General features: G+C 40.5%; 10 protein-coding genes across 12 annotated transcripts; 9 read left to right on the top strand and 1 right to left on the bottom strand.

Moving 5' to 3' along the window:
- The first annotated feature begins 4,307 nt into the window (after nucleotides 1-4,307).
- On the top strand, nucleotides 4,308-9,367 carry cluap1 (clusterin associated protein 1). 2 transcript variants are annotated; one of them, XM_061078186.1, is made up of 13 exons: nucleotides 4,308-4,509; nucleotides 4,762-4,911; nucleotides 4,996-5,107; nucleotides 5,451-5,535; nucleotides 5,622-5,801; nucleotides 6,076-6,171; nucleotides 6,508-6,591; nucleotides 6,716-6,849; nucleotides 7,013-7,154; nucleotides 7,699-7,771; nucleotides 7,857-7,967; nucleotides 8,167-8,213; nucleotides 9,030-9,367. In XM_061078186.1, the coding sequence occupies exons 2-13, from the start codon at nucleotides 4,890-4,892 to the stop codon at nucleotides 9,207-9,209; spliced, it is 1,266 nt and encodes a 421-aa protein (XP_060934169.1). In that variant the 5' UTR covers nucleotides 4,308-4,509; nucleotides 4,762-4,889; the 3' UTR covers nucleotides 9,210-9,367. The 2 variants fall into 2 exon arrangements, with proteins under 2 accessions (XP_060934169.1, XP_060934170.1); XM_061078187.1 differs by having other exon boundaries at nucleotides 4,308-4,911.
- A 1,501-nt stretch (nucleotides 9,368-10,868) lies between these two features.
- Nucleotides 10,869-15,727, top strand: LOC133010720 (mediator of RNA polymerase II transcription subunit 26-like). The gene is made up of 3 exons (XM_061078340.1): nucleotides 10,869-11,163; nucleotides 12,803-12,877; nucleotides 12,993-15,727. Exons 1-3 carry the CDS (start codon nucleotides 11,092-11,094, stop codon nucleotides 14,544-14,546), a joined length of 1,701 nt encoding a protein of 566 aa, XP_060934323.1. The 5' UTR covers nucleotides 10,869-11,091; the 3' UTR covers nucleotides 14,547-15,727.
- Nucleotides 15,728-18,388: 2,661 nt separating this feature from the next.
- On the top strand, nucleotides 18,389-28,745 carry slc35e1 (solute carrier family 35 member E1). The gene is made up of 6 exons (XM_061077569.1): nucleotides 18,389-18,785; nucleotides 20,177-20,247; nucleotides 23,740-23,877; nucleotides 24,077-24,202; nucleotides 24,425-24,670; nucleotides 24,887-28,745. Exons 1-6 carry the CDS (start codon nucleotides 18,458-18,460, stop codon nucleotides 25,118-25,120), a joined length of 1,143 nt encoding a protein of 380 aa, XP_060933552.1. The 5' UTR covers nucleotides 18,389-18,457; the 3' UTR covers nucleotides 25,121-28,745.
- Nucleotides 28,571-34,379, bottom strand: LOC133010120 (prostaglandin E2 receptor EP4 subtype-like). Its single transcript, XM_061077568.1, has 2 exons — nucleotides 33,428-34,379; nucleotides 28,571-30,935 (listed from the first exon to the last, which is right to left on the bottom strand). Exons 1-2 carry the CDS (start codon nucleotides 34,265-34,267, stop codon nucleotides 30,588-30,590), a joined length of 1,188 nt encoding a protein of 395 aa, XP_060933551.1. The 5' UTR covers nucleotides 34,268-34,379; the 3' UTR covers nucleotides 28,571-30,587.
- A 15,931-nt stretch (nucleotides 34,380-50,310) lies between these two features.
- LOC133010614 (disabled homolog 1-like) lies at nucleotides 50,311-57,208 on the top strand. Its single transcript, XM_061078208.1, has 9 exons — nucleotides 50,311-50,392; nucleotides 52,700-52,839; nucleotides 53,698-53,796; nucleotides 54,202-54,333; nucleotides 54,607-54,693; nucleotides 54,785-54,829; nucleotides 54,940-55,002; nucleotides 55,379-55,469; nucleotides 56,802-57,208. The coding sequence occupies exons 1-9, from the start codon at nucleotides 50,311-50,313 to the stop codon at nucleotides 57,206-57,208; spliced, it is 1,146 nt and encodes a 381-aa protein (XP_060934191.1).
- A 1,296-nt stretch (nucleotides 57,209-58,504) lies between these two features.
- si:ch73-40i7.2 (FYN-binding protein 1) lies at nucleotides 58,505-68,786 on the top strand. Its single transcript, XM_061078313.1, has 16 exons — nucleotides 58,505-58,667; nucleotides 62,137-62,761; nucleotides 63,314-63,425; nucleotides 63,641-63,696; nucleotides 63,819-63,856; nucleotides 64,019-64,050; nucleotides 64,895-65,027; nucleotides 65,364-65,526; nucleotides 66,567-66,702; nucleotides 66,953-66,969; nucleotides 67,202-67,262; nucleotides 67,382-67,424; nucleotides 67,659-67,821; nucleotides 67,941-67,974; nucleotides 68,558-68,595; nucleotides 68,720-68,786. The coding sequence occupies exons 1-16, from the start codon at nucleotides 58,665-58,667 to the stop codon at nucleotides 68,746-68,748; spliced, it is 1,683 nt and encodes a 560-aa protein (XP_060934296.1). The 5' UTR covers nucleotides 58,505-58,664; the 3' UTR covers nucleotides 68,749-68,786.
- A 1,859-nt stretch (nucleotides 68,787-70,645) lies between these two features.
- Nucleotides 70,646-74,037, top strand: pex11g (peroxisomal biogenesis factor 11 gamma). Its single transcript, XM_061077720.1, has 5 exons — nucleotides 70,646-70,821; nucleotides 71,577-71,774; nucleotides 71,897-72,075; nucleotides 72,497-72,565; nucleotides 72,668-74,037. Exons 1-5 carry the CDS (start codon nucleotides 70,759-70,761, stop codon nucleotides 72,858-72,860), a joined length of 702 nt encoding a protein of 233 aa, XP_060933703.1. The 5' UTR covers nucleotides 70,646-70,758; the 3' UTR covers nucleotides 72,861-74,037.
- A 514-nt stretch (nucleotides 74,038-74,551) lies between these two features.
- si:ch73-40i7.5 (amyloid-beta A4 precursor protein-binding family A member 3) lies at nucleotides 74,552-82,785 on the top strand. Of its 2 annotated transcripts, none has more exons than XM_061078373.1 (11): nucleotides 74,552-74,820; nucleotides 75,936-76,953; nucleotides 77,094-77,124; nucleotides 77,212-77,357; nucleotides 77,658-77,744; nucleotides 78,930-79,121; nucleotides 79,950-80,129; nucleotides 80,410-80,622; nucleotides 81,219-81,338; nucleotides 81,838-81,978; nucleotides 82,077-82,785. In XM_061078373.1, the coding sequence occupies exons 2-11, from the start codon at nucleotides 75,949-75,951 to the stop codon at nucleotides 82,146-82,148; spliced, it is 2,187 nt and encodes a 728-aa protein (XP_060934356.1). In that variant the 5' UTR covers nucleotides 74,552-74,820; nucleotides 75,936-75,948; the 3' UTR covers nucleotides 82,149-82,785. The 2 variants fall into 2 exon arrangements, with proteins under 2 accessions (XP_060934356.1, XP_060934355.1); XM_061078372.1 differs by having other exon boundaries at nucleotides 77,091-77,124.
- Nucleotides 82,786-85,146: 2,361 nt separating this feature from the next.
- On the top strand, nucleotides 85,147-107,035 carry abca7 (ATP-binding cassette, sub-family A (ABC1), member 7). The gene is made up of 49 exons (XM_061077659.1): nucleotides 85,147-85,212; nucleotides 85,397-85,490; nucleotides 85,988-86,129; nucleotides 86,336-86,460; nucleotides 87,728-87,846; nucleotides 88,131-88,328; nucleotides 88,453-88,545; nucleotides 89,234-89,471; nucleotides 89,729-89,868; nucleotides 90,384-90,500; nucleotides 90,575-90,772; nucleotides 90,926-91,131; nucleotides 91,305-91,481; nucleotides 91,754-91,976; nucleotides 92,069-92,290; nucleotides 92,429-92,633; nucleotides 93,239-93,352; nucleotides 93,820-93,991; nucleotides 94,199-94,330; nucleotides 94,535-94,674; nucleotides 94,777-94,914; nucleotides 95,375-95,610; nucleotides 95,783-95,840; nucleotides 96,020-96,222; nucleotides 97,187-97,316; nucleotides 97,426-97,449; nucleotides 97,773-97,918; nucleotides 98,067-98,191; nucleotides 98,362-98,469; nucleotides 98,746-98,938; nucleotides 99,080-99,174; nucleotides 99,471-99,503; nucleotides 99,623-99,728; nucleotides 99,816-99,890; nucleotides 99,998-100,167; nucleotides 100,474-100,651; nucleotides 100,886-101,001; nucleotides 101,248-101,392; nucleotides 101,662-101,785; nucleotides 102,115-102,244; nucleotides 102,440-102,566; nucleotides 102,885-102,947; nucleotides 103,477-103,583; nucleotides 103,866-104,007; nucleotides 104,269-104,403; nucleotides 104,729-104,832; nucleotides 105,059-105,151; nucleotides 105,579-105,828; nucleotides 106,080-107,035. Exons 1-49 carry the CDS (start codon nucleotides 85,147-85,149, stop codon nucleotides 106,575-106,577), a joined length of 7,173 nt encoding a protein of 2,390 aa, XP_060933642.1. The 3' UTR covers nucleotides 106,578-107,035.
- Nucleotides 107,036-111,934: 4,899 nt separating this feature from the next.
- r3hdm4 (R3H domain containing 4) lies at nucleotides 111,935-119,575 on the top strand. The gene is made up of 8 exons (XM_061077660.1): nucleotides 111,935-112,095; nucleotides 114,635-114,792; nucleotides 115,037-115,158; nucleotides 115,411-115,528; nucleotides 115,614-115,699; nucleotides 116,031-116,116; nucleotides 116,605-116,660; nucleotides 117,012-119,575. Exons 1-8 carry the CDS (start codon nucleotides 112,055-112,057, stop codon nucleotides 117,113-117,115), a joined length of 771 nt encoding a protein of 256 aa, XP_060933643.1. The 5' UTR covers nucleotides 111,935-112,054; the 3' UTR covers nucleotides 117,116-119,575.
- The last annotated feature ends 5,076 nt before the right edge of the window (nucleotides 119,576-124,651 follow it).

Genomic DNA, 124,651 nt, shown 5'->3' with positions numbered 1-124,651 from the left:
GGCCCGGTGCTTCACCAGCCCGGTCCTTCACCACTCCTCCGCCCCGGCCCGGTGCTTCACCAGCCCGGTCCTTCACCACTCCTCCGCCCCGGCCCAGTGCTTCACCAGCCCGGTGCTTCACCACTCCTCCGCCCCGGCCCAGTGCTTCACCAGCCCGGTCCTTCACCACTCCTCCGCCCCAGCCCGGTGCTTCACCAGCCCGGTGCTTCACCACTCCTCCGCCCCAGCCCGGTGCTTCACCAGCCCGGTGCTTCACCACTCCTCCGCCCCGACCCGGTGCTTCACCAGCCCGGTGCTTCACCACTCCTCCGCGGCCCTGTTCGAGTCCTCGTCGGCCACAGCGCAGTCCAGGCGCTGGACCCCGGGCAGCGCCAGGTCCCTTTGGTTCAGCTTCTCCAGAAACGAGGAGAGCAGGCGTTTGTTCAAATGGTCCGTCAGGGTCAGCTCCTCTTCCGCAAGCTGCTTGGAGACATCTCGCTCCTCTTCCTCCTCTTCCTCCTCCATGGCCGCCTCGGTGTCCTCCGCGCCGGGCTGCTGCTCCGTCCAGCTCCCGGCGTCCGCCCCGGCCTCCGTCTCCATGTGTGCGATCAGAGTGGTCTGCAGGGCGGCATTCTCCAGCTCCTTCAGCCGCTTGCTGTGGAGGCCGTGGGCGGGAGGCTCGTCGTTTCCAGTCGGCGTGTTGTTGTTGTGCGGTGGTTCGATCCCCGGCTCCATCACGCTCTGCGTCAGGAGGACAGCCTGGAGATATACAGACTCTTCCGCGGCGCCGACTGAGAGGTGTCGCCCCCTGTGGCCGCACCGAGGACTACTACTAACCCTAACCCTAATACATGAGTCCTGCAAGCACAGTGTTATACAATTGTTACATACTACTACTACTAATAATAATAATAATAATAATCATGATAGTATCATGATTATTAAAACCAATTATTATTAAAACCAATGGCAAAAAAAGGAATGAACTAAAATAAATGGTATAGGAGCCATGAACAAGTTAAAGAAAACTAAGATTATTTTGGTCATTATTCAAGGTGTAATGGAATTTTGTTTTGGGGTTATTATTTGAATAATTTATTAATATTTTTTTGTTTTGAATTTGGCAGGAAGTAGGTCGCATAGGTTATAGTTGTGGTATGTCAATCAATCAATCAATCAAGTTTTATTTGTATAGCCCACATTCACAAATAACAATTCGTCTCATGGGGCTTTAACATTGTGTGACATCCTCTGTCCTTAACCCTCAACAAGAGTAAGGAAAAACTACTAAAAACCCTTTTCACAGGTAAAAATATGTAGAAACCTCAGAGAGAGCCACATGTGAGGGATCCCTCTCTCAGGACGGACAGAAGTGCAATAGATGTCAGGTGTAAGAAAACATCATCAGGATTTTTAGCAGCATCCATTAGGCTAAACATTTTTCAATACTATGTGTCAGGCAGTCCCGCTGCAATCACAGTCTCTGGCCAGCAGCAAGACCACGATCCAGCATCAGGATGGGATCCACTATAATCCACAGTCATTGTCCACCGCCGCCAGTTAGAATCCATTATCAGCTGCCGCCTCGGTCGTGGTCCCTCATCATCCGATGCCAACGCGACAAAGGATCCTCCATTACAACGACGATCAGCTGGCACGATACAGAATCCACCGAACTGGATCCACCATTGCGACCTCCGACACGCGATCCACAATCATAATCCATGGTGCGGCCACAGCTGTGGCCCTGCATCCGCGGGCGCTAAGGCACAGAAACTCCGGGAAAAGGGGTCAAGTTAGTAACATGTACTGATCAGATAAGAATTATCTTGATGTGATAAATATGGAGAAAAGGAAGGAGAAGCAGGAAAGAGAAGCTCCGTGTGTCTTGTGTCATAAATTCCCTGTGCGTCTTAGCATCATCAGGGGTTTTTGCCATTTAATCAAATTTGGAACATCGCACAAATTAGCTCTAACTATAAGCTTTATAAAAAAGGAAGGTTTTGAGTCTACTTTTAAACGAACAGAGCGTGTCTGCCTCCCTAACTGAAAGTGAGAGATTATTCCACAGCAGTGGGGCTTGATGGCTAAAAGCTCTGGCTCCTACTCTACTTTTAGAGACTTTAGGGACAACAAGTAAACCTGAGTTCTGGGATCGGAGTGCTCTAGTAGGTTGATATGGAACTAACATCTCTTTAAGGTAAAGAGGTGCCATATCATTAAGGGCCTTGAAGGTGAGGAGGAGAATTTTAAATTCTATTCTAGATTTAACAGGAAGCCAGTGTAGCGATGCTAATACTGGAGAAATGTGCTCTCTTTTCTTAGTTCTCGTCAGGACACGTGCTGCGGCATTTTGGACCAGCTGCAGAGTCTTTAACGACTTGCTGCTGGAGCCTGATAATAATGAATTACAATAGTCCAGTCTCGATGTAACAAAGGCGTGGACTAGTTTTTCTGCATCTTTTTGCGAAAGGACATGTCTGATTTTTGAGATATTACGCAAGTGGAAAAACGCGGTCCTAGAAATTACTTTTAAGTGACTATTAAAGGACAAATCAGGATCGAAGATCACTCCCAAGTTCCTGACTGTGTCATTGGAAGCAAGGGCAATGTCATCTAGCGCAGCTATATCATTAGATAATGTATCTCTAAGGTGTTTAGGGCCGAGTATTATAACCTCTGTTTTATCTGAGTTTAATAAGAGAAAATTGCGGGTCATCCAGGTTTTTATGTCCTTGAGACATGCTCGAAGTTTAGTTAATTGATTACTTTGATCAGGTTTTATTGACAAATATAACTGGGTGTCGTCCGCATAACAGTGAAAATTTACCGAGTGTGTCCTGATAATGTTTCCTAGTGGAAGCATATATAATGAGAATAAAATTGGGCCGAGCACAGACCCCTGTGGGACACCATGGTTAACTTTGGTGCGCACCGATGACTCATCATTGATTTGAACGAATTGGGAGCGATCAGCAAAATAAGATTTAAACCAGTTTAAGGCCGTTCCTTTAATGTTAATTAACTGTTTTAGTCTCTCTAATAAAATTTGATGGTCAATTGTGTCGAATGCTGCACTGAGATCTAACAGAACGAGGACAGACACAAGTCCCTGATCTGAAGCTATTAGAAGGTCATTAGTGACTTTTGCCAGGGCTGTCTCTGTGCTATGATTGGTTCTAAACCCAGACTGAAAGTCTTCATATATATTATTTTCCTGGAGAAACTCACACAGCTGATTGGCTACAACTTTTTCTAAGATTTTAGATAGGAAGGGGAGATTAGATATTGGCCTGTAATTTGCTAAAACCTCTGGGTCTAGGGTGGGTTTTTTGAGTAGGGGTTTGATTACAGCTATTTTAAAAGACTGTGGTACATAACCTGATGATAATGACAGATTGATTGTGTTAAGTAACGAATTATCTATTAGGGGCAGAATTTCTTTAAGTAATTTAGTTGGAATCGGATCTAAAATACAGGTTGTTGGTTTAGAACCTGAGACTACTTTGGTATGTAGTACATACGGTTGTAGTTTATATTACCTGTTCACCTTTGTGGAAGGGACAGAGGGTGAGTGGGGAGGCCATATTATTAGTTGATCACTGAGATTGCTTTAATTCATGAGTTTGTGCACATTCCAAGAAGTTGACCCTTAGCCTCTCAGCGACATGTATGTTTTCTTGAAGACAAAAAAGGTATTCAATTCAGTTCAATTTAAGGGCTTCAGCTTAAATGACTATATAGGACAAATTCCTACACATTAGAATAAATGTGTTTTAAAGGCTAGAGAGAAGATTGAGTTTAAAATTCGCATTCAGTATTTTCTACATATACAGTGATTCACAACGTTATACCACTTAGCACATAAGCTTTAGAAAATCTTTCTTTTCTTTATTCAAATCCTCATGTGACAAAAAGCACATGGGCCCGACCATAGATATATATAAAGACTAGATATCTCGCTCGACGGAGCCGGACGTCACCACATGACGGCCATCTTGTTGCGGGAGGCTCTCTCACCCATAACATTGTGTTGGTAGTTGTAAATAACCATAACTTGCTCAATTTTCAACCGATTTTGAAACGGTCTGGTTTGTTATAAACGTCAGAGATGTAGTTATGACACTGCATAAATTATTATTTTTTTTTAGAAAATAACATAATTATTCATAAGTACACAGTGTCATATCTACATCTCTGACGTTTATAACAAACCAGACCGTTTCAAAATCGGTTGAAAATTGAGCAAGTTATGGTTATTTACCACTACCAACACAATGTTATGGGTGAGAGAGCCTCCCGCAACAAGATGGCCGCCATGTGGTGACGTTCGTCTCCGTTGGCCGGCAACGCGGCCGAGATATCTAGTGTTCATATCTGTGGGCCCGACGCCCCTGTTACCACGAAGACGAAGAAGAAAAAACGCGTCTGCTTTTCTTTGGCCGCGTTGAGCTTCCGTAGTACAAGAATGCGTTTCCATAGAAACCATCTACGGAGAAGGCGAAGCTAGCTCACAAATAGCTCGGGCGGGTACTTTCATCCTTATTGTGACAGTAAAACCTCTCGTTTTGTGTTGTAGCTGCTGATCAGAAGGTTCAGAAAGAGACAGCGGGCGCTAGCTTCGTCGTCTCACTTCCTGTTAGCAACCAGCTAGCTGTTAAGAGGAGAAATCCTTGAAGGCGTTAGCTTCACACAGCCGATCGATGCTAAAACACAGGATAACACAAGTTACCCAACTCTGTTATATCACATTAAGCTGCTTTTTTTCTTACAATCCAACAGGACTCTTCGCTTCGCGCTAAACCTTTTACACAATCCAGCCTCATCTGTGTGGGCTGTGTTGGTCAGAAGCTTCATCTGGGATAACATCTCTCATCCCCACTTCCCGAGTCCAGGTTCTGTTCCCCAGGATGTCCTTCAGAGAATTGAGAAGTAAGGGATGCTCGTCGTGATCTGAGATGTGTTGTTGTGTGTCTGTGTGATGTTGACACACTGGAGCTTCTCCTCGTTTGCCAGATTTCACGGAGATGATGAGGGCCTTGGGATATCCCAGGTTGATATCCGTGCAGAACTTCAGAACACCAAACTTCACCTTGGTGGCAGAGATATTGATATGGCTCATAAAGAGGTAAGACTGAGCTCCACACGGAAGTTGTGTTTCTCTCACCCACTGATCCATGCAATGTATATTCCCTCTGTGTTTTTATGTGTGTGTTCCTGTGAGGCATTTCCTCCATTATTAATTCCAACCAACATATGTTCATGTGATGAAATCTAAATCCTTTCAATAATCCATTATTTTGCCATCGGACATTTAGACATGTTTTGTGATACGATTCCTGCAGCCATGATAACACCAACTTTGAAAATACTGAATTTGCTATTGGTTATAATGGTTATATTGGGTATCTGTGATATATTTTGTTTTTTTGGTCTTTCCCAACCCCCCTCGCTCTTTCCTTTACACAAAGATACGAGCCTCACATGGATATTCCCACTGATGTGGATACAGAGTCAGACAGGGTGTTCTTCATTAAGGCCGTGGCCCAGTTCATGGTGAAGTCTATTTAATATACAGTTCATTGTAGCCATTAAAGGGTCTACCCTTCATCTGCCTAACGCAGCATCTCCCCTGTTTGCAGGCAACGAAGGCTCACATCAAACTCAACATGAAGCACCTCTACCAGGCGGATGGCTACGCTGTGAAAGAGTTGCTGAAGATCACCTCGGTGCTGTACAACGCTATGAAGACTAAGCAGAATGCCTTTGGAGAACTAGTTGAGGAGGATAACAACAAGTTCAAGTTTGACCTCGGCTCACGGGTGAAATGACAGTTTGTTTATCTTGTCTGAGTTTAAAGATCTGTCCGCTGTAAGGAGTCTGTGCAATTAGAATGTATTTTAATGTAACATATAAAGATGAAAACACAGCTCAAATTGGTTTTCAATACAATTTGTTTTTCTTAAAACCCATAGTATTAACTATCATGGTGCCATTCCTTTTGTTAATTTTCATCCCTTAACTTATGTTCTATCAAATCTTATGTAGAAGAGAAAACTGTAAGTTGCTGAATGCGTCTAACTGTCGTCACTGCAGATTTCTGATCTCAAAACAGCTCGACAGCTGGCATCTGAGGTCACTTCTAAAGGAGCATCTCTCTATGATTTACTGGGGAAAGAGGTGGAACTGCGGGTGAGGAAAAGCACACTGACGCACTCACTGTCCTTGAACCGGAGTCCACACTATCCTTGAGAATGAGAAAAGTTCACGTGGAAAGATAAAAAAATAACAGATGTCCCTTTAATGGGTCTTTTTTCATGCAGTAGCCACAGACTCTATATATTGTTCCGCCATCAATACTTAATACTATTTATACGTAATTACTCTGTTGATGTTGCTCTCTTTTCCTGCAGTGGACCAAGGTTGTGCTCTCTGATGATAACAGCTGTACAATGATGATGTCTGTTTACAAAAACGGTGTCAGTGATGCAGGAGATCAATCTGTGTTTGTTTTCATTGTCCTGACAGGAAATGAGAACTGCGGCCATTGCCAGACCTCTGGAGGTCAATGAGACCGAGAAGGCCCTGAGAGCTGCCATCAAGGAGGTTTTGGTTTGTACTTAATTATCCATTCAGCCTCTATACAATCTTAATTTTTTTTAAACTCACACGTGACCCGATTTTAGTCATGAAACAGGGCTTAATCCGCCTCTATGCCTCTGTGTTTATTTTCAAGGAAAGTGTGGAGAAGACCAAAGACATGCTGAGAAATGTTGGGTCGGACGTGACCTCTCTCGACGCCAAAATAGAGAAGAAGAAGCAGGAGCTGGAGAGGAATCGAAAAAGACTCCAGACGCTTCAGAGTGTCAGGTGAGTGATGACCAGACGGGTAGTGGAGAGGCCAAACGATGGGAATGTTTCCCCACTGCCTCATTCATTATATGTATTATTTTCATTCTTCAACTTACTTTCATTCTTCAGCAGCTTGTGCGTTTGCAAAATATATTTTTACGTTCCTCTCTCAATGTTTCAGACCAGCATTCATGGACGAATATGAGAAGATAGAGGAGGATCTGCAGAAGACGTACATCATCTATGTGGAGAAGTTCAGGAACCTCAGCTTTCTGGAGGCGCAGCTGGATGAGCACCACAGACTTGAGCAGGAGAGGTTTGAGGTGTGTGAGTATGTATGATATGAAGAACAGGGATTTGTTTGACAGATGGAATCACAGTGGATCCATTGGTACTTTATATCAAAAATGCTCAGCATGAGAGACATGTTTAAGTTTGCTATTATGGATTTAAAAATGTACAAAAATAGAAAATAAAGGGGGTGGTCAGTTAAAAGTTACTAGAAATTTAGAAAAAGTTAGAAATTATGTTACTTACCATCCGCTTTTGGTCATGAAGAGAGAGTAATTTATCCTTCATGTTTTGAACTAGCTTAAAATGTTTTTAAACTGCTGCATACATTCTGGGGAAATCCAATGAACAATATTTTCATGATTAAAGGAGCATGCTTTCTTCCTCTTCCTATCTGTCACTGGCAGGCCTGGGGTAATGAGATGTAATGAAACTATGCAGCTCACAAACATTGGCATTAAAGTTAAAATTCAGATATAAATGCAGTATATAGGAGAGACTGGAGACATTAAGGTGGAAAGATCTTGGATTCTGAATCTGACAGATGTAGGAATGTTTCTGTTGTCCCCCCGGCAGGAGGCTGAAAACAACATGAGGATGATGCAGCACAAACTGAGGGATGAGGAGAAAGATATGATGAGAAGCTCCCGTAAGTCAAACACACAATCTTAAAACAAAAAGTAACAACATCAATCTTTACATGATCACAACATTTGTTATTGTGTTTTCTCCAGTGAAAGATGAGGATTCGGACATGGACGTCCCAGAAGACGACGGCTCAGACAGTGACATAGAAGAGAGTCGACCCTCGAAGCCCCGGCCCACAAGAAACAGCATCATGGCAGGTACACAAAACAGACCTGGGAAAGCCACGTCTTTGTAATGGCCAGGAAACATTTGTAAAAACTGAAGTTGATTATGAACAAATTCATAATTTTCTTCTTTTATATGAGTTATGTCTGCGGTTCTGAAAAATAAATACTTGACCCATGAAAACTTTTCCTCCTTTCATGTATACTGAACATCACCTCTTTTTCACTGTAGGATCAGGAGCTCGTTTCATCGGGACCATGCAGGGTGAGAGCGACGAGGTTCGTACGTTGAAAACAAGACTGCTTTCTTTTTGTCATTTGTTAGTGTCATGTCAGCCATCTGTGATCAGTTTCATCTTGCTTTTGGTTTTCATCTTCCTCTGTTCAGTATCTTCACCTTTCTCTGTCACTTCTATTCTAAAAAGCCCTCGGCTGTTTCCAGAAAGCCAGTTCATTCTGCTAAAAAACAACGGAAACTAAAGGTTTGTGGAGGGCAAGGATTCAGTTCTCTCCTCCTGCATCTGTGTATTAATCCTATCTTAGTTATTAAAAGGAAAAATCCAACTCAAATCCTCTGACATTGTAGGCATTCTCCACACTGCCCGTATAGACCATCTTCTCCCTTGTGTAGTAATTGGCAGGAGTGTCCAGTGGTTGACACACAACGCTATTTTCTTCCTACATTTAATATAGGTAGCTGTAAGTGCATATTTTTCTCTTTTCCTCAATGCCTCTGTTGAAGTTCTGAAGATAAGTGCAAATGTTCACTGTGCTCAAGTGTTCAGGATGTACATTTGGATTTTAATTGGATTTTTCCTTTAAACCAGAAACATGGTTATGTTGTCCATGTAGTTGTAGACTGCAGATGTTGCATTCAGCCGTTAACTGTTAATTCAGTCCTGGACTCTGCATTCTCTCATCCAACCTGAAGACGTGACTCTGTGGTTAGATCCCCTGTCTGGTTAGCTGGGTTGAACTGATTTAGTGTTGACGGAAAATGTGAACATCCCCGGTGTAGCTCCGTGTTTTGAAATCGTTATCCTATTTGAATCATGCAATCTGATCTACTTGTGACCTTGTGACCTCCTGTTTCAGACCGAGGACAGTGAGATTGACGTGGATGAGGATGATGAAGACGACGAGGAGGGCGAGGAGGAAGAGGAAAGCAAGGATTTGGAGGACGACAGTTTGGAGGATCCAGGGTCCAAGGCTGCTCACACCTCCAGGGGGCCAGCGAAACCCCCTCTGTTGGAGGAGAGTGACAATGACTTCTGAATTATGAACACACTCATGATCCACCTTTTTCCACATTCCAGCTGAAATGAGAACATCTCATTTCCTCTCAGGAATATGTATTTAATATTATTTTCCATTGAGTTATTATTTTTCTATATTTGTGAAAACTGGTATGATTATTAAAATATCAACAATTCCATAGCTCTCATGTCTTTTCAAATGTATCATATCATATTTCAATATTGTGAAATTAAAGTTTATACTAAAGTTGTGATGAAAAATATGACCCTTTTTTAAATACTACATACCTGTGTATTTAGGGCCCGAGGACTGACAGGCACTGACAGACAGTGAGGCCCTATTGAAATTGTAAGGATTATTGAGCGCTTTAATTATTTATTTATTTTTTCAGGTGAATTAATTGGCTTTTTGAGGATTTTATATTTTAATTTATATTTGTTTTGACGATTTTAACAAAACACACTTTGATTGGCACAGGCTGAGTTTATGTGAAGCTTTGTATTATGTGTTTCTGTAACAAATCAGGATCTTCTTCTTCATTTGGTTTGTTGGCGGTTGGCATCCATCGTCCAGGGGAATTGCCGCTACCTACTGTTTAAATTATAAGATTTATTTTAAAACATTGAGACATTAAAGAAAGCTTTGATCTCTTGGATAAAATGTGACAAATATGACTGATCATATTCCACATCAAAGCTACATAGGGACATAATTAGGGATTAGAGAATTCTGGTTTAAAGTCACAGTGAGAGGTATATAAACACAAGTAAAACTTCATCATTTCAGTCACGTACACTTATTGTGAGGAACACTTCAGAGATTAAAACTTTGTTTTGAAAGATTTTAAATTCTTGTTTACATTTGTAGTTATATGACACATACATATTTTCTTTGTCACTAAGGAGCCTGCCAGGTATGTAGGGTTTGTACTTTTATGATTTCACTTTGTTTACATCACTGTGGGATACATATCAACATCTGGCACTGCTGATGGAATTAGCCTGTCTGCATTTACATCTGTATGAATGTTGCTTAATGATCATTGTCCCTTTTCAAATCAAGATTAAATCAAAAATTAAAATGTTACTATTACAAAGCATTTCCCCAAGAGGTGATAAAATGTTACTAGAGTCATAGAGCTGTTATAATTCAAGTTAAAACCAGTGGTAATCACAGGTGGTTTGAACTCTGCAGCTCTTTGAACATTTGCACTAGACTGTTATCTTTTTTACTACTGCATTATCCCACGTTTAGTGTATTCATATTTATATATTTATCTTGCTCATAGTGTATTCATCGTTCTTACGTCATACAATGCCTCTTAATACTGTTCATATTCCATATATTTCTTACTGTACTTCTTATTTATTTACATATTCCACTTTAAATATTGCACAATACTCTGCACTTTTACTGCCTTTTTTTTGCACTTCTGGTTAGATGCTAAACTGCATTTCGTTGTATAAGTACTTGTAATGTGCAATGACAATAAAGTTGAATCTAATCTAATAGAATCTAATTTATGTGGTTTTATATTTATCTGTTGACAGTTTTCTTCGGTCCAATATGGCGGCGACGTTGACGTAGCAGGAGCCGGTGGCCAATGCGGTGTCTACGCACTATATATATATCTGCGGAGGCTGAGGAGGAGGAGGCTAGTAGCCGAGGACGGTGGCCGATTCCCGGGGAGGATTTTCCGTCGTCGTCGCCTGAATATAAGCAGCACATGCCGGGGGCGAACAAGGACGAAGCGTGAAGCGTCATAGAACCATGATGCCGGCTCCTTCAGGAAGTAGTCCCCAGCCGCCGGGCCTGTGACGTGTCGGCCGGTTCCCCCGGGGAGGAGCGGACCCTCCGCGGTCTCCAGTCCGCCCTGACCGACCCGAGACCCCGCCAGGCGATGACAGCGGCTCCGGTCACTCCGCAGGGGATGAGAGACCGGCTGCTGCAGGCCCTCGACGGCCAGAGCAATGTGAGTATGAGCCGTGGTTCCTCCAGGGGGACAAAGGTGAACAATGAGCCGGCTTCAGGTCCCAGCAGGCGGGGGTGGGAGAGCACAGGGGCTCGGTGTGTGTTCGGTGACTTATTATCTGCTTGTTAATTAGCTGGTAAACATCTCGTGTTGGTGACCGACACATGAGCACAGGAGCCCGGCTAACACACCGCTGCTGGCCGGGGGCTTTATTCATGTTCCCTGGATCACACTGTGCCTCAGAACCACCAGTTAAACCGAGCTCCTTCTGTGGAAGTGTAGATCTGCAGGTGAGTGACAGAAATGTAGATTATTGTGGGATTCAGTCAGTTTAAAGATGTATATACAAAAATCCCCCCCATATACAGCTGGTGAATTACTATTGTTACAACACATAAGATTATACAATTAGACTAGATGTTAATATACAAACTCAGGGCTGGACGATATGGACAAATTAAATATCAGTCGATATTGATGATCATCGTGATAAATGTCACATGATTATTTTATATTTAGAGACATATTGTTGCTCCTGATTGAAGGTTGTGGTTTTAAAATCCTTTATTTGCAGTGAATGACAAACAGTTAATAAACAGTAAAACATTTTACTTATCTGAGGTAGATCAATGATGTGTTGCAACCCCTCACTTTGCAGAGTGCATAAGCATTATATTGATATGTATTGAATCTTTGCTATTTTAATTAATATCCATGAATTATCTTCCTGGGAAATCATGGAAAATGTCAAAATAATAAACCAACCCCAATCTCGCTATGTTATTGGGATAAAAATATTCCTGGATCAATCCCTTAATCCAGATCTGTGACAAAATAAAATGGGTTCTGCTTTGGCCCATTACCCCAGATTTTGTGGAAATTGTTCAGCAGTTCTTGTGTAATACTGCAGACAAAAATACTGGTCACAATATATTCAAGCAAAAACCAGTTTCCAAGCGATTGTTCAAAACCTATCGTATTAAAATTATCAATGTTCAACTCAAAAAACTGACAAATTCTTGCGATTTAGAAATCGGAGATATCCAATGTTTAACATTTTTGCATTAAACAATCACGAGAAATAGTTATCAATTCATTTATTTCAATTGACTTATAGATTGACTAATCTTTAGTACTCTAGTATAAACCCTTGGAGACAAACAACTGTCTCAGATTTTGTTTTCTAGGTAATTATAGTCACGTCAATTCATTGCCCAATGTTGTCTAATTTTTTGGGAAACCTATGAGATATCTCACACTTCACGATACTTCAGGACGCACACAATGCCTTATATTCATGCCTCTCATGATGTGCAACATTTATTTCAGTGGCCCATCACAGCCAGAGACATTTGCATGCAGTCTCAGTTTGTCATATTGAGCCTGAAACCAGTGCGAGTACTTCGTCTTCTCGACATACAGGTGCATGTCTGAAAGTCTATTCAAATGATGCCCCGACCTTTTAATAGCCCCTCTTCTTTCTGCAGAGCAAGCATATATTCCCGTATCATTCTGAATCACAAACTGTCACATCTGCACATAAATAGCTGCCTTTGAATTCTGTTTGTTGTAATTTGAAATAACACAATAATGTTTCTGGAATGTGATGCATAAACATGTGTTTTTATCTTTTCAGCAGATATGCAACATGGTGGTAGTTATGGAGGTTGTCTCTTTTTTGGAGAAAAATCCAATCACCAAAGAAGCACTGGAGGTAGGTGACATTTAGACCTTCAAAATATGAACATTCTAAATAAGATGCAGTTAAATCCCACTTCTCAAAAGACGAGTCATAGGCACTGTTTGACTCCAATCTCCTCTCCTTGAAGGAAACTCGTCTTGGCAAGCTCATCAACGATGTCCGGAAGAAAACCAAGAACGAGGACCTGGCAAAAAGAGCGAAGAAGCTGCTGCGGAACTGGCAGAAGCTAATTGAACCAGGGAAGGGTGAAGTGTTGTCCAAAGAACGCACTGGTGCATCATGGTCTTCCAATGGTGGTGCTCATCCCTGCATCTCAGCACCAGCTGCCACCACAACATCAGGTAAAACAGGCCCAGAGTTGAAGAATAGAACTGACTTCAACAACTGCTACTCCCCACGCTTGGAAAAACCAGGAAACAGGAAACGTAAGGGTGACCAGAAGGAGGGACAGATTTTACCAGCCAAGATATCCAAAATGACCCTTAATGATAAAATACAGAACTCCAAACAGCTGCCAGCCAATGGAATTGGAAGTAGCTCTGATTTTTTTACAGATTCTCCTACATGTCAGCCTATAGACAGGGAGATTTCTGAGCCTTTGGACAATGACAGGCTAAATAAAATCCCTGTCAATGCCGTAAAACCTCATCCAAGTTCCCTGGGATACAGCAAACCTCTTTGCACTTCTTTGTCACAAGCAGCAGTTCTGCAGCAGCAAGAGAGTAAGGAGCAAGCTGCCTCTGGGGGTCAGTCTCGACCTAAGAGCCCCCGCTGCTCCTTGCACAGTCCTCAAACTCCAAAGCAGGAAGCTGTTGTCAGAAAAACCACACAAGCACAGAGTGGGAGTCTTTCGAGTCCCACTGTGAAGTCTGGGTCTGTGGATACTTTTGTGCTGGGGCCTTCTCCTCAGCCTTTAAATGTTTGTGTTCAGGGTTTTCATAATGATAGTTTGAGGTCTGCTCAAGGCAGGCCTCCCGATACATCTCTCCACTACCCAACCAACTCCTCCTTCAATGACAGGGTCAGTTCTGAAGACGATAGTTCTTTAAGCAATACAGGGAAAAGGAAAAGACAGAAATACAAGCCTAAGGACAATGGACAGACTGTTGAAGACGGCACTAAACCAGTCAGGTTAAAAGATAGGCGACTGACGTTTGACCCCATGACAGGGCAGATCAAGTCCTCCTTCCATAAGGAACCTTGCCAGGAGAAAGAGGCTCAACTCGTGCAAAGACTTGAACCTCAGTGGCCAGAACAGCCGAAGCAGAATCCACCAGTTCCTTGCAGTCCCTTTCAGCAGACAGACTGGAAAGAGCTGTCGAGAAGCAATATCATCCAGTCGTACCTTAGCCAACAAAGCAACGTGCTTACATCGTCGGGCACCCACAATCCTGGTGCACATTTTCTCATGACAGAGTTCTTGAAAAAAGAGGAACACAGAAGCAAAGACATCAAGAACACACTCACGTTGGCACCAGAACAACCGGCCAAGGATTTACCAGGGGTTAGCAGAGCGATCAACAACGAAGACCTCAGCAAATTACATGCACAGCACTGGTCCGGGGTTAACGGCTGCTATGACACAAAGGGAACCTGGTACGACTGGACCGAGTGCATCTCCTTAGACCCACATGGCGATGCGAGCAGGTTGAACATACTGCCATACATCTGTCTGGATTAAAACCAGTGTCAGGAGTCTGACTTGAAAGCTGGCGTCAACATACAGGGTAGCGGCTAAGGGTGTGTGAAGGCACTTCTGTTGGAGTATGCTGCTGTTTTCTGCACTGTAGGTTCAAAATGGAATAAATATGCTGCCTGCTTGTGTTTGTTAGAGCACAGCGGTTGTAATCAGTGTTTTTATGAGTTTGTGAACATTATGTTTGGACAGCATGAAGAGATATGGATATGTATCATCTGCATTTAGTTGTTGGTTTTCTGTACAGATTGAGTGTCCAATTCCTGTCGTCGTTTGTATGGGAGAGGACCAGCACATCATACCGCAGAGGTGTATTCTGTTCATCCTGTTAGTCCTAATGCTTTGTGGATTGAGACCGAATGTTCTGCATTTATCACATTTATTTCATAGTGCTGTATTCTTCTTTTTCCATTTAAAGTTAAATTAAATTGTGATTGAAATAAATCTTAAAATAACTACCTTCATTTCCATGGGTATGAAAAAATGTCAAATATTTCATACACACCTTTTTATAGCCCCCCCATTGCATGAGTGTCTTATGAAACAGAAAGCATAAATCACAAATCAGTTTTTAGAAATGATTTGCTTTTTGGTCACGGTTAGATAAAGTGACATGAAACTGACGCTCTGACTGCAGAAAAGAAAACTGACAAAGAAATGTGGCTGTCATTTATAATATTGATTAACATTTATATACATGTTCAGATGATACTGAATCATGTTTATTGTTTATTTAGAATTTGGTCAGTGATGCAGCAATGACATTCCAGACTTTCCCTGCTGAAACACCAACCTACCTTACACAGGACATTTCTCAAATGACACGTTTTGATAATGTGAACTAATATTTTATACTTGCTTTTTCCCTTTACTGTATATTTAGCTTTTAAAATATGAATTGAAATAGCAACAGGAGCTTTTGCAGCTTGCTTGCATCTTTGTACTGTCAGGAATAATTTAAATATATATATTGAAATGCTGGATAAAGTACTTAGTATCATTCCTTTTTGATATTGTTTGCCTTATGGAGACATGTGTTTCCCTAAAGACAGAGCCTTAGTGAATGTACAGAAATTAGCTCTTTTGTGTTCATTTGAGTGCAGAAGAGAACATATTTGCTACTTTGTCCTTTTTAAATGGACGTGTTGATATCTGTTAATAAAAAATGAGGAACTGTGATTGCTTGTCTTCTATTTATCTTTCTTTAACTTCCCTTTTTTTTACTGGTTTATAAAATGTATTTGCCTTATTCTACTGACAGATGTGTTTCCATAGTGCAGGGTTATAACACAACGCTCTCAGCTGGATTTTGGTTAATTCACATTCACAAATTGTTTGATTCAACTTCTCTTGGAATGCAGTTACAGTTGATTTGATCAGTTAATTTAACAGAAAAATATAATTTTTCAAACCATAATTTTTTCTCTTTCCTTCACATTGTCCTCTTTCTCATAGATTAATTATTTAGAAAAAGTCATTCCTGTTTAGGGGACTGATATTTATGAGTGTGTGCTGTGGTGTATTCAGTGGTCTGTAATGTTTCATAGCAACAACAGCCTGGTAGGGGCAGAGGCGCCACTTGTGAACAGGCAAGGCCGGCAACTGCTTGTGGGTCCCTGGCCATGAGGGGGCCCTCAGTGGCCTGACAAACTTTACATCTCATCTCAGTAGTACAAATTTGATTCCCGTCAGAGCTACAGTTCTGTATCATTCTCAGAGTTTGAATTCAAAATGAAAGAGGAAAATGAAAAGTTATCTACCTGTCAGTCAAAAAAGAAAAGATGTTGCAGAAAACAGAAAATGACAACTTGGTATAACAGTTTTATTATAAGATTATTTATAACGTAATGTTGATGAATGCTTTTTGAGGTGTCCCCTGGAAATCTTGTGCCCCAGTAGACTCAACAATCGCCACTGGGTAGAGCAGGAGTCGGCAATCTTTTTCACAATAAGTGCCTAGTGACATTTTCTTGTTAATTAGTGTGCCATATCAACATTATTTAGGGGCTGAGCACTGACATCAAAGGTCAGGTGAGGCCCTATTGAAATTGTAAGGATTATTATTTTAACATTAAGTTTTATTATTGAACAACATTCATATATACAACAGACATGTCATTTTTTTCTATCCATATTGGCTATATATATATAGAACAACACTTAAAAGAATCTGTTTCTCATTATAACAATAGGTTTGTCCTACAAATTCCACCAACCAGGGCCGGCCCTGGCAATGTTGGCGCCCTAGGCGAGATTTCAAATTGGCGCCCCCCAACATACACACGCAAACTGTCATGCATCCACAATAACTTTTGGACTGTATACAGATGCACACACAGGTAGACAAAATTGTAAGCTAGTCTATAGGGTTTTTATATTGTGTTTTATTTACATTGTATATATTTGTTTATTTTTGTCGTGCACTGGTTGCTGGTTGTACATCAAATTGCCCTTGAAGGATAATAAAGATTTTCTTTTATGGACAACTTTAGTTAATCACAAGCTGCACAAACCAAGCAAGAGCAGCAGAGGAACCCAGCAGCCAGCAGGGGGCAGCCTCAGGACATCACATGGAAACAAGCAGCAGCAGACTGTGATTCTTGTAAAGCGTCAGACTACAAGTTTGGAAACAACTGGGTTATTCTCTAAGTATAGGTTTTTAAAGCATGTTAAATCATCCAGTATCTAAAATCCCAAAATATAAAGGTAACTTTTCAGTAAGGTAGTAAACTAACCCTAACCCTAACCCTATTTTTTCTGAAGTGTGTATAAAAAGCCGCAGAGAATGACACGGACACACACACGATAATTTGTCCATCTTCTTATAGTGCTTAGTTCCTCAGGGTAGTCAGCAGTCGGTTTTGGCCTAATGGTTAGGGTGGTCGTTCTCTAATAAAAAGGTTGCGGGTCCGATCCCCACCCTTATTATCTTCATGCCGGCAATATACTGAACTCTTAAAATTGGTAGGATTTCAATCACCTATTAATTAAATATAAAAAAAGAAAAATTAAATTAAATAAATAAACAAAAACAAAATTAAATTAAATAAATAATAAAAAAATTTTAAAAATAACTGCGTGTGCAATTCCTGCAATGGGCTTCTGCGCAGGATATGCGCAGTAGGTTTCTGCGCAGGATGTGCGCAATGGTCTTCTGCGCAGGTAGTGCGCAGTAGTTTCCTGCGCAGGATATGCGCAGTAGGTTACTGCGCAGTTTTTAACATTTTTTTCCCTAAATATAATAAATTAATTTTTTTTAATTTAATTTAATTTAATTTTTTTATTTTAATTAAATTATATTTTTTATATTTAATTTGAAATTAAGTGTCCAAACTGGACAAAAGCAGATCAAACGAAATAACAGTATTTTGCTGCTCACTGCTCTGTGTGTCCTGCACCAGATGGGTTAAAAGCAGAGGTTAAATTTCCCTACAATTGCATGAGTGTGCTTATGCATGTCTGTGCATGTGTTTGGGACAAATAAATGTATCTTAATACAAGAATGTGACCTCAGGAAAAAATCAACATCTGAGTCAGAGAAAAAGAGGTGCACACACAGACAGCAACATGCAAACACATGTGTAGGTCCTGCAACATATACAATGATGTCCATCAATCAGTGTGATCCCTGGGAAAACCTTTGAACATTTCTTTAAAGGAAATCGACTGCGTGCTTATAATGGCACCCCTGGGGCAGAGGGAGGCTCTTTGTGTAATTTAGACTTTTACTTTTACAAACACGTCTCCTAGTGTATTACTTCGAAGGCTGTGGCCAGAAACGGTGACACTTCCGGTGGCGGGTGCAGTGACGACGGCAGCCTGAGGCCGAGCAGCGCTTCCCTCCCCCGGTGCAGACGCTCGCTCTCCGCCGGTGCCTCGTCACTCCGCGCTGGAAGATGGCTGCGGTGGAGCGGCCCCCTTTCAAGGAAGGGATCCGGATCGCGTCTCTGTGTGCGTGCTGGTACACGGTCAGCTCGGGGGGCAACGTCATCAACAAGATCATCCTCAACTCGTTCCCGTACCCGGTCACCGTGTCTCTGTTCCACATCATCTCCATCGTCGTCTTCCTCCCGCCGCTCTTGCGGGCATGGGGAGTCCCCAAAACAGAACTGCCGAGCAGGTACTTCCGGTGGTACATCTTGCCTTTAGCCTTCGGGAAGTACTTTGCCTCCGTGTCGGCGCACTTCAGCATATGGAAGGTTCCGGTGTCCTACGCACACACGGGTGAGTAAAGCCGATTTATGTGTCATGTTTCTGGGTGGACGTGAGGCTCCTCCGCGGGGACTCGATGCGTGTCGTCAGCTGGTGTTAGCTTCGTGGCTAGCGCCGGGGACAGCTCGGCTACACCGGCAGCTAACCCGAGTGTGGGCCCCGGGAACTGTCGGCGTCGTGGACAGACAGACTAGTCCACCCAGGGTTAGGGTTAGGCTCCATGTTTACCCGGTGTTAGCAGCCCCGGAGAGTAGACGAGCGGCTGTGGGAAGCTAGCTGGCTAACGTAGTGTACCGCTGGTAGGAGGCGAGGGGGGAGGGTCCCGGACTGATGCTCCTCTGTGTTCCTCCAACTTTCATCTGAGACCAACACACTTCACTCAGCTCTTCGTGGCTGAGATTCTTCTCCTGAATCAGTGTTCTCATAGGAAGTGAATCAGCCAAACTTCTAACTAGCTGCAGCTCTCACATTCTTGTAGCTTTCAGTGTTTGAGACAGAAGAAGGACTCGTTTCGTTTAATTCAACAGTAAAACAGTGAGGTTTAGCTCGAAGTATGTTCGTGTTAACAATAGATCTGACTCTGAACTCCTGTGACCCACTATATTTACACTGAGTGTCTTAAACTGTGCAGGAAGATCCTGAACAAGGCTGCAAAAGAGCCAGTGGGTTGGAGTAAAAACAAAATGTAGTAGAAACACACTAGTGAAACTATATAAAAGACAATCATGTACTTGCTGTTGTGTTGAAAAAAGGTTTGGAAGAGTGCAACTGTTAAATGAGTAATGTATTATGTTGTGTATGTGTTTAGGTGCTATTGCAGAGTATGTGCATGCATACACATCTACATACAGTAATAATGAAGAATACTCAAAAGTCATGTACTAGAAATGTAGATAGTTACAGGTGCAGAAGTTTAAGTACCAAAGTATACAACACTTTAATGTGTGCGGAATATTCAGAAATGGTCAATTTCAGCACAAATTACTGATATTCTCATGTGATTATTTGCTTCTTTTGTCAGATGACAGCAAACTGTTTTTAAAAACAAGCTTGTTAAAACATCAGGACTTCATTCAGGCTCTATTTTTTCTATTTAAACCTTTTAAAATAAGTGTCCATCATTTGAAAACAAAACCAGGCTATCACGACTGTAAAAGTCTTCTATTGTTAGTGACACACCAGAGTAAACTCTCTGTAATAGTACGTCAGTCAGTGAATAGATGGTGCAATGTAACAAAGGCATGTTAACGATATGTGACACACGTTTAGTGTTTGACAGGGGCGTGGGTCTGGGTAGAACACCAGAGGATTAAGACTCCAAACTTCAGTCTTTTAAGCTCTACTTGTGTCTGTTAGGCGTTGTTGTCGCTGACGTCTCTTCTCTGTTTGTTTTTCCTTCACAGTCAAAGCCACAATGCCAATATGGGTTGTGCTGCTATCAAGAATTATCATGAAAGAGAAGCAGACCACAAAGGTGAGTAGGTTTGATACAGCAAACAAGACACAAGGGCCTCCCTATCGCAGCCTGTTCCTCAAGTGTTGGAGCAGTGGTGATGTGGCACTGCACCGGCCTGTGCTGCATCTCGTGTTACGGCCATCTGTAGGGGCTTTGTCCCCGACTGTGATCAGGTGCTCAGTGGGAGGGTGGAGGTGAGGGACGGGAAACTAACTTCTGTCACTACTTTAAATATTAGGAGCCAATAGGGTTCATACGTGTTCTTTCACGCTTGGTATAAAGGTGTGCAGTGACAGGATGGCAGAGTTACGTGTGCTTTACAGGAAGCATCATGTGATGGTCGTGAAATACTTTGATACAAACTCGTGAGCTTTAATAAAATACTGTGGGAGAGTCAAAGTGATAGTAACTTAAAAGTAAGTTTGACTGCACCCTTCGAGCTGCACGTGGTCTTTAATTCTGTTTGCCTCCATGTCTAAGTGGTTTTCACTTAGAAAAAAAAAACAAAGCCTATCAGTGTCTTGACCAAAGCTCTAACTTTGTAGAACTGCGCAGGGAATTGAAACACGACTGAATGGTGGATGTTACCCATGATCCCCAGCTTCCTGAACCAGAACAGCTGCAACGGTCACAAATGCACCAATCTGTGTTTATTATTCCTCACTGAATATTAGAGATAAACTGTGATGATTTTTGTAATCACTACTAAGTCTTGCTAGACCTTATTTTTGGAAGTTTTAGCTGTGACTATTGTTCAGTTACACACTTCTCACAGGAGATCGAACCTGGTCACCAAAGGGACAAAGAGCCAGGACAGAACTTTAGGGTGGGAATGAAAGTGGCACCATTCTCCATAAAAGTCAGAGTAGATGACTACCTTATTTTGAAGTGGCCATTTTAAGGTTAGAAAAAGTAGTGTTGCTTTAAGTTCATCCTGAATTGATTGTCACTGTGAATCTTTGTCTGAACGGCATCAGGCTCAATGTTACTATGATAAGATAAAACTTTCCTTACATTTTGAGAAAAACTATTTGTCAAATGGTGCAACTAATGGTTATTTTCGATATGAACTAATTTGCCGATTATTTTGTCTGTTCGATTGTTTTGTCTATAAAATGGAGAAAATAGGAATAAATGTCCATCACAACTTTCAGGGCTTTTTTGGTCGTTCTGATGCTTCAAAATCCAAAAGTATTCGACTCTTTCATAGAAGGTTAAGAAAACCAACCAAAATCCTTGATTTCTGGTTGTGGTAACGGTTTGAAGTATTGCTTAACTAAGTATACAAAGTCAAACCTCACAAATTAGTCTAGAAAACCGCTGATAAACCAAAGAAAATACTGTACTATAGGAAACTGAAAAGCAGGCAAGACTGTTTTCTTCAAGCACAGCTACTGTATCCGACCAACTTTTAAATGATATTAGTTTTACAAACTAATAATGTAATTATCTTTCATAATATTCACTATGCAGCTGTCTTGTATTGGATAAATTCAGACCATAATTCACTGTCTGCTTATGCTTGCTATTAAAGAACCAGGATTTGAAGCAGCAGGAGCAGAAGATTTCTCCAGTCTAACGTCAGCTTGTCATGTTTGCTTTGCAACCAGCAGCTGAGTATTCAGGCCGGCCACAGACGGGGAATGTAGGCTTTGATAATATGTTACTGAGATCCTGTTTGAGGAGGAGCAGGCCACACTGTACAGTACTGTACTGTACTGAGAAACCCTGAGTTTTATGAGACACATGAGACTGTCTCACAGGCCTTTTCTTGGCAGATATTTGGATGTGTTACAGTAGGTAAAGCAAGGGTGTCATATAATATTTACTGGCTCACATGTCTTACTGGGACAACCTGTATTTTTCCCTCCGTGGCGAGTCAAAATTTCTGGAAACCAAATAAATACTTAACTTAACTTTATTAGCAAAAGACAGAAATTGCCACCTTTTGTAACCTAACGCAGTTTAATACAACAACCCTGTCACAAAGTCTGTCTGTGAGAAGCTGACGATGATTTTGTTTTTGTAAATCAGATTATATGTGTATTATTGTGGACGTTCATAGTTGTGGTTCTTGTAGTTCCCATTTAGAGACACTGAGGAGGCAAGGAATCAGGAACAGTTGTATGTAGTTCTCGAGAAAAGTGTTTACTAAATGGGTAAATGCAAATTTAACACGTCAGGATGATGTAGGGCTGTAAGTGAGCATTTGCATTATTGATTAATCAGTTTTCTTAATGAATTCCATTGTTGGTTTAATAAATATTTCGAAACCTTAAAAATGATGTTTGCAATTTGAGACCACAGTTGTTATCTTACTTTTTTTAACCAACAGTTCCTCACTGGTACAAGCCAGTTTAGATCTAGGAGGAAGGGAAGCAACACAGTACATAAGACTGAATCAAATCTCTTCAACAACAATAAAAACAAACAATTTCTGACATTTTGCCAGAAATATTTTTGATTATAAAAATTAATCGATTATCCAAACAATTGCATGGTGGTTTTCTTTTTTTCCATTTTCTAGTAGATTATTTGCTGACGTGTTACTGCTCTAATAAATAATCCACTCAACATCTCTTAAACTGTGTCAACAATAACTGAACATTACAATGTGAATACATTAGACTGTAATGGTTTTTAATAAAATATAACCTGGTTTGTATCTTACAGGCACTAATATGTGACTTAATCATAGCATTCCTATCGTCCTGCAACTCTTCTCTTCGAGCGCAGAAACTCTTCAGGATGATTTTTCACATTGATTCAGGGCACCTGAAATGGGTCAGACATCTAGGCCTCTGCCAAAATAGAAACAACACAAAAACGAAGGAGCACTTTCCAGTTACTGTTGAAGTGTTTAAAGAACAAAATTGGGACTAGAAGGATGAACAAACATTATTTGCTTGTTGATTTAAGATTATGATGTTATCTTGCCAACCCGAGTCATGTTTGAATAGTTATAATCTGAAGCTATACTGCTTCCTGGTACTGCATCCTGACCGATCGTAACCAAACAAAAAAAGACATTTGGGAAAGAGCCTGTTGTCACACAAGGAACAGCTCTGGATGCTTTATGTTTTCAGTTTGTCGGTCAGTCAGTTCCACTTTTGTGAAATCAAAAATGTAGGAACACTCCACATGACGCCTTTTTAATCTATAGTGGTCAAAGCTCAATGTCCCTCTGACATCACAAAACTGGTTTTGATGTAAAAGTTTGAAGTAGAACTCTCAGCGTTTCAGCAAAGGTTCAGGCTTATGTTGGTAGCAATAGCAGAATCGTGCATATAGTCCCCTTTAAACTAACAAAAACAAGCAAATCGCAAGCAAGTTGCCTTTATATCTTTGTGTGGATTAATATGAGTTTGGGTCCTGGATTACTCGCTGGGATTGCAGATTGCCTGACGCAGTCAATTAAATGGCAGTCCCTTGAATAGATTACTGAAGTGATGATTGTCTTTTTTTCCTTACCTGACTCTGGCCTCGCGCCCTTTGTGCTCCTCGTTGTAGGTGTACACATCACTCATCCCCATCATTGGTGGAGTGCTGCTTGCCACGGCGACTGAGATGTCGTTTCATGTTTCAGGGTTAATCAGTGCTCTGGCTGCCACGCTCTGCTTCTCTCTGCAGAACATCTTCTCCAAAAAGGTAAACCATCCTCGTGCCGCATGATGCCTGGAGAGAGGAGGCTAATTGAAATGTCACTTCTTGTTGATGTGAAACTGATATCCTGCTGTGCTGCCCTGCTGGGTGTGGAGGTGTTTGAAACGCTGTGAGAAAGGACAAGTGGTTGTGTTAACAAGGACATTACATAATCTTTGTGTGACTCAACTGGGGTTTTTTTTAGGTGCTGCGCGACACAAGGATCCACCACCTGAGGCTTCTCAACATCCTGGGCTTTAATGCAGTGATCTTCATGCTGCCCACCTGGGTGCTGGTGGATCTCTCTGTGTTTCTTGTTAACGGAGAAATGGTGAGTTGCAGTAACTGCTCCTGAATGGGTCTGACATTTGTATGGTGATCATACAGGTCTTATGATGATGTGTGTTTCTCATTGATCATAAAATTGTTCAATTAAATAATAGCAAGAAACAATAATTTGTTTATATTTTGCCCATATGCACAGCAATCGTTTTTAATCAAAAATCAAGTTGCCTCAAAAAGCATCACGTTGTCGTGTTTTTTCTTGCCTCAGGCAGACATCAAAGGATGGACTGGTACCTTTTGCCTCCTCCTCATCAGTGGCTTCTGCAACTTCGCCCAGAACGTCATTGCATTCAGCGTGCTCAACCTCGTCAGCCCGCTGAGCTACGCCGTCGCCAACGCCACCAAGAGGATCATGGTCATCAGCATATCACTGCTAATGCTGCGCAACCCAGTCAGCCTTATTAACATCATGGGTATGATGACGGCCATAGTTGGGGTCTTCCTCTACAATAAGGTGAGTCCCTGAAAACCTTGGAAGTTTGTTATGTTGCGGTGAAACGTCTTTCAATGTCATTCACTCAGTAAATAGTGAAGTTAAGGTGCACATAATTTATCCTCTTGAATTTGACCCAGCCAAGCTATTGGGTTGACAGCCTCAGTGCACTGCCAGGAGTCCAACTACTAAGACACAGTTATCCAAAATCTATTTTCTCCTCTCCTCTGCCTACAGGCCAAGTACGACTCAAGCAAGGAGAAGAAGCTGCTGCCGAGCTCCAAAAAGGACCTGACGTCCTTTGACAACCCGGCGCTGGAAAAGATCCAGGCCAACGGGTCAGTGCCTTTCTCCCACGGCTCAGAACAGCTGCAGCAGCACAACTGGAACAACGTGCTGACTGACCACTTTCAGTACAGCCGGCAGACCCACACGACAAACCTCACCAGCAACCCGCAGTACGTGGTGTAACGCAGGAGTCTGTGCTCGCGCCGGGTCGCTGTCATAGACATCACTCTGTGTAGCCGGCCACCTGCCCCCACCGCAGCAGCGGGTCACCTGTGCCCCGCCTCACACTTGAAAGTGAAGGCAAGTGCCGTTTGTCCTGAACGATTAAGGAAAGAGTTGGTGTGGATGGCCCAGTGACCTGACCTCTCCCATGCTCCTCCCTGTCTCAACTTCACTTCCTGACAGCTTCATTTTGCCTGTTTATTAATAAGTTCTCACTGTATGGGATAGTTTGAGGAAGAACCAAACTCGTTTCGGACATTTTCAGACATTTTGGTTAAAAAATGAATCCCTGTGATCCAGGCAGATGAATGTGAACGGTGGTTGATCCGGGATTAAACCTCACTGTTTGGAAATGTTCACAAACAGCCATACAGGGTTTCATTTGTTTGTTGTCAGAGGAAAAGATGTCATCTGTAATATTGCATTGGATCATAATGATTTGATTTTAGGCATTTCACGTTGAAGATTGTTCTTTTTCTTCATGAGGCATTAGTCATGATGTGAGGAGAAACTAAGTGTTTAATTTGTCCAAAGTCTCCAGAGGCAGATTGGATTTGTTTGTGGACTGTGGAGGCTTTTAAGTCGATGGTAACCTAAAAAAAAGTTTAAATCAAGGTCAGTTAAGCGCTTTGGATCAGGCTGAAATACGTCAACACCTCAGTAGAGCACATACTCCTTAAATTCAGTCAAGCAGCACAAAATGCGCACACTCATAGATATAAGTTCCCCAAATATGCCTGATATTTTCATTAAGATCCATGAATTATTTCTTGAGAAAAACGAAATTCACTGAATTCTTTCTTCTTTTAGACTACATCCTTCCAACAATTTTCTTGGAAATCTGTCCAGTACTCTGGTCTGTCAATTTCAGTTTGTCTGAGGTTGATCAATTCCCTGTTATTTCACCTCCTATATAGATATTGGACTTTTGTTATTTTGCTATGATGGACATTTCATTGTGATCATGATTATCGTTTTGTCGCCCGTCCCAAAATGCAGTGTCCATGTCTTTGAATTGAGACAAATGTTTCTGCAGTGAGACAGTTTCTATTGCTCTAGCAGTCGGTGGCGTCTCACAGACGTCTCCTTCATGCTAACAAGGAACTAAATGTTTGTTTTCATGGACCATTAAATTAATATTTGATTGATCAAAACAAAGCATCCTTATATGCATATTGCAGAATACTCGTGATTCATCTTTCTCGGAGTCTTAACATGTAAAATGTAAAGGATGTAAATTTGAATTGATTTAAAAGAATCCATAGTGTTTATTTGATTGATTAGTATTTTTTGATATGTGAATCTTCTGAGGCAGTGAAATCTTTTTCCTCCTGCCTGTCGATTTTTATTATTTTTTCAGCCTGAACCAAAGCTGCTTTCATGTTTCTTGTTTTTTTAACAGGTTTACACATCATGAAACAACTACATGTGTGATGCAGATCGTGACCATCTGTCATGTGACTTCACAGTCTCGTTGTTTAACATAAAGCGACAGACTTTGATATAAAATGACACGTGCATGAAATCAGAGGTTTGCTTTTTGCAATTAAAGATTCAACTAATTTTAGGTGGACCTGAGGCTTGATTATCATTATTGATAATTGATTAGCATTTATGTTCGAAAAGCCTTTTTCTAACTGCTTGAACAATTTCATTTAGGAATCGATCACATTGTCTCCAAGCATGATTTCGTCGGTTGTCTCTGATGCACTCTGAGCATCTCACTGCAGCAATATAAGGATTTAATTTTTTCCTCTGTAACTTAACTTTGAAATCGGCTTTGTATAGTTTTGGTGAAAACACCACATTACTTTTTGAAGTGCCATTTGTAGCCAGCGAGCTTGTTTTTTTTTAGTCCCTAAGTCATAGTGCAGTTATATTTAATTAATTTGGCTTTGTTTTTGTTAAAGTTTACTGTGTTTGCCTTCTCTGATAGTTTTTAAAACACTTTCACAGTATTTTGTCCCAACTGATCCTGCACCGATCGCTCTGGGATTTTTGCATTCTGGGCCTCTAAGACGATTCTGTTCATCTTTGGGAAATGATCTGTAACTGCTGATGCTGTTTTGGCGGGGGGGTTGGGATTACAAAGCTGAGGTGGTTTTCTCAAGGAAGGAGAGAAATCTCAAATGCTTTGATAGAAAACCAAATGTCAGGTCCTGTTTTAAAGAAATCGTGAAGTTGTCTGTTTAACACTGACTGACAGAATAGTGGGAGCACCTGAGTGGTGAAATGTGGGTTTACACAGCGCTGACACAATGACAAATTTAATGTTCAGGCTGCTGCTGTAGCCCTTTGTGTTGACAGATGTGCACTTTGCGGCTGTTGCACTGTATTCAATTTAAACATGAGCAGAAATATCCTTAAAACAACAGACGGATATACAGAGTGGGGCGTTCAGCAGCTGACGAGGAGTTGTTGAGAACTGAAAGAGGAATCGATTGTCATTTCAACTCAAATTGTCAAAATCTGATTAAAGCTGAACTGTCGATCAATTAAAAAGCCTTAGAAGTCATTTAAAACCAGCGTTTTGCTACAATATGCAATGAAGAAACTTAAACTATAATGAATCCTGAACAGAGTTATGAATATCTGTTACAGCAGCAGCTCTTCTGGGATCATGGGTAATATCCACCATTGTGTTTTAGTTCAGTAAGAGAGACGATGCAGGCTTTGGGTTTCTCTCTAATCACCACATACGGCTGCAGAGGGCGCTGTTGCTCAGTTGAAGTGACATCGTTTTGCATGAACTCAAATTGACCAGTAATCAAGACATTTCAGTACAGACGCGTGTTAAGACGAGTCTCGTTCTTCATCTCCACAGCAAACCAGGAGAGATGTGACGAATCATGCTCTCCTGGACGAAATGTTATCTGTTGGAATTCTAAATGTCAATGAGTGTGAGTTGATTCAGCAAAAATTTGCACATATCACTTGTATTTTAACAAATAACATTCAGTCAAATAAAAACTACAATTTCATGTTGTAGGAATGTAATGTGTGTGTGTGTAATCTGCATCTCAGAGTTTGCACTCATTTCCCAAAATGTTGTGCTTTGGATGAAGCAGCAACTAAAGCCAGTGGTCATTGAAGAAAAGGAATTCTGGTGCAAACAGCATTTGGACATTTTGTGGGTCCTGTTTTAGACTCTTCATTTGTTTTCTTCATGTCCGTCCTCGTGCTGCCGAAAGCAAGAGCGTCACTTCTGATGCTGATGCACTGCAGCGCCGACGCTCCGTTCACAGGTCGACAAGACGTCAAATTTATAATATTCAACGTGTGGGAGACGTGTTGTCGTTTATAAATGTCCTCCTGACTTGAACTCTTTACTGGGATGTAAATGTAGACGAGTGGACAAAGAGGACGACACTTTGTAAAAGTTGTATAATTATTATTTTTGTGCGTCTTTAATGGATCTTGAGGAAGAACTTTTCTTAACCGATGTTTATAGATTTTTATTTATGATGTCACGGTATGAACATGTTGTACAGAAGTGCAGCTCAGCACAGTCTCGTCTGCTTATGTTTAGTAATTGCTATTTTTAAATGTTGGGCGGGGGGGAATAAATGCATCATGGAATACTGAATGTTGCAATGTCTCTTTAATGGTGATTAAGTAAAAGCACAGAGTAAATGTGCCTGATATTGTGATATGATATCCCAAATATTTCTACGATAACAATCTTGAAGCCCGTCAGCTGTCGTCTGATGATGAATTAAACTCTGAGAGCTGCTGCCAATATTCTAAGGATTTCTGAGCCAGGAATCTGTCTTTCATTCGCTGAGCGCTGCTCATAGTCCGACAGGTTTCTTCGATCCACACAAAATACAAACAGTGATACTTTTGTAGGTGTTCTAAGTCCAGACGACATTTTAGCTTAACTCCGTTATCAATGGACACTGAATACAAAAAGAATAAACTAATTTATTCAGTTTTTCTTGACATGTTCTCTCATGTTTGCCTTCTTGAGAAACATTACACAAGTTTATTAGGAAAATGATAGCAATCTCACAGACTTCTTTTGTCAGGAATTGACGGAGACAGAGAGAGTGACACACCCTGAAAGTGATGGACTTGTTTTCATCAGTGTCCGAAACCCAATGATGAAATGTTCATTTGTGTTTGCTAGATGGGGAAATAAGTAAATGTCCCCTAGAGGCCAAAAACAGAAAATGCAGCATAAGGATATATGAAGTGTAGTAAATGTCAGTTTGTAGTTTAGACATGTAAGAAAAATGTTGATCGTGTTTGGATTGTCAGTCATCCTCACTCCTCAACTTTGATAGAAATGTCTATCTGAGTTACCAGTATGTTGTCGTCCCACCCCCCACCATATTGGCTCTGACCTCCTGCACCAGAGCCCCCCTGCTGTTTGCTATTTTGTTTTTGTTTTGTTTGTCTGCTAATTAACAGGATGACACAGCAACTCCAGGGCGGATCACCACAGAATGCGATGGAAAGCTGTGGTATGAGTCAGAGGACAATCCATTAATGGTTTCTTGAGGATCTGGATTTAGTATTATTTGTTTAAACCATTTTAAGGTTGCGAGATGTGTTTTTCAAAATTTTTGTAGATTTCTCGGAAAATCATTCACTGATCGAGATGAAATTCAGGAGCTGTGAAACGTTTGAAACTTTTCCAAACAAAAAACCTGAATCTAATGAATGTCAATGTCTTCATAAGGGAACTGTTGGGCCTACAGGTGGAGTGATGCTCTCTGAGTGTATTTTTCTAAACGCCTTTTTAAGGATTTGGTAAATCCCTATTTGATTTCAAATAGTTTACGTAAATTCCTGGAAAGAATTTAATAACTGACAAACCCCAACTTGGACCTGATCACCAGGAGTTGAGGTTAATAAGTAAAAGAGATTAAGACAAACTCAGTCTGAGTTTTATTGCAAATAAGAATCTTTACTGCAAACAGATGTCAACTCAGTGTTTCTCCTGAGGAGTTTCCCAAAGGCATGTCTCATAAAAACACTTGTGATGGGTCTCTCTCAGTTTCTGGTTAACACAGACTCTTACCATGCTCCCTCACTGATGGATGAGCACATGCCTTTTAACTCTGGACCTCCAAAGAGCCACAGGCCACTTGAGAACTGGCTCCAGATGAGATGATCTGTCCATGTACCTGCAGCTGTAGAACCTGGTGGAACGAGGAGTGGGTGGACCACAAGTCAAAGTTAGAACATAAAGTCTCAGCTGAGTTTTTCTCATCAGTCCCGTGTCTCTGCAGGAGACGTCTGCAGAGATGAAGTCAGCGCCGGCCTCTGTTTCTGTTGAATAAATAATCCAACAGGAGCTCTGAGGGGCTCCGTCCAGCTGCGAGCCACAAAGTCGTCCCTGTGTTTCCATCTCACACGTGACACCTCTGAAGCCGAGTCGCCGGCATCGAGCAGCAAACATTCCCAGATGTTGGCCGTGTTCTCAGTCGGCCGTGTGTGAAGTCGGTTGGAGGATCTCTGTGTCGCAGGGAGTGATCTTGACAGTGGCAGGGAGCTGAGTGATGATGTTTGCGCTGCTCATGAGCTGGGTGAACACGTGGCTGTCCCTCATGATATCAGGATAAAACAGATTCCTCTGTGGCGACGAGGAGGCGTTGCTGCGAGTGCTGCTGCCTCGTCCGGATAAACTGAGCAGCCGTCGGAACAGAGACCTTCTGAGGAGGATGTAGATCCAGGGGTCCAGGATGGGGTTGACAGAGGCGATCCTAATGGCTGCCAGGTCAGCTTCCAGGTCATTTATCTTCATGAAGCGGTTTGCGAACACTTGGACCTGAAGGAGAAAAACAAACTACAGCTCAGATCTTCATAGTGTAAATAACATGGTCAGATATAAACCGTATTTCAGTCCTTCTGTTTCATTGCATTTGGTTTCCCAATTAAAATAAAACAAAGATGATCATTCCTAAACTCCATGTGAAGAATTTCCTGGCGGATCTTGGACTTTTTCAGTTAAGGCCTCATTTACAAAGAGGAGCCAATTTATGTCTGACATCCATGAACGATTCCTGATTCAGTAAAGTGCACAATTATAGAACTCCTTAGCTCTACGGCCGTGGTCACCAACCTTTAAGAGCTCTAGCTCACGTTTTAATTCCAAATGTAAGCGGAGATCTGCCACCCTGATATCTTCCAAAAATCCCACTTAGGAGGGTCATCACATTTTTGCAATTTCTGTTAAAGGCTGAATGTACAAGAAATGCGAGAGGCAGTTGTGCCACTTTTTCTTTTCCATGCTCAATATCAAATTACTATCAATAAATATGTATAATGCACCATATGTGGCTTATCAGTTCCACATCATGTTCTGCAGAGCTGCTTCTGCAGCACAATGATTTTACATATCGGCTTTTATTTGAATATGGCCACAAATATGATTATTGCCCTGTATGAAAGAAGTCTCTTGTACTCAAATAAATACCAGTACTACACAGTATGAAGCCGTGCATCTTCCACTCCTGCAAATATTTCAGAGAGTTCGGGGATGGACAGTGAAGACTGGCAGATCGACTGGTACATCACAAACAACACAATTTGTGCAAAATGAAATTAGTAGAAAAAAAGGTTAAAGACGAATGACTTTCTGACCAGAATAGACTTTTTTGTTATTACACGATTATAGAAATAGCTACTGTTTCATTCTATGTCAATCAACTCATCCAGTAATCAACTCGATGTTGGAGTAACTACATGTGATCCCCTCTCAGAACTTTAATGTGTGACTGTGTTTCTAACAAGTAATCATCAGGGGAAAAGGGATTAATAGACAGAACAAAACCATTTTCTTGAGGAGGTAGTATTTCAATTCTCTCCTGTCTCTCAAATCTTCTTGTGAGCCCTCAGAGTTCTGTTATCATGGCCATAATCACCCACACATTTAAAACCAATGGACATTACATTCATGATGCGACTTAGCCAATCCCTGCTAGAACAATATGAGGGCGTATACGACAACGATGCTGTAACCAGGTCAAAGCTCAGATATCACACATACACACAGAAAGAAAAAGTCATAAATCTGCGCAAACATTGAGATACAAGACACAGTATCAGATACAAGTTCTACTTTAGTTTCATGCCATCTTTTTTCAACTCACTTTTTAAATCTGAACGCCCTGTGTCTTTTGTTTCTGAACTGAAGGATTGATGTGTAACCAAGCAAGTGACCCCACTCTGTATCTCTGTGATGATAAACAACAGGTTGCTATGGTGACACGTGTGTTGGCAGGTGAATGTAAAGATTAATCAGTGGTGGGAAGTAAATGTACTCAAGTCCTGTCTAATTTGAGTTGGTTCTTTTTTAATGCCAGTTTAAACTCCTGCACATTGAACCTGGGCCTCAGTCGCTGTTGATAAATTGGACATGCAATTAATTTTAAGATACATTTATTATCCCACACACATGCACAGATACTCATGCAAGGGGAAATTTAACCTCTGCTTTTAACCCATCTGGTGCCAGACACACAGAGCAGTGAGCAGCCATGTACGGCGCCCGGGGAGCAGATGTTGGGGGAGTAAGGTGCCTTGCTCAGGGGCACTAGACAGGGTAGGGAGAATCCTCTTGGATTTTTGGACAGATCAATCCAGGTTCGTCTTTTTGTTGTGTAGTGTATTCACTAGAGTAAAAAATTTTAGCATGTGTTTAAATATAATGACAGGCTGATATTTATGATGTCTATTCTCGTGACTCTCAGGCATTCTCAGAGAGTCTTTCAGTTTTCTATTCAAGTAGGTATTTCCTTGTTTGGAAGGACCTTTGACCTAGGGAATGACCTCTTACCAGCACATGGATGGAGGTGTAGGGAAGATCCTTGACCAGTGTATTCTCATCTTCATGTACTAAACACGTCCTTATTAGGAGGCCTTAGGTGGGATGACATGTTACCCGAAGCCATGGGTGGAACTAACCTCTCTATATAATGTGTGTTTGACCATGGCCTGTCAGACTTCACCATTTGGCTGTGTGATTTCTCAGAGTTCTAGAGCTCGTCCTGACCTGTGAAACTTCTGTGTAATAAACATTATTATACTTGTTAGTACTGGGTCCGCGTTCCTTTCCTTCACCATCAACTTCTACAACCACATCAACCTCTCGGCTGACCAGAAATACACCTCAAACTTTCTCCGTGGAGTCGAACCAGAGACGAACCAGAGACGAACCGGAGACCTTTTCTGCCCATAGTCCAAGTTTCTGCCTCTAGTCCACCGCCTCTCCCTCTAAATAAATAATAAATTGACTAATTGATTAATTGACTGACTCACCACCAGTGGAGCCGAACAGGCCAGCACCACCGCGGAGGTCATGACCAGCACCGCCATCATCTGCGTCTCTGCAGCCGAGGACAGGGCCTTCCACCTCTGCCGGACGCTGGCCCTGGACACGGGCCACTGCACGGTCCTCCGGCGCATGAGCAGCAGCGCTCCGCACACCGCCAGGTTCAGCACGATGGTGCCCAGGATCAGCAGCAGGCTCAGCACGCCGTACAGGATGGAGTACACCTCCGTCGTCCAGTCGATGAAGCACCAGGTGTTGGAGGACTGCAGCCGGCTCTGCACCATGCCCATCATCGGGAGGCTGCAAAAGAAGATGTGGCTGATGTAGATGAAGAAGAGGAACCCCTGCGCCAGGCGTCGGTCCACCCCCCAGCGCTGGTAGGTGTAGGGGCAGCAGATGGCCAGGTACCGCTCCGCAGCCATGGCACAGATGATGCTCAGGCCTGTCAAGCCGAAGAACAGCAGCAGGAAGGACTGGAACTCGCAGACGTGCTGGTGTTCGAGCACCCGCAGGTCCAGGTAGTGGGCGATGGTGAGCGGGCTGGCCAGGCATGTGCCCAGCAGGTCGGTCACCGCCAGCCCGCACAGCAGCGTGTAGAAGGCGGAGGACTTCTTCTCCTGCTTGGACACCGACAGGACGATTATTGCGATCAAATTCCCGATTGCACCTCCGAGAAACATGACGATAGGCAAAGCGATGGCTGTGTGGGAAGTGGGAGCTTGGGAATGCTGCGCCGGAGTCCCGTTCCCGGAGAGGAGTCCGTGCGTAAAGTCCGCGCTCCACTCCATGGCCTCGGCCGGCCACAGGCTCGCGTTCATCGGAGACATGTCCTCTGGTCTGCGTGGGTGAGGGAGTGCATTTCCTCTATATCCCCCCACGACAGAGGATCAGATGCCAGCCGGGGTATCTTCTCTGGAAGACTCATCCCCTTGGCTTTCCAGTAATGAGCCAACACGGAGGCTGTTTACGCGCAGAGGGGAGGGATGTCTCCACCGAGCCACCCAGCAGCAGCAGCCCTGACAGGATGGAGGGAAGGACAGGGGCAGAGAAAAAAGGAAAATAGATTGTTTCTGTCGTGCATTTCCGCTTCATGTCTCATCTGACAGCGTTGGTAGCGTCATCGGTGGAGAGAGAGGCCTGTGAGTAGAGATAGAGGGTCCTCCAGACTCGTCTCAAACCGACATGAGTCACATGTGAACCCACTGAGACATGTGGGTTTGTGTCAAGTGCCAAAGTCTCTACTGCTCCTGTTCTTCCGTCTGTATCCAAGGAGTTTGGTTAAAGTTTATAACCTGTTACCAACACGTTTTAATAATGGTTGATAAACCTATAATACTTGTAAAAACTAACAAAGAAGTCAAACTACAATGCATAATTATAAATATATGTTTAAATCATGAGCAAACGTGGCCTGTTATTAAACCTTTCTTCCATTGAAAGTTTTGAGGATATAAATTCTTTACTTGTCAACAATATCATCTTTAATTCCCTTGATTTTCCTTAAAATCATTCAAATTGACTCATGCACATTCACACCAGCGCTTGCTGCTTCACCTTTACACTTTGTGTTGTAACTTGCAGCGATGAACATGTGGCAAAGCTCTCTCTCAAAAAATGTAAGGATTTGTTTCAACCTGTGTGAAAATCAAGGATCAAACAAATCAGCAGCACTGAATCCCCTGCAGTGTTTAAAGCATGCAGGCCTGTGTGTAGCTGTCCCAGTGTCATCGTTTTATTTGGTGTATTCATAGTTTTTTGAGTTTACACAGGTTACACAGACTTTCAATGGGATTAATAAAATGTGAATTGGATATAAATACTGTAAAATCTATGGCCAGAAACTTTTTTACTTCCTGTAAACTTTTCTATGCCTGGGTCACATGACCAATGGACTGTGGCATTGTGGGTAAGCGTTGGTGTGGATGTGCAGCTCTAATGCAACATTCTACACGTGGCCAACAAGCAAACTAGGTGATTTGTTTAGTGGTGTTTGTCATGTTGAGGGACTTTGTGATATGTGATATTTTCAGCCTTTTCATTATTATGTTAGTTTTAAAACTTGTACATATTTTACTTCTCTTGTAGTTTTCAACCTTCAAGACATCTGTATGAAACGTGGCCATAGTTGAACGTGTGTTCTAACTTTGATATCAGCTCACTGTTAAGCATACAACCACATGTGCCTTTGAATATAAAATTTTGATCAAACTTGTATGACTTTCCTTTTCTCAGGTTTGTCTTTTTCTCTTTTGCAAATTTCTTCTCTTGACCCCGGTGCATCTGTAGCAGAGGGATCCCGAGCACCAGATCAGTGGAGCTCATACTTCATTTCATGTGTGGTTTAATCCGCTCCAGTGTCTGTGTGCGGGTGCACCGTCGGATCTGTGCCGAGAATGTTGGCACACGTCCCCGAATACTATAATAAAACCAGCGATGACTGCGACTAATAAACAACATCAGAACACATATGGAAAAACAAAGCTGCAGATCCACATCGATCTTCATCATGTTCAGTCTGCTTCTAGTTCTGAGCCTTTCAATTTCAATGTTGACATTTTCGTTTCTGTACGTTGCTCTCGGATTCTTCCCTCGAGCAGCGGTGGAAACTATCAGACAAAGATGTTTACAACAAGTGTAGAAGATTTTTAAACCGACTAAAGATGTGGCATCGGTGGGAAAAGCTGCAAAATGTTCAACTAAAAGCAGGAAAACCGTGGTTGTACGCAACAAGGCTCCGTGGTGTGTTTCAGTGTGTTGCTGTCACTGGTATTTTCCCAACAGCTTTGTCCCAAACAGAGATGACTGTAAATGGTTGTGAGGAACAGGAGAGGGCTGATGGACAACTAGAACACTAGAACACGCGCACTTACTCTGCCCCGACTCTGCAGCCATCACACATTCATTACAGTGTGACTGATGTTTACAGTGAGCAGCAGCCGAGAGGCGTCTCTGTCTGCGGGCCAACCTTAAAAGACATAACACAACACCTCTCTCACCTCTGCTGCTCACGGACGAGAGCTGGCAGAATCCAAACACCACAAACCACTTAAGTGATGCCAGGGCTCGGAAACTCCAGCGTGTCCTCAAGGTGAATCACGTACAACTTGTCCCTGCGGTGGTTTATAGTTTCTTGAATGTCGTAACGGTAATCCATTTATTTCAAATGCACTTACAATCTATTCTCTCCGTCTGTGGTCTCTATAAAAGGTGTTTGTAGATTTTACAATATGACTAAGCTGCAAAACAGAGCTGTTCTTTTCGGTCTGTAAATCTCGAAGCTTATGAATCTGAAACTACACCAGTTTAAAGAGCCCGTTTCATCCACTGTTCTCAATTAACCTTACAAACATTTACAACATCTCTATTTTATCAGATTTTATTTGACGATCCCAAAATATTTACTCCCTGTAAACTGTCTCTTTACCTCAGCCCTGTTTCCAGTTGGATGACATCAATGCTCTTGTCCATGACTTGGCTCTAAAACACATTGAAATAAATATCGGTTCTGTACGTGTGTCCAGCATCGTGTATATATCCATCCATCCATCATCCATCCATCAAATATCGATTATCCTTTGAGGATCACGGGAGAAGCCAATCCCATCTGACATTGGGCCAGAGACCTTGTATAACCCACCCTGCCCTGGTTGGAGAATTTGGAAAAGAGAAATTCAACCTGAGTTACTGACCCCTGGCTACCTCTCTGAACCATAAGAGGAGAAGATGCATATAGAAACAAACAGCCATTCACCATACAGGTAATGTAAAGTCTCCAATTACCTTCCATGTGTTTGGAAAGTGGGAGGCAGCTTGAGGAAAAACCATCACAGACACGGGGAGAACAAACAAACTCTTCACAGAAAGACCCTGCACTGTACAAGGTAATATATTTATCAATCAAATTCAGAACTCAAACTAAAGACTTGTGCACTGGGCACTAGTGTTGTAATCCTTCAACGTGGAGGTGCAGGCACATTAGGAGACACACACCGATATATTACTTCTTTTAATGTGTGAATAATGTGTTCTCGTATCCCTCTCTCTGACATCGCTCACATTCAAAGTTTGAGGGTCCAGTTTGTTGCTCAAAGTCAATGGGAATGATTCTGGAGGAGATGTGGGATCAAGTGAGGATCGGCCCGACAACTTGTTTGTGGGGAATTTTTTTCGTCTTTCAAATTTCATCACTTTTCCCAGCATGTTTTAAAGTGTTGGGTTTTGTTATTTTAGTTTTGCGATGAAGGTTTCATTGTAGTTTGGCCCATTGCGTGTCTGGCTCCGCAGCTTCTCAATCCCTTGTTGGTCAACCCACTCTTATTATTTACATTTTGAGTTTGGTTTATTAGTTTGTTTGAAATAAAGCAGGTTGTTTTCTTGGAAACTCCAAAGTCTTGGCGTCCTTTTTTAAATTGTTTTTCCGGCCTCCAGTCGAGTCTTTGATTGTTTAGAGACGCCGTGACAGCGAGCTTAAAAAAAGGCAAACAAATAAGTTCCATATGATATTTTCTCTCTGTCACAAACAGATGTAAAGACGTTTTGGTGTAAAAGGGGTCTCGAGGTAGGGGGAGGCACAGAAAATCTCTCCTTTCCTGCAGGGATCTCCCGGGTCTTCAAAAGCAAGAAGAAATCAAAAGTGAAGTGGGTTGGCAGTAACGTAAGAAGAAGTCGGTCAAAATTAACAGCAGATGAAGAGCAGATCTTTTACAATAGAGTAGATGAAAGTCAATAAGAGAAATGAAACATCAAAAGAAATTTAAAAAAAACTTAGACGGGCCGTATGACTTTATACGTTCACACATGCACCTCGTACAGAGATGAAGAAGAGTTCAGTGCTCGTGAGAGAGAGAGAGAGAGAGAGAGAGAGAGGGAGAGAGAGAGAGAGAGAGAGGGAGATCTGTAAAGTGACACCGTTAGCTCTTGTTTGCAGATTATTAGTAAAGAAATATTTCTGAATGAATCCATCCACCTCCAGGGACGAGTTCTATACTTCCTAACTAAAAATTCAGCTGGTCGGATGTTTGAAGAACAGGAAGGTGGTGACCTGTGAGAGTCATGTTTCTGTTTTTGTTTAGTCGTTTGTTGTCATAGTTCTCATGGGATGGTGTGTCTGCACCTCCCAATAACCTTTTATTTATTAAGAGCACACACACACACACACACACACACACACACACACACACACACACACACACACACACACACGCACACACACACACACAGACACACACACACACACACCACACACACACACACACACACACGGTGACAGCAGGAGGAGCAATGAGTTAAAGCAGAAGTTAGAAGCCAGTGGATCACCAAAGTTGTTACAACTCATCCTGAGGGCGACATGAACGTCTGTTATATTTCATGGAATCAACAGATAATCAACAGTTGTCAAGATATTTCACTAAATATTAACTTGCTGGTATCAGAGGAAAAACATCACTGTGACCAGTAGGATTAATCTTCTAGAGACTTTCAATATCTGTACAAACTATCATTGATTATCCATAGTTACATTATCAAGGTCCCACCGATACACTCAGCTGTCATGGTGACGTTTTACAATATTATTATGTCATTTAACAACTAATTAAATCCAAACTTATCAGCAAAATAAACTCTTGCAAGTATATCAATATGAGAAAAGCTACCTATAATGACGGAAATCATCTGTATTGTATGTATTCATGACTTTTTAGTTTGGTTGATGTTCCATCCACTAACATGGTGGAGACATGTACTGGAGACATCAACCAGGGGGCGATTGAGACGTTTTGGCTTCACTGTAGAACAGCAGTTATGTTGCCCATCTTTATAAACAATCTATGGCTTTAAACTAGTCGGTTTACAGGTTCGGATTTCATCGCATCTAGTGGTGAAGTTGCATATTTGCATTCAAATGTATATCCTCCACTTAAATATAAAAACACAAAAGAAGGATTTAGTGAGAGAGGACCGGTCCCTGATGGGAATGTAAAGGGCTAAATCTAAACAAACAAAAGCAGCAATTCCTAGTTTCACGTTATGGAAAAATATTGATGAATATCATTTTCCATTTGTGCTGATAGAATCCTACACACTGGACCAACTGTGGCTGAAATGAAAGCGACTTCTCCTGAGTGGAAACAGGACTCTTCATTGGCCGAGGCTCACATTATGTGACTGCTGCGTCCTGGTTTGAATCGGATCTGAGATGTTTCCACATGGCCTTACCTCACCCACCCGCCATCTCTCCTTTGAGAGTTAGAGTAAAATATAGCAAGGCACAAAGAGAATATTAAAGAGTCTTGATTTGCTTTATTTCACATATTGTCTTTAATTTGAATCAGAGTATATACTGGAAATTACATCACAATGCTAGTAGGTATAATGAGTCCATTGTTTAAGTCTTAATTAAGTGTATTAAACAAGTCAAATTTTATTTACATTTCCCCCTCAAGTGGCTTAAAATCTGTGCAGCACATGACATCCTCTTTCCTTAGACCCCTCGAATAACACAAGAAACTAAATCCAGGAAAACATAAAAGAAACTTCCTTCAGGACGGACAGACATACGATAGATCAAGAGATTCAGGATTCATGGGATCTTTATTTATCTTTTATTTTTTATTGTCACTTTACAGCCACAGGTTGTTGTGGAGCTAAACTATATAGCTAATCACGCATATGAACTGAGACGATACCGTAAAAGACAAAGTGGGAAATAGAAGGCAAGTCAATCTGATTTATAAAGCACCTTTCAGAGGAAGATTCAAGGAGATTTACAGGAACATTAAAAAACAACACAGAGACACAATGTAAAGAAACTAAAGGGATTGAATTATTACAATCTTAGAGCAAAATTAAAGATTAAACAGCAGAAAAGAGATGGAAAGATTAAAAGAGGTAAAATAAATTAATTGGATAATTCTGTGTTAAGTTTCCAAGTGGAAAAAGGGCAATAATACAAATAAAATAGATAGAACTGTGTAGAATGATATAATAAAAACAGAATGGAATATTATTATGGTATGGCCTTGAAAAAGAGCTTAGTTAAAGGTACTTGAGAATAAAAAAGTTTTCAACTGGTTTAAAAAAACTCACTAATCACTCACACGTCTGAGAACTTGACGAACAGTCGAGAAACCAAGAAGATGATGATGATGATGACGACCAAAACTATAAATGGGAATCTCATATTGGTTTTATGGGTAAATTCACCAGAATCAGTAGAATTTTTCCTCTGGGAGATGTGTAATGAAGCAAGGCCAAAAATGGCCTTAGGGGCCTAACCCGCCCTCCCTAAAAAGAAACACATTACAGCAAATCACATCATTCCAATCTTCAAACTATTCTTATTTTATCAAAAATTTTAAGCAGAAGTCCGACTGTGCGTACATGTAAATACTAGTAAGGAAGTCAAGTTGAACAGCAAACCTCCAACTCCATCCAGGCGCATCATACACACACATTTAGACGTTCCAGTCTTCAACCAAACCTCTAAAGAGTCTTTTCCCAGAACACTAGTGTCATAGGGCCTCGTTTGGGGGTTGTCTGACAGTGATGTTGTTGCAGCTTCATGCACATCGCCCATAGCATTTGAGGAGCCTCTCAAAAAATGATCATTGCAGTGGACTAACATAATCAGCCGCCCCCTCTCAGCTCAGTGCCTGTCTGGTGCACAAATGAACGCTGTTGCCTGTGGATCGTTTGTACAAACTGTTGTGACACTGATGTGCTCAGATATTTCAGTCTGGACCAAGGGATCAACACTTGTAGATACACAACCTCAGTGTGACTAAAATAACCAGAAGCGTGTGTTGATCTGGTAAATCTTGGCCATGTGGTTTTATTTGATGTAAACCTTCAGTTTTGTAACAGTCCGAGCACTAGTTACTCCTTTTGAGGAGAACACATATACCCCAAATCCATCTGGGGAACAGATGCTGGGACTGTTGATGTTTTTCTGTGTTTTCAACCACAGAAATTAATCCACGCTGACAATGGAACAATTTACTATATCTGGAAGTTCCCCGGCCAATACTTTGTTCCCTAATATATCTTTGGAGGCAGAGTGTTACGCATGATCACACAACATGTTTGCTACTGCACTGAGATTGTCAACTGTTCTTATAGATAATTAAAACTCTATATCTGATGTATGGTTTATGTTTCAGGGATTTTTAGCGATACTTTTGTTCAGAGTTCAGCTGCAAGTTCAGGGACATGTGACTCATTCTGGCACTTTCACCTGTAGTCTGTATAAACACTGCGTTATGGTTGTTGATAATCTTATCTAGCACAAATAAAAGCAAGTTGTTTATTATGAATTACAGTTTCTCCATAATTGTTTAACCAGAATTTTTTTTATATTCACTTTATTTTTTTTTAGGGCTTGGAATAAATTAATTCACTTAGAAATCTGAGATTCTGTAAAAACACCAAAGATGAGCTCTTATTTTGAAGGGAAACATTAAATATCACTTACATCAGTACAAAAGGAAATTCTATGTTGTTAGTTTGATGCAGAGACTTCATATAAAGATGGATGATATGACAGCTCCCAAAAGTGAAGCCCAAGCATCTTCATCGCCACCTGGTGGCGGGCTGCAGTATTGGTCATAGATCCCCCCTCTGCCATGTCAGTGGATGGGACAGAGACCAAATACAGAATCTAAGTACATATCTTCCACATTTTCACAGTAGGTTTCTGTCATTTAGGTTAATTATTTAATCATGTGTTTGTTCAAATGTTTATTTTACTGGTGAGGTTAGTTTTAATTAGTTATTTGATGCTATAAAATGTGTGAGATAAGCGTTCATATCTGGGATATTCTGTCTTTATATCTGGACAGTGGGAGGAAGTGGAAATGTGTTGTCCATGTTTATTTACAGTCAATGGTTTGACATGATTTGGCATGTTTGTTGGTGCCATACAGGCTAATGTACACCAGTCTGTACAGTTCTCACAGAATGGTACCAACAACAATCCAGTGGCAAAAGCTCTGTGGACAGAAACACCTTGATGAGGGAGGCCAGACTGATTGGAGCTGACAGAAATGCTGTGGTGCCTCAGATAACCACTGTTTACTACTGCGGTGCACAGAAACCTCGTCTCAGGATCCGCAACCATCTTAACCTTGAGGTGCAGCAGCAGAAGACCACATCGGGTTCCACTCCCATCAGCCAGGAACAGAAACCTGAGGCTGTTGTGGACCCAGACTCGGCAACACTGGACAGTTGAAAACTGGAAATACTGAACCTGGACAGATGAGCAACTTTTTCCTGCCTGAGTCATGCAGATGTTAAGATAATAATTCAGTGTCAACAACATGAATCCCTGGACCCAACCTGCCTTGTGTCAACAGTCCAGCCTGGTTGTGTAATGTTGTGAGGAGGCGTTTGCTTGGCAAACTTTATATCAATAAATCAACATTTCTATGATCTTCAAATGAATCCCGATGACAAGGTAATGCACCGTGACGAAAAGCAAAGAATCCAAGTGTTCAGTGACCTTCAGCGGCCTCCAGTGTCACCAGAGCTGCATCCAGTGGAACACCTTTGGGATGTGGTGGAACAGGAGCTTGACAGCATAAATGTGCAGTTGACAAATTGGCGGAAATTATGTGACGCAGTCATTTCAACCTGAAACAGAAACTCAAAGGAAGTTTTCCAACATATTGTGGATTCAATGCCACGAATTTGAACAGTTTTGAGAGCAAAGACAGGTACTACCTGGTTTTACACTGTAACACTTGACAAGCTGATCTTACTTACAATCTAGGAAACTAAAGTTCAGTAAATGTAATTGTAAGTCTTAATGTTATGTTTACTTTATATTTACTTACTATGTACTAGATTTTGTCAAGTTATTCCAACTTGACAAAGTCAAGTGACATTGACACTCTGATGTAATGTTCCCAGAGGTATCACCTTGTACACTATGATGTTTCCTCCTAAAACGTACATTGTAATAATGTGTTCCTGTGGGTTTAATTGGGATTTGTTGATAAATATAAATATAATGTCATGTAACCCAAAGTAGGATGATCCAAATGATCAGTTAAAGTCAGTTACAGTTTGGAAAATCACTTTGAAATCACTTGAACTGACAGATTGTCTCTGTGCCACATGCCTCAGCTTTTCACTGTTCTATTCTTTGCCTTTCGGTTTTCATCCTTATTGTGTTTTTGACCTCAACAGTGTTTTTGTTGATTTTGCATCACCCCGACTCTTAGTCCTCTTTCTACACTTGGCTTGGTAGTTTATACACGTGTGTCTTATGTAGATAAAGACTATTTACTCTTATGTCATCCTCCTGAGTCGTGCTCTTTTGTCCATTTATCTGAGAACTGTGACACTCCCTTTATAAGGATTTGTTTATGGTGGGAAAAACACATTCTAAACAACTACCTTGCTCCACTTCGGTGTTCTTAACATGAGTAAAAGCCATGTAGGTGTTTGTACATGTCATCAGAAGGCCAGCGCAGCCAGTAATATAAACATTTTCCTTTTAAATTATATGCAGTGTCACTTAAAACAATAAGTGTACACAGGTGTCTAAATGGAATTAGCTCTTGGACAAAGTGTAATTAATGTGAGCAAATTCATAGTACACAGGTAAAAATAACAGTATCAGCACAGCCTTTGCTAACAACTAACATTTAAACTCCAACAAACTTATCATCCAAACTTTGACTTTGTAGAAACTAACAGGACCAGTCTGGTGTTCAGCTTGATTACAGAATATTGTTTAGTTTATCCAATGAGGCTCTGAATCTGTTTCATCTGCTGCAGAGGTCACTCAGTTTCCACGGTGCAAAGCAGAACATGTAATCCTTCAGTTTAAGTTTAAATGTGAAACACGCAGCGACAGAAGATCTGCTGTCCCACATTATGTGAAGTGGAATGTGGGAAACACTGAGGCACATTAGTTACAGTCATCTGAATGAGACTCACTCAGTATGTGATGAAGTCTAAACTCGTTTGGTTGGAAACTAATGTTGGTATATGAACTTTAGATGATCACCATCACATGACAGTCAACCTTAGTGAGTTCATTTAACACAACATGGCAAAGGAATCGTCTTAAAAGTCAAGAAATGTGGAATAAAACTGAATTGCACTCACAGGTTTATAAAACAAATGAGGTCCCAGGTAAAATCTTCTCAAAGGACTCAGCTGCGTTTCAAATGAAAGATGGTTTCGGATCATATATTCTCTCTGGAGACAGGTCTGGTTTTGTGATTGTGGACTTTGGTGCATGGTCCAGTTTAAGATGAGAATGGACTCCAGTCAGTAGCACTCAGGTTAATGTCGGACCAGTGTCAGTGATTATTCTACAGATGCTTCATCACAGACCTGGTGTAACGTCAGCCACCTCAACATTAGATGTAGCATCCTTCGATAAAAACTAGCAGTTGATGGATATTTTATAAGTTGAGACGGCACTTGAACTTTTTTGGTTGGTTGTTTTTTGTAAATTGGGAACAACCAATTACATTTTGGTGCAAATGCAGATTTGGGGGCAGATTTTCTAACTTTGTTTTTCACTTTCTTTCTCTATGTTGTATAACAAATAAACCATTCAGGTTGTCAGACGACTTCCATTTGGAACGGGTGTAGGTCAAGCTCATTGGCAGTAAAGAACCATCGACTAATGATCCATCTGCGTCCAACACACATAAATCCCAGAGAGCGTATGATGGATACTCCCAGTGCTCAGAACCACTTTGTTTGTGTGTGTGTGTGTGTGTGTGTGTGTGTGTGTGTGTGTGTGTGTGTGTGTGTGTGTGTGTGTGTGTGTGTGTGTGTGTGTGTGTGCGTGTGTGTGTGTGTGTGTGTGTGTGTGTGTGTGTGTGTAGAGGGATAGAGAGCATATCTCCTTCACTGTCACTGTTGGGAAATGATACTTTATCTGTGATCCCACAGTTGTTGTTCTTGTTAAAGAGGAAACTTGAACCCCCCTCTGTGATGTGATGACTGTAACATACGTGACCTTTTCCTGTCCTTGGTGTTTTCTGCCGATTCCCTGGTGAAGTGGATTAAATCTGGTATTTCATGTCCTCAGGTTACTTTTGTCTCGTCCATTCTGCCAAATCTGCTGTTCTGGCCTACATATTGAGGGTTTGCATATTGTTTTGACTTTTGAAAGAATCCCTCTCATTTAGGGGAGATTTGGGGAAAGCCGTGCTTAATCTGACATAAAACCCTTCCTGCTTCTGAGGGGTTTCAACAAATTAGCTTTGCTTCCTGAGAAAATGTTTCTGCATGCAAAAAGCCTCTTTGCTAACGTAAATATCGTGTCACAAGTGGTCTGGTTCAAAATATTTATTTGAGAAAGTGCATCGCCTGCATTCTAGAGGGGGGGGGGCAGAGGGGCATTGGAGGGAGGGGGTCAGCCTGTTAGAAAGAGAAAGCATCATGGCTGAAAGTCTCTCTGTAACTTCACAAACTGCTATCAACTTTCTGTATTTTTGAGGATATATGAAAAGAAAAGTGTTGGAAAATTAGTCAAAGTAAAACTATATATACTTTACATTTAATATATATATTTATTTATCTGATTTATATCTGACAGCAACAATGTGCATTATCTAGAGCTGGATTACAAACTGGACGAACCAAACAACAAAATAAACTGAAAATTATAATATTTTTAACAAAGGGCATACAAACAAAGTACATTGTTTTTATTTTGTGGCTCTGTCATGTAGACCTGACCTGTGTCCAGTGTTGGGAAGGATACTTTCAAAACGTATTCCGTTACAGAATACAGAATACATGCCCAAAAATGTAATCTGTAACGTATTCCATTACATTAACTAATCTGAGTAACGTATTCTGAATACTTGGAATACTTCCGGTTTGTATTGCATTTTTTAAGTGTATGATTGCCGCGTTGTTATAGTCAGTGGAGCAGCAGCAGTTTAAACTCTCTCTCCGCCGATGCGGCGGGCCAGCTGGATGTCCGGCTCCCATCCACTCCCACGTCTGTGCCGGCCCCACCGGAGGCTGAAGGACCCCCCCCCCCTGCGCCAAGGCTGCCTAGCGCCGTGCTACGATCGTTTCGGCGTCGAGTCTATTTTTTTTTGCGCTTGACGCGAGCGTATCGCTCCATGAAACACACTGAAAAATGATTTTAAACGATATTGATGACATTTTATATGATATAAATGATAAAGTATGCATCCCATAGTTTGTATTCCCCTTCTGTTGTCCTGGAGTTTTAATTTTACCAATTTTACCGATCACATTATTAAATGCCCCCCTCTGCCCATCCGCTACAGACACACAAGCAGTCATAAAGATAAAAAGAGAGGGGGGGCGGCGGAGAATACGTAATTTACCCTCGACACCCGACATTGAACGGAGAGAACAGCGGAGAAGTTCTTGAGGATGGATGAAATTAAATTGGGACGCTGTTCCAGTTAATGTTGGAGCAACAAGTGACTAAATGCTTTTATACTACTGGGTCAACGGGTGATATTATTAGCGCTGCCCGGCGCTTCAGCGTCCGGTGTGAACCCGGCGTGCCTCGCTGGTCTCCTGCAGAGCCATGACAGCGGAGCTCTGGAAGCGCAGGTCGGTCTTCTCTCACCAGGTGCTGGAAGGGCAGCTTGCGGATCAGCAGCTCCGTAGATTTCTGGTAGCGACGGAACTCTCTCAGAGCCTCGGTCCCGGGGCCTGTAACGGTCCCGAGCCGGTGGCGGTGAGGCTTCTTCACGCCGCCGGGGGCCCGGGCGCTCTTACGGCAGCCCTGGTCTCCAGCTGCTTCCTGGGGGCTTTGCCGCCGGTGGATTTACGAGAGAGTGAATAAACTCGAGAAGTACCGTCATGTAATCCACTGATTTCAACAATGTAACTGTATTCTGAATACCATCTATTTAATTTGTAACTGTAACGGAATACAGTTACTCATAATTTGTATTCTAAATACGTAACGCCGTTACATGTATTCCGTTACTCCCCAACACTGCCTGTGTCTTATATCTGTAGCTACATGGTGCATATACCTCAACATGTTACTGGAACACAGCAAACATACAGGCAGGGTGTTATTTCAGGAAGTCATTACTGGTTGTGGTTGGTTTGTAAGGAAAAAAAAAAATAAGGCTGCTGTTAGTAGTGTGTTCTGCAGCTGGTGAAGACAAACAAACTCAATGCACAGAGAGGGGGGGGGGGGGTGGGGGGGTCACAAGGAGCCCACAGCTCAATTTCAGCCCAGTTCCTGCCGAAGGCTTGATCTGCTCCTGATCTTATGTAAACGGAAACATGTACAGTACTCTTGGATATAAAGTACAAATTCCTAATGCAAAGATGTTAAAGGATGAAATTTAACACTTTACTGGTATCTCACAACACTACTTTTGTGAGGCTGGTTTTTTATAAAAAATTCAACATTCAGATCTTCATAGATCATGTCACGTACACCAGGGAAGTGATGAAGGATGAGGTGAAAAATGAAGAATATTTTTATCCATGGAATGTGTTTTTCTGATATATTATTCTCAGGGAAGCCCCTTAAAGTTAGAGAACAGAGATAAAGCTCCCTATCTATCTATCTATCTATCTATCTATCTATCTATCTATCTATCTATCTATCTATCTATCTATCTATCTATCTATCTATCTGTCTGTCTGTCTGTCTGTCTGTCTGTCTGTCTGTCTGTCTGTCTGTCTGTCTGTCTGTCTGTCTGTCTGTCTGTCTGTCTGTCTGTCTGTCTGTCTGTCTGTCTGTCTGTCTGTCTGTCTGTCTGTCTGTCTGTCTGTCTGTCTGTCTGTCTGTCTGTCTGTCTGTCTGTCTGTCTGTCTGTCTGTCTGTCTGTCTGTCTGTCTGTCTGTCTATCTATCTAATCAATCAATCAATCAATCAATCAATCAATCAATCAATCAATCAAATAATCAGACTTTAATTGTAAGGCATTTTTATACGGATAATGTAACAGTGAATAAAAGCAACTAGAATGTTATTAGTTAGATAGAGTTCATACAGCAGTCTCATTAAACCACATTTAAATTCACTCGATCCAGATTTATATTCACTAAATATCAAAACCACTAAACATTAAACATTAATCCATTCACTTTAAGTCAATGAATATTAGGGAAAACTAACTAAAAAAAACATTCCTGGGTCGGCCACCTGATCCACATCATCCCGTCACAGAATTTCATCCCTTGAGTTTTTTTTACATAATCCTCACAACCAAACAAGCACAGACAAAGACATTCTTAGCGTAGGTACCAGTAAAAACAGCACCTCTGCCCAGAGAGTAAAACAATATTAACAGGAACTAAAAGAAAGACTTTAGTTTATCTCATAAATAACAAAACTGATGGTATTACGTTCAACTGAGCTCTGTGGACTCAAAGGCTGAAAAAACTGAGGTTATAAATGCCAGAAATTAAGGACGTGAACTGTTGTGTATTTTGTAAGGACACATCGAATCACTTCACCCGGTCACGTAAACACCAAACAAAGTTAACACAAACTCTATTGCCCTGCAGTGTGAGCAGAATAATTTTTCTTTTTTCTCACTGGCTCATTAAAGTGACTCATTAACTTGACTTACATCCCCAAATCTTGCACATGAAGTTCAGTTTAGTCATTACTGGGAGAAGCTTCTCGGCTTGTGAGCTCAGTTGAGAAATGTCGTCTGTGTCTCTGAGAAAATAACCCTGATGACGTCACAGTGATGTCCAGGGTAATCTCACTCGGCTCCTGACGTGGACACTGTCCAAAATCACAGCCTGATGTGCTGTGACTTATAAATTTACAGTTCATACTTTTATTTGTCAACATGTCCACAATCTCAATGTGCTGCTGTTGAGTAAGTACTTACTGTCTATTACACTTAGAGTTTTCATCGCATCACAAGGTGGAAGTATGAATTGGACAGCAGAGGACAGACGGTGATGTATTTAAATAGCCTTTGTGGTGATAAAGGATCCTGTGTTTTTGGAGGTTTGGGGTTAGTTAGGGTTTTGCTAATTGTTGGAATCTTTCAAGCTAAATTAGCTACAGTAGCTAAGTTGTTCGTCTTCAGTCGAATTCTAGTTCGATCAACAGAAAACTTGCAGAGGTTTCCGGTGTTTGATGAGCATTCAATTCCTCCCACTGTCCAGGGATGAAGCTAAAATATTCTGGATTTTTATCTTGCCATTTTGTGCATTTGGAGCCAGACTCAGTCTCAGCTGTCAATCAAGACGTTTCAATGTTTATAGCGTCAAATAACTAATTAAAACCAAACTTGATGAAAACATGAGCACTTGAACAAACATCAGTATGATAAGCTCAACCTAAAATGACAGAAACCGCAATAATATTTCTGAAGGGACACGAATTTAGTTTTGCTGTTATTTTATGAGCATACCACCCAGAGTCTGTCCCTCGGAGAAATGCATGACCTCATTCTCATCCCCCCCGAGAGGGAACGCACCACGCACTGACTCCCGCTCCAATTAGAGCCTCTCCAGACCTCTGCATGAGTTCCCATGTACTTGAGCCTCCCAGCGGATGTTAATATATCACCAACGAGTCTGAGGACTGACCTTTGACTCTGAGAAGTTTCGGCTGTGAGTCGAGCCAAGCGGCAGGGTCAGAGCAGAGACACTCTCCCAGCAGGTGAGCCGGATCAATCCTCTTCTCTTCTGTAAATTCATTTCAGAACTTCATGCTCTTGCAGTTGTTTTTCATTTTGTGATATTCTTTGATTTTCTCTAAATCAGCCCTGCTAACTTTACGTCAAGATGCTGAATTGACTGAGCATCCTCTTTTGCAGCAGACAACTGTGGCAACCGCATTGTTTCCCCAGGGATCCTGAGCCCCCCCCCCCCCCCCCCCCCCACCACTCCAGCCTTTCATTTCCAAACAGACCTCGTCATGATGGAGACGGAGCAAACGGCTGGAAGTTGTCCTGCTCCGGGCCAGACTTCTGTCAGAACCTGGCTGTCCTCCAGCACAAGAGGTACAAGATGTTAGCTTCTGTTGGCTGTCAGGGTTTGTTCCTCAGGAAGAACAAAACAGAACACAGAGTCCTATGTGACCGATGTTTTGATCAATGACCTGAGTAAAACATTTTCAAAATCTGCTGAATGTGCAGATTTTTACATTTTTCTTTAGACATGGCTGGGCAGACTGCTTCAAATCCTTCAATCCCTTCAATTCTATTTGTTGTTTCTTACAACATAATTGTGATATTCTTACCACATCAAAATCACTTTTATTCTTTATAAGTGCTGCTTTCATATTGTCAAAACTGACAAATGCACATCTTCTCTATCTGGGATTTTAAATCCACCCTGAACAGTTATTTATGAAGTTAATTAATTTGTACAAAATAATGCATAAGGGCCACGTAAAGGGGAAAGAGTTTTTGAGAACAAAGTTGTAATTTTATGATTTAATCATTCTCGTAACAATTTTATTATGGAACTTTAGACTTTTTCTTCTTCGGTGTTGCCCGTCGTACAATTGCTTGTCAGCAGTAATTTCAATGTTGGTAAATAATTTTCTTTTTGATTTTGCTGAGTGTTTACGTCTGACTGAACTGGGGCTCTCTTCTCTCTCTCATATCATGTACAAATACTTCGATCAAGATGAAACACTCTCAGCGTCTTTTCTTCCAATCATCACATCTTTCGTGAACCTATTGTTTTTTAATTTTGACCCTCCTTTACGGTAGGTCAGTACCAAATAAGAGGCATCTCTTTATATCTAATAGATGAATAGATGGTGACCTTCCATCACTCAGTGGATTCCCTCTGTGATCAAGCAGCCTGTATAACTTTGAGCGTTTCTATAAACACTGGCGGTAAAATGCACTTTGTCCCCTGGTCAGTTCTGGAACAGCCAGTTTGTTAGTTTGTGCTGGGAAAGGGCAGCATTCTCAGGTGTAGACTGTTTGTTTTGTTCTTCCTTGTTCCTCAAACTTGCTTCACCGGAGGTTGTCCAGGTCTTGCAGCTGTTTGAGAAGCATTTTGTCGACGCCACTAGTTGAAGTATTCAGTAGCTTTTTTACTGGAAATCCTTGAACACGTTCCCAACCTTGAGATGCTTTGATGTGTGTTTGATAAACGTCAGTTTATCTGCGAATTACAGCTCATGTTTCTTTAAAACATTTTCTACTCGGGTATTTACAGTTACAATAACAGCTGCTGGAGATGGATCCTCGGCTCTGAGCTCGAAACATGTGAATCTCTGACTTTCGTAATGCTCCTTACACACCTCCCAGATCTGTTAACCTTCGACTATCATAGGAAATTATGATTTTATGAAAATGTGACCTCTTTGGATGAAGCTATATTCCAATTCCGTATCTATAAAACAACAGAACTCCTGCAGTCGTCATATTTTACCGGAGCAATGACTGCAGAAGGTAATAAAGCGTACAAGAATCTCACGTCAGCTGCTTTTTCAGTTTAGAGTTACCTCAAGATGCTTTAGAGAAAATGCACTGACAAATCAATGCACTGTGGGAGTTTTTTTTAAGCTTGTGAGACATGTTATGCTTTCCTAAGGCCATAGTTTGACTTGTATCATGTGTCCTTTGGGCTTTTATTACAGTTTATTTTGCAAGCTCAGACGTCTCCGCAGCTTCTCCCTACAGGAAGGAGATTTGTCGTCAGTTATCTGTCACATGATGTGGCTGAAGTCGAACATCGTCAGCAAAATATCTATAACCCATAGAATCTGCAAACCTTACAAAGCAGTAAAGGAGGAGGACAATGAAGGATTTGTTTACGCCCAAGTGAAAATATAACACTTAGCCCCAGTAGAATTATACTGTTACGATCATTAACTTAATGTGCCTGACACAGCATTATCGTGCTGCTTATTTTGGCTTCACATTAAAATACGAGTGGTTAAACTGTTACACAACACGTGTGAAACTACTAAAGAGCCGACCTTTGTCACAGAATCACTTACCAACATTTTCATAAGCACTAAATTACCTGTTTTCAGGAAATGAGATGAAACATTGACCAAGGAGCAGACAAATGCTCACTCGGCAATTTGAACTTACACTGACACACAAACACACACACACACACACTCATAGAAAACAAATAAAGACCTCCCATACTTGTCCTCTTTTTCCATTAACAAACACTAATTCACACAAACACAGACATGCAGAGACACAAACACTGCAAACACTCTAAATTCACAAATACACATTAACTTGATTAAATTCTGACACACACTAATAAACACAAATATACACAGACACACATTCCTTTGCTCTAACACATATTCACCTCATGTTTCCCAGCAGCCGCCAGGTCACCTGGTGACTCCGCCTCCCGTTTCCATGGAGACGGGGTTCGCTACAAAGCAAAGGTCATCGGCGTGGACCCGGTCCCCGACTCCCAGGGGGAGAAGATGTGCTGGGACTCCATGATGAAACTCAAGGTAGCCTGTCCTCCTCGGCCAAAGTAAACTCACCTCTGTGGCAAAGTGACTCACGATGGTTAATTATCTGTAAGTCGATCTTTTCGTCGTCTATTTCAGGAAGTTAATCTCTCAGAGAGAAAAGGAATTAACACCAGACTTATTTCATCGTTTGATCAATGAGATCTAAATCTGTCATCAGTCATTTTAATAACAAGGAGTGATGACAGGGCAGTTTTCTCAGAACTTACTCTTACCGCCCCATCAACGCTGCTCCAAACTGAAATATGTCACAGCTGCAGGAGGGATTTCTGCGAAATGATGTCCCCTGACATTTATGTCTCAACAGCTCTGGAGTCATTTTTGGTTGATTCTGGGGGTAAAAGTCCCATTAATATTACTCACAGAGAATGACTCACAGTAAATGCGTTTCGACTGTTTGGATTCAGGTTCAATCAAACCGTTAAACTAAAACTTTTAAATCAAAACTTTTAATGAAAGTTACACCTAAATTCCCAGGGTACATTTCATCGACATTTTATGAAAATTGAAAAATCTTCATTCACTCTGGTCTGGTGATAATTTAGGGTTCAGTGTCCTGCTCAAGGACACAAAGCTGGGAATCAAACCCCAGGTATTGGTTAGTGGACGACCCGCTCTACCTCCTGAGCCACAGCACAAGCCTTAACATGAAAGTAAATGATTGTTAGATTATTCGATTGAGCAGTTTCAAGCAACGTTTGGGGATAATGGTGAGACAGCTCTACTGGATCATACCTGCAAATCTGAAGTGTGTGTGTGTGTGTGTGAGTGTGTGTGTGTGTGTGTGTGTGTGTGTGTGTGTGTGTGTGTGTGTGTGTGTGTGTGTGTGTGTTTCAGGGCTTTGATGCAGCTGCAAGGAGACAGGGGAAACACAAGCAGAGAGTTTGGCTGAAAGTTTTCTCCAGCGGCCTGAAAATCCTGGATGAGAGGAGCGGGGTGAGTCACATCAGCTCATTCCTCTCTCTGACCTACAACCCTGCACTTCAATGAAATCATTTTCAACGTCCAGCAACTTCTCTTTCTCCGGATTAATATGAACAGACACCATGTTTACACACAGACTTTAATCTTAATCCTGGTTGAGTTTTATAGAAACGTAAAGAAAACTCTTGCTCCCATTTTAAGAGACATCTACAATGAAACCTTCATATCCACTGATTTGCCTCCAACTCTAAATGAAGCCACAATGTCTTTCTAATTAACGACAAACATGCTGATGATCTCCTGCTCTACATCTCTGGACCTCGACCGCTTTGGAGAAATTTGAGGCTGCCATTTGTGCTGCATGGTGGTTTTGTGACAGGACTAAAAGCTGTGATTCTCTTTATCTGCTGGTTTCAGGCTGTACTTCATGACCACGAGAGGAGCCGGATCAGCTCTTTGACGAAAGACGAGTCCGACCCCAGAGCTCTGGCCTACGTCTACCAACACCAAGACACCTACAGCCTGTTCTACATCAAGATGGCTAACCTGGTAACAACACACTGTGATATGAAGTGTTTGGAGGACTACTACGTGCAAAAACATTTTTGGAAATATGATGGACTCATTTGAATTTTCAGCTGCTGTTAATTTGCTCTTTATTGTCACAGTGAGTTTTTTTAATTGTTGGGTTAAAAGTCTGAAAGAGAAAAAGAGAAATGATATTCGATTAAGACACAGTTTGAGACCCAGCGTCTCTCTTTTCTGACACAATGAATGTGTTAGTAACTAAGTGTAAGTGTTGTGTTTCCTCCGGTTCATCAGGCAGAGCCGGTCCTGGCCGACATCAAAGAGGTTTGTCAGTGTGAGGACCAAGAGACGCCACAGGATCCTGCAGAGACACCGACACAAGTACGGGTTTAATTCCACTTTTCTGTGTGTGTGTGTGTGTGTTTGTGTGTCTACACTGCATTTTTGAATTGTGTTCCTCTTTGATTTCCAGAGCTCCTTACTGGTTCTAAATGACAGTTCATCCTCTCCAGCCGAGGTACATCGAACAACAAAGATAGTTCACATTCAATTGAGCAAATTTGGACACAAGCGTCATTTGCAGAAGAAAACTCTCCAGTGTTTAAATATAGCGACTGTTATTTTCAGGCACCAGCTTTGGAGGGTGTGTTCAGTCCGCGACCGGAGTCTTCACCAGGACAATCCCAGCCGGTAAACCACCACACAACGTTTAGCGTTCAGTTCCCTGCTGCAAACACAACAACTGGAACCTAAACATACAGATCTGTTGTTTTAATTTCAAATAATGATGGATACATTTGTCCCAGAGATAAGAAAGTGCAAACGATTGATTATTTTCTGAGGCTATGATTTTTAAGGCCAATTAGACACAGGAGGATTATCATTAGTATGATTAAACTAGGCGTATTAGCTTGACACCCTCTGAAGATAATGAACAAAGAAAATCAATGAGAAAATTTGATTTTTAACGTAATATATAAACGTTAAAGCAATCGGAAAACACGGTTCCCTACTCCTGGTTGATGAAAGCTACAAACGAACGTGTTTTCTGTTTGTTTGTCAGCAGGTCTCTCCCAGAAATGAGCTGATGGAAGTTTTCTCCATCCAGATGGACGAGCCGATGTCACCCACAGACAGCAGCTGTACGAGTCAGCCTGGTTAGTGGAAAGAAGCTCTTTCAAACTGTTGTCCTCTCAGAGAGAGTTTCCTCAGGCTGTGCCAGGGTGCATTTAAATTGTAGAGTTATCTGAGGGCAGAAACCAGGGCCAAACTGAGGGCAGAATTATCTGGTTTAGTCTCTGACTCTTCCTCTATATTTTGCCCAATTTTTAAAATTCTAAGCATATTTGTTGTTTATTTGTTTATTTACATCGTTATATCACAGATATTTATAAACGGCCATCAAAGTTCATCACACACAAGATAAAACATTAGTTTTTGTAAATATTATGACTGAAAAGATCATCGCTTAACTCATGTTTACACAACCGTACAGTGTTAAAACTGTGGCTACATAAATAGCATGGTTGAATGGATGGGTCTGCACACAGAAACCTCACATATATCTTTACTTTAAAAATACTATATAAACTAACATCCTATTTAAAATAAAACATTTTATCCTCAAGTTTCATGAAAGTTATACGTCATTAGGTCAAAGTAGGTTCTGCTGGATATTCAATCGTGTAAAAATTCCTCATTGCGTTGGATAATTTGATTGACATATAAGTGATAGTTATTCCCAACAGCTGTCGAGCTGCAGCTCCTCAACTGACCTCTGACAACTGACCTTCAGTTCTAAGATAAAAGATAGTTTTCCATAGATGTATTTTTTCCCATGGTCACTCTGCACAAGTCATTTAATTTTTGATATACGGACCAGGTCATGATACTGTGCTTCCCATGGTTCTCCTGATATTGAGCTGAGTTCGACACACATGTTTAAAACCCTGTAGAGAAAGACAGAGGAATGTGGACTGTTTTTTGTTTATCAGTGATGAAAAAAATGGTTCCAAAAAATGTTACTGCTCGGTTTCAATTATCTCCACCATGTGGAACCACAGCCAGGCATCTTTCGTTAAAATTTAATTTGTTTCTAGAAAGTTTTTGGGAATTTGGTTTATAAATAAATTGCATGAATTTGGTTGGGAAAGTCCTGGGGGGAAATATTTTGTCAGTAAGCATCTGAGGTTTGACAAATGGCAAAAGGTAAATTAGTTTATTTATTGCTTATTCTGTTGAACTTTAATTTATCAGACGTTATTCATTAAAGTGTCATTAAATAAAATAAACGTCTATTTAGCTGCTTCAAATTGCTTTTTTTCTTCTTTTCTTTTTTACCGATTTACAGACGAAAACCAAAGCTATTTGATTGACAGTGAAATAAAGCATGAAACAAACTCAGAGCTTGGCATTAAACTTTGAAACAGAGTGCGCTAAAATTACAACAAAAGCAGAACTCAGTTTTAAAGACTTCTCTGTCTCCATAGATTGTCCTCTGCCAACACTCTCCACCACTCAGATCCTCTCCATGTTCCCCACTCAGCCACCAGGGGGCTCTCCATACTCCTCTCCACCATACTCTCCTACTGCCATGCCCTGGGGTCAGAATGTTTTGCCAGGAAACCAGTGGGCAGGTCCAGCTATGGCGCCCTGGCCAACCACGCCTGGCAACATGGCTGCATGGCCACCAGCAGCCATCACAGCGCCCCCTGCAGGCAGCCCTCACGGCATGCTGACCTCTCAGCCAGGGGTCATGTGGGGTGGCAGTACACCTGCTTCACCCACCACTCTCAATGGTTATGCTTCACCTGTAAACTCCATCAATGTCCTCACTGGAAACACAGGATCGATGCAGCCAGTGTCTGCTGGTTTGGACCAAAATCTGCTCCTGTGAGGAAACGTCCAGTGAATCTAAATATATGATATTATAGTAGTAAATATAAAGCTATTGGAAGATACAGAAGAGGACATTAAAACAGTAAGCTTTTCATTATTATTATTATTATTATTATTATTATTATTATTATTATTATTATATTATGATTATTATTACTATCTAAGATATTGGAGTTAGCAGTATTTACACAAAATGTCTGCTCCTTAAGAACCACAAAGATATTGTGGTATCTTTACGTGTCTTTATTTGTGTTATGTTGAATTTTCTATATCAAATTCACTGCAAACATCTGTTTTGACATTAAACATTTATTCAGTGTTCCTCACATTCCGTACTGTGGGTTTTAGACTGATACATTTCCTTGTCCAGATCAAGGATCTATTGTAGATTTGCAATATTGGGCAATATGATCAAAATGGTCTTGACTTGACCTGAATAAAATATGTAAAAATTTATTTTACAGACTTTGTCTTCTGTTTTGATATGAAATTATTTACTTTCTCTTTGCTCTCTTTTTGTGTTATCCTTTACTCTCTACTCACAAATAGAGACTCTATAACACAAAGAGGGAAATTAATAAAAGCAAACGTTGTCACTGAAACTTAATTACCTTCAGTTCTTGGCCCAAAAAGTTCAAACTCATAATAAAAGCAGCAACTTTTCATGTTTCTTGTTGATGATTCAGGTAACAGGGATTCAAATCTAAAGAAACATGAGATTAGAGGAAGTTCAAAAGCTCAGTAGAATACTGGGACTCCAAACGTCACTCACAGGTCATCAGCCCAAGAAAAGCACTCAGAAACATACAGTCAATCTAGATGCAACAAATTACACACACTCCACACTAAATATCAGTTCCATTCACTTGCTGGATTGTTCTAGGTCAATTAAATATTCTCTAGGAAATCAGTTAAACTCTCTAGAAAATTTTAAAAAGGCCTGGGTTTGCTCCCTGATCAGGATCGGCACCAATTATAAACATATTCATAATTAACATAGTGTAATGTATACATCAAATATTTGTTGTTGTATATGTTTTACATTTATGTTGATATGATGATATATCATTCTATAAACTCGGGAAAAAAATGTAATCTTGCTTACAAACACCTAAAGGACATGGGTGAAAACGTGGTTTTCTTGGCGGGGGGGGATAAGAAAAAGTGTGACAATATGAGTTTACTGGTGTGGAGGGAAAGCTCAGGGACAGGAAGTGACAGGAACCAGGTAAGTAATGAGACTCTTTGCAAACAGGAACTGCAGTAACATGAGGTTTTAGTATGACAACACAATAAAAGGAAACAGTGAATGCATGACATCCACCGACACAGAACCGTTCCGTATTTACCCTCGCTGAGCTTTTCCTGGTTTGTACAGAGGCGTCCGCCTGACTCCTGAATTATTACTGGACATGGAGCACTTTATGCAGCACTGAGCATCGCTGAGGGCAAATATGGTGAGTATTATCTAAATAAGATCTCCATCACCGCACCTTTCACACTTCTCCTTCTGTGCTGGATGTTCATGAATAACTACTGAGGACCACAAACAGATTTTATTGTTTCAATATCAGTTTCCTTCTACCTCGTCACTAAATACACATTGAATGAGCGTTAAAATTTGTTACCAAATTTACAAAACTTTAAAGCCTTGATTATTTGAAACAGCACATCCCGACTCTCTGGGGAAAGTTAATCCTCTCAGTTACAGTTTGTGTCATAATAGTTACATCAGTAAAAACAGGGAAGTAGGATTTAGAATTGAAGAAATGTTCTTGTTGCTGCAGAGGAAAAGAAGCTTTATCACCCAAGTTAATGATTCACAGTGTGGACTCACACTGCTTCCCTTGTGCTCGCTCTTTAAAACTGTTTTATATACAAAAAGCTCAGTGTTGAATGATATTCAATCTTTAAACCGTAAATAATTCTGCTCGTCCTTCAGGTCTCGTTACTCTTAACTCTTTAAACAAAATCACTGTATGTTTTAAGTCGACAACATCGATGTGTGTTTTCTGCAGTGAAGACTGGCTGGTAAAGAAATGTGATAAAAGAACAGGATTATATATATTTATTGACCTTTGCTACAGGTATCTGCAATTCAAAATGTTTTAAAGTTTACGTCAATAGTTAGTTACTGATTATTTATTTCGTTGAAAAAAAGATCAACAGAAACACAATATACTAAAAAAGGCTTTCACCCTCTAAAAACGTTTAAAATAACTTTTTTAGTTATACATCTAAGTCCTATTTTATGTGACGGTCTTGATTTTGTTTTCTGTTGCTAATAGCTGTTGTGTGGTTTTCACTTCAGCACCTGCACAACTACAATTTTTTAAAAACCAACTGAGTTAATGTGTGTCAACGAAGGGGAAACACGCCACACAAACACACATTTATATTTGCACAGCTATCTTTATTCAGACTTTGCGTTGACTTAACCAGGACTCCAGAAACCAAATTTTTTAGGACAGGGCTTTGGTCCCCATGAGGTCACCATGTCCTGACTGGGTGAGTACTCATGCTGCTAAAGGTCCTGAATAGGTAATAAAAACGTGAATTCACACACACGCACATGCTTGCACACGCTGTGTTTCCTCTGCAGACAATGAGAGTAGAACCCCCCCCCCCCCGCACACAGAGCTGGTTGTCTCCTTTGATTCCTCATGATGCGACAGAGTTAGCGAGCAGAGCTTGCAAGCGGACTGTTGCAGGAGAGCGTCTCTATGGTAACCGCTGCAGGATGCTGGCTGAGGTGCAGAGACGTGTGGTTGTGAGCACTTCCTGCACCTCTTCACACTCCTCGCTCTGGCTTTGTGAAGCTCACTGCTCTTCAGACGAAAGAAGGAGATGAATCCTTTTGTCATCATAGAGATTTTCTTCTTGTCAAGAAAGTAACAGAGATGTTGGTTCATCCTGTTTGACTTCTCTCTCATAATCCTCTTTCCGCTGCGCTTCTGTGGTTTCTGGTCACATTTAACAATTACAAGATGATGTTTAATGACTCACCTGCTGAGTTTACACTAAACCAAGGAGAGTGTTTCTGTTGCTTCTGCTCTGAGAACTTATTTCAAAGATGTCTTCACTTACAAAAAGAAACTGTCGACATTCAAACTCTAAATCCCCTCAGACGAGAGATTCAGTCCGAACCTACTCATGTCAGAACGGGGTTTTTCCTAAGTTTAGGTTTACTGACGATTCTCCGAACAATCTAAAAAATGGTTTTACCTCCATCCATCTAAAGATATATTAAAAAGACTCAAGACACACAGATAATATAGTAATAATAATAGTAAAAGACAGTAAAGGATCTTAGAATAATAAATCATTTTCGTAAACAATATAAAAGAAAGAGCATGGTTGAATTAATTAAAGGTCCAGTGTGTAAGATTTAGGTGAAATTGATCTATTGGCAGAAATTGAAAATAAAACAATCCTAGTCATGTTTTCACTTGCGGGTTTTATCTAAACTGTACTAATTGTAGTTTTCTTTACCCTAGAATGAACCCTTTAAATTTCGATACTTTATATTTACATTGGAATGTATGGAGGCCACCATGTTTTTTACAATAGGCCAGACTGGACCAACTAAAAACCTTTTGAGTTTGAAACCTACCACAGGTTCTCTGTCATGTTTGGAAGGAGAGGGTGAGGTGACGGGTTTTCAGCTGGAACATTGCAACTTCACCACTAGAGGTCACTATGTTATACACACTGAACCTTTAAATGCACGACCATATAAATAGTTTTGAACAATTTTATTATTAATCTGGAGGGTTCCAAATCTGTTGCTTGATTCCAGAAAGTTGCTACCCCCTGGTTATCAGTGGCATATATAGAAAACTATAGCATTGTCAATCTCAGCCATGTGTCACTGATGTCATGCATAGTTAGACATGAGTTTGTGAAAGGGGCTGGACAAAGGATCAGAAACATTTCCCAGCATAATAATGTTTTTCAGTTTCTCACCACTGAAAGCTACAACCTCAAAAAAACAACAACCATACAGTTAAAACAATACCTCTCTGACAGTGTCAATCGAAACTGAAAAATATTAAGATTAATGGCAGGGCTGTAGTATCAGGTTGCATTATATATATCTGTCAGTTTTACTTATCAGCAGTGTGGGGCAGTTCAATGTAAGAATAAAACTGACAGGAAGTGACTTCTAATAACACAGAAAAAAGATAAAAAGATCAACTGAACACCAACAGAAAGCAGATGAGGTCATTGCCGCGCAATTTTAAACCAGCACTCCTTCTCGATAACATGCTCAGGTGTGTTTTGCATGTCTGGTTTGCATGTTCATCAGCTCTGAGAGCCCTGAGCGACACAAATACAGATGCTGCAACGAAATCAGACTTGTAGAAAACACTCTGAACGTGTGATTTATGTTACAACACCCTGGATGTATGTTAGAGATTTCAGGAAGTAATGTTTGAATCAGCTGAGTCTTCTTCCACCCGGCGAAAAATACCAGCAGAGGTTTTTAAAATAGTATGATTATGTTTAACAGTGTGTAGTTGTACACAGATAAAAGGACATTATTAAATGGGTATTTATATAGAGAATTTTTGCTGTAGCGGTTTATTCAATGTTTGTATATGTTCCAACATGTTTATTTGCTTATAAATTCTGTTAAAATGACACTGATGTGGAATTACTACTTTCTGCCTTCATCTCCTTTTGTGCATTTTGAAAGGTTTGGTGTGAAGCAGGGAGGCGGAGGGGATTTATCTCAGTGAGGATCAAAACAACCAGGAAATTGTGTTATTGCGTTTTCTCTCGATAAAGAAAGTGCAGGCTTTTTGAACCAGCAGTGTGTGTACGTGAGAGTGGGGGCTAAACGTCTCGTTGTGCTGCTAACTTCCTGTGTCAGAGGCAGAGCAGCTGCAGTTGTGAGTTGATGTGATCCTGTGTTGTTCGCAGGAGGAGAGCGTTGATGTCAAGGCTCTGAGGTCGCGGTTCACCAACAAGGTCAGCACCTTCGACACCAGCAGCCGAGACAGCGGCTCCCCAAAGTCTCCACGGCCTGGGTTCGGGAGGGCGACCCTCCCGGTGACGGAGCACAATCCGGCTCATCACAGACTGTCTCCTGCCATTCCTCCTCCTTTGAATGGCCCGGGCCCGCTGAGGTTGCCCAGGCCAGAGCCGTTGGCCTCCTCCATCCCTTCCACACCTCCCTCCTTCCCTCGGCCGCCTTTCAGTTCTGGGGTCAGAGCGCCTGTCCCGCCACTGGACACGGGGAAGGTGAAGCAGAAGGGGGAGATGCTCCAGAACATGATGCTGAGGCACCAGAGGCCTCCAGGCGCCAAACCAGCCCAGATTCAAGCTCTGCTTCCACCTGCGTTCCCTGCACCAGCTTCCACCGCCGCCCCCCCACCGCTCCGACAGCGGCCCAAACAGAGAAGCGTCGCGGAGGTGACCCCGCTGAGGAGACCCCTGCCCCCCGATGGGCCACTGCCCCTGAAGCCAAAGCGACCTCCGAGTGTCAACCTGGAGCCTTTTATGAGGTTCAACCGAGGACCTGCCCTTCCCATTAGGAAAATTGAAAGTGAGTCTTTGTTTTTTATTGTTTGCTCACAGAATCTTGATTGTGCTTTACTTGACTTTTGAAAACAAACTAGAAGTTCACTTGAATAGAACAGAGCAACTGTTTTTTCTTTATTATTTCACATCAAAATGCAAAGTCAAAGTTACTTACTCCATGTAAAAAGCTATTGTTAAGTTAAGTAATTAAAATTGATAACATTTTAAATTAACTACTGACAGGACATCAGAAACAAGACTCTTCCATCAAAGATTACAGTTTAATTGTATAAGATTAATCTTGTAAAATGTATTTCATATGTTCTTTAAACACATCATAACACAAACTAACTGCAGTGTGCTTCGCCTTTTACTGTAAATGTGATAATTAACAACAGTCAAACTCAATAAAAACAAAGAAGTCTATCTACAGTGGTAACATTTCGGAAAATATATGTGTGTAGTTTTCTGGCTTTGTTTTGACAGTTTTTCATTTCGATGTCACATCTGTCATGGTTGTTTATCCGTGTTATTGTGATAAACGTTGTGATATTGTGATACACGTTCTTGTCTGCAGGTTCGCCAGTTTCAGGAGCCCCAAAAATGTCTTCCCCAGTAGTGATCAGTCCTCTGATACCGCCGCCCCGCTCCAGCAAACCAGGCAGACTGCCGTCCCTTGCCGCCTCTTTGTGAGTATTTACCATCATTTAATTTCCATCATATCTTTAAATATACAACCAGTGATAAGAAAATAACTGAAAATGCCACAGTACAATTATATTCTCATTTCCTTCAGGAATTATCGTGAGTTATACATTTTTTAGAGCTTGAAAAAATTGGTAAACACCAGTAAGAGAAAACTGTGAGTGATTATGAAAATTGAACAAGCACACATTTATTCCAGAGACATCGATGATGACCAGGACACCTATGACGACATTGCAAGTATTGAGAGGAACGGTAAAATACTTTCATTTTTTATCGGTGCATCACTGCAGCTTGTTCTGCTCGTGAAGTTTTTCAACATCTTAGTTTTGAATTTCAAAGGTTTCTTTTATATTGTTTATTTTCTGACTTTGCAGAATCCTGGAGTGACAACAGTTCGCACTGTGTGGACGGGGTGGGTACAGAAAACCAGAAACTGAAATGAAAGAATTAGTTAGAATGAAGTATAAATTATTATTTGTAATGCATAAGTATTCATTCATATTGATGGCACAATTGCCCTTTAACAGAATAATCAGTATTAGTATTTATTTTCAAATAAATGTTTCTCTTGCAGGAGATAGAAGATATATATGAGTTTATTGATGGGTAAGTTAACACGTACTGCCTCTACCACTTACTATTCATTTGTTTGAGTTTGCATCTGATAGATAAAAAAGTAGAAAGTGTCTATAACTGCTAATAGATATGAAGGAGGATGCTGCTTCAGTTATTTCTGTTGCTGCTTCTGCTATTTTTGCATCTGCTGCTAACGCTGCTGCAGAGGCTGCTGCTCAACAACCACAGTGATGAGATCGCTAGTTTCCTCAATTATAGCTTTATTTGCAAGTGGTGGGTGTTCATTTACATTTATTCATTTTACAGACACTTTTATCCAAAGTGATGCGCAAATGAGGCCCATTCAAAGTCACATGTGTCTCTTCTTGAAGTATTGCTCGAGATTAAAAGCCTCGGTATCTGCCCCTTTCGTTTTAATGCCAGTGGAGTATTTATTTCCTTTGCTTACAACTTGTTTCTGTTCCTCGCACATTTCCTGTCAGAGAACAATCAAGTGACAAAACACAGCAACAGACAGAATGTGGGCGAATTGGGAAAAGCTGAAAAGAAAATCTGTGCTGAAAATATTAAAGCTGTTAAGTTTGAAATTCTTGATGCAGAATGACTGGATTCTTCTAAGTTAATTATTAATCTTCTCTAACAATAACAGCTGTGATATTAGAACTTTTACCATACATGAAAATAAATGATGATAGCTGTTTTTATTGATTATTGTGTGATGAAAAATATTTTTTTATTAAGAAATGGCATTGTAATAGGGAACAATGTGAAATCATAAACTCTGTGAAGCCTTATGTTGTTGTTGCTATGTTATCATAGTCAATAGGTGACTGTGTCATTTTATTATTTTAATTTGGATTTTTGTTCATAACAGGGACCAGTTGGAGGAGAAACAGGAAAATCCTGTGAAGATGAACAAGAAACAAGCTCAAAAGCAACAGGAACGAGAGAAGAAAGAACGGATAGAGCGTCAGAAAAAAGAGAACGAGCTGAAGAAGAACTTTCAGGTAAGAAACCAACAACATCCAACCACTGTTAAACATCCTGAGGTCGAGCTCTAAATACAGAAAGTACGAATATTGGACCCACTGGAAAAGAAATCATCGAATATTGCTTCTTTCAGTTATCAATTTAGTTTGAGCAGACAACCTGCTGAGCTTCGAGCTTCATGAATGTTATGATCTTAAGTCAGTTAAACAAATCATGCAGAAATAACATTTATCAAATCAATACTATTTTAAACTAGAGTTGCTTCTTTTAAATTCCTGATTTATACGTTACCTGAAACATTGAGGTTCTATGAGTCTGTAAATTCATCCCCTTTTTGAATCTGTCTTCTATAGTTACAAGGGGAGATTGAGGTTCTTCATACAGCCAAAGTCCGACATGATTGGCAGGGAGGAGGGAAACTGGACCTGGGCGTACAGCAAGGCGAGAGTGTGGAGATCCTACGAGTGAGAAATAATCCAGGAGGCAAATGGTTGGCTCGTTCTCTGTCTGGAACCTGTGAGTTTGACTTTGAATTTCTAATTCAGCCATGAACTGAAGACATCTGTTACTCTCTGTAAACATAGTTTTCAAATTAACTTTCGAAGAAAACAGAAATACCTGGTTTTAAATACTGCAAAACACTTTTTATACTTTGTTCAGGTATATAAGTTTCAGTCCTAGCGACTGATTATTGTGCTCTTCAGTGTCAAATATAGATTTTGAGGTTGAAGAGGTTTTGGCAGGTTTTTGTTTCCTCAAACTAATTTGGTCCTGGCTTGGCTTCTACTTGACTTCAAACTGTATAATAGAAATATGACATATTATGTTACGCAGATGATACACAACTCTATCTTTGAAAACAAAAAGTCTGTGACTCCCTTTCAACCTCTCAGGCTCAGGCATGTTTCTCTTCCACCTTTAGTGTTGAGTAATTGTTTATAGTCAGTAAGGCATTGTAACAAAGTAAGTGATTACAGACAGTACATAGGTTGAAAACATCAACGAGTGCGATAAAGCAAAGCATAGTAGGATCTGAAGTGAAGCTGTGGAAAGTTTTTCAAAGTCACGTGTGGTTATGTTGCTTTCTTCTGTAAAATGAAATTAGGTTTGATAATGTTACCGTAGGTTTGATATAAATTCCAAACTGATTATAATGACAGTGATGAAATTGTGAACTTAAACTAATGTCTCTCTTTCTAATGCTTTAAATTTGTGCTATGTATATATATAATATAGGCTGCTGTATACAATCATTTATTTAAATCTAACTAGTGTTTAAGACTTATCACACTTTTCACAGCCTGAAACACATAACATTGTTCCAGTCTGTTTATTTTCTATTCTTTATGGCGATCTTTATGCATTTCTTTTACATTTTGAATCATACTTTAGAAGTATAGTAATTGTGAGACAATTTATCTAAAGCTGAAAATAGTTTTACGTTGTTTTACACAGAGACATCCTGTGAAAAGCTGATTTGTTCCATGATATGAATCTGTGTTGGCTCACACACCGAAGTGAGATAATTAGCATCTTGTCATTGTGTATCCTTGTAGACGGATATATCAGCAACACGTGTGTGGACGTTGACTATGAAGCAGTGAAGCGGAAAGTGCTCCAGTCCCAAAAAACATCAGCGTTACCTCCACCACCTCCTGACCCCCCACAGATGTTAAATATGGACAATGACAGGTATAGTTTATTATTCTCATACCGCTCTATGTCAACTTTTTCTTGTCATGTTGAGGGGACGCCCTCTTAACTCACTACAGCTACCGTAATAACTTATTAACTTATGAAGTTCAGCAGTAATTAAGCTCAGTAATTTGAAATTATGTTACTCCACCTGCCAACACGCCACATTGTTTAGTTGCATTGCTTTTTCTCTTTCACCTAAATCTGTTCCAGCTAACACGAACTTTGTGTTTCCTTAAATCTGCAGCATGAGTCAAGATGAAGGTAAATAACAAACCATGCATGAACATCACTGGCAAATTTGAATTAATATGTATTATATTATTCAGTTTCATAATTTAATTTTTTTTTTAAATAATCAGCAATATCAGTTCCCAGTCAAAAGCTTAATCTATAGTTGAATTCATGTATAATTATTCGATTCTTTGAACAATGCTGACAATTATGATCTATATAGGTTCAGAAGTATCAGTTAACGTGTATATCTTATCCACAGATGACTATGATGACGTTGCACCATTAACTGAGGATTTCCCCCCACCACCACCTGAGATAAGGTATCTGGCATCACATCTATTACACTGCAAGGAAACAGGAAGTCACTGGTTGTAAAGCTTTGTGAAAAAAAAATCAGATAACTGATCAAAACAAACTGTGAAATCCCTTCTATTTTCAGCATAGATCCCAAAGCTGAGAAGGAGCTAAGAAAAAGATTCAAGGTAAATATTTTTCACAGATAAAGCAAAGTGACACCAGCATAGCAGTGAAAGGAAATGTATTTCTTTATTATTTTCTCAACAAGGAAAGAACATATCCCAGTACTGATCCCTGAGTAACCCCATGTGCAGCCCAAAACTATGATATGATGCATAAAAAACATATAAATTCTCTGAATCTTCCACCGGGAGAACTGCAAAAACTTTAAAAATGGCACTTTACATGTTGTATTCTAGTTGGAAGGGCCAGTCAGCGTCCTGCACGTAATGATGGTGGATCCTAACAGCATCATCAAGAAGCCAAAAGGGAAGGAACTCCCTGTGTCTCAGGGAGATGTCCTGGAAATCATCCAGGTCACCAACAGAAAGAAAGCTCTGTGTCGCGATGGGTCGGGAAAATGTACGTGAACACATGGTGGTGTCACCAGTCTATCCACAAGCATCGCTGTGTAATCATGTATTAGTTTTAGATTTAAATATCAATAAACATAACAATCTGTTTTGTCTCGCCCCTCACAGTTGGTTACGTGTCCAGATCGCTTCTTCTTCCAATGTAAGTACCTAACTATTTGTTGGTTTGTTTGTGACTCTACCATCAAAACTAAATTTCTCCCTCTTTGAAGTGTAAATAAATAATGAAGTTGCCATTTAAATATGTGTTATTGTCACAGTATCAGCTCCTCTTTGACTTGAATCTATAGATGGAGGGAAACTGTGAATCACAATTTTTATTGATGATATTTATTGTTTCCGTAAATTATTACTTCCGGTTACATCTCCCTGTAAAAAAGATTTCATATTCAAAGAATGAAATGTATGTTTCATTACTTTTAAATTATTATCAAACAATCTCCTTTTCATTTTCCCGGTGAGTGAAATGATTGATAAGAAGATTTATAAAAACAATTGATATATGGAAAGATAAACAAATAAAATATAGATATAAACAATATGCAAACACAGAGTATTTTGTATTAGATTAAATTAGGTTAAGCTATTGCTACGTCTATGACTATTGTAATTACAGCCCAGATCCATACTACATGTACTGTAGGCACCCAAATCTAAGTATATCTTGCAGTTCAATCTGCTCTTATGGTAACTGCAGTCAGTGTAATACCAGCCTTCCTTTGCAGGGAAGGAGACATATATGACGATGTTCACTATCCATGTGGTGAGTTATCTTTTGATCATTTTGTTCTATAATACACAAACTGTGCTAATGTCATTTAGAATTTTGATGCCCAGCGTTATACACTATACTTTATTTCTCATTTAATTTGTGTCTCTCTTTTCAGATATCTATGACAACGATACCGATAATTGAAACATTTCGAAACACACACACAAACACACACACACACACACACACACACACACACACACACACACACACACACACAGAATAAAAATAAGTAAATAAATAAAGATTTAAGCTCTATAAAACCATATCTTCAAGAAGAAGAAAGAGGTCAGTCAGGATAAAATGCTACAGGTTTTCCTGATCTCAAGCAAATTAACTGGGCTGTAACACAAACTTCATAACAACATACTAATCAATAAAAGGCTGATGCACATGGATAAATACACAAACAAACCCTTTTTGCCGAGACTTGTCATCATTGTATTGTTTGTTAAACTTCTTGTATAGAAAATAAATACACTATAAATGTGACTTTGTGTATTGCTTGACCTCTGAGATGAAACTTAAAATAAAAAAATGTCTTTGTTATGTTGCCTTTTTGAACCCTTTTTGTTGATATAAAATGAAAAAAATGCTCAAAGAAGTTGTGTTTAGTGAAGTCAAATGTCAACTATGGACATGTGTTGAAGATGATGGAGCCGTATGAGGAACAAACACTAACATTTGGAAGGAAAAAAGTCAGGAAGTGGTCAGTCTGAATTACCAAAACAACAACTCTGAATCTGAAAAAAAATTGTCGACAATGCATAACAAGATTACACAAGAATATAACAAAACGATCAAATGTATGTTTCTCCAAATAACATAATAATAGTATACAGGCCCTTCATAGATACATGAAAATAAAGAACAGCCATCCTCTTTCTTTCAGACAGAGTTCAAACACTGTGAAACGTTCAATCCATGTCAGGCTCATTAATCACTGCACAGTAAATACATGAGACTTAACACCTCACCTGTGTCCCCATCAATGCCCCAGGTTATCCTTTCACACCCTCCCACAGGACACATTAGCCTAGATTACCTGACAAATTACACAGTTGGAAAGCTCTTGAGTCTCCTGATGTTATCTCTTCAAAGCATTTCAGGATCTCCACCTCGGTGCAGCAGCTGCTGGTTACACCCACGCTGCAAAGAAGAGGACGGGTGTATTGTGATCAGTCTCATTTGTCGGTCTGTTTATGTCTATTCACAGTGATAAATCTGTCTTTTTATCCAATAGGGATTAAATGACAAGATGGTTGTGGCTTAATCCGTCAAAGTTTAAGGTCCCAGCATTGGATCAAAGCTGTGGCCGAATGCAAACAATAAAAGAGCGCAACATAAATATATTATTTTCATCATTATGGTCTTGTTTTAGTCAAATAAATGTACGAATCAGACAAGTAGATTGAACCCTCATCTGCCCTATTGGACATTCAGTTTATTTGGGGATGTGCTTCTCTGCAAGAGCAGGTGGGATTATTAAATTTTCATGTTCTTTTTATTATAGTTAAATATGTTAATATTCATGAACCTTTAACATTGGAAATTAATAGCAATATAATATATTTGAATGTATTCTGTGTATAAAAAGGGACATTTTTGTTATTGTTATTATTAAATTGGGGCCTAGTTCCTAAGCTGTAAGTGTTGCGTGAGCTAGGTTTGAAAATAAATACAGAACTAATATGTGATGCAGCATGACTATAGAAAATATTTAATTAATCATATTTTATCATACCAGTAAATATTTATTTCATTTTCCATTTAACTGGACAAAAGTGAAAAAATAGATGTGTTGTAGTGTTTTATATAAACCACATCGTATAAAGGCCTAGCACACCACCTATAATATAACAACAATTCCTGCAAAGAAAACACTGGAGCAAATAACAATTCATTCATAGATAGAACCGATACTTATTGTAGTGTATCTGCAGAAATGACATTTCTCAAACTGAGGAGGGCAGCAGAACACCATCATTGTGCAGTCGCTCGGTGATCATCTACTCCGGTCTGATTCGGGGGGCTTCCTGTTTCAAAGTCCAGCGCAGAATCGGAACCACAATCCAACCTGTAGTTTGTGTGCAGCTGTAGTTCGTGTGCAGATGTTTGTGTGCAGATGTTGAGCAGCAGCCTCTCTCCTCAGACATGCAGCAGAGTGTGGAGGCGCTGGTCCGCCTGCTGGAGTCCTACAGGGGCAGAGACAGAGTTGTAAGTACCAGTGGAGTCATGGCTGAAAACCCAATCCCCTGTTGTCATCTACAGTGTGAGCTTCATTCGGGTTATACATAACTTTGAGTTATATTGCACCGTCAGTGTGAGTGTAGGTTCAGCAGGGGATCAGTGTTTACTATAGGTGAAAGGTCGAGTCAACATTTCCTCTACTTCTAATGTTCACAATCATAACAAAGCCATTATTTACTAAATACTTACAGATACTTGCATTGACACCTATTTGATTATATACCTAAACCTATATTTATACCCATTTAAAGCATATAGAGAGGGAATCTCATTTGATTGGTACGGAAATATGAATACTAGACATTATCATAGTAAAACTGGAATTCAAAATTTGTCTTATTTTTGATTGTTTACACTTTTACTTGCAGTACTTATAGACTGTATGTAAAACTATTCCTTGATCACATTTTTTTCTCAGATTATGAAATAAAATGTTGATGCTCATTAAGTTGAAAACACATAAATCGTAAAAATGTAATATGTTTAGATCTAAAAGGATTAATCATTGAATACAGTTAATTAGCTATTATTGTATGGATTAGCTGTGGTTCTCCTCTTGCTGGCTCATTATTTTCATTTTCAAGTAATCTGTGGAATATTTTCTTTTCTCGGCTTTCCAAACTTCCTAGAGCCCAAAATGTTGTAAAATATTCAGTTTGCTGTACAAAAAAAAGCATAAAATCCATCTGAGTAATACCATGAGCTTGATGATGTCTTTTCAGATCAGGACAGTCTGTTATGGCTCCCAGCTCGTTGGGGGAGTTCTCTCCCGAAAGGCGGAGACCGACGTCTCGTTCCAGCGACTCGGGAAAAGTCTGCTTCTGTTGTCTGCTCAGCTGAGTCAGTGCAGGACGGTGCTGAGGCTGTTCGATGATCTCTCCATGCTGGCCTACTCCCACAGCTATGGGCTCGGAGCTGAGGTGAGTCCCCTGCAGGGCATGAAAAACTTTTTAAAGATGAATCCAGCCAAATATACAACACAAATATACAGTTTTGCTATGTGTTGTCCGGCATCAACCTAATTTGCGTGTGTCTCTTAAAGGAGGAGGACTCAGGTGTGCGTTGGATTTCTGTGCTGAACAATGTGGCCGATCAGCTCTATTACCCCTGTGAACACATCGCGTGGGCCGGCAACGCTGAGCTGGTGAAAGTGAACTCTGACAAATGGTGGCTGTTCAGCACGGTGCTGTGGGGAACCTCGCTGCTGCTGGGAATACTCAAGTGAGTATTTAAAAAAATATTTATAGGTCTTAATGTTTTTAGTGTATGTACGTTTTATATTTTCGTATGAATGTTATATCATGTATTTCAACATGTTTTTTATACATTAATTTTAGTCATATATTTTGTCAAATGTCTAAACACACACACACACACACGTCATATACATGTCTATATATAATTATGTTATTTAAATCATATTTTCCTTCATATGAAATCAGCCCAAACACATTGGAAGTTTTTACACATTATTTACACATTATTATATATCACATTACGTTTCTTTGACTTTATCCCACGAACACCACGAGCAGCTTTTAGGCTTTGTAACTTTGGTTATTCACATTGTTTCTGGATTTTTATTGCTCAAATATGAATCATAAAAAGGTTTTAGTCTGAGTTTGATTCTTTGGGTTTTCAGGTCCACTCGACTTCTGCTGCTTCTGAAGAAGAAGCTGAACAGATGTGGGAGGGACGCAGCTGACAACAGGTGCAGTTTATTACAAATACTCACTTTGCAGTTAACATAATATAGGCCTCTTAACTCTGAGACTTTATACGACAATTAATCTGTTTATCTTTTTCCTTGTAGTCAAGCTCAGCTCCACAAGCAAATGCGAGGGGAGATTCTCTCCATCCTCAGCAAAATGGCTGACCTCAGCAACGCCGTTCACTGGATGCCGCCGGGCTTCCTCTGGGCTGGTCGGTTCCCCAGCTGGTTGGTGGGGCTGATGGGAACCTTCTCCTCTGTGATTGGTTTGATCCATACGAGCGCTGGCGACTGACCGGACATCGGCTTCACTTCACAGTGAGGAAAAGATGAGAGGCCGAGATCAGCACTGAGTGAATGACGTACAGAGACTGAAAGAATTTGTTTTGAGATCTATAACGTATGAAATCCAAATCATTTGGACGTATAACATCAGAGTCAAACAGAAAGCCACCTAAAAACATAAATAATTCCTCTGGATTGTTTTGGACTTTGTGACAGTTACAGGATCAATGTGATTAATCTGTCAATTTGTTTTGCTCTTATTTCCCAGCTAACCACTGCAGGATTGCAATCACACAAATGGGACATTTATTTTGAACATGATTCTTCACATGCAGAATAAAGTATTCAATTGTATTTTATTAAAGTGTACAACTTTTCCGAGATGAGGATTTAGAAGTCTTAACAACTCTGTGGTTAATGGGATGCAGCTTTTGAGGGAAATCATTCTTTCATTTATCACATATTGCCTCATGTTGTCACACACTGCTTTAAGGAAGTCTCATCTACCAAATACAACTACTTTGGCTGGAACTCCTTTGCCTGAGGAGCAGAGGACTCATTAAAGTATGTTTAACATTGGATTTAAACACAGATGAGACGCAACGTGACACTGAACCTTCACCTCCTCAGTCAATCAACTTAGAATGTGACTGCTGAAGAAGGGGATATTATGTCTGTGTTCTGATTTTGAGATAAATATAATGATGTGATAAAGGCTGATAAATTGTTGCCTCAAACACTCCATATATCTGTATATGGACTCGTTATGCCTTATTATGATTGTGATTACTCGGCTGTCAAGATCTTTCAGGTGGAAATAATGTTGCTGTGACTGTATTTCTTTGTATAAACAGAGCCAGGGTTTTGGTGTAAAGCTTGTGATTTCAGCAATACAACTCATTGTCCACAGGTTTTTAAATTGTATTATTGTATGAAATTATCAGAAGAAATATCTGATTTCCATCGAGGAATCAAAATGTGAGACTTTGGAATCAGGGTTCGTCTGCCTTTTACAACAATGATGATCTATTGTGTGGAAACTGTCTTTGTTGCTGCTCAAATGAAAGAGAATATAAGTGTAACTGAATAAAATGTAAAATAATTGTAGATCATGTTTGAAAATAATGAACATTTTTGATTAAACTCTTGTATTTTCTATAGTATAAAGACAGATTCTTTTGCATTTATGCATTTATATCCTGGATGTTTTTGTTTAAGTACAGCAACAGAATATACTTCTGTGCTGTTTTATGACACAATTTTATTCAGCAATTAAGGAAATATTATATAATTTGAGATTTTGGAGGATTGCTCTGGCCACTATGGATGTTTCCGTGGAAACAGACTGTTACTGAGTCACAGGTCAGATGAGAAACAGAAGCTGTTTGAAATCTAAATCCTCAGAGTTCGAGATGATGACGTGTTTATGAAGTGACGAATTTAATGATCAAGTGACGTGGTACTGTTGCCTTCAAGTGTTTCCCGGACACATCAACATCGAACAATGAACCACTTGAGCGCAAATATAAAACCTTTGAAGCACAAGTAAGATGAAAGCGTTTTTTTATCATTATGAATTCTAAACACAGCAGAGTTCGTGATAAACGCAACGTGTTGTGGGGAAAGTGCTGTGAAATCCTGTGTAGGCGAGGCGGACTGGAGCACTTGAACGCAGCACAGTTCCATTCCAGAACCAGTGAGTTTAACAACAACATCATCTTCATCCTCTTCCTCTTCTTCTTCAGGGAGACTGAGCTTCACACGGACAGCTGACCGAGCTCCTCCGGGGACGATGTGAGTTCAGCTCATTCCCCGGCGCTGCTGCTGCTGTCGGCGGCATGACGAAGAGGACCCAGCCGGAGGAGTTTGGGAAAAGGCTCGAAACTCAAACCACGTCGACTCGGGTGTCGTGGCGGCGTCAGGAGTCATCCTCCGGGCACAAAGGAACCGAGACGGCCCCTCGTCGCCAGGTCAGAGCCGCTCTCCTCCACTCGAACCCGGGGTTTTATTTGTCTTCCCGTGGTGGGAACGGGTTTCTCGTTAGCATGCCGCGGTGCTAATTAGCCAGCTAGCCTCCAGCTCCCTGGACTAGCTTCCCTCAGTTAGCCACGTCCTGTGCCTGTCCCCGTTAACTGTCGGTTTTCACATATTCTGCAATGATGCAGTTGTCTGTGCAAAGTGTTCAATGTTCCATCAATTTATTAATAATCACAAGTTGTGTCAAGTTTATATTTACTTGGTGCAATAATCATGACCTGCATTTGATCATTTTATAGCTTAGTTTGTCTTCAGGTCTGTAAGTATGTATTTTTGGTTTGTTAAGATCACTTATTCGTGTACTTCCTGTATTTTGGTCTGAAAGGCTTTAAAGTTCACTTTGACTTTGACTACATGTCTAATAAAGTTTGATCCTCTACTTTAACATGGAAAGGTACAAGCAACGTGTACATCCGTAAAAAAACATCTCTAATATTATCTGTTATGGGATTTTTCCTGTTGTAAACAAATTCATTTGTGTTAATTGGTATTTGTAAATATGCCACAAAACTGATAATTATTTGTTACTTGTTTTTTATTTCTATATATTTTAATATACTAACTTTCTTCACGTATTATCGTAACTTCATACTGAACTCCTATATTTGGCCAATTACCTGCAAAGTACTTTGAATTTCATTTGAAATTTGCAATGTAAACAGATATTGATTGATTATTCCTGAGGCACTTGATTCATATTTTGCATGTAATTGCAATATATGTATTAAGCATTTCTTTCTTAGGTGAGAGAGGCTTGAGTCCTCGGGTTTCATGGTGACACACATTGTACATGATGACCATGAACTTTGAGCTTCAGGTTGCTGCTTCTATCTTGATTGTCATTGTGCAACAGGGACAAAGAGGGTGAATGGTTGTAGTTCAGTGGTGGGTTTAGATAGAGGTATTTATATTGGGGGATTTGTGAGTGTAGCAGCTCTTATTTATCATTGATTTTTGATTAACCTCATGAACCTAATTCCTCATAAGTTTGCAGCATTGTGGTTTCACTAAGAAGTAAGTGTGTAATGCTGATTTCTCCCTCTGACAGACTTACTTACAGAATGGACACAGACGTCTGCCCTGCTGATCAGTCCAGCTCTGCACCCTCAGACACCCAGTGGTCTGACGCTGTCCCTGCTAATGAAGCCTCCGGGGTCGAGGTCATTAGACGGACTGTGGCAGCTCGGCCAGGCTCAGAGGTGGAGGATCTGGACTCCTTCAACATGATTGAGCCTCCTCCCTTAGACTGGAGGTCTGACTCCTCCAGTGAGGCGGGCTCCGCAGACGACCTGGAGGACCCAAGCTTCCCTCCTTCTGACAGCTTAGACAAGGCCAGTCCAGGAGTAGTAGTAGTACCTTCAGACATTAGTGACACAGTGGCTCAGATTGACATAAACCAGCAGGAACTGGTGCAAAACAATTCAGAACCAGAGCAGAATACTGAGGTGGAAGCGGAAGAAGAGGATGTAGCAGAGGAGGAAGAAGAGGTGAGGCAGGAAGACTTAAAGGGTGTTGGGGATGAGGAGGACGAGAAGGAGGTTACATTCAGGGACATTGAAAATATAGAAACCGAAGAGGAAGTTCCTAACAGAAAATCAGCTGACGAAGACCACAGCCGCATCCACTCCCTGCTCAGCCAGCTCCAGCTGATGGGGGAAGAGCCTCATCCCGATCACCGAACACCATCTCCCCATTACTGCTCCAGCACGTCTGAGCAAGAAGCCTGTGCTTCATCCCTAATAACAGATACCAGCACTGAAACCACTGGGTTGCTGTTCTCTGAAAGCCACCAGAGAGACGTGCTAGGGCTGCTGCAGTGCACAGAGATCGGTGCTAGACCACGTCCCACCTCTTTGCCCCACATAGGAGAGGTGGACGCAGTGGTGTCAGTCTCCTACAGTCAGGGGGATGCACAGAGGTTCTGGGGGCATTATAGGAATGGGCAACATCAGCGGCACAGGGAGGACTCCCTCTCCTCTCTGCCTGACGAAGAGTATCCTGAACCAGTGTGGATGAAGCTGGGTGAGGAGCCTCCGGATGAAGAAGCGGCTGCAGATAGTGAAAAGGTAGGTCAAGTTGAAAATAGTATAATAAGGTAAAAGGCCTGAAAAGAGACACGATATCCCAATAATGGTCTTTTAAATTTCATTTTATCAGCGAATGCATTGCTATAATTCTTTAATTTTCCTCTTTGCTGTCACAGCAGAGTGCTGAGGATCGTCCTGCATACAAAGATGGTAAATCACCTCACTATACTTCTTTCATCGACACTATAAAGAATAGAAGCAACGTCATTTTATAATCAATGCTGTTTTGTATCTTAGTGCCTGGTCCTTGTGATCCTGAAGACCTGTTGGATGGGGTGATCTTTGGGTCCAAGTATCTAGGCTCCACTCAGATCAAATCCGAGAAGAACCCGTCTACCAACGCTCGTATGACTCAGGCTCAGGAGGCTGTGGACCGAATAAAGGTGAAGTCCTGATGACAAAAACATCAGCTTATCATGGATGCTGCTTTGTAATGGAAGCAAGATACAACAGACGTGAACATTAAGCACAGCAGTTTCTGTGCCATATTGCTATAGTGTTTCTGTGAGGTAATGTTTCCCTAATATACCATATATGTATACATTTAAGATCTTTCTATTACCATAAGACCAATTTGCTGGGGTGTCTTCATATACTCATATCTAGGATCACAAAAACAAAACAGTTATTCTGAGATTGAGCTGATGCACCGCACTCTTTTGACTGGACTGTGTTTCTTTCAGGCTCCAGAGGGTGAGTCTCAGCCAATGACGGAAGTGGATCTGTTCATCTCCACTCAGCGAATCAAAGTGCTCACTGCTGACACACAGGTACGGTACTGTACATTGTCTCAATGTTATTACCCCGTAGTTCTTTAGCTATCTTCCTTTCCTCTAGTTTGATAACTTAGATCAGCATGTTATCATTTTTTAAAGCACTATTATACAATTGTACTCATTCAATCACAATATAAAAGTGTAGCATTATAAAGTATTATTATTATTATTAGCTACAATTGGTTGTGTCGAGGCCTTTTCTACCATTTATTATGGTTGATGATGATGGATCGGTGGAATCTCATTTGATGACAGGTCGTAAAGTGGATTAAATTGAGGTTTGATCATATTAGAATCTTAATTTTCAGGTTTTAAGGAAAATGTATTAGCATACTGTCTGTTTGCCTAAAAGAAATTGAAGGTTTTTGGACAATTTTTTTGACAGCTTAGGCATCTATAACTGCCGGTATGTGACCAGTGTTCTATCTCACTCTCTTATCATGAAAAATGATGAAAAATTCAGAGTTTGATTTCCTTTTTCAAAAACATACATTACTGTACTTAAGTTTTCTAAGGCAGCAGTACGCCTCTTCACTTTCACCTCCACACTGAGCTCTCGCAGCAGGAATCCTTAATATAGAACTGGATGGGGATTTAATATGAGAGCACTGCAGTAATGTTGCAGTTATAGTAGAGTCTATTTTTTCCTCAACTGTGTGGTTGAATTGTCAGGGGAGTAAAAGTGGGTCATTTTCTGTCAGCTCCCCCCTTAGTATGGGTGTGCCTCACTGCAACTCACTGAGTTTCTTAGTTTTAGTTATTGATTACAAATGATATTCTTACGATTTAAACCACAGTTGCATTTAAAGGAAGATATTATTTATTTATTATTATATATGCAAGAAGAAAACCTTTTGGCAATTAATTCATTCCAACTGTTGCTTTAAAAAACACTGCAACGAAAGTTTAAAATAATTTTATGTCTAGTTTTTCTCTTACACACTCTTACATTTCAATGTCCTGTGTTATAGCTGCTTGTTGTTTCTGCGTAGTGTCTCCTGTTACCTTGAGGAGTTTGAGAAATGTGTACAGTACTTATTTCAATTAAAAATAAGGTGGGGTAATGTTCTTTGTCATGAATTTTCTATTTTAAGTCACTGCAGGTGAAGTTGAAAACCAGACCTTCCTGTCATTTCTTCTTCTAAATGTTTTAACCCCATCATTACCTCTTTCTGTCAGGAAGCGATGATGGATCACGCTCTGCAGATGATCTCTTACATTGCTGACATTGGTAACATCGTGGTCCTCATGGCACGAAGGAAGCGTAAAGGACAGGATAGTGACTCCCCCTCCAACTCCACCTCTCCGTCATCCTCCTCGGGTTCTCAGAAGAAGTGCTTGATGATCTGTCATGTCTTCTCCTCTGAGGATGTGAGTCAGTCTTTTAAAAAGTGTTACAGTAGGACAACATTTCTTTTCTGAAGTTTTATTTGACTTATTTCATCAAAAGCTTCAACCCTGGACTGCCAACATCTGCTGTGGTGGTTAGACGATAAAAATAAGTGTTCCCTGCTCTGTTTCTATGATCTTCAAAGTGGCCACAACTTAATCTCTTCAGCACGAGCCTGGCGCATTTAGACAAACATCAAGCAAACAACTGGCTTCATTAAAGTTTGTCTTGCTCCTTGCAATTTTGTATCAGATCAAATGTGTTGTTTCCTGCTAGACGACAGTTTCAGCTTCAGCTTGGCCTGCTTTCCTTCCTCCAGACAGCCAGCAAGATCTCATGAATGTAAAAAAGGTCTGGCTGTCGTCCCAGTTTCCCACAGTTGGCAAGACTGAACGGGAGGAGTTTCTTTTAGAAATTTAATAAGCTACGGGCCACTAAAGGCCATGAAGCTCCTGCCTCCTCAGCTAGGTTTTCCCAGCTTAACTTATTTCATATGAAACCTTTTATTCAGAAATACATTTCATAGTGGGTGAGGCTAAATATATTAGCATATATAAAATATAACTATGTTGAAACAGTATAAAAAAAGGCATCACCTTTTATGGAAAAGAGGAACTTTTTTTTAGGGCGTTACATTTGTTCTATTTAGTGTTTTGCAAATGAGCTCATTCATTTTAATTTGTCAATATGAAAATAAGAGGTGAAATATATATTAAGCCTGCCAACCAGATCCAAAAGTCTTCTCACAGATGTTAATGCAACGACTGTGTTGAAACCCCTCTTCTCTCCTCTCGTGTTACTCCATCCAGGCTCAGACGATAGCTCAGGCTATTGGTCAGGCGTTCGGCGTGGCCTATCAGCAGTTCCTGCATACCAACGGCCTCAAAGCCAGCGACCTGAGGCCCGGCGAGTACAGCGACTACCTGGAGAGTCAGGAGCTCTACAACGGAGACCTGGCCCACTTCTCTGACTCTCAGAACCTCCGAGATGTAAGCAGCTCTATATCGGTTTCACATCATCAAAATAGTGCAGTCCTGCATTGTAGTGGTATCAGTTTCTCATTCATACACACCACATGTGTCATTTATAGCTAAAGGTGACCATTTAAACAAAGTACTGAAAATTTGAAAGTGTATTTTTAAGAAGACTCCTGTGAGATGTAGTTATTTTTCCTCAAGTTTGTTATGTAGGTTTTCTGTGAATGACTAAATAGATTGAACATAATTGTAAGGGAGTAATTGGTTAACTAGATTTCTGTGTGTGGTTCAGGTGGCCATCACCAAGGCTGCTGGAGAGCTCCTGGGGGTAGCAGTGGTGGAGTCAGGCTGGGGCTCAATCCTGCCCACTGTGGTGGTGGCCAACCTACTTCACGGAGGTGCAGCTGAGCGCTCTGGCGAGCTCAGCATCGGTGACCGCATCATGTCCGTTAACGGCACCAGCATGGTGGGTCTGCCTATCACCACCTGCCAGAACATCATCCGGGTAAGATGGGGAGATTCTTATCATTATAATGACAACAACAGTTTTAACAATGATGATAAAAGTTGTGGCGGCATGCTGGAATTTTTCAGTAGCTTCAGATACACTGCCTCAAGTGTTCATTTACATATACTTGCTCAGGTAATATCCTAAAGGCACACTAGATGGCACTGTGTTCCCACACATTGTGAGAATGTCTCGGTAATGATTTGATTCTGTTTTCCTGAGCTGAAAAGCAGAATTTTCTCCTTTTCCTGTTATTTCCTTGTAAACACAACATTTTTGCGCTTTTAACAGTGGGTCAAAGAAAACAAGACAGTTTGTTCTGCAAAGTAATGAGAAGCATTTTTAAAACAAAACAACAAAATGCCATCATGTATAACTCATGGAAATTACAGAATCAACAACAGTGCCAAAGTGCTAAAGGGGCTGTGATGTACTGAGAGTAAATCCAAGGGGATGTTTTTGTAGACAACTACCAACAATGAGGCTCAAAGTCACATAACACAGACAACATGATGAAAAGTAATGTTATCCCCTTGGAACAATCACACTTAACCTCTTGCTGTTTTTGTTCCTGACATTTTCTTCCATTTCAGGACCTGAAAAGCCAAAAGTACCTGAAGCTCAGCATCGTGCACTGCCCTCCGGTCACCAGTGCGATTATCAAGAGACCAGATCTCAAGTTTCAGCTCGGCTTCAGTGTGGAGGACGGCATTGTATGTCAATTTTCATATTTTTACTGTGTTGATATCAAGTCGGGTGTGGAAGCCCACTTTTGTGTTGTTTTAGGAAATCACGTGATTGGAGAATGGTTAAATTAAACAACCTCCCTGAGCATTGTTCCACAAGACTCTGATCATGACACTAAACCCAATTGAAATCCCAGATAACTGAAAAAACACATTTACACGCACATTTTTTATCTGTTTTGATGATAAACTGCTGTGCAGTCGGTTAGCATTGCCTCGGTAATACAAGGTAAATTGACTTCTATTTTTTAAGGTTATCTAAAGAATGTAATCAAATATTCACCAGATGCACCAAGGGAGCCTTCACCAGCTCCGCTTAGTATTTTATTTTAAATTTGATTGCTAAAGTTGACCTTGGGAACAATGACTTGATACTATAATCCTCATCATCTGTTCTTTTAACCCAGCTTTCAAACATGTTTCAATAAAATCTTGAATTTAAAATGTCTCTATTTCCTCGTTGCAGATCTGCAGTCTGATGCGGGGGGGTATAGCAGAGAGAGGAGGCATTCGTGTCGGGCACCGCATCATTGAAATAAATGGACAAAGTGTTGTCGCCACATTGCACGAAAAGATCATCCAGATCCTGACCAATGCAGTTGGAGAGGTGATTAAATGCTGGAATTTATTTGGAGGAATTGAAAAGTGATCATCACATATTCTCAAAGTTTGAATCATGATTTTTTTTTCTCTCTCTCTGGGCAGATTCACTTGAAGACGATGCCTGCCTCAACATATCGACTCTTAACGGGACAGGAGCAGCCAGTGTTTATTTGAGCATTTCTGCAAGGGGCGAAAATACTGCACAGTATTCAACCTATATGAACTTTTGCCAAACTCAGAAAATATTATGCAATTGACCGCACACCATATCATGAGCTGTTGTCACACCACTGAACACAACAAATTAGTCTAGCTATATATTTTAAATTTAAAGTCGATTAGACTTTCTGTAAGAACTTATTTTAAAGTGCGAATAGATGTTAGTTCTCATTTTTTATTTATCAGATATTTAACAATGCAGGAAAATAGCTGAGATGCAAAGATATTTTTTGAATTCACTAATTTACATGGTGGTGAAGAGTGTTGAGTGATCACGAGTCTTCCAACCTGGTGAGCCTGAGGCAAACATGCTTGATGGGTGGAATCTGAATTGAATCATCCGAGAGGGTCAGTGTATTTCATTGTTATGTGCTTCCAGTGTCATGTGTCAAGTGTCTGCAACAAGCTTCAGAGGAAGGTGCTGCGTGCGACGCTCTGTTTCTACTCATACGATGCTTTTTTCTGACTGTGCCTGACAGTTAGCAGACACCCTGCACAACTGAGGGTAACTGCCTTATGTGACAGAGAGATTCATATATTTTTAAGACATTGCTGTTTTGGGGATGTTCATTAAAACGATCTGTAATATGTCTTTTTGATTTTATTTATTGAGAAGCCAGTGCTTGATGAGTAAGTTTCAGTTTCTACATATTAAATGAAACATTTTGAAAATGGAAAAATTTTCTACAAGGATCTGCCGAGTCATGATCATATTCTAAATGGGACCATCCTGTAACCATATTGTATTTGAATGAAAATATTAAACTGCAGATGATTATAATTGCTACTACTTTAATAAGTGATCGGTATAATACGTAATAATGTGCTGTTTATAATAAGAATATCTCCTCTCACCCGAACCGGTGGAAGCCCACTGAGTCTGCTACAGGTTTTACTTCAAGTTGATGAGGGAGTTGTTGTTTTGTCTCTCTTCACAATCACCAAAGTGCTGCTCATTGTGGGAACTGTTGGGTTTCTTTATACATTTTAACGTGTCAACCTTAATGTCTTATATGTTGCTTAAAATGGATCTGAATTGAATAACTTAGATTTTTAATGCATTCATTTATTGGCCTTGGATTTTTCTGACGCACTTTGTAACCTTGTTTAGATAAGTCTTATTCCCAAAAAGTTATTATGATTAAAAATGTATTTTATAACCACATAAACATTGCAAGAATACAGTTATTATTATCCAAGTGACAAGAGGGCGTGCACACAGCGGATGCAATGCAAGCCCTTGGCCAATCAGCTGTCCTCGTTTACCAAAACACAGAAGACAAACCAATCAGAATCGACACCGGCTTCCTCTACCCCTCCGCCCCTGGAGTGCCTCGTAGCCAATCAGCGAGCGGAGTGGGCGGGACTTGCCTCAGCTTTCACCTGCTATCACGACCGGAGCGAGTCAATGACGAGTGACCGGGTGTTGATGTGTCTCTGAGCGGAGGAGGAGGTTTAATCAGCTCTAAAACACGAAGGTAATGATTCACCTCAGTCCGACGAGCCTCTGGAGCTCAGTGGGTTTATTCATCTTATTTAATTCACCTGTTTATAGCCAGAAACAGCCCCGGGTCTGCAACATGCTAGAGACAGGAAGCCGTGGACCAATGTGTCGCTAACGCTTTGATGTTAGCTTGTTAGTCCCCCCCACTCCCCCCCCCCCCTTCGTGGTTCGGTTATTTAAAATGCGACACTTGTGCAATTTGTGGTAATGAAGGGAAGCAGCGATGGTTGGTGTATTGGTTTTATTTATTTTGTAATATTTACTTTACGTTTTGTTTTGAACACGTCGTTTCTATGGTTAAATAATTAGATACAAAATATTATTTGTGGTCGTTATTATTTATTTTTCTGTCTACGGAAACTATTTCACAATTCAGATGTGTGTTATGTGCATAATGTGTCAATATGCTGGACTTTTGTCATGTTGCTATTGATGGAAATTACATCTCACTAGTTATGATATTAGTTGATATTGGTTTATTCCCCTTCTCAAGATGCTTCTGAAAATGACTCACTGAAATAACTTTAAGTAAAACTAACTTAACTACTAATACTAAACAATCAACTCACAAATATATCACATTGCAATAATAACCTTTATTTTCCTCCTGGAAACCTTCGTAAAAGGCCTCAGAATAGAGAAACCTTTGAAAGAAATTAATTTACATAGACATAATAGATTTGAAAAGATGAAAAAACACACGTTACAAAACCTGTGTGCAACACTTTGTCCCAGACGTCTGCAAAGCGCTGAAATGTAAACAGATGACTGCTCAAAGCTATTGTCATTTTAAGGTATCACAGTGCCTCAGAGAGGAATAAGCCGCTCAGTCTTTGCAACCTGGCACAAATCACGATCTGGATCCTGAGACTATTTACTTCTGCACAAACAACGGGGAAGATGCCATCACGTAAAGGCTTTCACGTTGACAGAGCAAAAGTGAGCGTCGCAGAGGGACACAGGTAAGCTGCTAGGATCAGGAGGATTTCAGGATAAAGGAGGGGATTGTCCGCCTTCAGCAGATCTCAGCGGGCACGAAAAAACAACCTTCTCTCACAATAAATATAACATCAACCCGTTTGATCTGCCACACACAGGAGGGTTAACTTCCTCTAATATGGAATAGTTTTAAAAAATGTACTTATTCAGCTAAATATTAAGCTCAGCTGTACTCGGCCTCAGATTTGTCTTTTGCAGGAAATTCGTCATGAATATTAATTTAATTTTAGTCAACATCATAAGGCATGGGTCAGTAAAAAATATGTTAAAGGTAAAACCAGCACTGCTCCCAGTAGATATGCACCAAACCATCAACGCACAGGGATTTTACTAACTGTGCAACCCAAATATCCTCTGTCTGCAATCCTGTTTCAGTATGTATTTATAATATGGTATAAAACATTTTGTGTTTTCCAGGATCACATCATGGTCAGGTAGCTGTCCAGAGCCATGGGGTTTTTCAGACAGCTCTTCCTCCTGCTCTGGAAGAACATCACATACCGCAGGAGGAACAAGGTGCCTTAATTCATGATTAATGAAACACAGCTTGGAAATCATATTGATGATAATACCTGCACTGTCTGAAGTATTATTTGTGTAGAACCCACCAGTTGACTGGTCCTGCTGCTCTTTGACAGAAGTCAAAGGTTTTTGACTATTTAATTGACCATTAACAGCTCCCATTGTTCGCCTCTCGTAGGCCCAGCTGATCATCGAGCTCCTCTGGCCGCTCTTCCTCTTTGTCATCCTCATCTCCGTTCGCCAATCACACCCTCCTTACAAACAGAAGCAATGTGAGTGATATGATTTCATACATGTCTTTTCACGAATACTCCCACACAGGTCAAAAACTGTCCCTTTACCAACCAGCTCAAGAGGATTAAGTCCCTCGGAGTGAAGTCTCTTCCAGACACGCACATTTGTATCCCAACCTGTGAAGTTCTGGACCTGTTTTAGAAGTTTTTCATTTTAATAAAAATGTCCTTATGGGCTCGGTTAGAACTTTTCTTTCATAACGTGATAAACCATGATTCAGTTAAGGTGGATACATGATGTATTCCAAGTAAAGGAGGGGAAACTAAAAGTAAACACAAAGGAAGAACACACTTTTTCCTCTCCTGGTTTTTCTCTTCTTCAGATCAGTCTTTTATGAAAAGGCAGCTCATGTCCGGTTGAGGGTTATTACATTATTACTGAATTTAGTTTTGGTCAGCACCACAGTATTGTCATTGTGTTACTTTCAGGCTAATCTTCTTGTGCTTAACTCTTTGTGTTTGATTTGATTTTCTAGGTCATTTCCCAAACAAGGCCCTGCCATCAGCAGGCACCTTGCCCTGGATCCAGGGCATCGTCTGCAACATCAACAACCCCTGCTTCCACAGCCCGACACCAGGGGAGACCCCGGGACAATTTGGCAACTTTGACAACTCAATGTAGGTAGACAAGATGTTTTTAGAGAAAGAATGGGCAGGTGTGAGGACTGGTGGAGTTCTCAGGAAGAAGATTAATTGTTCATGCACTAATCCACATGGAGTTTGTGTTAGCCTGTTAACTGAAAAAAGTCTGCAACAGGTATATACAACTTTCCTCTTGTTTGTTCTAGTAATGACAATTTTTTTTTTTTGCTCTGCTCCCACAGACTGTCCCGTCTCTTCGTGGACGCCCACACTATTCTGTCCTACGGGGGAAACCGGAGCTTCTCAGGCTTTCAGGATCTGATGGAGAGCGTCCGGATGCTGGGAGAGAGACCTGGAGCTTGGCCAAGTACGACAGCTTGTTTGAATATCCTCTATTACTGACATGCTGACACAGTGACCCTTCAACACACTACTGTTCACTTTTTATACGCACAGAAAATAATACCTCATGAGAGGACAGTGATGGTCAGAAAGTCATTAGATATATGTATGAGTCCAGTTATTGGAGTATGGCCAAACACACCGGGCAAGAGTATGATGTCACCTTTAAGATTGCTTTCGTGGAATCTGAATAAATGATGTACATTGGGAAATCAGATACTATCCTTGGCTTGTGTTAGTGAAGATGTAAACAAGGTCATTGTGTGTTGGAGTACAGGGTGAACACATGACCATAGTGTTTCAATCAGTGAATACATCAATGAATGTTTCTTTGTTATGTAGCTGAACTGTTATACTGCTACATATAAAAGCATGTTTTGATATTTTAAGTTTCATATTCAAGGGTTGAAATTGCTTAATTTTTGCAATTGCACAACCTTTCTCTATTAAACAAGTGTATCAAAGCAAGTGTAGCAGGATTAAGAAAGCACTGAATTGTTTCCAGGATTTGTTTTTGATGCAGCTCTGTTCCCAGACTTATCTGAGCAGTTCTGATTGGTCACAGCGGCAGTCTGGGTTACAGTAAAGCCATGAACGGCTTTCAACAGGTGTAGAGTGACTGGCTGAATGTGGCCTTTTACTGCTGTTGTGAACGCAGCACAGAGAGTCTGTTCAGTTTCTCTTCGCTGTGGGCAGATTAGATTACAGGACGACTCCAGATAAACAATCAGATGAATGAATGTAGGTTCTTCAGGGTTTCTTGCTGCAACAAGTCCCACATTAACAACCTAATGGAGGATTTTAATGTCACAGTTATGTGTATAATTAGCCTGTTTGGTCCTCTTATTTCAATCTAGCTGCAAAAAACAGCACTTAGATAGTAACCAGAAGGCAGGATGAAGTCATCGTCATAAATGAGGAAAATTTAATTATCAATCATCTCGGCCGTATTATTTCTGTCTCTACAGCTGAGTGGATGTTAATGTTATGAATTTTTTATTAAAACAGATTACTGGAACCAGATCAAAACAAGTTTTATTTTAAAAAGAAAGCATGGTGTCTGCTTGAGGACTGATAAATAAAACTAATGCAGCATGTTAGCAGTATCGTTCCTGCAATTCATTACAGATAAAGATAGGAAATATTAAATGAGGGGAATATAAGTATTGGATCTGCCAACAGCTTGTGGATATATTCTGTCATTGATTTGAATGTCTCTGTTTCCTATGCAGTTGAAACGGTACAAAATTACATGAGAGCCAATGAGACTCTTTCCCCCTTCCTCCTGACCAACACCACTCTGTCCCCTGTGACCGTGGAGCAGCTGATGAAGGCTCGTCTTAACTTTCAGGTACCGGCTGTAAATTCTTGTTTATGGGACAAATTTAAAGCCCTCAAATAATGAAGAATATTACTTTTGTTAAATCAGATTATTTGGTCTGGCACCAACTTTCAATTCAGTTTCATGATAGCTAAAATAGGTGCAATCTGTTATAATAGAAAATATGTTTTTGATTTACGTTATTTGATTTTTCTTGGCTAAAAATAAGTAAAGGTAAGGAGAAGTTTAACGGGGATTTATTTCTTATAAGCCCTTTATAAGTGAATGTGGGGCGTGGATCTGATCCCTTTCAGGTTGCTGTGGCTGGAGCTCAATTGCAGCTGAAGGACTTGGTGTGTAATGCGAGCATGTTAAGACAGTTCCTGACGGTGGATGGAGGAGAAGCTGCTATGAATGATCTTCAGACTCAGCTGTGTGATTTGCCTGCTGACGTCCTGCAAGAGACCGAACGTCTTTTTCTCTCCCAGCTCGACTTCGCCAAGTTCTTCACAGTAAGAATCTGTGGACGAGTTTGATTCAATGTATTCAGTGACAGTTTCAGTCAGTTTGCTGTGACACTGATTTCCTCGCTGTTTCCTGCCAGCAATAAACCGTTCTGTGTCTCCCTCCTGTCAGAGAAACCGTCTGATGGCCAACGCTGCAAACCTCAGGGACATCAGTCGGGCTGTCACCTCAGTTTCCCAGGAGCTGGCTGTCCTCATGGATGATGTAAGACATATATCTGATGTCCATCTTTTTCTGTATTTCAATTATTGAATCGCCTCAAGACTGAAGACAGAATTTTTTTGTTTCGCATATTTGCCGTTATTATCAATAAGTCCCCTCAAACCAATGAGACCATCACTGCATTTTTTTTTTTTTCGGGCTCTTATTTTAATGATATGGCTGAATGAATATTTGTATGTCCAATAGGCGAGCAAAGCTTGGTTTTTGGTCATATATGATGTCAGAATTCTCTGTTGAGGGTTTAATGTTTAATGTTGTGCTTACTGCAGATGTTACTCTGCAAGTTGTTCATATCATTACTATTAAGATTAATTTAGGAAAATACTTAGAAACGAGTTACAGGGTCAGAAAGTTTCAGTTAATGTCAATGGAAACACATGAGGTCTTGAAATCAGGTTTCATCGCCTCGTGGTCCAGCAGTCTCTCACATTTAATGTGATAGTGGGAAGGACTTTAGTTTATGTATAACAAAATTCAGCCTTTGACTCTTTTATTTCATGTCAACCTTGCTGTCTTTTACATATAGATGTTTCCAAAAAGCTTTTGGTGGTCGTATACTTCCATGTTTGTCATGCTGTTGTTTTGCAGTTTCTCCCTGTATATTTACCCCCTGCTGTGTTCCTTTTCTCTTCCTCCAAACACTTTCCTCTTGCGTTCTGTTTTCCCTCAGTTTTCCTCCCTCTCCAGTTTTGCGGATATGAGCGCGGCGCTTCGTCTCCTGTCCCCGGAGAATCGCACGGCGCTGCCCAGAGAGAGTTTCCGAGCCTTCTCAAGGATCATGTGCGGTCACCCTGAGGTTGGAGGTGAACGCATCCCTTCACTCAACTGGTACGAAGACAATGACATCAAGTCCTTCTTAGGAACAAACGGCACTGAGGACACTAAGCTGGACCGGGACAACAAAACCAGTAAGAGGTTACGCAGATTAGAGTTTTTGATGTCTTAGTTTGTTTTCGTGCAACATTTATTTTGTAACTGTTTTAGACTTGATAAATTGCTCTGTAACTAAAAATCTGGCAAGTGTTGAAGAACAGGGAGACGAGATGACTTGCACTGTGCTTTTCAGTTAATTTCCTACTGTTCTGCATGCGCTGTTTATATTGTTTAACCTGGTTTTGTTCATCAAACATTTGTCCCGCTTGGTCTCTTCTTTCCTGCCCTGCAGCTCCTTTCTGTAAAAGTTTGATCAAGGGTCTGGAGTCCAACCCCCTGTCTCGCATTGTTTGGCGAGGAATCAAACCTCTCTTCATTGGAAAACTCCTGTACACACCAGACACACCTGCAATAAAACAAGTCATGAAAGAGGTAAAACATCAAAGTGTTAGAGAGGATTTACATTTTTTAGGATTGTCACCTAACCTGTTTTAAAAATGTAGTAAAAAGGAGTTTGACAAATAAAATTTTGTCTGCAGGCAACAAAACAGCAGCAAGATTGATTACCACCTTTGTGCAAGTGCTTGTCTGCTAAAAATACGGGAACTCGTTAACGAGGACACATTTTTCACTGCTGTCATTTTACGTATCCAAAGCATGTGTCATTACCAAATTATTTCAAAGCATTAGTGAATTGCCCTTTGTAAACATGCCTGTGTGTAATGGCCTGTCAGCTTGGCCTGTGGTAATGCTAGTTTTAGCTAGAGACAATGAATTTCACTAGTTAAAGGCAAACATTTTCTTTACAATTTATAAAGGATCACACATTTAATCTTCATGATTTGTGTAATAAGTGTTTTCTGCTGCTCTACTTCTTGTAAGACAATTTAAAGCATCTTGCAGTGAATACATCCCTGAAAGATAACTACAAGTTGTGTCTGCTGAAGGTGAACAAAACGTTTGAGGACCTGCAGATCCTTCAGCAGCTGAACGAAGCCTGGATGGAGGTGGGACCTCAAGTCAAGAGCTACATGGAGAGCAGCGTTCAGATTCAACTGCTGAAGGTCTGTCTCACCCACCACTGTTAGGGGAGTAATCTGTTATCAACCCTTGTCTTACATAATGAATCTGTGTGCAGGATTTGTTGAGGCGGCCAGAGGTTGCGGTCCTGGTCAACCTGCGTTTGGAAAACACTTCCTGGACGGCCTCACGGATCTCACGATTCCTGGCCACACCCTCACCAGACGCCCCTAGGATTCCTGGAGCACCCCTGACCTGGCTGGACATCTACAATGACATCAGCCACACCATCTCCACTCTCGCACAAGTCACTGAGGTTCTTTCTCTCTGTTTATTTTATTTGTTTAATTCCCACGCTGCTTTTGAAACAGGCAATGAATTCTGAAATGTCAGCCAAGTATTTGGTGAAGTTTTTAAATATTTCATTTCATTTTTTTTTTCCTGTCATGATTTGTTTCCGCTGCTGCAGTGTTTCTCTCTGAACAAACTGGAGGGGCTGGAGAGTGAGGGTCACATGATTGACAGAGCACTTGAGCTGCTGGAGGACAGGCAGTTTTGGGCCGGTGTAGTTTTCCTGCTGCCCAACTCTACATCTGCTGAGCTGCCGCCTCACGTCACCTACAAGATCCGAATGGATATTGATGATGTGACTCGGACCAACAAGATAAAGGACAGGTACTGAGAAAACAACCAAATTATCTTATCCTGCTTCTTTTACACATTAAAGTAGTGATGGTGTTTTGGTTTTGCCCTCACTAATAATGAACTCTTGTCTGAGAAATAGAGACTTATATCATAGTGGAGTAGTTGTATAAATTAACCTGCTTTTCTGGGGGGTTTTCTGTCAGGTTTTGGGATCCTGGCCCAGCCGCTGACCCATTCAGTGACATGCGCTACATTTGGGGCGGCTTCGTGTACGTCCAGGACCTGGTGGAGCAGGCTGTGAGTCGTGTCCTGACCGGAGTTAAACAGAGCACGGGCATCTACATCCAGCAGATGCCCTACTCCTGCTATGTGGATGATGTGTAAGTCATATGTTGTGAACAGTCAAGTGCATCCACAATCTCCCATCTTAATCCCAGTGGTTCCTTAAGTCTGTTTCAGGGATCATATTGAGTTTTATTTTGAAAATCTAATCATTTAAAAATAAAGTTAGAGTATATTCAAATCATAACAAGTATTCTAATAATTTAAGATAAATAAATCCAAATGACTAAATTTGCCTTTTTAAGCTTCTATTTGTAAGAAATCAAAAATGTTAAGTACTAGTTCTCAGTTTGATCCTGATTTTCCTCAGTTTTCTCCGAGTGTTGAACCGCTCCCTGCCACTCTTCATGACTTTGGCCTGGATCTACTCAGTCGCCATGATTATAAAAGGTGTGGTGTACGAGAAGGAGGCGAGACTGAAGGAAACCATGAGGATTATGGGTCTGGGAACGGGAACGCTGTGGCTCAGCTGGTTCATCAGCAGCGTGGTTCCTTTCCTGGTTTCTGCAGCGCTTCTTATTGCTATGCTCAAGGTGAGATGACCACTCACTCTTCACCAAACATATTTAAAAAACAAATTAATACGCATCAATGCTAAACACCTTCTTTTCTTATTTCTTTCCAGTGTGGGGACATCTTGCCGTACAGCGACCCATCTGTTGTCTTTTTCTTCCTCATGGCGTTTGCCACTGCCACCATCATGCAGTGTTTTCTCATCAGTACCTTCTTCTCCAAAGCTAACCTGGCTGCTGCCTGTGGGGGTCTCATATACTTTAGCCTCTACCTGCCTTACGTGCTGTGTGTTGCCTGGAGAGACCACCTCACCACTACACACAGAATCCTTGCTGTAAGTCAAATGATTATGGGTACAATCAAATCTTTAGTGTGTGCAAAAGTAACAAATTTAATGTCTAAAGGTTTTGACCTGGGCATTTTCTCAACGGGTGTCACCTAGATTAAAAATGGTTTGTTCTCCTTTCCTCAGAGTTTTCTCTCTCCTGTGGCGTTTGGGTTTGGCTGTGAGTATTTCTCTCAGTACGAGGAGCAAGGTGTTGGCATCCAGTGGCACAACCTGCGCTCCAGCCCCGTGGAAGGAGACGCTTACAGCTTCACTATCTCTATCACCATGCTTTACGTGGACGCCTTCATCTACGCCGTTGCAGCCTGGTACATCGAAGCCGTGTTCCCTGGTACGACTAAATTCTCTTTTTTGGGAACTTAATCAAACAAGGAAGGACATTTTGAGTTCCAAAATTATATTGGAGGAACATTTTGGCCGTACCCGTTCTTTCTCAGGCATGAGCTTTCTTGAACTGTATTTGCGAGGTAATCTCCTAAGAGTCTCCGTCATGAAGGTCACGGTATCTTTAAGAGTTGTTATATGTTGACTTTGGCAACTGGACTTTCAAGAAACACAAGTCCAGTTGCCTATGTACACATGTGCAGCTCCTGAGGATACCTGGCCTGATATGCGAAAAGTCATTTATATCCCGTCTCAAAGTCAATGTTATGCAACCATGAATGCCAGCCAACAAGTTATCCTTCTCTGTAAAGGAGAAAAGTTCAAACGGTTAAGTAAATCACTCACCTTCTAAGTGAACGGTTGAGTGAGCATCAGATGAAGTAGCAATGTGAAAGTTAAGATTTAATCCATCTGTTAGTCTTCCGAATATGACAAGACACAAGAACAATGCTATTATGTCACCTAATTTAAAAAGAAAGAAAATTAAATTACTTTAGATTAATTGTAACCTTTTTTGTTTCACCAATTTCTTTTTGTTTTTCTTAATACCAGGTGAATATGGGGTCCCGAGGCCTTGGTATTTCATTTTCCAGATTAACTACTGGGGTGGAATTCCCCTGGAGGCAGGCATGCCGATCCCACCGGCACCCGCTGAGGAGGATGGAGGTACGAGACTCCAGATGTTGCTGCACATCAGCACAGTTGTTCTCTTTATGTTTTTCTGCTTTTTATTTTGTTGTCATCCAAAGGTACAAACACACAAACAGTTGGCTGTGGCTTTATCTGATCAGTATTTAGTTTGTACACAAAGTCACATGACTGAGTAGTTTGTTGAATGGAAAGAGTTTTCATAATCAGTCCTCCTGCCAGGTGACAGGTTTTTGTAAAGATATGGTGCTGTTCAAAGCTCTGTCTTTAAAGCAATATTGTGTTTTAAATGGAAAAGTTCATTGGGTGATTCAAATCTGTATTTTCTCGACAACACATTTGAAAATTGTGAGGATTCAGATTGTAGACATTAATCATGAATACAAAAGGGTCATGATTAGATTTTTTTAGGAAGACTGTCCACTTTAATGATAAATTACATATGTTGTCTCTTCAAAGTATAAGAATTCTGTTCATGTCATCAGATCACATTGAAGCAGAGCCTACTAACCTGACCCTGGGCGTGAGCATCAGAAACCTGGTGAAAATCTACAAGAAGGGAGCCAAACTGGCAGTGAACCACCTCAACCTGAAGTTCTATGAGGGACAGATCACCTCGTTCCTCGGCCACAACGGAGCTGGCAAGACCACCACCATGTGAGTTCAGCTGAGAACTGAAAAAACTGTTATTCTCTTTTAGAGTTTACATTTTTATTAAAAAATATGTTTTTAATAATATCTGTGGCTGAGTTAAATTAAGTGGCTAGAAGTTATTTTGATCTAGTGGCTAGATCAAAAGAACTTTTAGTTTTTTTAGTGTAGAGCACCTTTTTTTTTAATCCTTAGTTTTTTTTTACATGTTAGATCTGTTCTGACGGGCTTGTTCCCACCAACCTCTGGGACCGTCTACATTAAGGGATTGGACATTCGCCACGACATGGACATCATCCGCAGGATGCTGGGAGTTTGTCCACAACACAATGTCCTGTTTGACATGTAAGATTCAGGTCTTCTATTTCTGTATCTGGACGCATTAGACACATTATTTTGAAATAAATAACAAGAGTTTCATAAACAGTTTTATTTAAAGTAATGCATTGATTTTGACAGATGTTCATACTCTCTCTCTCTCTCTCTCTCTCTCTCTCTCTCTCTCTCTCTCTCTCTCTCTCTCTCTCTCTCACTCACTCACTCACTCAGATTAACAGTGGAGGAGCATGTGTGGTTTTATGGATGTCTGAAGGGTTTGTCTGAAGAAGAGGTGAATGCTGAGCTGGACACTCTGTTGGAAAACGTCGGTCTGCTGCACAAACGACATGAACAGACCAAAAACCTCTCCGGTAAAATCACTAGTTTAACTTTTAACATGTGGAACTATGTTAATGTAAAGGGGTTAATCCTCTTTTTATTGGTGAAAACCTCTTTTTCTGTGTTTGTGTCAGGTGGCATGCAGAGGAAGCTGTCTGTGGCCATAGCGTTTGTAGGAGGATCCAAAGTGGTTGTTTTGGATGAACCTACAGCCGGAGTTGATCCTTACTCCCGCAGAGGGATCTGGGATCTGTTGCTTAAATACCGCAAAGGTGTGGAACTAAGAGCTGTATCTCGAATGTGGTGGATAAAAAGTCCTGAGATCATTTTTATAGGTTGAAAGATGATTAGTTGTGCCAAAACATAACACCTCTTTTAAAATTATACTTTTTAGTGTGTGGAATCAGCAAGCTACTGCATTTAGTAAGTGGCTCCAAAATTATATTAACGAGGAGGAGAAAAGCTAATAGCTAAGAACATCTGCTGTATATTGAATGCTGGCCTGTGCCGGTTAGGAAAGTTTTGGAAAGATACATTCTTGGAGCTTTGGTATTATGTGGGCTACAGTTTCTAAAACTAAGCTTCTAATATTTTTTAAATGAGTCCTTAATTTCTTTCTCTATTCATCCTTACTGCTGTCGAACCAATCTGAAACCTACAAATAGAATTATTACCAATTAAACCGTTCATCAGCCTGAGTGACTGTATTCCTCTGCTGTTTTCTCCATTAAGACCGGACCATAATCCTGTCCACTCACTACATGGATGAGGCAGAGCTGTTGGGTGACCGGATTGCCATCATCTCCCAGGGGAAGCTCTCCTGCTGCGGATCACCGCTATTCCTGAAATCCAAGCTGGGATCTGGTTATTACCTCACTGTGGTGAAGAAGGAGGGACTGAACATCAGCACTCCCAGCAGCACCAGTATCTGCACCAGTGCCAGCACCAACAAGCTGCCTCCTCTCAAGGTTTGGTTTCTTTTCTTAATTTTAAATATCCATGAGAAGTTAAATGTGCCAAGATTTTATTTGGTTTTAACTTAAATTATCACCATAATTGGTGAAAAACAATGAGTTTTTTAAGTATTTTGCCTTGTGTAGATCTTGTGACACCATGTTTGTCCTGCTGCAACTGTTTCAGGACAGTGAGTCATCGCTGAGTGAAGACACTGGGCTGGGAAGTGAAGAGAACAGCTCTTGTGAGTGTTTAACAGCTGTTAGAGTCTCTAAACTGAGGTGGTACAAAATGATTGTTATTAAGTGCAGTGTGGTCCTCTTACACTCTCTAGAAGCACCATTTTATTGTTCATGATTTAATACCGAAGGGATCATGAAGAACTAATGTTTTCCTCTCTCGTCATCATCATCATCATGGCAGACCTGGCGGCGTTGCTCGCCTTGGCACAGCACCACATCCCGGGAGCGAGGCTGGTGGAGGAGTCAAGACGAGAGGCCGTGATCAACCTGCCGCAGGAAGCTGCTAAGAACAGCAGCCTGGCCGTCTTCCTGGCCGACTTGGATCAGAGGCGCACTGAGCTGGGCATCAGCAGCTACGGCATTTCAGACAGCTCACTGGAGGAGGTACAATATTTACATCTACATTGATAAAAACCTCCTTTAACATACATTCATACTGGTCAACTAAGGTAAAATGGTCTTAAGAGTTATTCTCCTGTTGTTATGCATGTATCTATACAGCTATGGAGCAGGCTTACTATACTTACTATTAAAAACAGCAGAGATCAGTTTCACAAGAGAAATGAACAGTGACTTCTCCATCCACCAGAACCCTCCTCCTGAGAAAAAATTCCACTGTCGTAACATCCTGGTTATGTAGGGGGCTCACACTTTATTCAGGAGAGGGGGGGCTGTGGCTCAGGGGGAAGAGCGGGTTGATGCTGAAGATAATGAACCCCATGTTGCCCCTGACGGCTGGGCCTTTCTCTGAGAAACAGAGCTGCCCATAGTTACACTGAAAACATTCTCGTGTTAATAACCTCACCTGGCTTTGTGTGTGTAAAGTGTCTGTAAATGACGTCTCACATTAGTGAGGCCGTGTCTCACTGGTGTGATTTACATGAGCTCAGCCAGGTCTTATTCAGGGAGGCTGGATATTTGTGGAGCAGCCATGGTCTTAATGAGCTTAACCCTAGCATCAGATTAGCTCTGATAGTGGACTTCTGGAGCCTGATCAGTTTTCCCTGTGAATAAGGTGCCTGCTCTCTGCGCCCCTGACCTCTGAGCATTTGATGTTCTTTTACTGCCATCTGCTGGCGATATCTTCAACTTTTAGAACATGAAGACAAATTCCAGGGTGTCTCTTTAACAAAAGCAAGACATTTAGTTGTATCTTAAACCCTGACAAGCTGAACTAATACGTCAACATGAATTTAAAGTTGAATTTGGTGATCAATGGTACTATAGGGCTTCTACAGAGAAGAATGTCATGTTAAAATGAGACCCTGGAGATTTACCTTTTTGTCATAAACCTAAGAGTTGAACTTCTCTTTTCTTGTGTTACTGAAGCATTCGTGTTCTTTTCCAGATTTTCCTGCGAGTGGCGGAGGAATCCGAAGTGAAAGCTGAATCTGAGCTGCAGGATGACACCCCCGACAGCCAACGGCCACCAGCAGGACAGAGAGTGGAGATGCAATGTGATGAAGAACCAGAGACAGGTATGCACGAACACTCTGACACACACCGTAGATGTATGTACATACCACACAGTGTTTCCATGAACAGTCAGAACATGTTTCCAATTGTTTGTCTTCATGCTGCTGCCAGGAAGGAAAAGGCTTCGTAAGCAAGGTACCTTTCATCAGAAAAAATGCTATTTGAAAACTAAAACATACAAGTCTCAACAAGTGTCTGTAGCAGTAGACACTGCCTGATTGAGCCTCCACACACGAACCATTTGTCTTTTATTAGTAGTAGTGACACAGTGGTACATGACTGCCCTTTGATGAAAGATATTAAATAGAAACACAACAATACAACGTAACTCCGTTGTCATGTCACATTTTTACTCTGTCATCACCGAATCAAAGGTTGATGACACTGACCGTAGTCTATATATTTTTCATCGCAGTATATTAGAGTGAGTTCTCATCTCGTGTCTCTCCTGTTTACAGAATCCCAGGAGACCGATCCGCTGAGCGGAGACGGCCGGGGTGGGATCCCCATGACCGGCTGGTGGCTGACGTGGCAGCAGATGAGGGCTCTCTTTGTCAAACGCTGGCTTTACGCTCGGAGGAGCCGCAGAGGCATCTTCGCTCAGGTGATGCCAAACAGCAGCCAAACTCCCTGGTGTTTCCATAATGTTGACTGCACATGTCCCAGAAGGGGAATTAGCTATTAGTCATCACTAGAGAAACATTGATTTGATGATGCAAATTCAATCAGCTGAAGTTTTCTTCCTGTTTCAGATTGTTCTTCCTGCCATGTTTGTCCTGATTGCCCTTCTCTTCAGCCTAATCGTCCCTCCGTTTGGGAAGTACCCCAACCTGCAGCTGCAGCCGTGGATGTACGGACAGCAGTACACCTTCTTCAGGTTGGCCTCCACTTAAATATTCAGTATCCTCTTCAGCACAGAATAGATTTCTTGAATTAGTTTGTTCTTATCCATCAGAAGTAACCGGCTACTAACTGAAGGTGTAAATCTGGTGGCTTTATTCACTTGATGCCTTGTTTTTTCGTCCCCTCTGGTTTTGGTACCTACAGTAACGACGCCCCTGGGAACCCGGCCATAGAGAACTTACTGGAAGCTCTACTTGACCAGCCGGGTTTTGGTACCAAGTGCATGGAGACAGAGGAAGAGGACAACATCACGTAAGAGAATCTCTGTAACCACACAAGTATATCTCACTGAGGCAGAGACTTTCATAAAGAGACAAAGGTCAATAGATTATTAATAAATAGATAAATAAAAACAACTTTATCGCACAGAAGTAGAAATGTGTTTTCAGCTTGCATGACAACATCAGCTATGACATCATAGATCACAAACGATAAGTACACTATATTAGAAAAATTTCACATAGTCTGACTGCATTTCCATGTTTACATCAAATTAATCACTGTGTCGACTTCCTGTTCTCCCTGCAGGAGTCGTCAGTGTGAAGGTGAGCGGGATGGTCTGTTCATGCGACCGCAGGTGTCTTACGCCACTTGGCAGATGTTCAACAGAGGAAACTGGAGCAGAGACAGACCCTCTCCTGAATGTCAGTGCAGCACAGAGGACGTTCGACGGATGCTCCCCGACTGTCCGCAGGGTGCAGGAGGTCTGCCACCGCCACAGGTCGGATTTGCTGTGTTGATGAAATCACTTGGATGTTTGTTCAGTTGTGATTTTAATCCAAAACAAAGCTAACATCTCCTTGAGCCTTGTAACATTTCCCTTCGACTTTCAGTTGACATCTTTTGATTTGTTCTTTTTCAGATTAGGAGGCTGACTGGAGATGTCCTCCAAAATCTAACAACTTATAATATCTCTGATTATCTGGTGAAAACCTACTCTCAGATCCTCAAGAAAAGGTAACATTGAATTTCTTTTACAGGCTTTTCATTTTTTTCTTGTCTACTGCAGGTTTTTAGTTGGGATTAATGGTAGCGAAGATTCTTAAGATGTCATTATCAAACCCTAATTGAGGCTTGATATTTTACAGTTGACTTGAATAAAGTAAACATAAATGCATATATTTTCTGCATCGTTTATACTGTAAAATAAAAGTGTTGATATTGTCTTTGACAAGAGAAGAGAATGTGTTGTTGTTCTGTCTTCCTCTTCAACTTCCTCTTACATTGACTCTTTTCGACTGTTTCAATTACAGCCTGAAAACCAAAAAGTGGGTGAATGAATTCAGGTAAGCTGCAGGAATAAGACAACATGATGAAAGCTAATTATCTCCAGTGTTCACACTCGGTTTCTCTTATTCAAAGTACTTTTCTAAAGGACTGAAAAAGTTTAATTTCTGTTTTGCAGATATGGAGGCTTCTCCCTCGGGGGCGGCGCCACCCAGACTTTACCTCCGGTCCATCATGTCCAGGACTCAGTCATGGCAATCAGGAGTCGCTACCGAGTTCCACAGGTACAGTGAGGGCTCCCGCTTGTTCAATAAATCCTGCTGTCTGCCTGACTTTTCTTATATTTTTACAATGTTTTTCGTTCATCACAGAACAGTTCATTGAATAATCTTCTTAACCGGCTGCCGGATATTCTCGGAGAACTGAACAGTCAAAACAACGTCAAGGTAAATGTTTGTCTGTGTGTTAATCTCTTCTGTTTACTGTCTGCTGTGGGTCTTAAAAGGACAAATCAGGATATAAATACTTGAGTGTTTCTCTTTGTTGAACTTAGGTGTGGTTCAATAACAAAGGCTGGCACGCCATGGTGTCATTTGTGAACGTTATGAACAATGGTCTGCTGAGGGCGAGTCTACCGCCAGGTCCAGAGAGGAGGAGACACGGCATCACTGCCTACAACCACCCGCTCAACCTCACCAAAGAGCAACTCACAGAAATGGCCTTGTAAGATATTCAGGTTGATGTTTGTGGATGTTATACTGCCCCCTGTGGTTGTGAAGATGTAATTAATCTCAATCAGGGCGCTAAAGCCCTGGGTCTACATCTTTTGAAAGGAAGTTTTAAGATTGTCAGAAACTTGAATGCAGTAAAGGTAGAATATTTTAGGGAGTTTGATAAATCTTTGATAGATTTTACAGAACCTATCTCCACTAGTTACATAAAATGTCAATAATCTGTTATGTGGGTGTCTGCATTGAGCAGGATCCGACTGATTCGTTGCTTTTTGTATGTTGCCTGTCCCTCCTTCAGGATGACGACATCAGTGGACGTTCTGGTTTCCATCTGCGTCATCTTCGCCATGTCCTTTGTGCCGGCCAGTTTTGTCCTTTTTCTGATCGAGGAGCGAGTCAGCAAAGCCAAACACCTTCAGTTTGTCAGCGGGGTCAAACCGATCCTCTACTGGCTCGCCAACTTCAGCTGGGACATGGTCAGTACTCAGGAGAAAGTGGCACATTTGTCATATTGTGAGATTTATTAATTCATCAAACCCACAATCTACGTTATGTCAAGGCACTTTGCAGAGTCAAGGTCTTACAATCAAATTATAATCTGGTTGACATGATTCTCTGTGGAAAATAAATAATAGTCACTGATGTGCCATTATTCTAGTGTACATACTGCTAGGAGAATTACTTCCTCTAATGAAATATTTAATTTTCAGCTGAACTACACTGTTCCAGCCACCATGGTGGTGCTGATCTTCATTGCCTTCCAGCAGCAGTCGTACGTCTCGGAGACAAACCTGCCCGCTCTCGTCCTGCTGCTCCTCTTTTATGGGTACGTTGAAGCAGAATCCACTGACTTCAGTCCGTAGTGTTGCTCCCTCCAAATCATTAAATCAGACCAGACTAACATGATCAGAGTGGTATATCTTTAATAATGAAATAAACACCCCAATCTGATTATAAAAGATTAAACTACTTCCATAAATTTACTGTTGTGTAATTTTCCACTTGGATCATTGTCTTTAACAACAGCATGTCTCTTCCTGTACTTACTACGTAACTTCATTATCATTTTTAGGTGGTCCATTACCCCTCTCATGTACCCAGCATCCTTTGTGTTCAGCGTACCAAGCACAGCGTATGTGGTTCTGACTTCCATCAACCTGTTCATTGGAATCAACGGCAGCATCGCCACCTTCGTCCTGGAGCTGTTTGTAGACGAGGTACAAACTGTGACTGTCGGCACAGATAGGGGATAGTGTGTGATACGACATGAGCTAATAAGTTGAATAATTGAATTCTCTCAGATGCATCACAATAATATGAAAGAAATCTCACTAAATTGTGTATGATTATAGAATTTCCCAAATTAATCGTTTAAGTTGTAAAAGTGAGACAGGAAAGCCAAAAATCTATTAATCCGATTGTGTGTAACGAGACAAAAAATAACATTTACATGTGTTCCTTTTGAATATTCCACATTTTGTTCCAGCATCTGAACGAGGTGAATCGGATCCTGAAGAAAGTCTTCCTCATCTTTCCTCATTTCTGTCTGGGACGAGGTCTCATCGACATGGCCAAAAATCAGGCCATGGCAGACGCCTTCCAGAGACTGGGTATGAAGCCAGGGGGGAGGGTTTTATTTCCTTCTCTATACATTTGTACCTCGACATATATGTACAAGTTAGACTCTGTGTACTCTGTAACATCAGGATTATATCAACCGGTCATTAGATAGCATTAAAATACCTTTTGTTTCTTGTTTTGTAACATTGTTGGGATTATTGTTTCTGTACTTTAAATTGCATATTATATATTTGGACTCTCCTACGTGGGGTATTTTCATCACCATCCTACAGAAAATGATTACGCACTTTCACACAGGCAGTCAAACACACAGGACTAAATATACAGTTGTGTGGTTGTGTGTTTCTTCCTTCTCCAGGCAGCAAACCGACTCTGGATCCGCTGCACTGGGATTTTATTGGGAAGAACTTGTTTGCGATGGCAGCTCAAGGCGTTATCTTCTTCATTTTCACCATACTGCTGCAATACAAGTTTTTCATAAACTTCAGGTAGGATTAAACTTTAACTATAAAGGCTGCTTGGTTTAAGCTTATCATGATTCTGACTGAAACATGAACTAATTGTGGAGATGTGGAGCAGCGAATGTGTTTTCAGAAGCATAACTCACATCGCATAGCTAGGTCATTCCACTTTAGATAAAAGTATAAGTAAATCAGATTCTCTGTGCTTTTGTCTCTGTTCAGGCCGTGGTGGACTGAGCCTGAGACGCCTCCTCTGGGTCCAGAAGATGAGGACGTGGCCAGGGAAAGAGAGAGGGTCAAAAGTGGCAAAGCCCAGTCAGACATCCTCACCATGACCGACCTGAGCAAGGTACAACCAGCATACACATCTAACAAGTAAAACTAAAGCTGGGTCTTTAAGTTAAAACAAAGAGAATGGAACGTGAAATTGTACTGTTCCATTGCACACATCACAATATTAAACACATTTAGCTTGATATTATAATAAGCAGCTGTGAACCGTGAAGTAGGAAGGGTCATCCACTAAACAGCTCCCTGTGAAGCCTAAATGTATTCTTGTTATTTAAGTTCTGTTTCTAACAAGGAAGTTTCTGCCTTCACGTATAATTTCCCCTGTGAGCAAGATAATATCAATTTTCATCGCAGCATTGTTCACTGTGTTTTTCAGGTTTACAAAGCGGGCAGGAAGCCAGCGGTGGATCGTCTCTGCCTCGGGATTCCACGAGGAGAGGTGAGACATTTTCACTCCACATGCAAGAACTCATGATGTCATATTAAAGTGAAAACAGAGGCAGTGTCTAAGTTTTGTGCCAATCACCTCCTGCAGATACAGTCATTGTCTGAAATCATTAATAGTTGTCACAGTTTTATTGATAAAGTACTTTTTTAAGCCTGAACGATATCACAGCGATTATTGCTGGTTATGAATCTACGACTACCGCTGCCACTGGTATTATCCTTAACTGCCTTGAGCACAGCTGGATGAAATTCATGATATTTATTGCAAATTCTTGTTCTCTTTGTTCAGTGTTTCCTGTGTCTTACGCTGCCTCACAAACTGAACGCTGAATATTTTCCACCTTCATCCTTGTCTTGACTTCCACAGTTCCACCTTAACTGCAAACATTTCAGACACTGTGATTTCAGTCTAGAAGTCCTTTGATATGTTCTTACAGACTCTCCTGCTTCATAGGCATCAATTACACTTTCTGATCCCCAGTTGCTTTTGTGTTTGTTGTGTTGTTGTGTTTGTCCTCCAGTGTTTCGGGCTGCTGGGGGTGAACGGAGCAGGGAAGACCTCCACATTTCGCATGCTGACCGGAGACACACCCATCACCTATGGAGAAGCTTCCCTCAATCATTACAGGTACAAGTGTACACGTGAAACATCCCTCCAATACATGATTATGAAAATGTGGTTATACTGTGAACTTTTGTTTTTTTTGTCAGGAATACCTAATAGATATTATAATAACACTGAATTTCCAAACAGTTTTCAGTTATGTAGTATTTAAATAACAGCACGATCCCTAGACTTGAAGTCATGACAGTAGTAGCAGTACAATCAAAATAAAATACAGCAGACGATTATACGATTATAAATAATCAGTATTAGAAGTGATAAATTGCATGGTTATGTGGTTCTCAGTGTGCTGACAGAGATGGAGAAGGTCCACCAGCTGATGGGTTACTGTCCACAGTTTGACGCCATCAGCGACCTGCTGACAGGCCGGGAACATCTGGAGCTGTACGCCCGGCTGCGTGGGGTTGAGGAGGAATCTGTCACCAAGGTAAAGGAACAGTTCACCCCAAAACTGAAATGTGTTCCTCTGTTGTGACCATGTTGACATGATGGCTAACCACCGTTATACAATGACTCCCAAATCAGAATCGGGGGCGTTTTGCTTCTGTCATTACATGCATCCAGCGTTGCACTGAATGGATTGCAGTAGGATGTTGCCAATTCCTACATGTCCAGTGTAGTTCTGGTGTAGTGACAGGTTTTTACAGATGCAGGATGTCACAGTGACCTGATCTCTTTCGTCCTGAAGGTGGCGCAGTGGGGGGTGAAGAAGCTTGGGCTGACACAGTACGCTGAACGAGAGGCTGGAGGCTACAGCGGGGGCAACAAGAGGAAACTCTCCACTGCCATCTCCCTTATTGGAGCTCCGCCTGTTATATTCCTGGTGAGGATCAATTCACTGTCAACATATCATCATATTACGTATTTATTTACCTATACTGTATATAGGAAATTATGGGATGGCATAATCTCCTTTTCTGTAATACAGTATAATCCAGTTTATCCTAATTATAAATTAAAAGCATGTTGAACCACAGAATCTCCAAAAACTGTACATATCACATGTAATTGGACAAAAAACATAAAACTGTGCATCACTCTTTTTAGACCACCATTTAATACTGTGGTTGTTATTTTCTATATCTGTAATAAATCATCAGAGACACCATCTGTTTCCCTCATGCTTTTATTTTTGTACTTCATGTCAGGATGAGCCCACCACCGGTATGGACCCAAAGGCCAAACGGTTTTTGTGGAACTGCATCCTCAGTGTCACCAAAGAGGGAAGAGCTGTAGTTCTCACCTCCCACAGGTAGGAGGAGATGTAAAATAATATATAATGTAGCCAATTAAAGGGGATGATAATCTAACACAAGTCATTGGAGCTCTGGAAAACACAGAGACATCGAGTGGTGTTAAATAAAATCAGTTATTGTGAGAATGACAAAGAAATTAAACTAATTTCTGTTTAACTGCTGAATATCAACTCGCATTGTACAGTAAATGCTAATGTGTTTACTCCTGTGTCTTTATGTCAGTATGGAGGAATGTGAGGCTCTCTGCACCAGAATGGCCATCATGGTCAATGGCAGGTTCCAGTGTCTGGGATCTGTTCAGCACCTGAAGAACAGGTAAACACGTGTCTGTGTAACATCTACAATACCAGTACCATGAATAAACATCAAACCCCAAACTCAAAGCATTCTGTCGCCTTTCTACAGTATCATTCACTAAATTTAACACGGCTCAGTTCAGAGGCATTGAAATTATAGTTTGAAATATATGTTTTGAGTTGAACTCTCATTTCTGTGGAGATTGATGTCACAGTGGAGCAGCTGACTGCGTCACTTGATGAGATCTATGGTCATGAGTTGACTGCTGTGGTCAGGGCCCTAACAGATCTGAAATTAAGGGAATCTTGCACTGTTTATCTCCAATATACTGATAAATAAACAGAATGACACCTCATCCAGATCCTAATTTCAAACCCGAACAGTCAAGAAATGATCTTAACTTATTTAAATCTTGAATATTTTGTTCCTGTCCTTCATCTTTCAGGTTCGGTGATGGCTACACCATCATTCTCCGTCTGGCAGACACTAAACCCAGCCCGGACCTGTGTCCCGTCAGCAGCTACATGAAAAGCTCTTTCCCCAGCATCGAGCTGAAGGAGCGTCACCACAACGTGCTGCAGTTCCAGCTGCCCTCGCACGCCTGCTGCCTGGCTCGCGTGTTCAACGTGTTGGCCAACAACCACGAGGAGCTGGGCATCTCCGACTTCTCCGTTTCACAGACCACACTGGACCAGGTGAGTGTGATGATGCAACTACTCTCAACTCGGGGTCAAACATATTTGTATACAGCAGTTTGGATTATATACAGATGAACAGTGAACTAGCTTTATCTCAGTTTACTATTATCCTGCTAAAATCACGCAGAAATCTCACATCATCACCATGACCCACCAAAATGAATCCTCACCCACTCAAATGTACTTCTCTAATACGAACTTCCATAATGAATTATTTGCAAAACACTAAAACTGGTTCATTGCTTTAGGTGTTTGTCAACTTTGCCAAAGAGCAAACCGATGATGATGATGGCCTCACGGATGTGCTCATCAGCAACGGGACAGTACAAACCAACCTGACTGCGCTGCCCTTGAGGAATAATCCTCCCACCATCCAACCGCACCCCCCAGTCACACCCCCTCAGCAGAGCAAGACCCCACAGCCGCCGACGACATCATCTGATCGGAAACCGAAAGAGGGAAAATCCAAAAAAAACAAATCCAGCAAGGGTCAATCTACAGAAGGCAAATCTAACGGAGACAAAAGCAACAGTATGGCACTGACCAAGTTACCTCAGGCTGTGGAGAAGGACGAGGAGACGCCTCGGACGAGCCGCAGGGGCAGCAGTGGATCAGACAGCAGCAACACCGGGGCAAAGGGACAATCCAGTAAATCCAGAAAGTCCAAACATAGAGTACAGAGCTCCAGTAAAGATCCATCTGCACTTTTTATAGTGGGCAACAACTCACAGGACAGTGAGCCGTGAAGTTCCTGGTGAACACGAGCACAGGACTCAAAACTCAAAACTTTGATCACTCTTTTATGTTCATTTGAAAGTTTCTCATTGTTGGCGGCAATCTGGGGTATGCAGCGAAGGACAACGGAACTGAACTTGGCTTATGTAACTGTAACTCCTCGTTCTCCTGTGATGACAGAACCAAAAGTTATTGCTTCCTGATAATGCCTTTGGTCTTGTTCTCCCGTTAACAGTTCAGTGGCTTTACACTCTTTCTTCAGGCTCATGAATCGTACACTGTGTCTTCTCTTTCTGCATCAGTCTCATCAGTCCAAAGTTGAAGTATTTTGATCCTGAACGAATATTATGCAAGGTTCAATGTAAAACCAATCATGAATGCGGCGTTCCTCAGGGCTTCGTCTTTATACCTCTTACAATCTGACCTTTATTTTTCAGAATGCACTTTAAAAAAGTTTAAATGCTGCAGACACTCAAAAAGGAGCTTAAATAAATGTGTTACATGTAATTATCAAGAGTGTTTTATATACCAGAAGGTGTTTACATGGTTGTAAATGCTTTCTGAAGAATATACAGTATCGCTTATGTGGAGGGAATGCTTTCTGTTCACTGTGTGCAAATGTTATTTTTATGTCAATCAAGACGTTTGCTTCTCCAAATACTGTTTAAAAAATTTCAGATTTTATTTTATCTGATTGTCATCGGGTAACAGTGTTGGGAAACCTCATTTAATTATTATTACAATTTTTTCAAAAATGTGTATGGCAATTGATCCAAAGTTAGTAAAAAAAATTACTCAAGTTTAATTAATCAAAGACTTAACGTTTGCGTTGTAAACACCCGAAACAACAACAACAATGCCTTTGATTAACATTTTTATTTTGTTTATTTTAATTTAATCTTTATTTTTATTTATTTTCTATCATGAAAGACAACTGAATGTCCAAAGCAAGTTGTTATTGCACTGTGATGCACTGTTACATATTTATTTCTTTCAGTATAGGCATGAGACAAACATTACGTATATGAAGGGTTTCATTCCAAAATTCAAACTGTTACATGAAGTTAAAATGTATTGAAAAAGGCTGAAATTATGCAAAATTTTAATGGAGTTTGTCACATTTTGGAATGGAAGTCTTTACAACCAAATGTACTTTAATCATATGAAGCTTGAACAGTTCTACTTGAATTGTAGTTTAGGATTATATACTGTAAGATGTACATTATATAATGATTATATATTAGTGTAGCGAAACAACAGGTATGCTTGTGCTGTGAAAGTTTTGTCTTGAAGGAAAATAAAACCTATATTGTTTCCTGTATTGTTTTTTTAAAGCACTGTGTTGTGAGTCCAGTTCACTGCATCATGTGTAAGTCTGGAAGTTTTTCTTCGTCATGGTGAGGATGAGTGTGGGTTGAGGAGGGAGCCGCCTCTGTCTGTTCACACTGGGTCCGACCACAGGTGTCTCTGTTGCCGATCCACTGTTTATAAAGAGAAAAATGTATCTTTATTTTTACGTCTCCTGCTTAGCATTTACTGTGAAAGCAGCTTTTAAACATTGGATGGGGCCAGTTTGAGACCATCATGTAGCATTAGTGTCTCTTAAGGACAATAGCAAAGGAAGATGTCTTAAAAGTAATTATAATTCCTTAGTACTTGTTTATAAAGACGACATCCAAATGGTCCCTTTCGTACACCACAGTGTAGGCTGCGTTTTACCCTTCGTTGATCTGCTGCCCGACCGTCTTCTCTCTCAAACGTTGTTCACTAACAGTCATGAGGAGGTGATCAGACTGGACTCGTCTCAACGGTCCTTCTTCATCACCTAATCCTCTCCTCTTCCTCGCCAGCTTCTGCGTGACAGTCTGCAGCAGAGCGTCCAGACTGGACAGGGAGATGTCAGGAAGACAGAACTCAGCAGATCTCTGGGGAAAAAAGTCAAATCATTCCGACACTTTTTTTGCTCAGAGGTGGAAGATTCACGTCTGCAGATTATCGGACCAAACTCAACTATTGTTTGAGATTTCTCTAACCTCTTTATTGTTACTGTTACTTGTCTTAAATTATCATTAGCAACTCAATATTTTTAAAAACTTTAAAAAGCATAAACAAATAAGTTTTTAAGTTAAAGTAATACTTTATAATGATGAGATGTTAGTGGTATTTTTTAATTTCAATTTTTTATTTGACACCTCTGCAACCTCTGGCTCGGTGTGGATCTCAACACGTCTGTTTGCTTGATACAAATATTTTTTAAATTTCAAAATCTCTTTAAATACTCAAATTAAAAGACTTTTAATTTGTATTTTACTATGTTGTTGTATAATATGACCCTTTCAGTGACTAAACAATTTTGTCAGGAAGTGGCCGTAACTTCTGGCTTTAGAAATGTCTATTGTGCAAAACTTTGACTTCAACATTTCCTCTGAACTCGTGTTGATGCAGATTCTCCAGGCTGCAAACAGAGATTCATATAAATCTCACTCTAACGGAAATGTTGACACTTTTGCCTGTGAAGTTCAGGTTTCAACTGATTTTGAATATACATTTGTGTGGTTTCACTCACACTTTTGGAGAACAGGACATTATCTGTCCAGGGCCTGCTGTCTGACCCTTGTCCTGTAGCTGTTGTGTCACCTCCACAGCCTTCACTTGTGCATCCTCGTGGAGAGGTGGTGGTTGTTGTTTTCTCAGATGAACCGATGGGAGGTAGAGGTGTTGGGAACCTTTTGGTCACGTGATGGTCACAACACTCAGGAGCTGGTGCAAGTTCCGTTATAGGCGGCAGCACAAACAAAGGATTGAGTGATTGTTTGCCTTCATTGGTCAATCCTGCGTAAGAATCACTTGTGGTGAATACTTGTTGCTTTAATTTGCTGAGAGATGGATATTTTGTGTCTGTGGTTGTTGGTTCCTCTGTCCTTGTGCAGCTGGTTGCTTCCTCTTTCTCCTCCTCCTCCTCCTCTTCGTCCTCCTCCTCCTCCTCCTCTCTGGCTGCAGCTAAAACATGCATTAAATTGACACAAAGCTTCATTACATTTCCCGATGTCTCACATTTAGCCGTGCCCTTCTTTGCTGTGGTAACTTTCTTAATCCTCTCCTTTGACTTCACCTCTCTCATCCTGGGAGGGTATATCTTCACTTCACCCACGATGATCAGAGGCGTGTCTGCTTCGTACTTTTCCAGTCCCACTGTTTTCCTTTCTTTCCCCATCACAGAATCTGGATAAAACCACATCAGGTAATCTTCTCTGATGTCTTCCAATCATCTCCCTCAAAAAAAGGCTCTTGAAATGATTCCAAAAATACTGTTCAGACTCCACAGGATTTAGTTTTAGTGGCAGAAACGTCTCAGCTCCTTTTCAGTCCAGCAGCAGTGAGAGAAGTCTCAGAACAATCAGATGCTGCAGCCTATTAAACTGGCTGTTATGGTAACATGAACACAAACTCCAGTCACTGATGCACGGGTGGAAAAAAGAAGATTGTTATTTTTGATTTGACATCAATGCCTAAAGGTCCAGTGTGTAATATTTAGGTGAAAGGGACATGTTGGTAGAACCTGAATATAAAATAATTCAAGTGATGTTTTCACTAGGATTCACTTGGTCTGACGTTTTCAATCACATCTTTATAAAACTTCCTCTCATTAGCTTCACACTACAAACCCGGTGTGTGTGTGTGCAGTAGAGCTCAACAGAGCCGTATAGTTTCATCTCTGATCCATGCAGCTTCCTTCTACCAAGTTTTGTGGTTATTGGTCCAGTAGTTAGTCTATAGGGTTTTTATATTGTGTTTTATTTACATTGTATATATTGGTTTATTTTTGTTGTGCGCTGGTTGCTGGTTGTACATCAAATTGCCCTTGAAGGATAATAACGATTTTCTTTTATGGACAGCTTTAGTTAATCACAAGCTGCACAAACCAAGCAAGAGCAGCAGAGGAACCCAGCAGCCAGCAGGGGGCAGCCTCAGGACATCACATGGAAACAAGCAGCAGCAGACTGTGATTCTTGTAAGGAGTCAGAAGACAAGTTTGGAAACTACTGGGTTATTCTCTAACAATAGTTTTTTAAAGCATGTTAAATCATCCAGTATCTAAAATCCCAAAATATAAAAGTATCTTTTAAGCAAGGTAGTAAAGTAGAAAATATTTTTTCTGAAGTGTGTATAAAAAGCAGCCGGGATAGAATGACACGGACACACACACACGATAATTTGTCCATCTTGTTATTTTGCTTAGTTCCTCACTCGTGTCAGAAAGCGGTGTGGCCTAGTCGTTAGAGCGGCCTTTCTCAACAAGAAGGTCGCGGGTTCGGTCCCCAATCTTTCTTATCTTCATGCCGGCAATATACTGAACTCTTAAAATTGGCAGGATTTCAATCACCTATTAATTGCAAAATATATTACACTATGTAAATTTAAATTAATTAAATATAAAAAAAGGAAAAATTAAATTAAATTAACTTAATAAAAAAAATTTTTTAAACTGCCCACGCAATTCCTGCGCAATGGGCTTCTGCGCAGGATGTGCGCAATGTGCTTCTGCGCAGGATATGCGCGCAGTTTTTCAATTGAATCTAATTTAATTTAATTTAATTTTTTTATTTAATTTAATTTTTTTTTAAATATATTTAATTTGAAATGGTTATGGTTCATTTTTGTTTTTAAATTTACATCTCGTTAGATATTGTGCAATGGTGGTTGAAGTCCTGCCAACACGACAGCCTGCCAAACTTTAGCAGTTACATTAACATTAAGGATTGGATTACCTGCTCATTCCCATGAGAAACAAAGCACAGGAAGAAGATGCAGAAATGGCACCTGTAGACTCAAATCAAATAGTGTGACATTTGTATCCCTCTCTCAGTCCATCACTTTGATTCAGATTAAAAGATTTCAGGTGAAGGATATCTCATGAATGCTGCAGAGAATTAGAGTGAAGTGTAATTTTCCTATTTTAAAGTGGAAAGAGTTTGAATTGTAGTAAACTAACAGAGTGAGAGAGTGTATGTCCCAAAAAACAAAGCTGATGATCTGAGGTTTAAGACTTGTCACCTGTATATTTGCATGCAATAACCGTAAGTCAATCTATAGGTCTATCAAACAATCATATAGGCTTTACAGGACATATGCACTTATTCCCTTTTTAAGGATAGGTGGAATTATGCTCAGTTTAATAACTGTAAACTTCCATCATTTGTAAATATGCACCGTTATCCCCAGGAAGACGAGACAAAGTGATGCATCCAGTTGAGCTTTTGAAAGTAAAGGTTATAAAATGAGGAGCTCTGTGACAGATGTTTAAACTCTCTGTGGAGGCGGAGTGATGACTCTGCCTCTTCCTCCTGTCTTTGTCCGCGGTGGGAGGAGCCTGTGTGCTGCTAGCTGCTAAACTCAGTGCCTGTTTAAATCTGTATTTCTCTCTGTTTACCTCCCGCTAGTGCACAAGGTGACCTGCCCGGTCGGTGTGCCTCCCCCCACCGGAACAATGGTGGTTCTGTCAAACAGCAACGAAGACCAGGACTACATGTGAGTCTCCATGACGGGTCATAACACGTTAGCACGCTAGTTAGCATTAGCCTGGCTTTAAATAGCTCGGGAGCTGTAAAGTCAGGGGCTGTGGGCGGCTGCAGCAGCTCTAACCCAGCCTGGTGAATATCCAATAAAAACAAATCCATAAACTCATATTTGCTAGTTCGGTTTGTTGCTAGTATTCAGATTGAAGGTTCAAGTCGTGTTGAAATCCCTCGTCCCTGTGTTAGCATTGCAGCTGGTGTGTAGCTAACCAGCTGGGTGTGTTGTTGTTTGCATTGATTCCAGGGAAATGTGTGTTTCTGCAAAAAAAATCCTGTATCCCGGGCGATTCCCACAACATGTTACATTCATATCTACTATGGGTTTAAAACATAGACTCTGTCTGTGATAGAACATGTCAGACTGGAACTATGGGTTTTGTTATTATTATTGTGGGGAAACGTGAATAATCCAGACAGAGGTTATTGGACACTGCAGTGGTGTTTATAACCTGCAGCCTGAACATGTCCCTTCAGTTGAAGATCATGAGACATGTCCTCACACAGGACACTGACCTACATGTGGAGCTGCTGCAGGAAGCTGCTCTGATCCATTCACATACCTCAGAGTCCACTGGTGACATAGATAGATAGATAGATAGATAGATTACTTTATTCATCCCCGAAGGGAAATTAAGTTGTCATAGCAGCCGGTATATTTGAATACAATAAAATACAATACAATAGAATAAAATAAAAAATATTGAGGTAGAAAGAATAAAAAACAGAAGCACAAGATAAAATAAAATAAAATAAAATAGGTAGATAAGGTGCAGTGGCAAGATGATGGTAATAGTGCTGATGATATGATGGTAATGTTATTGTTAGACAGTATATAAAAATAGTACAGTATATATAGTATAGTAGTTATACCAATATAATAGCAGTATATAGTAATAATGGCAGCAACAGTATATATAATAATAATAGTAATAGTAATATAATAATAATAATTATAACTTGTACACATGTATAAATATGTGTATATAGACTTATGTATATAAAGAATATACAGAGAGTATGATATAATATATGATATATAGTAGAGGTATGAATATAAGTATTTGACTATACAATAGGTAATATAATATACTATGAGTGTAAGAATATGTAGACAGAGTGTGCAAAAGACAATATTATTGTATAAAATGATATATAATATCAATATGGTTTATATGAACACATATCACATATGATGTGAAGTAAGTGTATATGGAGCGGAGTGTTGTACAGGGTACACAGTGCAGGGAGACAGGTTCACCTCAGCCACAGAGGTTGAGATTTCAGGGTTACGCACGAATAACAGGACGGACATCCAGGAGACTTGATGGACGGATGTGATTCAGAGAGAGAAAGAGAAGACAACGTTGATCCCTACTTCTGGAGCTTTCTCTTACATTTTTCTTGATTTCTCTGAGAATAATTCTTCCACCTTGGTAATAAGCATCAGGCATATTCAGGGAAGAAGACGAAGATAAGAAGAAGATACACTTTATTTATCCCACACACATGCACAAACATACTCATGCAATTAGTCCTCTGCATTTATCCCATCTGGTGTGAGCAGTGGGCAGCCATGTACAGCGCCCGGGGAGCAGATGTTGGGGGAGTAAGGTGCCTTGCTCAGGGGCACTTGACAGGGTAGGGAGAATAGTCTTTTGGACAGATCCAGGTTCGTCTTTATGTTGTTATTCTATCCAGGTTTTGTTGAAACTCCGTGGAGTCGAACCGTGGAGTCGAACCAGCATCGAACCAGAGACCTTTTTCTGCCAGAAGTCCAAGTCCAAGTTTCTGCCACTAGTCCACCGCCTCTCCCAGGGGACTGGCATCTATGGGTGTTTGCAATTTGATGCAGATCCAAACATTCATCTTTAGTGGATTGAGATGTGGTTTCATAAGGGGCCTTGTAGGCAGGAACGATATGTTTTTTTTTCTTTTTGACTCAGAAATCTGCTTATTAGCATCTTAGTGATACAGCAGATAAACATCCATTTCTTTCAGACCAACACACAGAAACTAATGACTGCTTTTTTACATGCAGAAGTCTAGATTAATAATGTCATCCTATCTAAACCAAACAGTTATAAATATGTTTGTATTGATTAAGCGCTCTGCTGCTTGAATGCTGATAAGGTCGAGAACAAGCAGCACCAGTCCTTACAGTGGTTGCCTGTCAGTTAAAGATAAGTTCTACTTGTCCCTCTTGGCTACTTGACATAGAATCAAGGGGGTCCCATGACTTCACAATATGCTGAACCTATTCCCAACAAGGTGTGGATAATAATCTCCTAATAGTCTCAGCTACAGTATTTTAATTCTCACTCAAATCACCCTATGCACCTGTGACATAGAGTTGAATGATTTCTGGAAATAGAAATAAAAAATCACTGACTTAAAACAATGTGAGGAAGGTATTGAGCTACAGCTACATCCCTTCAGGATATAATTGTGTGATTAAATTGTCTAAATTGACATCCTGTTCTCTGTCTCCTCAGCCTGATAGAGGAGCGTAAATGCTCCTCCCTGCCAAACTCTCCAGCCAAGAGAGTGTCTCCCAACAAAAAGAAGAATTTTTTTATCAACCAAGCCATCCGCAACTCGGACCTCACTCCTCGAGCCAAAGGGAGGAAGAGCCTCCGCCGCCTGGAGAACAGTGAGCTCTCATTTCATATGATCCGATTAGAAGATGCTGCAGGAAGAACTATGTCAGAAGATCCGTTCAGTCTCACATACCATTAGTAGAATTATTTTCACCTGCAAAAAAATGTGTGAAAAGACCACTTACATTGAGTTCTCTGTTATCTGCTAAATTAACACTTTGAATATGTAAATCTGTCAGTGAAGTCATAGACATCATCAATCTCTATTTGCCTCTTCTCCCATTCTCTGGAAACCAGCACGCTTTCTTGCAAATCTTCTCGAGAAGGAGGATTGCTCCACAGATGATCTGGAGGTTTGCAGTAACCCGGCCATCCCCTCCATCTTCACCGAGGCCTGCACCAACAAAAACTACGTAGAGGTAAAATAGTCCCCACCTGCTCATCTTACAGGTAAACTAGGCAATATTTAGGGAGTGTATACGGTAACATGTAAAAGGTTTAAAATTTTGTCACTGACTGTTTCTTGGAGGCTTTACGTCCCAATGTAAACTCAATTCTGATGTAAAAAATACCAGTAGAAAAGATTAGTTCTTTCACTCTTATCCAGCACTGCTCTGTTGTGAGACCTGATTCTGTACTGAGTAGTTTGACTTCCTGTCTTGTTCTTCCAGCCATGGAGCGACTTCATGAATTGCTCCGGTGAAGAGCAGGAGAAGCTGCTGTCTCTCCTCGAGCAGGAGGAAGCCAAGAAGAAAAACCCCAACCCGCTCCTCAAAGACCAGAGGAATGGTGAGTGTCTCAGATTGTGTTGTGGCTGTCAGTCGGTTGTTGAAAGGACAGACCCTTTGTTTGACCATCACTCATCTCTCCACAGTGAATCCTGCCTTCACTGCTCAGGACAACTTCCAGAGGATCGACCGCAGGCTGCGAGCCACTCTGAAGCGGAAACAGATCCCACTGGTGAGTAATGTCTTCTTCTCATTGAGTCTGTGTCGTGTACAGCAGCCTCACACTTAATCTGAGTTGTGATCCGATCTCTTGTCAGCATTTTTGCCATCAGTTCATGATGAAGAGACGTTATCCTCTTGTTTGTTTATTAGACCAAACAAAACATTTTAAGATGTGTTCGCAAATTAGTATCTTTCATAATTTCAGATTGGAGATAATAACCAGCAGATTAATCCGAAGATTATCAAGTATAAAAATAATCGTAATATGATTGTTGTGTAGATGGAACCTTGAACGTCTCTTCCCTCTTGACACCCACTGTGTTATTTATTCCTCTTCACAGGGAATTCTTGAAGTACTTGAGGAAAATCTCCTGAGCTTCTTCAACACTCAAGCTAGCTCAGTTTACACAACCAAGCTCGCCAGCAGGTAGAATTCCTTCATATATTTATAAATATATGTAAATGCTAAGATTTGTCTTCCGTGATATATGTTCACCCTGTTTCCTGCTGATGCATTTACCAGCCCACGATCACGAGAGATAAAATCCTGCCTCCGAGTCTTATAAACTACCGTGGAGGGGTTTGTTCTGAAAACCTCTCAAACTCATAAATGTTTGATTGAGCTTCCTGGATCATATTTCACATCTCACCAGAGCCTGAAACAGCTCGACTCCACTTCCAAAGCTCTTGGATGCTTTGAACACATTTTACTCTCCTCCTCAGCTCCTCAACGAAACACAGTCTCCCCACCTGGAGTCATATTACATTACACAAAACCTTTATGGCACCAAACAAAAACAGGACGTGAGAGAAAACAGGCAAACATATGGTTTATTTATGGATCTGTGTGGTGAACAAACGGACGAGGACACTGAGGAGAGGAAAGTAATCTCTCTGTTTGTGTTTGTGAATTAGCTTTGAGAGGCTGCTGCTTCACGCTGTCTGCCAGTACATGGACCTCGTCTCTGCAAGTGAGTGGAAACACAAACCAACACACATGTTTATTACAATACGACAGAGAATCCTGTCTGAACATCAGGCAGCAATTATTTAGTATGTTTCTGCTTCTTTTGTTCATTGACATAGATTGTAAATAACAGTTTACAGGTATTTATGCATTGATGAAGCTACTGGCAGAAAACATCAGTTAACTGGCAATAAAAGTGTTATTGACACAATGTAGCACATTAACGTTTGTACACAACAGACTTTTAACTTGCTAATTTATCTTGTGTTTACATTAACTCTTCGGTTTCAGCCTGTTTGTGTTTTGAGTCACCTGAACGAGAGTAAAGTCTGTTTGCTGTTTGTCGGATCCTCAGGCACCGACGACAACGGGTCGCGTCAGACTGAAGTGGTGAACAAACAAGACGAGTTTCTTCCTCCCGCACTTCTGCTGTCGGCCTACCTGGAGCAGATGAGCTGAGGCCAGGGCCGCGCCCGAGCTCCCCTGCATGGCTCCGCTGCAGGCGGGAGAGGTAGATGAGATGCACAATGTGTAAAGTCCACAAACAGAGCTGAACGATACCTGCTTCCTTCTGGATGCTCTGGTAATTTCTTTCAATTAATTTGATTGACAAACCGATCCATATTTCATTGACACCTGCATATATTTATAAATATATCCTAGGACTATATCCATAGACTGTGTATAAACATGGACGCTGCTTCTCCACATTCTCGAACAATCCAGAAATGAAGAAAAAAGTATTGGAAGTCATTTAAGTCGGTGCATTAGTGATCTGAAGCAGCGAGGTCCCGTGGATTCGACCAATCACCAATCAGTCTCAACTGTCAATCATGAGGTTCACTCATTAAAACAACTTTTAAATATAATGTGATAAGAACGAACTAAAAACCAAACATCTTTAACAAAATGTATTTGACGTTTACTTTTTAGTCTGGTCTGTCCCATCTGCTAACATGGGTGAGGCGGTTGTTGATAAGGTGGTGAGCAGCCATGTCGTCCATATTTATATACAGTCTATGATCCTGATAGTAAAAGTTTTGTTTTCTGGTGTAATTCATTGCACCATGAATTTATTTTCTTTAAGAACAAATGAACTACTGGTCTCACAAAACACAAGAAGGCAAACAAAATGTAGGAAAACATGCCTGCGTGCATAAATACCAAAACAAAGATGAGACAGAAAGGAAAAAGTCTGTGACTCTGGCAAAGAATAAAACTACAGGGTCACGTTTTCAGAGCGTAAGTGAGCCTCTTCTCTCAGTTACAGTTATTTCTGTTTACATGGCACGGTGCTACGATTCACCGTGTTGATCCTCATATCAGTCTGATACAACTTGAGACAAAGTGGGACTCTCGTCAAAGCCCTGCCTTCACAAGAAGAGTGTCAATTACTTAATTTTCCATCAATTTAAGCTAAGTTCATAGAACATATCATGTTATGTGAATATAAATAGCAACTGCACACAAGGTAAACGTTACTGTTTCGATAGGTTCCATTGGTTAGAACTGTCTTGTGAGCTCATATTTAATATTTATTGCAATTGTGAACAATTTCTTAATAGCAAATAACGACTTAAAAACAAATTAATTGAAGGTTTACTCAGAACCCATTTCCATGGCTGTTGGACGCTGCAGGGCCAGTGATGTCTGACCCTGTGTAAAGGTGCTCAAGGAGGAAGTGCTCTGTGGCATCACTGGATTAGCCTGTCGGATTTGTGTAAGTAGTGAAGTATGAAGCATGAATATTTATCTTCTCTTTATGCACAGAGTCGTCACTCATCATCGTAGGTATATAAATGTCTGTCATCAAGAGTGTAAAATAACAGACTCTCATAACTTGGTATTTAAACTGATTCGTTTTCATAATCATCTCTGTTTGCTCTCTGTGTACGATTTCTTCGGGATGTGCTTTTGGGGGATTTTTTTTCTTTTCTATTTATCTTTCTCTGATAGCTTTGTCTCCCATGGTCCACACCGCTATGTTTTACGGTTACCATCTGAGGGGTATGCTCACTTTTCTTTCAACCAAAGGGTCAATATTGAAACAGCCAAGCACAGCATGCATAATAACTGTAACATAAAACAAAATTTCTTTTAGTTTTTTCCCTAGTTAAGATGAAATTAGTGAAGATAAGAAACTATACTTTTAGATTCACTGATGGATTTTTACAACACGCACAACATTAACTCAGTGTACACCTAATCACACAACTTCCCTCTTATATGAGCTGATAATGGAGTTTGAGCTTAAACTGTGTGTACCTACTTTAGTAGGTATGTTCCAATGATATGAATTCGACTGAAATAACTAGATTTAAGATGTTTTGATGGCAAAGACCTGCAGAGTTTTGAATCTCCTATACGAGTCAATTCTGTCTGAACAGTTACGACACCAGAGAAGCACTTCTGCCTTAAGTACACATGTTTCCATCTGTGTATATAGATATTTATACATTTATACTTGACTGGATGTAGGAAAGAGGTATCCGGGTTATTTAAATAATAATGATCCCAGATTACTTTTCATGCTGCTGCCGGCAGTGTAAAAAAACTTGACTTATTGGTGCATTTTGTCAACAACCAAAGTTTGTGTGTTTGTTCTCAACTTCTCAGGCTTTGAATGTCTCACTCTGAATGTCATGTAGTGTCATTTTTCTGTGTACTGTAAAATCGTCAAAATGAACTTATCTAGATCGTGTTCACCCCAGAACCCCGGGGTGCTGCCAACTTTTTAAATACTTGTAGACGTAGTACTGCTATAAATAATGAACTCACGTAATTGACTTGTGCCAACATAAAAAAAACAAAAGCTTTCTACACTCAACTGTAACTTCCGTGTGTATATACTGATGTGTGCATCCCTATTTATAGGTTTCACTGCTTCTATTAAAGGATTCAAGATCTTCTTCTCTCTCATTTCACTGTGTACTTTTTACTTCATATACTGGAAACCATGTCTGTAAATATGTTCTTCAGCTGTCTGACTTAACTTCATACATATGTATAGATATCAGGGAGAAGTTCACAGATCTACTACTTGACATAAAGTACTAATACCTCGCTACATAAATATAACAGTCATACAAGTCCTGCATTGAAGTGCACACATGTTATATAAAAGTACATTTAATATTAAAGTAAGACTGGCTCCCTCCAGTATTTAGTATTATATGTTTTATATTACTGGACTTTTATACTATATTAACATGTTGTAAATGTATTTTCCTGTTGGTCATCCTCAAGTGAGATGACTGAGGTGTAAAGGCTAGAAACCCCTTTAAAGTATAAGATTAAAAAGATAATGTATCTTTCTAAATATCACAAAATCCAGTGAAAAGGGTCAAATGCTCATTAAGGCTCAGCCTCACATCCACTGTTTCCTACCGAGGATGTAAATCACAAAGTCACAAATATAGGTTTACATTTAAAAAGGTCCTAAAACAGTTGGACACTGCAGATTTTAGCAGATGTTTTGGAATAGAGAATGTATACTTTTATACACACTATGTCCTGTGTACAGTATACAATTTTTGAAAAATTCTAAAACATGTAAAAACAAAGAAAGAAACAGACAGAAATCACACGAAATATTAGATTCAGGAACAAATCCCTAATCGAAAAAATTATAACTGTATTATTTGTTGTTATAAACACTAAATGTCAGCACCTAATTTTCCTGTTTCTAAACAAGTTTTGTGTCACCTCTTACCAGTAGATGGCGCACTACTGCCAAGAAATGCAGGTCAAGAGTTCCCACAAGTTTCAGAATTTATCACAGAGCCAATGTGATCATGTTATAAAAACGTGTATCAACTATTTGAATGTGTAGTTTGTTTTATCAGTTTTTCAAAGAGGCAGCTTTAAAAGATGTTTTTTTTCAGGTGATAGAGGTAAAGATAATGTGTGATGTGTCATCTGTTTGATGAGAAGCTTAACCTGTTTAAGAAGAACGAAAATCAGCTATTTGATTGTTAGTCATCGGACCTCAATAGTGGCCATATCATCGTAATTACAAAATGTGGGGGAGAACCCAAAAAATTACCGTTATTATAAAACAAACAGAAACCGCATAGAAAAAAGAGAAGTGGCAGTAATAAGATCAACTATAGTTCACATGAATCTCACAACGGTCTGACAAAGGCTGCTGATTGATGTTTAACTGAATGGGACCTCAGGTCTTTCTTGTATTCACAGGAATTTGTCTCCTTATTGAAATCTATACTGGAACATATACCTGCATTTATTCAAAAATGATCATGACGTCATGTATCAGAGACAAGTCTGATTACTCAAAAACATATTTTATCAAACATATGCTACATATACAATACAAATTAATGAATGTTTAAAAATGTAAATATGAAGTTAACTTTTCACTAGAATATATATCCGTAAATATAATATGTTTGTGTTAAATATGCAGACATTTTAAATCACACTATTGATATGCTACTGGAGACTTGTTCTGGTCAGTTTTGAAATGTTTTGACTGAATGTCAGGTTATATGTATTGATAATAATCTGAAAAAGTCTGTTGGATTATTTCTCAAGTTGAAATGTCTCTGTTTTGCACGTTGTCCTGGTATCGTAGACAGTTCTTGTCTTGTTTTTTGATGCATCATGTCCTTTGTGGGACCACACCCTGCAGCAGGAGACTCGCTCCAGCTCAAGCACATCGGCCCTCTTTAATTATTTTGGTATCACGTGTGAAATTATAGTTTTCTCTCCCCACAGAGACCTGTTTGAATTTATTCTCATCTGTCACTGCGTCAGGGCCATGAAGGCGCTTCTCTCTGGGATCCTGTTACACATGATGAGGCAGAGGGAGGATCGTTTACTCTTTTAAATATCTTCCAGCTCTTTATTTTAGTAAACAGCTGTAGCCACTCAGCACTCACTGTAAATGAGGAACATGTAACGTGGCAGGTGACTGTTGGAGGGTGTCAATAATGGAATGAGGGCAGAGAGAAGTTTATGTAACTGGCTGAGCAAATGTTTTTCTTTTCCTCTCTTAAAATATACAGTTTTAACCGCAGGGTTTGGTCTATGTGTGATTGTACTAGTCCTTTATTTACCTTGATAAATTATACAGTTTTTGTTTGTGTAGAATTATACTTCCTTGTTGTTTATCTGTTGATTCTCACGGTATATGATGGTTTCTTTATATCCCCGGCACCCAGAGACCAAGAAGCACTTTAGATCTGAAATGATGAGATGAATAATCAATTAGTTGATTGACAGAAAATGAAATAGCAGCAAGTCAGTGATTGATTGTAAAAACATTGTTAAAAGAAAAAAACCAACTCGCACAAAAATCGATGGAAACATTTTTCTCCCTTTGGTGTTTATATTTGCCACTTTTCCATTTTGTCTATGATGAAAATACTTTTGAGATGTATTGATAATTAAAACGGTTCTGTAGCATTACACTATGATTTAATTCAAACTTGCCCCATGATTTTTTGTGGGTGAATCTCGACACACAGACACAAAGGAACAATTCAAGGAAACACAATATGCAACAAACTCAAAACCAGATTTTGTCCCAGGATCCCTCTGCAAGAGAAGGGACATTAGATGAAGGACATTACTAATTGTAGATTTTGTATCTCTTAAAAAAATGTAAAGATCTGTAGACCCAAATAAAGTCGAGGACATATCTGGAGTTTTGGGGGGTCTCTGAGTGTATGGTGGCCTTGGTGCTAATCCAGCTTTAATGACTGATCATGGTAGATGCTATTTGTTGATGATTAAACTTTGATAGAACAGCAAGAGCAGACGGCTTCATAAAGATGTGAAAAACTGGTCTGTCTTAGATTCTGTGTCAAATTCAAACAACACCAACAGTTTTACATCTGTGAGCTGATCTTTGTTGTTATATTAATAAAAAATCTACTTCTCTCTATCTTACTTCTTCTTTTAGTTTTCAGGGCGCCTGTTAACTCTGAGTAAAAAATTGGTCTAAGTCAGTTTTAGTGAGTTTCCCCTAAAATAAACCACCAGAGTGTTGTGAAGCTCATAGTGATAAAGGCCACTTGCCACTTAAGTCATTATTTTGACATAACTAAATTAGACATACTAGCATGAGTCAGTAAATCAAATAAGATGAGTTGTTTTTCAGTTTATTTTATGCAGTTTTCACACCAAACACTATTAATTCACCAACCCCCCCCCCCCTACTGTACAGTGACTCTCCACCAAGGGACTGTCACTGAAAATCAACACTGACAGGACATGAAAACACAAATTATATGTTCTTTATAATGCAAACCTCATGGTAAAAAGTCATAGTCTGGTCAACAGACAAAACATTAATAAAAGAGAAATCCAGAAGATCAGCATATTTTGTTTCTTTTAATGATTTGTTCCGTATTGTCCCAAAAATGTAGAAAAGCCCCGAAGGAACTTGTTTTGTTTTAGTAAACAATAATTTGCTCGATTATCATAAATGATAAATCAACAACATTGTTATAGCTCTAATTATGTACGTAAGTTTCTTTATTAACCCCTTAATAACCGTGTGAACACTAAATTACTCTCTACACCACATATTTCGACTCCAGAAAACATTACACGGATAGCGGGACTAATAAATTCCTTGGAATAATATTCCCGTGAAACTCTGGATGTGAATTTTCTGCAGCCAGTTGAGAAAGTGAAACTGAAGAGCTACAATCCTCCTTAGTTTCTTTCAGAATAGTTATCTTCAAAGTAAAAGAACAATGTTCATTTCATTGCTGTAAACCTTTGTACTGAGCGGAATTACAGACCAATTATTTTTGAAAAGTTGTGAACTTTGGTCTGAAGATTGCTGTGTTGAATGCTTAACAGACTCTGAAATAGCTGATATTTTATGTAAAACATTTACTACAAATTCTCTATTTCAGAATCTCCAGCGAGAATGAACACAAAGTTTTCTATCTTCACTTGACACCATTGACACATCATACTAAAGCTGCTGCTATCTTAACTGCTATTTACTACATCATGTGGATGTACATTACTTTACTTTCCATGAAGTATTTTTCCACTCTCAATCCATTGTTGCACTATTCCAGTTTTCACTACTCATCCTATCCACCGTGTGCCTTTGTACTATGTACTGTGTTTTGAGTATTTAGTAGGTTGCGTACTTATATGTTCTGTTCTACTCTCTTCTCTACTCTCTACTCTTTTCCTCTCATCTCATTACTATATTCCAACCCACTGTCCATCCCTTTACTGGCTTTACCCCATGCACGGACTTTACCACTACATATTCTTATATATTTATATATGTATATATTTTTGTTGTTTTATATATATATATTTTTTTTTTTATTGTACTTTCCACTCCAGCAGCACAAGAACACTTCCCTACCGGACACTGACACAATCACATCATTGCATTCCATTCCTGTATCTGTATATATATTCTCTGTATGTGATTTATGTATGTATTTCAGTGTGGTGTTTAAGTGTTAACTGTATAAGCTACTGGACGTTCTAAATTTCCCTCAGGATTGATAAAGTATCCATCTATCTATCTATCTATCTATCTATCTATCTATCTATCTATCTATCTATCTATCTATCTATCTATCTATCTATCTATCTATCTATCTATCTATCTATCTATCTATCTATCTATCTATCTATCTATCTATCTATCTATCTATCTATCTATCTATCTATCTATCTATCTGTCTACTTATACGTTAACCCTTGGGATTACTGAGAAACTTCATTTCAACCGAGTCTATGTCGTGTATATTGCAGAATTGACAATAAAGTTGACTTTGACTAGACTGCACTACATTGACAATGAAATATGTATTCCAGATAAACCAGGTAGAAGCAACACCATTAGTTCTATATTCACTCTTTACCACAGACTGGCACGTTAAAGACGTTTTCTGCACTATGACAAAACACTGACTCTACTCGATCCCAGGTCCCTGTTACAGTTTGACAGAGAGAGCTGCCACCAGCCTGGCTTTTTAAGTGAATTAA

This window comes from Limanda limanda, chromosome 9 (assembly GCF_963576545.1).
Source record: "Limanda limanda chromosome 9, fLimLim1.1, whole genome shotgun sequence".
NCBI classification, from domain to species: domain Eukaryota; kingdom Metazoa; phylum Chordata; class Actinopteri; order Pleuronectiformes; family Pleuronectidae; genus Limanda; species Limanda limanda.
The sequence above is the reverse complement of the archived record's forward strand: the minus strand, read 5'-3'. Positions and strand labels throughout refer to the sequence as shown.

Bases quoted from the DNA above. Each gene is read 5' to 3' on its own strand.
- cluap1 (XM_061078186.1), top strand. From the start codon at position 4,890: ATGTCCTTCAGAGAATTGAGAA. The intron at 5,536-5,621 runs GTGAAGTCTATT...CCCTGTTTGCAG, and splicing joins AGGCCGTGGCCCAGTTCATG to GCAACGAAGGCTCACATCAA. The intron at 6,172-6,507 runs GTGAGGAAAAGC...TTGTCCTGACAG, and splicing joins GGAAAGAGGTGGAACTGCGG to GAAATGAGAACTGCGGCCAT.
- LOC133010720 (XM_061078340.1), top strand. From the start codon at position 11,092: ATGACAGCGGCTCCGGTCACTCCGCAGGGGATGAGAGACCGGCTGCTG. The intron at 11,164-12,802 runs GTGAGTATGAGC...TCTTTTCAGCAG, and splicing joins CCCTCGACGGCCAGAGCAAT to ATATGCAACATGGTGGTAGT. The intron at 12,878-12,992 runs GTAGGTGACATT...CTCTCCTTGAAG, and splicing joins TCACCAAAGAAGCACTGGAG to GAAACTCGTCTTGGCAAGCT.
- slc35e1 (XM_061077569.1), top strand. From the start codon at position 18,458: ATGGCTGCGGTGGAGCGGCCCCCTTTCAAGGAAGGGATCCGGATCGCG. The intron at 18,786-20,176 runs GTGAGTAAAGCC...TTTCCTTCACAG, and splicing joins GGTGTCCTACGCACACACGG to TCAAAGCCACAATGCCAATA. The intron at 24,671-24,886 runs GTGAGTCCCTGA...CTCTGCCTACAG, and splicing joins GGGTCTTCCTCTACAATAAG to GCCAAGTACGACTCAAGCAA.
- LOC133010120 (XM_061077568.1), bottom strand. From the start codon at position 34,267: ATGTCTCCGATGAACGCGAGCCTGTGGCCGGCCGAGGCCATGGAGTGG. The intron at 30,936-33,427 runs GTGAGTCAGTCA...TTTCTCCTTCAG, and splicing joins CCTGTTCGGCTCCACTGGTG to GTCCAAGTGTTCGCAAACCG.
- LOC133010614 (XM_061078208.1), top strand. From the start codon at position 50,311: ATGGAGACGGAGCAAACGGCTGGAAGTTGTCCTGCTCCGGGCCAGACT. The intron at 50,393-52,699 runs GTACAAGATGTT...CATGTTTCCCAG, and splicing joins GCTGTCCTCCAGCACAAGAG to CAGCCGCCAGGTCACCTGGT. The intron at 55,470-56,801 runs GTTAGTGGAAAG...CTGTCTCCATAG, and splicing joins CAGCTGTACGAGTCAGCCTG to ATTGTCCTCTGCCAACACTC.
- si:ch73-40i7.2 (XM_061078313.1), top strand. The intron at 63,426-63,640 runs GTGAGTATTTAC...CATTTATTCCAG, and splicing joins CCGTCCCTTGCCGCCTCTTT to AGACATCGATGATGACCAGG. The intron at 65,527-66,566 runs GTGAGTTTGACT...GTATCCTTGTAG, and splicing joins TCGTTCTCTGTCTGGAACCT to ACGGATATATCAGCAACACG.
- pex11g (XM_061077720.1), top strand. From the start codon at position 70,759: ATGCAGCAGAGTGTGGAGGCGCTGGTCCGCCTGCTGGAGTCCTACAGG. The intron at 71,775-71,896 runs GTGAGTCCCCTG...TGTCTCTTAAAG, and splicing joins GCTATGGGCTCGGAGCTGAG to GAGGAGGACTCAGGTGTGCG. The intron at 72,566-72,667 runs GTGCAGTTTATT...TTTTCCTTGTAG, and splicing joins AGGGACGCAGCTGACAACAG to TCAAGCTCAGCTCCACAAGC.
- si:ch73-40i7.5 (XM_061078372.1), top strand. From the start codon at position 75,949: ATGGACACAGACGTCTGCCCTGCTGATCAGTCCAGCTCTGCACCCTCA. The intron at 77,358-77,657 runs GTGAAGTCCTGA...TGTTTCTTTCAG, and splicing joins AGGCTGTGGACCGAATAAAG to GCTCCAGAGGGTGAGTCTCA. The intron at 80,130-80,409 runs GTAAGCAGCTCT...TGTGTGGTTCAG, and splicing joins ACTCTCAGAACCTCCGAGAT to GTGGCCATCACCAAGGCTGC.
- abca7 (XM_061077659.1), top strand. From the start codon at position 85,147: ATGGGGTTTTTCAGACAGCTCTTCCTCCTGCTCTGGAAGAACATCACA. The intron at 90,501-90,574 runs GTCTGTCTCACC...ATCTGTGTGCAG, and splicing joins TTCAGATTCAACTGCTGAAG to GATTTGTTGAGGCGGCCAGA. The intron at 100,652-100,885 runs GTCAGTACTCAG...TTTAATTTTCAG, and splicing joins CCAACTTCAGCTGGGACATG to CTGAACTACACTGTTCCAGC.
- r3hdm4 (XM_061077660.1), top strand. From the start codon at position 112,055: ATGGTGGTTCTGTCAAACAGCAACGAAGACCAGGACTACAT. The intron at 115,159-115,410 runs GTAAAATAGTCC...TTGTTCTTCCAG, and splicing joins CCAACAAAAACTACGTAGAG to CCATGGAGCGACTTCATGAA. The intron at 116,661-117,011 runs GTGAGTGGAAAC...TCGGATCCTCAG, and splicing joins CATGGACCTCGTCTCTGCAA to GCACCGACGACAACGGGTCG.